Genomic DNA, 129,066 nt, shown 5'->3' with positions numbered 1-129,066 from the left:
TTTCTGCCATCCTCCAGCAGTGGCTGGGGCCAGCCCTGTACTGTACCCTAATACCTCCCTATAGGCTGCCTTTTGATTGGCAATCCAGCACCTTCAGATCCCTGCTGCACCTTGCTGCTTGCTCATGCCAGCCAGTCAGCCCCTGCATAGCCTTTTTGTAGAGGAGCTGCTGGATGATGTGCCCTAAAAGCTGGAATTTCCTCCTCCTCCTCCTCATGTCCCTGCTGCAGCCCTGCCACTGGCTGTGCTCCTGGCCCTGATGTGCTCCAGTGACTGAACTGCAGGCTGCTTTCTGTAACTCCTGGGGTTTTGCTCCTTGGAGCATCCTGCTCTAGTGGAAGGTGCCCCTGCCTGTGGTAGGAGATTGGAACTGGAGGAGCTTTAAGGTTCCTTCCAACCCAAACCAGTCTGGGATGCTATGATTTCACAGGGCCAGCAGCCTCAGGGAGGTCAGGGAGCCCGGTTGTGTGACCAGCCTGTTCTGGGTGCCTGCTCCATGCCAGGGCTGTGCCGGATGCTCCAATGGGTTCTACCTTCCAGCTCGGGAAGGTGCCTCGATTTGCCCCATTGAGTTTTCCACTTGTCCTTTATTCACTGCTGTATGTGTCAAAGCGTCTCCTGGTCACTGCTCTCCTGATGGATTGAGGCTTTGGTGCAGCTCATAGGGATTATTCTTGGGATGGCAGCTTGGGCTGTGTGCCGCTGCAGCACAGCTGCGGCCCGAGAGCCTTTGGATGCCTGCATTCCTCTCCTGAAGCATTACCAGAGGAATTCACTGGCTGCTAATTGCTGCTAATGGATCCTGTGTATGGTTTGCCATGTTTATAAGCAGATGAACTGTAACTTTCTTCCCTTCCTTGTGAACAGTTGAGTTTTGGTGTGGCTTTTATCATCACATTTCAACCCTCCTAAACTATTTAGTTACCCTGTCCCAGAGGGAAATAAGCTAATTGCTCTATGGTTTGTTTCCTATTCCTATGTTACTCCATGTGTTTGTATGTTGTATGGCAAATCAGTTGCAGTTAATGCAGACTGCAGCCATCCCACATAGGCCAGCAGCTACGGACCATTCAGTACTGCTACTTGTATGTCTTTGCCTTGGAGGTGTCTCTGCTCATCCTTGCAGCTGATTCCAAGCAGACTCTTTTCTACTCTCTGAAAAGCTTGGGTAAGACAAAGGTAACCTGGGTTTTGTGCCTGCCTGTGCACATCTGGGCTGTTGCTGGGAATCCGGTGGGTAAAAGCCTCTTCCAGGTCCAGAGCTCCTGAAACAAAGCTGGGTTGGTCCTGTTGTTATGCTGGGCTGCATCAAAGGGAGTGTGACCAGCAGGTCAAGAGAGGGGGATTGGAACTATATGATCTTTAAGGGCCCTTCGAGAACCCATTATATGATTCTATGAAATAGAGGGTATACATGTTATTTTCTTCAGCATTTTATGGCCTCGCTGTCTTCTTGCAAGGAAAAAACCCTTTTAAGAAGTCTTTTAGCCCAACTCTTCTCCTCCAAAAGCTCTGTTCTTCTAAACCAGCCATGGAATAGCAGCACTGGCACTGCAAGTATTATCCCACTTGTTGCTTCTTGATAGTAACACTAGATAAATGGATCTTCCCTTCCCTCCAGGGGTAATGACAGTTTAAAAATGCCCTGTCCTGCCTCCACTTCCTTCATTTGGCAGATTTTGGGTAGTTTATATAATTTGGCAGTGATGCTCTGTCTAAACCATGTCCAATATTTCATGCAATAAACTTAATGGACTTTTCCATCTTTGAACAGCTGAATTCTTTCTGAGCAGCTGCTCTGGGTTATTGATGGCCTCATTGGAACCCTGCCTTGGGCCTGCCATGAGGTTGGAAAGACTTTGCACATATCCCAGTGTGTAACAGAAACAAAGCATGCCCGACTTATCCCGCTTGGAAGAGGGGAGTTGCTATGGTTTGGATTGAAGCAGTGGGGAGGCTGGAGGAGCTTTAAGGTCCTTTCCAACCCAAACCAGTCTGGGATGCTATGATTAACAGGGCAGGATCTGGCTCAGCTAGCATCTACAGTCTTACTCCACGAATGGTTGAGGGTCTTAGCTCATACTCACAAACTATGGCCATTGTCTGCCAGCCTCACCTTGAAGGACCGGGTGAGGGAACAGCCTTTGAGGTGCTCTGCAAGCCATTGCAGGTGCCCTTGCTCTATCACCCTAACCCTAACCACCAGCACCCTTAGTGCTGCGGGTCTGCACCAGGTACCACGCATCCCAGAGAAGGCATGTTTGCTTTGGAGCATTTCTAGGCAGAAATGGTGGCTGATGCTGTGCAATCCAAGCCTGGCAGCAGCAAGCAGCCATCCATCAGCAGCGGGTAATTGATGCTATCTAGGGCCAGTTTATTCCAATCAATACAGCGCTCTGAACATCGGCATTCACCACAGCCCTCTTCTGTTCCAGAGGGTTAGAAAATGTTATTATCCAGACAAACCCCTAATTCCAACAAATTCGATTACCCAGGCAAATGAAAATAACAGAAACAAACTCGTCTGAGAGTCTGAGGCTGAAGTGCTGGTTGGTGGCTTTATTTCTTTATTTCTAACAGGATTTACAGAGCACTCCGTGGGCACATTGGGTTTAAAAGCAATTTGGAAAGAGCAGCCCTCTGGCATCGGCTCACACAAACACAAAGCCACAATTACCTTAAAGACTACATTCCAGACCTGGCCCTTCCAGACTGAGGGAAGCTTTTCCTTTTCCTCTCATCTCTTTCAGCTCTGTCTGCAAAAAGCAGATCTGTTGGGCAAGGTCTAAGTGCTCCAGGCTGGACCAAAAGAACTCTTGCAGTGACCGTGAATGTTAAATACAATCTGTGGAAACCTTTTGATTTGTTCTTATCTCAGTGTGATTGAGGTTGATGCTGCAGAGTCATAGAATCCTAGACTGGTTTGGGTTGGAAGGGACATTAAAGCTCCTCTGGTTCCAACTCTATGCCATAGGCAGGGACACCTTCCACTAGAACAGGTTGCTCCAAGCCCCATTCATTTCTTGTAGCCCCCCCTTTAAATATTAGAAGACTGCTATAATGGTTAAGGCTCTGTAATGATCATTTATGCTCTTGTATATCCCTGTGTGGCAGTAAAAATGCAGCAGCTACATTGAATGTTCCCCACTTCCCCAGGGTTGTTCAGCCCAGGATCAATCTGGATGATGATCCCCCATACTCAAGGGTCTGATTTGTTTGGGCCAGAGCCATTCGACCCCACACGTGCAAGTGATACTGTTCATTTCCATGCTGAATTTCCAGCTGCTGGGAGCATCAGGGCCTGTCTGGTGGCTGTGGCTCCTTGTCCCAGCATCCAGCCATAGGGGTTTCCCCAACACTCACTCCCCATGCTTTGGGTGCACCCTGGCATCCCAGCTGGAGCAAGCAGTGAGGCTCTGTGTGTGTGTGTGTGTGTGTGTGTGTGTGTGTATGAACAAGCTTTAAAGTTGGAAATGTGAGCAGGGCTGTGGGATGTGATTATGTTGTAGTGCTCCAAGAGGCCTAGAATTCATGTTTAAAGACAACCTCTTCTAATTGTATTACCTATTGTAGCTGCATGATCATCTGCGGGATAGACCGGGATTAGCATTGTAGGAACAACCTGCTGCTTAACACCCAGCTACTCAAGCCTCTCTAATGCTTCTGTGAACTAAAGGAGCCCTCCTGCTCAATGCTTTGCTCCTGTCTGAGGAGACAAGAGAGGCAAAGCCATTAGCTCGGAGCAGATTCCTTAATGTGGCATAAGCAGCTAAAGAAGATGTATTTATGCTCCTTCATTTGCAATTGATAATCTCAAGAGTGAGAGGCTGGTAATAAATTTTCTCACTGGGGCTCCTCTCCCTCTGCAGCCCACGCTGCAAAGGGAAGAGGCAGCTCATTTACATGAGATAATGGAACTGCAGCAAGAGAGGGAAACTGTGAAGCGACTTTGTTTTAGTAATGACAGATGCTTCTTAAACACTTTGATTGCGTCTCTCGGAGCAGTTTGAGCTGGGCCACAAAAAGGGAGGGCACGAGTGCTGAAAAGCTGGGAATAAAATGCATTCCCTTTCCACTGCTTGAAGTCACCTCCAAATCAAAGCTTTTCTCCTTTGCTCAGGTGCTTTTCGGAGAGGAGACACAGGTCCTCAGGGCTGATAACCTACCCTGGGATAGTGTAGGCTGCAGATGGTGAGATCCCAGCAGGGGGATGCCTACAAGAGGGACAACAGCCCCATCAGGTCTGCAAGATACAGGGAAGAACTTGTGCCTAAGAGCTCATCTCAATCTCCCCTCTGTTGGGTTAAAGCCATTCCCCTTGTCCTGTCCCTACAGGCCCCCAAATCCGTAGTTAATGATACCCACAGTAACGACAGTGTTAGCAGCAGCCTGAACTTCCCTGAGCAACGTTGACTGTTGAAGTGTAGCAGCCGCTTTGCTCTAAAGCAGCAGTGAATGGTGCATCCCACAAAGCACAGGCAGAAAGATAAGGCCATTAATGGGAAGAAAGCCATAATGTAAGTAAACAGCAGGCATGCAGAAAATGGGAAGAAAATCTGGGCAGCAGGGGAGGATGAAAATAAGGAAACTTGTGTTGAAAAGCCCTAAAAAGAATAGGATGGGAAATCTTTCTGCAGCATACTTTCAGTCTTTTCTGCAATGATTCATCTAACCCTGTACTCTGTTATTTGCCCCCTTTCTTCCTGTAATGATGGCCCTTTCCCTGCTGCTGGAGGTGGTGTTCTGGTTCCACCTGGTTCCCCTTAATGCCCACAAAAAGGAGCTGCTCCAGCCCTGGTCCTGCCTTCAGGCAGCGCTGAGGATCTCAGGGGTTGCATGGTATTAGCTGTATCACAGTCACTTTGCTAATCTACGAAACCCATTTCAAGGCACATTATATACAGAGCCCATATGTCACTTCAGCGCTGCCAAAAGAGTTGTTGTTTACAAGATCATGCTTTCAGCCCGTGTTTCAGAGTGTGCTAAATAGCACCATTGATACTACTTAAAAGAAAAGGTGTCAGCACCCTGTCTGTCCCAGCAAATTGCTCAGCACTTTCAGCTCTGAAAACATCCCTGTGCACTAATACCTCTGCTCAGCTGCAGGGACGGATTCTGCCCTGGTCCTGACCCGTCCTTGGTGCTCTCCTGTGTTGTAAAGACCATCCCTGTGTGTTCCCCATCTCCCTGTGAGCACAACTTCTCAGGCACTGATGTGACCCTCAACCATTTAAATGCCATTTCCAAAAGTCTCCTCGAGCTTCTGAAAGACAACAGCTTTTCCAAGTGGAAAGTTGTTCTCCTGGATGCAGTTACAGCTCCCTGTTTCCATGCTTGCTCTCAGCCTGTCTGTTGCCAATGCATACCCAGCTCCTCTGAGATGGAATGGCCATCTCTCAATCTGATAAACCCACTATGTTAGAGGAGAAGCTGCACCTCCTGATGCCCTCATTCTCTCTGTGCCATCCCCAAATCTCCATGAAGGAAATGAGGTGCGTTTGCTTTAGGTTCAAACTTGCCCAAGTCCTCCCTGAGTGACAAAGCTTTATTTGGTTGGGTTTGGGGGAGCAGGAAAAGCTGTATCTGTAGCTGTCAGGTGCAGAGGAGGAGGTGTGGGGTCTGTATTGGCTGTTCCATCCCTGTGAGCAGCGCAGGGCTGCATCAGAGCTCTGCCATCCAGGGTCAGGAAAACACCCGCGCAAATGTACAATTACTGCTGGAAAATGGGATTTTGCTGGAAGAAAAACAAGGTAAAAATCATTCCCTCTGCTGAGCTGAGAATCTGAAATGTCCAAAGGTGCCTGGGTGGAACAGGGGGGTGGGAGAACGGGTGGGTTGGATATTGCTGCTCTCACCGGTTCCTACTTTTCTCCCTCTTCTGCCCAGCGGGACTCATCGATGCTCAAAGGGAACCGATCTCTGTTGTCTGATTAATAATGCATTTGTGGCTTGATTGGCAGGTTTGGGGTGGGCGGCTCGCACTCGGGGAAGGGTGATCCATTGACTGACAAGGTTAATTGCTGCCTTGTGGTATTGGTGATAAGGATTTATGTTGACAATTCCCCCCACTGCTGCGCAGGGTCAGCCGGTGCTGCCCTGTCCTGCTCCTTGAGGGCAGGAGCAGCCGTTCCCTTGCTGTGCCCCTTGGCACATGGAAAGTGGTTTTGTTCCCAGAAACAGGCCCCATTCTAAACAATGTAGAAGAAGCTTTGCGAAAGCAACACTTGCTTTTACCTTTATTCCCCTTCTTTTTGACATGTTCCCTGCATATTGATCAGCATTTGTAGTATGGAAGTGAGACTAGGCTCTGCTCTCCAAGTCCCTGCTCGGAAGGAGAATCAAAGCTGCTGTTTCCCAAAGGGCCTGAGTGAATAGAGATGAGAAAGATTTAGGAGAGGTGACCCTTACAACGAATTAAAATGGGAAGGAATTGTTTAAGTTCCAGTGGATGGGAAATGGCTTTGGAGCGTGGGGCTGCAGGGTTGTGCCTCTGCTTAAAAGGGTGTTTTATCACCGCCTCGAATGGCCCAGCTCCAACCGCTCTCATCATTCCCATCCCGGAAACCACAGGCATTTTCTGCCTCAATACAATAAAGCAGAGTCATAAAGATTTCAGACTAATAAACATTGGCCTTTAGGGTGCTTTCAGCTTGTATCAGGCTTGATAAGGTTTTTGACTCGCATGGACAGGCAGAGCGGGTAAACAGAGGGTTTATGGACCTTGAAGCCTGCTCGGGTCCTGCAGTCTTGTTGAAGGGTCTGAGGCTCAGGCACCTTTCTGTCATGAGGAGCACACGCAGCCTCCAGGCAAACCATTGTGGAGAGTGATTCTGCAGCCAGCTCCTCATGGGCTGTCTGGGCTTAATGGATTGTCTGATATGAAACTTTCCATAGGGATACGAGCTCAGGGAGGGTTACAGCACCCGAGCCTCCCTCTGACATAGGGCCCTTATGGAAGAGGCGATGAAGATGATCCAGGGGATGGAGCAGCTCTGCTCTGGAGCCAGGCTGAGAGAGCTGGGCTGGGTCAGCCTGGAGAAGAGAAGGCTCCTGAAGGGGAGACCTTAGAGCAGCTCCAGTGCCTAAAGGGGCTGCGGGAAACCTGGAGAGGGGCTTGGGACAAGGGATGTAGGGACAGGACAAGGGGGAATAAGGAGCATGGAGGATGTCAGTGAACAGCTTGGGTTTGGGTGTAGCATTTCAACAGGGAGGGAGGTGTTGAATACAAACAGGCAGAAACTTTGTTGTTTTCTAGAAATAATTTTTTATTTAAAATTTAAAACCATATTACTTCATACAGCAAACTGTGCACTTTGATATCTCACAGTGTCTTAAAAAGGAAAATAATCGCCATTTCTTCTTTTTCTTTTGTTTTGTTTTTTTTTTTGGAAATCTTATTTACATCAGACTCGAATGATCAGCAAGTAACACAGTTACTATGAAACCAAAATTGTTACAAAATGTTTACAAAAAACTATATTCATAGAAATTCTGCATGTCCACAAAGGAAAATCCCCTGAATGTCACGGAGACTTTTTTTCCTTTTTCCGACTCTTTTCTGCCTTTTTTTTTTTCTTTTTCTATTTTTTTTGTCTGTTTTTTCAATGAGAACCATGTCAAAGGAAGGTACAGACAGCAGAGGACTGGTGATACCAGTGCCTAGGAGCAGCCCCAAGCACCACGGGGATGCTGCGGTCCCCGCTCCCCCTGGCTGTGCATGGTCGATGTCCACACGGTGATCCTGCTGGGATCTCCAAGGTCCCTTTGTGCTGACCTTCCAGAGACATGGAAGGTGCCCGGCCGCATCCTGCTCTGCAGAACCACCCGCTGAGGGGGAGCTGTGGTTGCCCAGAGCTGGAGCTGGGTCCCCTTTGCATATTCCTTCTCTTTGTGGATCATCCCGACATCAGACCCGACACGCGCTGTTGCTTAACTCCAAATGGAAAAGCAACCCCAAAGCTACACATTGTGCCCCTGCTCTGTCTCACAGGAGAGCTGGAAGGGAAAAGCAAGTGATAAAGGGACAGTGAACCGAGGTGACAACAGTTTAGATGCAGTTTAATAGCCCAAACCTGGTTTTTCTTTATTTCCTCCTCACTTTTCAGTCCCTCTGCCCTAGTGAAGAAAGGAGCTGATTTAAACGGAGTTGGAAGTCAGATGATTCCTAGGACATGAGTCGCAGATAGTCACAAACAGCTCACAGAACAGCTCACAGGAGGCTTTGAGGCTTTGTCATCAGCTCTGCCCCTTTGGAAGTCTCCCAAGGTGTCACTGCTAAGCGTGAGTCTCATCGCTCCTCCTCTGTGTTTAAGCACCGCATGGCTTTTGGGCTCCCGGGATGAAGGCAAGGAGCAACAGGGAAAATGGGAACAACAGGAGAGACTCCGGCCTATGCTAAGCAGTGCAACAGAAGGTGAATTAACCCAGGATGGGGTGAAGCTGCTCGGGGTCCCAGCAGGAAGGATGAGGTCCGGAACCATCCCTCCTCCCAATAGTTCACAGTGAGCAGGAGCCAGGGGCCCCCTTGGGCTGGGGTCCAGGCAGCCCCCCCAGGTCCAACGCTGCTCCCAGTGGTGCAGAACACTTTCTTGCTGTTAAATATCAAGTGCTTTAATGACATAGATTTAAACATGAACCCATAATGCAGGTGCATGATGTTAGCTGAAATTTCACAGCTGATTCATGGGCAGTGGAGAGAGGGAAGGGAAAAGGTTCATCTGCATGGTTTGGTCTTGCTGGCAGATAGCACCCATGACTCTAGATGCTCACCTCTCACTCTGGGATGTTTGTGAGTCAAATCAAATCAAACTGGTGTCAAAGATGGATAAATGGGGTTTATGGTATCAGTAATACATGTTCATTTTAAAATCATCTCCCAGAAAGCAAAACCAAGGCTGTTTTCTGTGCTACTTTGCTCTCTGGACATTTAAAGCCTATTTCAGGCTTGTTTTTCTCTTTGCCTTAATTGTAAAAATCTCTTCCTAAGAGCTGAGAAATCTGCAAAGAAAACATCAAATCTCCTCCTTTGCCAAGCGTAGGGAGTTGCAGAGAAATACGGAAGCAGTGTCATTAGCCTTGGGAAGCAGACCCAGACTCCCAGTCTGTGCTCTGCCATAGGTATCTGGTCAGCAAGCTATTAAGATGAGGATGCCCATGGAGTTGGCAGCTTTCACCCCTAATTCTTCATGGTTTCCATGAAAAGGTGAGAATTAACATATTTTTTTTGCATATCTTAAGTCAAAATTTGACACATTACCTTTTTTTTTGTTTCGGGTCACTATGCTGCTGCTTTTCATCACAGAAAGAGTGAAATGAGGACAAATGCTGCTCTGCGGTGGGGCGGGGGAGCAGCTATCTCCCCTTGAGCTAACTCTGATCAGCTCCACAGATAATTTTCTAACAGCCTGAAATAGAAAGAGGTGGGGAAAAACCAGCCTGAAATCAGCTATAAACAGGTTTGTTCCTTTGGGCGAGGATGAACTTTCCAGGCGGGCTTTGCAGGTAGGGGAGGGCAAAGTGGGTCACTTCAGCACCTCAGAGCTCCGAGGACAATGGTTTGGGATGCAGAGATCATGCAAGGGATGCTCCATTGCTGCTCTCTCTTCCCTCCAACCCAAGGTTTAGGTGGGGAGGTTGCTGTTTGCTTCACTACCAGTGTTGAAATCAGAGCTTTTAAGCACCTTTATGATACTTTGTGTGATGTTTTGGGTGGCAACAGGCAAAGCCATTGCTGTTCCAATTTGCAAATGCATCTGCAGTGAGTCCCACTGGCTCCCCATGGAGGGATGGAGCCGAGTGAAGCTACTTGAGCATTACTTTAGGTCAGAAGAGGGGTCTTTGGTAGTTGTGGCCAAATTCAGCTGCAGGACCTGGGTCAAGAACACAGTCCCTGGAAGGTTTCTTGAAAGCATTTTAGTGTGCATTTGCTTAAATCACATGGAGATGCTGCCTGTGGGGCTGCTGCTCACTGGGCACAGCGAGAGGGGGTCAGGTTTGGCTCACACAGTGCTGCTTGTCCCAAGCCCTGCAGCCTGAGGCTTGGTCTTTCAGGTGTCTCATACCATGGGGAGCGTTTAGTCCTCAACCAGATGCACAGTCCTCTCCTGGTCCGAGTGTGAAATCGATGCTGTTTGGCTCTGCTCCTGCTGCTGCTGAATCCTGTGGACTCAGCTGCTTCCCATGCTTCTTTGTAGGAAGGAGTGAGCTTTGTGGGAAGAGTGAAGGAGCTGAGGACCTGGCAATCACGGTGCCACGCTGGATGGGGGGTATATGGCTGCTGTCACTTGGAGATGGCAGCAGCTCCCGCGCTGTCCCATCCCTGGCCAGGGGTTCGGCTCCATTCAGGCTTACTCGCCCCTTTGCAGTCAGCTCCCTTGGATCGAGTGATGAACGTGTGCGTTGTCTTCTCCCACCGCATCCCCATGCAGATGGTCAGCCCTGAGGCAAAGGGCCACCACCATGAGCTGCTTCAAGAGAAGATGCCTTGACCATCACGGTGCTTCCCAGACACCTTTCCCTTTCCTGGCCAACAGATCCTAAGTGTGCTGTGTGACAGTGTGGAATAGATGCTCGCACAGACGGCTGCTCACGCTGCACCTATCAGAGTGGTTCTTTTTATTGCCATGCTAAAGAAGCCTTGCTGGGGGCTCCTCCTTACCCACTGAGGGGCAGTTTGGCTCAATTCCGTTTTGCCTCCGTGTGTTTGCAGTATGTAAACATCAGACTCCGGGGTGATGGGTGATGCGTGGTGGCGTGGTCGGGCTCCGCGAGGCCTGGAGGATCTAAGCATGGAAAACAAAAAGAACGAAAAAGAACAAAACCAAACCCAAAAAGCCCCAAGACCCACGTTCCAGTCCGTGCTTCGAAGCTCTTGCTTCTCTCCGGTGACGGATGCAGCTGCGTGGTGAAGACCTTGTTCTTGAAATGAACCAAACCAGGCTTTTTAACTGAATTTTCTGGGTTTTTCTTGTTTTGTTTTTAATCCTTTCTTCCCCACTTAGAGCGCATCCAGCCTTGTCTGCTGCACTGCCTTCCCTCCCACCCCCCCGTTCCCATTCCCTAGGGAAACACGGGTGTCAGTCCAGTGTTGCAGGTCATGTTGTCCTTCCCTGGCAGCCGTCGGTCGTTGAACGTGTGCATGTTGATCACGGCGTCCGTCTTCACCATGACGGGTGCCTGGGGCTTGTGCTTGACCCGCCGCTGGCACGTGAGGGACAGCCGGATCTCATCGGCCACGGCGCTGCAGAAGGAGCGCTGGGGAGAGCGGGGACAAAACCCACCGTTATTCCTGGCACAGCATCCTGCTAATCCCACCGGGAGCGGGAGCATCTGAAACTGGGCTCTGCAGAGGGCAAGCGCGAGGTTTAGGCTGCGTTTAAGGCATCAGCTGTGCTTAGCGGGACTTCAGGGATGTCAATCAGGTTGACCCCTGTCTCCTTTGGTGAGTGCCAAAGCCCTTTAGTGCCTTTGACGCACTAAACCCTGCAGAAAGGCAGAGCTGGAGCACCGGGAGTGCCTGTGATCCCTGCTGGGGGCTTGGGGGATTTATGTGCTGGGATTCAGAGGGCTGTCAGATCCTGCTGGGCTTGCTAGCGGGCAGTTTTCCTTCATCTATCTGGCCCGTCACGTGGGCAGCTTGCTTTGATTTCTGCTCATGCACACAAATGCACTTTTCCACTTACTGTACCATGACAGGCAAGAGGGAAACCCATGAAAGCAGTTCTCCCATTTCAGCAGCACTAATCAGGCACTGTGGGTGGGATGGGCTGGCTGTGTAAGTGTTGTGACAAGTTGATAAGATAGCATAGGGCTTCCTGGTGGACCCTGACCGGTTCCTTGAGGGGGGAGAAGAGATGGAGACTTCCTGCACTGTACGTGTTACACCTGGAATGTGCAATGCAATTGGATTTAACAGCTCAGAAAGGTCCTTCCCGGGGAATTGTCTGTGTTTTCCTGAGTTCTGTGTTGGCTGGCTCAGAATGACCCTACAGATGCTGACTAATGTAGGTACTGCAGCTAACAGGGGTGCAGGGAAAGGGAGGAAACCGGTACCTGCTCTCGCTCCGCCGTTTTGCGCAGCTTGTAGATGAACTCCACCATGGCCACGAAGATGGACAGCACCAGTCCTGCTGCCAGCACGATGAAAATCCCACCGATGTTCTGGATGCCCAGGGCACTGGCCTCCTTGTTCTCATCCTCAGGGCAGCCGTTCCCCCGCCACCACTTCTCCTTCATTACATGGAGCTTGTCCTCCTCCTGGAGCTGGAGGATGGCAATGGTGATCTTGTCCCTGTACGGTGACCCTGGGGAGGGGGAGCACCATTACACACAGAGGGAAAGTAGGACAAAACCACACACAGAGTAGGGAATGTGTCTGGGTTAAGCAGGGCCATTCAGGCCTCTCTTCAGTAGGCAATATAAGCTTTAGTGTTTGGGAATTTGCTGTTGGGAGTGGATTTTTTTAGTCATATCTGTTGTATTCATGGCAATGAGCTCCCCCCCGGGTACCTACAGAACCCCATGGCTGTCACTTACCCATGGGAGTCCCAATGCCGTAGCCTTTGGTGTCGATGAGCCCCCCGATCTGAGTGAGGTTGCAGTTCCTCTGGGTGATGTACTCGATGGTGGTCGACTCCATGAGCAGAGCGTAATCCGCCGTGAGGGTTCGCTGGATCCCTTCCTCGTTGTTTTTGACAAGTGCCGTGGGTTTGCTGCTCATGAAAGCCCACATTTTTTCAAATGTGGAAATTTTGGATTTCTGGAAAAATGACACCCCCCCCATCCCCAAAATAAGAATTAATCTTGTGTTTGCTGAACCCTGGTAGCTCGTCGGGAAGTAATACTAACAAATACCAGTCTGAGAACAGATTGCACTGTGGAACTAGGACCAGTTTGACCTCCTCTTAACTATCTCTCTGCTTTCATGCCCAGCATTATTTGGCTTTGTGTTGCTATAACAGGAGGCAAAGGTTCAGCCCTCTGCCTGTTGTGCACACACTCAACATAAAGCAGCCCTGCTCCTGAGCCCTTATCCTGGAGCTGGAACTGAACTCCTCATTCACTTCAGTGTGGTGTGGGAAACCTTGCCTTGATGCCCTCAGAACTTGCTCGTGTGACAGGCTATCAGCACATCTCTTTAAATGTATTAGCTTCCTAAGCAGGATTTTGTTTATCCTGTTTCTGCACAATGAGAGGAGACAGGGAACATTTCAGAGGGCATGTTTTCCTCTTTCGCACACGCTCTATTGTATTTTTGTCTTTCCTCAAGCATTGCAAGGAAACATGTCTCCTCTGAGATATGTGCAACTGCCAAATGAATTTAACATACCACATAAACAGAGGCGGAGAAGGATTCAAGAAGATTGTCTTACGGCTAAGAATAAACAGGGATATTCTTTCACTATCAGCAGGCATGCTGGTAAAATAGGAGGAAGGTGTTTTCTAGCTTCCTGTTCATGGTAATGTTGTTTTCTTCTTTTACAAAGTATGTTGGGTGAGAAGAAACATGGTTATTCTATGTCTTTCCATGATATTTGACATACATCATTTATCTACAACCAGCTCCTGAGCTGTCCCTGGGTAGGTTGTTACTAAAGGCATGACTGGGTTTAGACTAGAAAGAGTCCCCAGGGAGGCCCAGCAGCTCTCTTGAAGGCTCCCCTTCACTGGTCCCTGTGTTCCCATAGGCTCATCACACCAGCTCCATGCATTCAGCTGAGCTCTGGAAAAGCAGTGGGAGGTTGAGGCTTGTGTTCACGCTGCTGTCTGCCCCTTTATGTGCCGTTCCTTTCTGCCTAACTTCTTGTTTTTCCTACATCTCTTCTTGCCTTCTTATTCTACAGGAGGCAGCTTAGTCAGCCAAAACCTCCTCCTCCTCCCCGGCACTGCTGAGCAAGAGCCTGAAGCTGGCTGATAAGTTGGAGGGGTTGAAAAGTCTTTGTGCTTTGCCTTGACTAAGGGTAACTGCTCACCTGCAGCTGCAGGGGAGTTGCTACAGCAGAAGCTTTATCTCCTTTCAGGTCTCTGTCCTTCCCTAAGAAAGCAGGAGATGGAGCCCCAGCCCATCCCAACTGCTGCTGTCCTGTTTCCCCCTTATTTTTGCAATATCACCCAAAATGTACCAGCAAAACCACTGTGCATAAGGCTAAATTAGCTAAGGAAAACGTCCCTTGTAAAGCTTTCTATTTCAAATGCTTTGCCTGTCCACTTCCTTCTATTCAGCTTCTTCAAGTTAAGCAAAAGCTTCACACCCCCAAAGCTGCTTTGGTAGCACAGTGGCAAAGGCTGTTCCTCTGTGTTTAACCCTGTGGACTCCTGACTGAAATATCCATGGACTCATTTCTTCTCAGTTAAACCTCATGTTATAATCCACTTGATGAATGTGCAGGAGTGGATGTGCTGGAGCAAACTTCATTCAAGAGGCAGGATAATCTCCCTTACTTGAAAAGCTGGACCAGTGCCTGTAAGATAGATTTGTGGCATCTATCAAACCTCAAAGAGCAGCAAGAGATGTAGCCTCCAAAAGGATTATTAAATATCTGTGCATTACAATGGGTAATTGAAATGAATGGCACACTCAGCTTGCTGATAAGACTTGTTTAACATTTATATAGTTCACATCAAAGGCCTCTGGGTTCACTGGCTCTCCCTTTCTCTCCTGCTCTTCCTGCATTTAATGCTCCTTGGGTGTTGACACAGAGCTCTTAAACAACATCAGTGTTCTCCAGTTTAAAGCATAGAGCAAAATAAACTGGCAAAAAATCAATAGGCTGCATTTAGTGAAGCTAATAGGACTTGCATGAGGCATTGTAGCTCTTCGGGCAACTTAAATTACATCAGACAGCGCTCCCTGGAAGAGAAAAACCACTTTTCTCTTCTCTTCTTAAATCACTGCTTTTGACCAGCTGAAAGGACTTAATTGTGTTTTGAAGTTGCAGGAGGAGCCAGGAGGAAGGCCAGGGGATGGGGGCACCCATGGTGGGGCAAGGACCCTCTCTGGCTGGAGCATGCCTGGCCCAGAGCTGCTTGCTCATGCCTGGTGCAGCAGAGAGCTGCCAACACGGGGCTGAGCCCCTCAGCAGCATCCCAGCAGCACAGTGCTGCTGATGGCAGCAGCCTCATCTTCCCAGAGATAAGGTAGGGGTGGCTCCTGCAGGGAGGGCAGGTCAGGCCCCTGGAGCAGCTCAAAGCATGGCTCCAATCAAAGCAATCTCAGGTTGTCCCCGTAGTCTAAAACCTGCCACTTCCTCCCTGGGAATTCATTTCCTATTAGTGCCTTTCCCTTCGCTAACACGAGATAAGAACACTCCTTTTCCAAGTGGAAATGCCCCCGCTGTGACTCTCAGCACAGCACCCGCAGGTTGATAGACTGGGCTATTTGCTCCAGTCCAATCCAGCAGCAACTGTCAGTCACTGCGAGGGCTGTCACCAGTCAAGGACTGCCAAGCGCTGGGTGCTCCTCCTCCAGCCTACCTCAACCACTGTGCATTCCCTATCAGGGGAAACGTTCCTTCCTCCCCTTCCTCCTCCTGGAGCACTTCAGCCACACTGCAGAAGTGGTTGCTTGTTTATGGGAATTCACGTGACATCACCTGAGGACGTGCCATAGGAATACACAAAACCATCTTAGCAGTGATTTAATAATCCATAAAGAATGCACATAAATTGGGTCTGGTTTGCTGGACTCCTTTGAGCATATATTTTGCTGACTTTTGATTTTGCAACTTAAGAAGAAGAAGAACTTCTTAAGATCTCCTCTCAATCTCCCCTCTGGCAGGTTAAAGCCATTCCCCTTGTCCTGTCCCTACAGGTCTTTGTATGGGATGATGGAGATTATTGCTGATAAAGGTGGTAGATCACGGCTCACCCCATGGAGTCTTGCCTCCCATTTACACCTCTCCCACCACTTCATAGGAGCGGAGCCTCTCCTTGTGTTGGTCAGGATAAATAACATCAGAATCTGATCCTCTGTCCTCTGGCTAAACCCCTGCGTTAGTGCTAAATGAGATGCACGTATGAAAAGCTGAGTACCAGCCCCTCCGAATGCAGCAACTGCAATGACACTGAGAGCGTCTCTGAATTCATTCTTTAGAGTCACAGCTCAGAAGCGGCCTTTAATAACCAATGCTTCAAGACCAGTCACCCAAATAAATTAATGGAATAGTTTAGAGGAGCCACTAGAAGGCATCTTGCCAAGACATATACGCTTTTTTATCAGCAAAATTGGCAAGAAAGTAACTTTCAGGCTTAAGATTTTCAATTCCAGCCTGTATGAAAAAATAAATTGATTTTCAGCAACTGAAGATACTTACTGTTGAGGATTTAACATTTCTGTACAAGTGAATATATATGTACACACACACACACACTTCCACACCCGTATTCCACACTGCACATTAAACCCAGCATTTGTTCAGAGAGACAGCACCCACTGCAAGATGGGATGGAGTTCTGGTTGATTTATAATGAACACTTGATGCTCTTCCTAAATTAATTGATCTGGGTTTATTCCTGTACCTCGATCTGCCTTGCCAGGGAATAAATAGAACAAATAGCTTCTTTGAGGCTCTTTTCAGGACGTCAAAATCTCCCACTACTGTTGGTGTACGTTTGGAATCAGCTCAGGGAATGGCGTGCAAGGCATTTGCCTCCTTCCTCCTGTTTCCTACTGCTCCCCAGGATGATTTCTGGGATGGTGCTTTCCCTGTGCAGCCCAAGGTCCTGCTTTGTTAGACCTCCATGTGCTGGGGGGGAGCTACAGACCCAGGTGGGGTCTGGCTGAAGGCAGTGATGTGCAGAGCTGCAGGCACAGATGAAGGGGCCATGACTTGGGGGGAATCTGTTTATGTCGTTTGCAGCCTCTTTAACATGCAGAAGCAGAGGAGTGAATTCTTAATGTGAGGGGGACCACTTTGCAGAACAGCCCCACAAGGAATAAGGCAGCAATCTGGATGAAGTCCTAGTGCGTAGGCCACAAAAGAGGTGAGATCCCAGTTAGGATGCTGCCATCAGCCTCTTGTCCCAGCAGTGAGTCTGTTCACCAAATGGAGGGAGTGCTGGACCTCCAGAGCTCCAGGAGCTGTGGGGCTCTCTCTATGCTGGTAACCCCCTCTTTAGCAGAGCAGAGGGAGGTGATGTGAAGCCTTGTTTGCCATTCCTTTGATCCCACCCATCCAAGGAGATGCGGATCCTCAGCAGACATTGGGATGCTCGTTGCTCTCTCCCCCAGAGCTTTGTGCTGTTCGAGAATGTCCCCATGAAGGTGGCACTGCAGAGCTGCTGTAACGCAGCCCGGCCATTTGGCAAAGACCTTGTTGAGGGGTGGGAGGAATTCAGCCTCCCCTGTATCCCTCTGTGCATGGGGACCAGTGAACATCCTGCATGATGCTCTCACTGCTCCACCAGTCAAAACGCTTCTCAGAAGGGACATCCCTGAGGATTCATCTCCAAACAACACGGATAATAAAAGGAAAAGGCAAACACACTGCATCAGTAAACCCTGCCAGATGCCCATTAGAAGCCTGAGGAATGATTCTGATGGATAATGATATGAAGCAGTAAATATACTATGTCCTTGATGATTTCTAAAAAAGGCTGTTTCCTTTTATTCCCATATAAAACTCTGATTGGAACGAGCAGTTAAAACACATCAGTAAAAGCCTGTCTTTCCTGAGAGCTGTTGTAGGTTTCTATTGCTTTTGGACGGAACACAACGCACCTGACCATGCCAAAGACAAAACCGCATGCACCAGCTCCACTGCAGAAAGCAAAGTGACCTGCAGGAACTTGCTATTCAGAGCCACGTTGTCATTTCCCAGCATGAATCGTGGCTCAAACCAAATCATATCCTCCATGTTTCCTCATCAACCTGCATTGCTGCCTCTCAGAGTGGAGGTTCAGGGAGCACAGTGGCTCCTTAACCAAGAGAAGCTGCAGAAGAACACTGCTGTTCCTGGTTATTAAAATTCAGCACATGGGTTTCCTTTAACGAGTCTTGGCAATTAAACTGCTGACGGCCCCGTCTCGCTGCCTTACACTGGCTCTATTCAAATCACTGCACTATTCCAGGCACAACCTGCTTTTTAAAGCATGAACTCTTTGCCACGCTCTGGCCCATATATTTCCTTCTGCATTAGGATGAGCAGGGGAGGGATCAGCCCTATTCCTACACTACAGGCTCTGCTCTGCCAGTGCTCCTCTTGCCTTGCTGCCACAGCCCCCAGGGAGAGCATTGGCATCCATGGGTGCTACAGCCAGCCCAGCTCTGCCTGTGCTCCCATGGGAGCCCCACTCCAAACCTTGCCTCGGCACACAGCTTTTTGAGTACATCATGCATTTACATTCTCCTCCAAGCCAGCGTGATCATCCCTTAGATTAATCACCCTCATTTCTATTCCTTTATTCTCTCTCTTTTTCCTGAAGTGTTTTTACAGGCCAGCTGTGGTTTTGAAAGTCTTTTCAAGTCTCTGGGTTTCTTTCCATTTTGGAGGCAATAGTGAAATATGAACGTTCTTAGCAGCCTCCTCTGCAGTGTTGGCTGACTCCTGAAATTAATTATGCTTTAAAGAGAAGAAATTAATGTGATTTGGGTCTGATGCATCGGTGGTGTTACCTTGCACTGAGTTTCAGAGGTTCATAAAACTTGACTACGCTAATGTGAGTACCTGAAGGATAAGAAAGGTATTTCAGCTATAAGAAATACTGGTTGGGGAGGGTACACTGCAACATCTGGCCAGCTTTAGGTTTCATTTGCTGTCTCCTCTGTCCCTGGAGGCTGGTTGGGGCAGCCTCAAGGGCTCTGTGGAACCTCTGTGAGCTAAACTGTCAAAGTCCTGCCAAGGATGCGAGGCTGAAGCAACCTCCTCTAAGGAGAAGCAGCGGTGGCTTAGGAGGGTTTTTGTCCTTTGTTCTTTATTCTCACTCCCATTGGTCTGGGAGCGTTGCATCTGCCTGGTCTCACCTTGAAGAAGGTCATGGTAGCTCCATCCTTCACTGCTCCATACTCTATTTTTGTCTGCTTTGCCAAGTCATCTGCCGAGTCAATGGGGGACTCCATCCTCTCCACTGTCAGGAAGGCAGCAAGGTTGGCCGTGTAGGACGAGATGATAATGAGGGTGAAGAACCACCATATGCCACCAATGATCCGTGTAGACAGTGCTTTGGGCATCAGCTCCGAGCCTGGGGTGGGAGGGGGAAAAGGAGAAGGAAGAAAGAGGTAACAGTGAGAGAAAGAACCCATTTTATATATACATATACACATTGCATAAATAGATCTGTGTATAGAAAGGATTAGGTTTCACTGTCAGAACTGTACCAGCTATGCAATTGAAGCCAACTGGTTTTGAGGCAAATGATCCCGACATGTTGCATTCAATGGAATCAGTGGGGTTTGTGTAGAACCCCTTTCCCTTCACTGCTGCCCTCATGCAGTGCCCAATGTACAGGCAATATTCCAAGTGAAGTGATTAACCAGGCTGCTTGGATGAGATTTAAATAGCCAGTGATTTGTGGACTTTGATGAGTGTTTTGTTGTGCCATTTAAAAAGGACTTTGCTTTCCTATGGATTCCTCTTCAAAGCCTCTCTCCAGGGAGTGTGTTCAAATACATAAGGTTTAAAACAAAATCAAACAGGAGGAAGGAACTATCAGGGTCCAGTACTTTGAATGCCAGTTAGAAGTGGGGAAGCAGGAGATGCTATAGCATAAAAGTTGTAACTGGTCTGGAATGACTTTTACTGAGCAGATGTGAAGGACTAAATGGGTTGTGCTATTTTCGTAATTGCCCAAGACACCTTTTAAAGCTAGGAAAGAGCTTTGGGTTTGAAATGGCTGTGTTCAGAGGATACATCCAACCTGGAATCTGCAGCAAAGACTGCACTTTGCAAAGCCATTTTAAGCAGTGAGGCATCAAAGCGTAGCATGGAGTGTGGCTTTTCTCCTCTCTGAGTGCAGCAAGGAGGCACCAGGAAGCAGAGGAGCCTTGGATACCGAGGGCTGCTTCGGTTCTCAAGATCCTGCTTCGGTTCTTCTCAACATCCTGCTTCTTTCCCATTCCATCTCCTGCCCTTTGATGCATCGGGCGGTGCGACATCAGTCCAGCTTTGAAATCTTTTTCTTCTTAGACGCAGAGCAGAGTTAAAAGGAATTCAGCTCCTTTCATTTATCAGCTGCTGATAAGAAGGTGATTCATCCTGCTAAACCATCTTGCTGGGAACTGTCACTGGCCATCAGGGCAGTGAGAGCTGGGAAGAATCTCTATTACCCGCTGCGGCAGCAGGAGGAGCGCGGAGCAGCAGCACTGCACATGCCACCAAGCTAGTGCTGGGGTTCTTTTGCTCTCTGGGAATAACTACTGATACATGGTAAATTAAAGTGTGACAATTGTTTGACATTTTCCACTTATTTCTATTCCTGGATTTTCTACAATTAGATTACAGCTGAATTTCATTCCTTCTTTCAGAGCTGCTCGCAAGTTCCCCCTCTGCTGTCTTCCTAACTGATTTACTCTGTTCATTCCATCTCTATATATTCCATTTGCTCTATTCCACCCACAGATATGAATGTAATCCCATCCATATCCCATTTCTAAGGTCCCTGTCAATGTCGATGGGTGCACCAGTAGAATAGAAAGCATTCTGTCTCGCACGTGGTGGCTGCTGGGCTGAGCTGCCCAGAGGAGCTCCTCGCCATCCTCTCTGCCCTGTGTTGGAGGGGCTTTTAGGCCATTTCACAGTGTGCAGAATGATCAGATGAGGATAAAAATGGAGGCAGACCAGAGGGCAAGATGCCTTCTCTTCTGAAAGAGTTCATTTAAAGCAGAGCAAGCCAGGACAAAGATCCTGACATTAAACAAATTGAATTATCAGGAATAGGGATTTACAGAATCTGTGGGATGCTGCCTAGTTTGGTGAATTAAGCAGCTGAGGGAGATGATGAAGGCAGTGCTCCTCCTCAGGGCATGGTCCATGGATGCTCCTCTGTGCACCCCAGCAGCAGCACACGTGTGAACCCGCCGCTGCTCCATCACGGAGCCTCCAGATGGCACCTGCCAGAGCGTGCACGCTTCATTAACGGTGATGATTGCTGTGTGGTGGCACGGGGGTGCTGGCAGCCACCTGCAGCTCATGGGGCTGGTGATGTGTCTGAGCTGGCAGGATGGGGCTCTGCCCCGCAGGACGTGAAAGTGCAAATAGAGGCAGGTGCCAGAAATAAAGACTAAAGGAAAAGCTTGTTCTGACACAGGAAAATCCAGATGGTTCTCTTGGCGTAAAGCCCCTGGACCATGTCCTGGGGTGCTCCAGACAGGGCTCAGCTTTGGCACGCATCCCCCTCCGTTCCTTCATCCCTGTTGCAGGCAGGGTGCAGAGGTGTCTGCATGGAGGTGAAGTTCAAAGGAAGGGGCTGATAACAAATGCAGCCACCAGGAGCTGCTGAAGCACAGATCACAGCTAATGAGGCAATAACCACAGGAGATATTGTCTCATCAGCCCTTTGCTGGCCCAGGCCCCAGGACCCCTCAGGGAGCAGGTCCCTTTGGTGCTTCGATGCATCAGGGGCAGCAGGCACCCAGTGTGTCCTGCATGGTGGATGCCAGTAGGTGCAGGAGGAAAGATGCCTCCCCTCTCCCACACTTCACCCACTGCCTGTGGGTCTGTGAGCAGACCTTACCCTGCTGCATGAGCGCTCCCATCCCAAACCAGAAGCTGTTCAACAGGGTGAAGTTGTTCTCCACGATGTCCGATCCTGGGTTGCAGGGATGGGCGTCGTACCACTCGTATGGGCTGAACCTATGGCGGCACATGGAAAGCGAGAGCTTGTTAGTTGGGATGCAGCATGACAAGACTCTAACAGAACAGGAACAAAAGAGCCTTAATGCATGTGATGCTGCTGTGGGGGCATGCTGACCCCTGCTTTGTGCACAGCTCTCTTAGCCAGGATGTGCTCAACAGGAGAGACGTTAATGTTTTTAAAGCTGTTTATTTACATTTTCTAAGAGTCCCAAATTTTGCAGAGATTAAATTAAAAACATAATTGGTGTAATTGCTTTAGAACCAGGCATTAATTATCATCTCTGCTTCCTCCTGAAATCCCTGCAGCTTCACAACAGCCCTTGCTCAAAGCCCAGCCCAGTTTCCATTAGATATTTCTCTGTGTGATTCTCTGCCAAATGTGCTGCTGCCCAAGGAGAAGTCTTATGGATCAGTCTCATGGCGCCTTCAGTCAGACAGTTGGCTGGATTTGGAGCTGCCATCCCCATGTACCTGAACCAAGCAGGACAGAGAGCAGCAACATCCCACCATGGGAGATGGATGAGGTCTAACACACAGGACTGCATCCCTGTGAGGGTGCTGAGGCGCTGGCACAGGGTGCCCAGAGAAGCTGTGGCTGCCCCATCCCTGGCAGTGCTCAAGGCCAGGTTGGACACAGGGGCTTGGAGCAAGCTGCTCCAGTGGAAGGGGTCCCTGTCCATGGCAGGGGTTGGAGCTGGATGAGCTTTAAGGTCCCTTCCAACCCAAACCGGCTGGGATGCTATGATTTTATCATGCTATGACTTCTTTTGATTTAAAAAAGCTTATTCTAAGTACTCATGTCCCATTGTTTGCCTCTATTTTGCACAAGATACAGTTTAAGGACCTCTCTTTTCCTCATCTCTTATTGTGCCTTCCTGCAGCAGGGGCCACTGCCTGCTCTGAGCTTCCAGAGTGCAGACCCGAGGCCTTGTTCTGGCTGCACCCCAAAAATCCTCCTTATTCCTTTAACTGCTCCCCTCCCTCTGGTTTTTCAATAAGAGAAAATCAGAAGGGAAAACCAAGAATCAGGCTGAGCTTTACACACTGCCTGCTCCTTGAAACCTGCTCTGAATTTATGCAGGGGGTGGATGAAGGATGGCACCAAAGCCTTTGCTGTTGAATTAAACCAGAGCTTGAGAATCAGATGAAAACTTTCTTGGGCTGCCAATGATGGAATATGAAATGGAGCGGGAATTGCTGAGATCAAATGAGCCTGGCAAGATGACACGGGGAAGAACTTCAAGGTCTCTGAGTGAAAACCTACCGGTGCTGCTCAGATTATAGAGAAAGCCACTAAGCAGTGACAGAGCCTTCAGTGCTTGAAAGTGAGCAGGGCCATTAGTGGAAGCAGAGGGGTAATGAAGGAAAGAGTGAGCGGGGCTCATTGACCCCATACAGCTGGAGCCATAATAAATGGGGGCTGCTCAGGATTCACCTCTTCCCTCAGGTGCGGAACAGGGGCTGAGAAGTATTTCATCAAACCCCAGGATTTTATTCTCGTCTCTTCTTGGCCTTTTGGCAGGGAAATGGGAGCGTTTCAAAGAGGTTTTAAAGACCTGACACAAAAGACTTTGGAGTAAAAATTGCATCTCCAGGGAAATTCCTTATGGATGAATATTCAAGCCCCTGCCCCGTGGGGTGCCCAGGGGTGATCAGCATTGCTTTGGAGGCTGTGTCAGTCTAAGGCTGGTGACAATTCACATCAACCCCTCCACAGTCCACTTGCAACCACTCACCAGACAAATTACCCACACGAAGCCTTATACATTGCAAGCGCTTATGGCTCTTTGGGGACTGGGGGGGCACGAGGAGAGGCTCCATCAATAACTAAGAAAGACTGATTAAAAGGGGAAATGGATCAAATACATCCTTTGCTGGACTCTAAATAGTCCCTAAGTTGTTTTAAGTGGCATTGACCTATGGTTATAGCATCAGCAGAGGGCTCTGGTGCCTAGTTCAGGAGCCTCACATCTCTGAATTAAGGCTTTGCTATTTTGATTGTGGTTTTCTTCTGAGAATTGGATTTTAGAGGCCTTGCCGGGGTCAGAAGCAGATCCTGTTTCCATTACTTCTGAATGCAGTAAGTATTTTCCCCATGAAATCTCTTGCTTTCCATCTCCATGTGTTAAAAGATCATTCTTGCAGAACCTTAATTACACCGAACACTTGGTGTTCTTTGAAAGTAGAGGAAGACAGAGGCAATGTCAGGAGCAAAACGTGACAAAACCCTGTAATTGCAATATCTTGGAGGTTCAATTTCAGCCAAAAAATAGCCTGACAGGGAAAAACCTCTCTTATTACATCATAACTGCTAGGATATAGGGGGATTATGAGGTTTGTTTCAGGTCGTTTCAGCACAAAACAAGAGACTAAACCCACGTTCTTCAGGTTTTTATCTCTCAACATCAGCCACATGAGGCTGGGACCCAGTTGGGTGCTTGAGGGCCCGAGGCTGCTCTCTGAACACAGCATAGAGATATCCCATTATGTACAAGGTGATGTCTAGAAGGTGTTTTCATTTCCTTCAACCTTTCCTCCATATTTACTGCAATGAATTTTATGTGCAGCTACAATTTGCCCATTTAACATGCTTTCAAAATGGGACCATTTGAGCTGGATTTGGCCATCATACGGCTTGGGAAAAATAAGCTCATAAAGGTAAAATTGTATTTGAATTGTCACTCCAAGCCGCACAAGCAGTCTAATACTTTAGGGCATTAAAGCCAAAGGCATTATGGCAGCAGAACCCATCTAGCTGTGTTCTGCATGGCTAACAGAGACAGAAAGTGAAGGAGTTCTATCAGTCATGGCAATATTTTCCCTTTTCGTAATTACCTCGGGTTCATTCTCCCAGATGAGGATCTTTTCCTGCTGAGAGCATCTGGTTCTTTCTATGACACAAAGCAATTGCTGAGCACCTCATCCTGCCCCCCTGCAGGCCCCCAGTGTCTTCCCAGGGCTTCAGATGGGGCAATACAGAGTCACTGTGTCCCAGGCACTACCTGCATCCGGCTGGGGCTGTCTGTGGGGCAGAGCTGGTGGGAAGCTGGAGAGATGTGGTAATGGCAGCATGGCTCTTGTCCTCTTATAAAATCACAGCATCCCAGCCTGGTTTGGGTTGGAAAGGACCATAAAGCTCATCCAGTTCCAACCCCTGCCATGGGCAGGGACACCTTCCACTAGAGCAGGATGCTCCAAGCCCCATCCAACCTGGCCTTTGGTTAGACGGCTTTGCCATCCTGGGTGGTTTGGAGCACTAATGCTTCCTGCTGAGCCGAGTTTACTTTGACAACTGCTGTTATGTGTAATTAGGATATTAACGCAGTGAAATCATCTCTAAATGCTGCTGGGGACCTGAGGGATGCTGAAAATTGCAGATTTGTTTTAACATGAGGGTTAATGGATTCTGGTTGCTGCAGTTTCCATTTAATCTTTTTGAATATGTGATGTCAGTGGATCAGATAGGAGCTGGTTTGGAGGAATGCTCTGAGGAAAGCTCCTCACAGCAGCCCCTTGGGCTCTGCCCATAGTGCCCAGTCCAAGGTGTGGGGTGAACAGGGAGGGCTCTGAAGGCATTGCTGGCATAACTTGAACTGGAAGAAAGGGGAAACCAGTGTCCAAGTGGAGGTTGTCCTTAGGAACTTTCCTTGGGCACAGTATTTAAGCAAGGGCTGTGCATGGCCAGGGAGGTGAGGGCTTTGTTCTGGTTTGAAAAGGTGGAATCAGCTCTTGGGAGCAGCCCTGGTCTGTGCGCCTCATCAAAGGCTCTGTGAAATTAATAACACATGCAAATCTATGCTAATTCTTCTTTTAAATATAGGGGGTTTAAACATGCTAATTAGATGCGTATTAATTTTGTAAACAGACACATTGTCTGATCTGTAGCAACGGGTTCTCCATTCTCTTGATGTAGGGAAGGGTTTGTGGGAGCTTTGCTGGTGGAGGGTTTAGGGGCAGGACCCGGACGTGCTGCAGGACCCAGCGTGGAGGCTGGGTGAGAAGCGACCTGACAGGAGCATGAACGAGAATGATGGAGAAGAGGACAATAACCCTCCATTATGCCAGGGAGGTGCTAATGAAATGGAGAGGCAACAACATTTCTAAACCCATAAAAGAGCGTGCATTTAAAATTCTTTCCTCCTAGAAGTCTGTTAAATGTGTGGAGCTGCCTGCCCTGACACAGCGAGAGCGGCTTATGGTAATAAAGCAAACAAACACAAGCATTTAGTCTGGTAAAGCAGTAAAAGGGATAGAAAGCAGGCTTTTGCTAGCAAAGATGGAAACAAATTTCCCCTGTGGATAGCTCATCTTTGATTGTCACCATGGAGCTTGCACCACCTCTACAACCACCTGAGATGCAGGTTCCAAAGAGCACAGGGTAGGGGAGCCTGGTACTTAGGAGCATCCCTGGCTGAGAGCACAGCCTGCTTTGGGTGATGGACCAAAAGGCATTTCATTAACAAGCCAGGTTTAACACACCAGGCAGCAAAGTGGATCTGAGAATGGGGAGGGCAGCTTGTGGCATGGCAGGAGATGTGGTGTGGTGGCACTTGGGTTTTGGTGCATCCCCTTACCTGGCTATGACGAACAGCACGCAGCTGACCCCCAGGTAGGCGAGGAGGATGTACATCCAGATGTCAGGAGACAGGGGGTTGAGGAAGGAGAACACGCTGGGGTTGGTCCCGTTGGGCTTGCGGTACAAGATGCTGACCCCCAGTGTCATGAAGGGCTTGGAGAAGTCTATGGCCTTCTCCCGAACATGGGTGATGGTGAGAGGAGCAACGGCCAGATCAGCTTTCTGTGTGCAACAAGAGGGAGAGAGGAGGAAGGCATTAGGAACTGTTTGCTCATTCTGCTCCATGACATTCACTGTGTAGGCGTTTGTCTGATGGTAACCAGTGAAATACACCGCAGACAGCAGAGACACATTACAGTCCCCACAGCTTTTGCCCAGATGCAGTGAGCTTATTTTGATGGGCTCTTCTATAACAGTTGGAAGGATTGTGTTTCTCAATGGTATCAGATATCTGTGGTCCTCGCTGTGCTCGTTTCTTGCCACACAACTCCTTACAGCAGGGTTTGCTGTGTGCACATCCCACTGTTCGCAGAGATGATCTGTTTCTGTTGACTTCCCTTTCAACGCTGCTGCAAGAGGAGAGAGGCCCAGGGGGAGGCCACTCCAGAATGCACTTGCAGGGAGTAATACTGCAGCAGCATGGGGTAAAAGCTTCAGTTTCTTTCCTCTCAGTCCACATCATGGTACAACTTGAAAGGAAGCCGTGCTGTAGGGTGGGAAGGAGGAAACTCACACTGTTGGCCTTCCATCTGCCTTCTGTCCCTATGGCTGCAGACCCACCGAGGAGATGCTTTGCTGGTCAGTGATGGACTTCACAGCTTGTCATGCTGGAAGTGTCTGAGATGCATGAGGAGTTTCAGCTGAACACATTCTGCATCCTGACTTCATGTCTGGCTTCTGTTTCTGTCTGTTATTCAATCATTTCTATGCTAAATGCAGTGCTAGGCCATGGCTAACTTTGTTGTACAGAGCTGCGTTCATTCCTCTCACCAGGTCCTTAAAAAACACCTTAACTAAATACAACCAAGGCTACCTCAGTGGCAGCTGCATTGCTTGGGGTTTGCAAACCTTTTTCAGTATCTTCGGCTTCCAGGGAAATGCAGGCACATAAATGATGCTGGAGTTGAGCAGCGCCCATTGCCTGGCATTCCCATACAAGGTCTATTGAACAGCTGGTTCTGAAAATTAGCACTCTCAATTATCCATGTGTGATAACTGCCAAGAGCTACCGTGGATTTGTCATTACCTGCAAACCTTAAGTCAATATTAGCTGTCTTGCTAAAACATGCTTTACTCCAACAGAAACTATGGGTTCACTATAGAAACCAGTGAAGATCCATGGCCTGAGTTATGGAGGATGGCCAGGGAATGGTCTCGTTTAACCCAGCAAATCTGTGATGAAACTTAGTGCAATATTTAGAAATACAGGAATTGGAGCTTTTTTTCTGTAGGAGGAGTTCCTCTATGAGCTTTTATCCCCTACAGATGTGTGTGTGTGCAGGAAAAGGGGTTCCTCTCCAAAGTATGTGGCTTTAAAGGTCCTGAACAAAAGAGTTTCAGGAATTCTGTCACAAGGGTAAAAGTGATGTGTATTTTGTAACATGGTTCCTCGGCTGAGCCCTGGTTGGTTCCCTTCCCTCTCACTTCCCCAATGGAAATACACCTTAAACCAGCTTGGTGCAAAAAGCGTCTGCTTCCATCACTGCTTTTGCCAAAACTTAGGGAAAATGGGAACAGTATTTTCCCAACGAGCCCTTTTGTGCCAGCTATGACTGTGGGGGCACCGATGGACTCTGCAGGATGATGGGTTCTGCAGTGCACAGGCTGGATGGAGGTGGGATGCAGAGCCCATATCCTAGGTACCAGCAGATGCCTCGGCTGCTCTCCCCCCGTTAACGGCACACGTGTGTCACAAGGCAGAAATGGCAAAAGAAAAGGCAGGATTTTAGCTCCTCCATCGCTCCTGTGTGGGTGTCCTGACTCACCAGGGAAAACCGAAGGAGGTAATGAAGGGTTTGGCGATGGATTTTTCTGGAGGAGGACACAAATGAGCAGTGCTGCGGTCAGTGCCGGCGAGCAGCTGCCTGGCTGAGAGCTCCCAAGCCACATTTGTCAGCGATAGAGCAGGCTAACTAACAGCCAGGAGTTGATGCTTTAGCACAGAGAATGAAGAGAGGGGAATCTGCATGGAGGCCCAAGCATCAAAAGTGCTTTTAGTGCAGCAATCAAATTTGACTGCGTCATTTCAGCAGCTCCTCTGATTTGATCACAGCCCCGTGTCCTTGGCAGTAAATGTCACACCCCATCAGAAGGGAGCATGAGTTAGGGAGCCCGGGCTGGAGTGGTCTCCTGAGCTATTACAGGTAATGCAGGGCTGCACTTCGGTACCCTTTTATCAATGCAGATTTCTTCTGAAGGTGGCCTCTAATTAAGGGTTTGCTGACTGAGAGGATCTAAATCAAGCCCCACCAAGGGCGAAGCTTTCATTTGTCGTGCTCTGACATTACAAACTGGGAAGTCAATTACCGGGCCCTGACTGGTTCCTTCACTCAGCCCCAGCTTTTACGCTCTTGCACAGGAATATGGGGTTTAGTTAAAATGAGGAATTATAGCAAGTGCCAGAGGCTTAAAGGCCCTTGTCCAGTAAAACCACTTAAGCACATGCTTCTGTTTTACTGGGCTTGCACACCTTATGTGTGTTCTTAAGTGTTCTGCTGAATTGAGGCCAAAAAGATGAATTTTGCCAAGGCAGACACTTCTCTAACACACCTGGAAGGGTTTGGATCTCCTTATCCACCCTGGGTTACAGCATTTTCACTCGGGTGGAAGTGATGCGAGTTACCGGGCATTCAGTGGATGGGGGATCATATCCTCTGCACAGAGATTTGGTTTTTATCAGGAAGTGCCGAGTCTTATCTTCAGGTTCTCAGTTATCACATGAATGGGTCAGAGCAGCTCCTGCACAGCCACAGTCACTGTGGGAGCCCTGCAGGATCTAGCCTCCACCAGAGGAAAACTGTGTGTGACAGCAGAGCTCCCATAGCATCAGCACCAAGATCAATACTGATTCCAGACAAGAAGCTGCTTCTGCGCTTATTTTGCCAATCTGAGCTAGGTATTTACATAAACTAATTACACGTGTGTTGCCTGAGAGACAGAAATAGTGCATATTTTACTTATTTAATTGTTATTCAGGTATCTGGTTGCAGCATCAACACTGTCATCCCTCACCACTGCCCCACCTCAGGGCCCATCTCTGCCCCTCTTGCTCAGGTGCTGCCTCATGCTCCTGCACCCCCACGGCTCTGCTTCATGCTGGCATCACTCCTGCATCCTTCCGCACCTCTCCTTGCAGTGGAGCCCTCATCCAACCCCCATGGGCACAGATCCTGCAGCACTGGGGGGTGACAGGGGATCAGAGCGCTGTGCTGGGTGCCCTGTGCCCACATCCCTCCCCTCCCGCTGGCCAGGGACAGGAAAACACTCAGTGTGAGAAGTGATGCTCGAGGAGAGCAGGGTTGTGCCCGGCAGCATCCGGGGGTCACTGTTAATGGTCTGACTTCAGCTTTTAATGGCTGCTCCTACAGTTTCATTCCTATTTTAGACATCATTCCTGTCAATGAATTTAGTTAATATCAGTGGTGAATTAAGAACAGATGTCACAGGGACAACCGAGCTGTAAGCTGAAGAGGAGAAATGAGGACCTTGATGACCTCTTGTAATCTTTTCTCTCAAGAAGTTCTTCAGAAGGGGAACTGCCATTAATTGTGCCTAAGGGATGCCAGAGGCTGCAGGATCCCAGGGAGAACAGTCATATCCTTAGAGACAAGCCCTGTCCTATGAATTACTGGTGGGTGAACAAGCCATGGGGAGGGAAAGGCAGGTCCAGAGCCACCTGAAGAGGCAAGCAGAGAACTTGGGGCACCCAATGCTCACTTCCATCACTCACAGGAGTTCCTGCAGTGTCTAAAACAGAAGCGAAGAACGCTTCACCCAGAGAAGTTCTTTTTCCCCTGTTCCAGGCCCAGTGGCTTCCAAATGAATCCCCAGTTCACCTCACTTGAAATAAACCAGTGCAGGAACATTAATGGCAATGTGATGCAATATGTATTTCTGCCAGAATTTACTGTCAATAAATGCCCACTTATTGTGAAGGTGTTAAATCAACTGTCATAAACCCTCCCTAAGGACAGATATTACATCTTCTCTATAGTTACCATTGGCAGGGATTTCCATTAGAAACCCTGTTATTTTTCATCCCTCTTTTATTCCCACATGAGGCTTCAGATTGAATGGGAATTTGATATGCACTGTCTCAGCACAAGACAAGTTTTATTTGTGAACAAGTTTGTGCAGAATGTCCAGAATGGCTCATTCTGCTGCCTTTATGGGATTCTGCCCACAGACAACAGGGGAGATTTGCAGGTGCTATTTTGCCAGACAGCTCGGCTTTATAAATCAGACTGGACGGACTGCTGCTCACAGCCTAGTTCTGCTTGTATCAATGATAATGTCTATGAATAAACATCAATAGCAGCTCACTATGGATGAAAGGAGAGCTGATGGTTGCCAGCTTCCCTGTTTGTTACTGATGTGGGACACAGGAGCATCTCTGTGTCACCTGAATGCCCCAAACCCCCCCACATGCCAGTGCTGTGCGAGTTCAGCTTTTGTGGTTCATCTGCTCGAGGCTTCTCAGTGGGAGTGACCAGGGAGAGTGACAACAAACAAGGAGCTGCTGTGAGGAAGGACTCTGGTTCTCCAGGGAACGAACGGAGCTGCCTCAAGACAGGGATATTCTTGTGATGAAGGCCAGCAGCAGATGAAAGGCAGCAGGATGGGGTTTCTGCATGGGACCACACGAGCCTGCCTGCTCCACCACTGATGCCAGGGACCTGGCAGCTGGGGTCATGCTGTGAGCTGCTCTGACTGCTTTTGCTTTTCCTGTTTATGCTTCAGGTCAGACTAGAAACAAAGCAGTTTTACAAAGGATCCTCGCCTACGGCATTCCTGCCTCTGGCCAAGCATGTCTGGATCAGAGAGGAGAGGGAAAGCAGAGCGATGAGCGACTCCAAAACAAGCCATGAGAGCTCAGAGTAAACAGCTCATCCTCCATCACGTGTGCTGAGCACCTTCACCCAGCTCCTCTTCACTGCATTTCAGCCTTGGCTGGGGCTGTTTGTGGTACACAGCATCTCCCACAGCTCTCAGACCTTCCCCTGATAACAAATCACCATTTCAGCCTCTTATTTCCCCTCAGGAGCAGCCTCTCCTATGCACAGGCCATTGAACCAAGCCTGCCCATCAGCTCTGCCCACCAGAGCTGGTGCATCTCATCAGTCCCGTGGGCTCAGCCTCAGATTTGAGTTCAGTCTTTACCAATGCACAGATTTAGTGCATAGAATTCATTCTGGCCTGGCTGCCTGGAGCTCCCCAAATCCCTCCTGCTTTATGCTCCCACCTGAATGATCCTGATCCTTTCATGAGGAAGAGACACTGAATCTGGAGGCAGGCCAGCCCTGATATCAAACTCACAGTGGGGGCAGCCCTGTTTTCATCACTACAGCGTTGTTTGAATGCCGTCTCCAACACTTTTCCTACTAGGTGTGAATTAAGTTTGAACTTTGCCATTGCAAAGCGCCATCGGTTGTTGCTTTCTCCACACAATCCGAAGATGCTTTGCTGCTGTGAAGGGCCCCATCTGGTTGCAGTTTCACTTTTGAACGCTTTCCATAAACACTGCCATAAAAAGCAATGACATGCAGATAAAGAAAATAATGGCTTTATATGGGGTTTGGGCAGTGGGTGTAAATCACTCCAAGGCATTCACCTGTTAGATAGCAGAGCTCAAACCTACTGCTACAGTAAAGCTTGCAACAGGAGGGGACTTGGTCCTTTGCTGGTGCTGTATGTTACTTTGCTTTTTGAATACTTAGCCAAGAAATACTTCACTGCAGGTTGACCACGAGTTTCATGTTCCTTAGTGAGGTTGTTCCTCACACCTTCTTCTTGGTGGGTCTCTTAGCTGACCACAGCTTTGGGAATGGCTGGAAGCCTTCTGAGAGCCCTATAACATCTCACAGGACATTGGAAGTGACATGGTTCGGACCAAATGATGGCCTGGCTTCTATTCCCTAGATCTTATTTCCTGCTTGGAGCAATTACTTCTTCAGAGCCCTGCTCTGCAGATACTCTGCAGTGAGAGCAACAGACCCTGCACTGGCAGAGGGTGCAGGAGCCGTGTCCTGGAGTACACTGCCCAGGATTGGGTGGCATGGTTTAGTGTGAGGTGTCCCTGCCCATGGCAGAGGGGTTGGAACTGGATGATCTTAAGGTCCTTTCCAACCCAAACTATTCTATCACTCTATTCTATGATTGCATCCTGTGCTCTGCATCTGCTCAGCTCCATGTCACAGCACTTACAATGGCAAAGTACCAATGTCTTCTGCTGGGATGCTGTCACTCACCTAACTTAGCCTGGCTGTTGTGTAAGAGGCTCTAAAGGGTGTGTTTTGTGCTGCATGGAGCTTTCTGGAAGGAGAACCACAAAGGCAGCTTTGCACAGCCTGTGGCGTATTCCCTGCGAGGCGCAGTGTCCTTCTCCCCAAGGGCTGTCCTTGCGTGCCCTCCCTGCTCCTCAGGGGGAGCCAGCCAAGGACGCTGGCTCTCTTCACAAACTGATTGAGCATCGCTGTGTCCCACAAGGGACGTAATCATCATCATCTGCATTTTACAGACGGAGCAAGCATTGCACGGAAGGAACTTGTCCAATGTCATTTAGGGCAGAGGAGCCAAATCTGGAAACACAACCTGGATCCCGGAGCCGCAGCTCCGCAGCCTCGCCACCAGACGCTGCTCTGTTACCTGCTCCCAGCAAAGCTCCTTCACTGCTGGGACGCACCAGCAAGTACATTGTTCCCACATGAACCAGGGGAGCATCACAGCTGCTGCATACGTGGGGTTGGTTTTGTCTCTTTTCTGCCTTAGGAGTGTTTTCAGCATGGAGGCGGGAGCTTGAGCGGAGATCCAAGGGCTGCACCACTTGAGCAGGAGGCCAGGAGAAGAGCACTGTGTTACAGCTCTAGGACTGCTTACGTGGCTGCCTGTGCTGCAGGGATCATCACTTAACTTCGTCCTGATCTTTTCTTCCAGAGACCTTTCCGGGAATCAGAGATTCCTGGAGACACCAGCTTTCCTCACCTCCCTAACGGGGCTTCTGGGATCACGGGGTGTGCTGATGGCAAAGGATGTAATTAGAAAACTGAGCAGCCTCTGGCTGTGAATCGAGCTTTCAGACTAGGTGACTTTTGGGTGTCTGTGAGAGCAAAGCTGCCACAACAGTTTCACCAGTGCTTAATGGGCTTTGAGAAGGGGCTTTAGAATGGGCTTTTCCTTTTAGGAAGAGCACAGCTGCCCTATTGCAGTGGGAGCTCCGTGTCCCAGGAGATTGCAGAAATAAGCTGCCTTTATAGGACAAAATAGATATATGAAACTGTGCCCTGCACACCTGCAGTCTGGATACACCATCCAGATCCATCTGGATACACCATCCACATCCATCTGGATACACCATCCGGATCCATGCCTGGGGTCCCTGAGCCCCCTCGGTGTTGTGCCCTGGCCTGTGCTTATCAGGGCAGAGCAGCAGCATCCTTGTGGGGGTGACTGCAGGTACACCCTGCTCCTGCCCCAGGCAGACACCTCGGGGACACCCCAGGCTCCGCCACCCCCCCTGCCCATGCTGCAGCCAAGCTTCACTCACGTGGTCAATGAGCTCCTTGATCATTCCATTCCACTGCCCCTTCTCATCCTGCGCCCCGTATTTCCCATCCTCCACCAGCCGGATCTCGTAGGTGAAGCCTAGGATGATGGCCAGCTCCTTCAGGAGGTCGATGCAGTAGCCCTCAAAGCGGTCGTTCCCAAACAGAGCCGTGTCGGACTTACGGAACATGACAAAGGGCTCTTCCTGTGCATGGGAAGGCAAAAAGTCCCTGTTAAGGGTGAGCGCTGGTCCCACAAGGGGCAGGCTCCGCAGGCAGGGCTGGCAATGGGACATGTTGGGAATAGACTAACTCGATGTGGTGCTGATTGGCAGCCTTGGTTACCCCACAACATGTGATTTTGTCTCTTTGGAGCAGCCAATCGTTTTCCATTTGGTAGGATTTCGGGGAGAAAAATTGCCATTTCATGCTCTGGAAATGAAGAGTGGTGAGAACCAAGAGAAGGGGACGGACAAACCCAACCCCAAGTTGCACGCAGCAGAAACGCAGCCAATGTGCACTGCAGTGCCCGTTGTTTGCTGAGCTGCAGCAAGCAAGAGGCTGGTGGGTTAAATACAGGGTGAGGGGGCAATGCACAGCTGGTGCCTATCACAAAATATTCCCCAGTTCATCTCATTTTCCTCTTTGCTGATGGGATAGGGGCCCCTATTGCTACCCAGAGAGAGTTTCTGCTCCTCTTAGAGATGCCATGGGGAGGTTTGGGTGTCTTTAATCCCAGCAGTGCCAAGCCACCAGCACAATTGAGAAATACCTATTAAAGTGCTTTCCAGCCAGCTTTGCCCTATGGATCTCTGCCTCTTCAGCAGAGGTGAAGTTAGCAAAGAGCAAACTTTCACAGCCTTTGGTGGAGATCAGGCTTGGGCAGTCACCAAGGACAAGGGATGCTGGGGAGCCTGAGGTAGGAAATGTGTAGAGGACAGATGGAAATGGCAGAAGATGGTAGGAGGCAGGAAAAAGCTGGAGGGCAAGGGGAGGATGAGATACCAACAGCAGCTAGCACATGGCTCCAACTGAAGGTGTTTCAAAGCAGGGCACAGGGAGCTCAATTTGCAGCATTATGGAGCAAACATCCAACCTATAGAGTTCAGGTTGGCACACACAGCTCCTGTGCTTAAATCCTTCTCTCTCTGGCCTCTTCCTCAGCTTTCCTCTCTGGAATTAGTGCTTTGTTTATGAATCAGCTCAATCTATGGATCTTGATATAAACACACCAGCTCCAGAGCTGCCATAAAGCACTATTAATTTGGGGAAGCGCTGTAGGGATTACATACATATTTAACAGCCGAAGCACTGAACATTAGGACGCCATTCGCTTCAGTAATGTATCTCCAGGTCTCCAACATTTCCTAGGGGGTAATTCTGAACTCTATGAACCACTTATTCACGGCCTATTTCACAATTTATTACTGAAAATGGCCAGACATCCAATTCACAAGCTCTCTCAGTTTGCTAATCGATTTCTCAGTGAAGGTGCCCTCAATTTCATAACTTCACAGTTCCCATATTGCTTGGGGAGCGTGGCGCTGGCTGCTGGGGTAATATTTCTCTTCCAACAAGTCACTGCAATATGAGCAAAAGGGGAAAAAATAACCTTTCATGCTTTTCTTTTGAAAGGTTCCTTTTCTGTCTTTTCTATGGCCGTTTACAGCAGTGCAAAGGTACAAAGGGGTGTGGAAATGCAAATAACATTTAGGGGTGTATTTTAGGTTTATTTTAGAAGCCAGTGTATGAAAATGCAGTTATGGCAGGAACTTGGATCTCAGTACATTTCCATTTACAGGAGATACCCCCTGTGGAAGGCCAAGGAGGGGCACAGTCAATAGGAACTGGTACCACCCTTGTACATGATGCAGCTTGTGCATCATCGCAGGGTAGGAGATGAAAATCTGCCTCAAAGAGCCTACTAAAGGCAGACAGTGGACAGGGCTCCTCCTGGCTCCATCGTTTTGCATTAGGCCTTTGAGCTGCAGTGATTATCACACCCCAGGAACTCCAGAGAGATCGGGTATCCCTGAGAGTCGTGGGGAAAGGGATAAAGACAGGCTTGCAGTGTCCTACCAGGACCGTGGTGACGATGAGGGATCTGTTGCTCAGCGAGTCTGTGACATTAGGGCCTCGTCCTTTGGAGATTTCTGTGATGTTCAAACCATCGGAAGGGCTCCACGCTCCAACCTGAAATGAAGCAACAAATGGACCATGAGCACCCAGTGAACACTCCTCAGCATGGATGAGGATGCTGTCAGCATCCTGCTGGCCTGGAAGCGGAGCTTGCTTCTGCCATCTACAGCAGGTGGGAGCAAACCTGAAATGATCATCTTGTTTCGCCCAAACAAGAGATTTGCATTAACCCTTCAGCTGCAGGTTACCCCACTGCACACGGATAATCAACAACCCCTGTGCCACGTTCTGATGTATGAGAGAAGATCATGACTGCCCATGATTCAAGGCCAGGTTGCACAGGGCTTGGAACAAGCTGCTCTAATGGAAGGTGTCCCTGCCTGTGGCAGGGGTTGGAACTGGATGAGCTTTAAGGTCCCTTCCAACCCAAACCAGGCTGGGATTCTCTGGCTGGAATGTAGGGGATGAGTAGTCAATTTGAAAAGGTTTTGTGTAGAACAAACCATCCAACAGTGCTGAGGAGTCAGCTCTGGGCAAGGGTAAAGCAGAACAAAAAGGAAAAACTCAAATCTGAGGCTATTATATTTCTGTTTTGTTTTCACCCAAGTATATTGGTGGGGAGAATTAAAAATGACCTTGACCAACTCTGCAAACCCCACATAGGGACCATTCCTGTCCTCTGTGCTGTGGCAAACTAGATGGATATCTCTAACACATCCCTTTGAGGGACATCCATCACAGTGGGAGGTCTTGGTCCTGGAGGAGGGAATAGCAGCAGACATGCTCGGGCACAGGCACACCGTTCCTCATCAATTTGAGGTGTTCTCTTGTTCTCAAGCTGTCAATTTTAATAAATGGGTGGACTTTGAAGAAGCCTTTTTATCCAGAAAGAGCAAAACATGTTCCTATTTACAAGAAGTCATCTGGGCAGCTCTAAGCCTGTTACCCTGATCCCCACAGGGATATGGAGGCTTTAGAGCAAACTTTGAAGGCAGGACTGGCTAAAGGACTGTGACGGCAAGATAAAGCATCAGGAAAGCTGGAGGATGGAGGATTTGTACCTGGAACCAGACCACGGTGGCTGCATAACCTGGGAAGGAGTGAGAGAAAACAGCCCCTGCATGGAAATGGGAACAGAACGATCCATCTGTAGGGTCAAACTGTGAGGCGGTCTCAGTAGAGAAACCAAAGGCTCAAACCCGCCAGGAAACACTGATGGTTTATTTATTGCTATTTTGAAGATTCTTCAACCCCTTCAGCAGCGTGAGGTTTCCCTGCAGCCCCAAAAAGAGACTTTGTAATGAGCAGCGCTGCCTGGCAAAAAAAAACATCATAAATTCTACAGGAGTTTCCATGAACTTGGTGAAAGGCTTTAAATATTTCAGGTAAAACCTGAGCCATCCCCACATCTCCTTCGATCACACCCCAGCTGCAGTGTCAAAAGATGATTACTGTGCACAGGCAAAGAGAATGGGGTCTGAGAGGCCCCTGTGAGAGCGCTGCAGGCACGGTTCAGCTCACAGCGCTCAGGTTTGTGCAGGAAAATTGAATACGTGGCACTTAAAGCTGAATGAATCAGTTTAAAACAGTCAAAAAGGGAAGAAAAAAGGCCAAATATACATTAAGAGGCCTGTGCTAGTCAGATAGTCCAACTACATGTAATTAGGTTTAGTTAATACTCCTGTAATCCCTGGAACATCCAGGAGGTATAAGGATCAGGAGTTCAATCCTAAAGCTCAACAAACACGAGCTATTCTACATAATGCACAATGCGCGTGGGATTTGTTTGTGGTTTGATGGTTTGTTATTTGGGATTAAGGATTGCCAGCATCCCGCTTCCACCGAGATCTGACACGGATGCTTCCAAAGCCCTCCAGAGCTGACAAGAAGCTTTCAGACAATAATAGTGGGAGCTGTGAAATCTCTGGATTGTTGGAGACAAAAGCTGGGTGGCTGTAGAGAGCGTGCATTGAGGTTTGATGGCTTCCTGTGGGCTTTGTGTGACACCACAGCAGTACAGAGCTGTGTTCTCCAGTGCACCTGAGGAGGATTAGTTGGACAGATATTGTGGTTGTACTTAAGCATTGAGATTGGTACGGTGTCCAATACTTGTGCAGGTTTCTGTTAGGCTACCAGCACAGCCCATCGGAGCTGCTGTGCCCCAAAAAGATGTGGTGGAGTTTGGGGTTTAGACTCTATAGACAAAATAGGATGTTAAAAAAGAGAAGCAGGGATAGAAGGATCATCTCCTGCTCAGTGCTCGTGAGACGGTGGCATCTTCCCCTGCTCCTCTCCTGCCTCCATCTCACTTGATGGCAGCTGAGATTGGAGGTCATCGCATTGGTTTGAAATGTTTGCTTTGTACTGTATTTGACACCAAAATATACCCACCAGGAAAGCGAGTGCTGGGGTGACCTTGAGATTCCTTACAGGATGCAAAGAGCTATCGCTGGGGTGTGAAAGCGTGGCAAGGATTTATTCCAAAGCCAAGGCAAAACAAGCTGTAAAACAGGGGAATGGGGGAGCGAAGCTGTTTGCTCCCAGGGAGCTTCCCTGCATGTCCCCATCAAACTGCTGCCTTCAGCCCTGGGGGCTGCCCACCTGCCCCGAGTCACTATTTCCCTGGAAAAGTTATCTGTGCACACTATGCTTGCTGCATGGGTAATTGACAACTCCCTATCCCTGCTCCCGGCTGGCGCGTCCCCTGTCTCCATGCCAAAGGTGGCATGGAGGGGAGACTGAGCTGAGCTCTTAGGCAGAAGCTCTTCCCTGTGAGGGTGCTGAGGCGCTGGCACAGGGTGCCCAGAGAAGCTGTGACTGCCCCATCCCTGGCAGTGCTCAAGGCCAGGTTGGACACAGGGGCTTGGAGCAAGCTGCTCCAGTGGAAGGGGTCCCTGCCCATGGCAGGGGTTGGAGCTGGAGGAGCTTTAAGGTCCGCTCAACCCAAACCATGCTGTGGTTCTGTGTTTCTATGACTCAGAATGGGTCAAGAGGTCGGAAGGGGTCAGGCTCCAGGAGTCCTTGATGGTCTCATGTGCTGTTATTTGGAGGAGCCTGGTTAGATCCGCTCTGTGCAGGGCTTTCCTCACTGCAAGCCACTCGCTGCTCTCTTTTGCCTTAAACGAGCCCATCTCACCTTGAAGCCTGTGTTCTAAGAGCTCCAGAGCTTTGCACAGTGCCTTTTTTAATGGAATTGAAGGGAAGGAAATGAAACCCCCTTGAACACCTGAGAAGGAGACGTGCACATCAGCGTTGTATCCCTGTGCCCAGAGGAGATCTGTGCTCATGAGAGGGATCAATGGCTGCAGCCTTTGTGCAGTGTCACCTCTGGGTGGCCAGGCCAACGTGGAGACTGAATGAGACCCCTCCAGCCAGGCAGGAAACAACGCACTTTGATGTTTCTCTTATTGTCCCTTAGATAACACAGGGAAGAAATCAACAGAGCCACACAAGCATCTTCCACAAAACCCAGGCTGCAATAAGCTGGGGCCATTTCCAAGCCTCAGGCTATTTTTGTTGTGGGAAATTACACTCAGATGATGCTTTCAAGAGCTGTTGCCTCCCTAGGGAAACATCAACATTTTTAAGCAAGCCCAGCAATGGGAAGGGCTTTGTTCCTGCCCCTTTGGTGTGGGCAGGGACTGGTTAATGGCTGCTCAGGAAGTTTCTTCCACTCCCACTATCCCAGCAAAGTGCCGCAGGGCTCTTGCAGCTCCTCACTGTAATCCCACGCCTGGCTTCGGGGTGGTGAGTCATGGTTGAGGCATGGAAAAGGATCTGAGAAACCCCACAAAGCAAACAGCCTTCTACACACAGCAAACCTGGAAACAAGACAAGCACCAACCCTTTCCTCTGCTGCCTGAATACCAGGCTAAGCCATACGCAGGTAGATCAGACAAACCCTGCCTACCTTTTCAAGGCCGTCTTCTTTGAGGCTGATGATATCCAAGTCAAAATCTGTCCTCAAACCACTCGTTTTATTGAAGACAATTCGTCCCGTTAATCCTTCCCATTGGGCCTGTGGAGGGGTGAGAAAGGAGCAGGGCTGTTACTTGGTATCATAAAGAATCTTTTGCCCTCCATTGGATGTTCTTTTAATTAGTCCTTACCCTGGTTCTTCCTCCCTAAGGAGCATCATTAATAATCACCGCATCGCTGTTCAGCTGCGGACGGAGCTGGAAGTTTTCCTCACTCTCTTGCAGTCCTTGCTAGAGTTTTTGTTTGGACCTTTTGTGCTCCCCAGCTGGTGCAGGACACGATGACTCAGTAGAAACCTGCTTGCATTTATCATGGCATCCTTGTGTGCTGCATTTATCCTTGTAGTACTGATAAATGCCGGGCTGCAGGGAGCCTGGGTCTGGGACAAGTTCATAAATAATCCTTTCTTTGCATGAATCTGCTGATGCTTCCAAGGTGTGTGGAGGCTAAAATGTCCTGAACACTTCCCCGTCTCCTTTCAGGTGGGAAGTGGAGAACGAGAGGCTAAGAGCATGTCAATGGAGGCTCTGATGTTTTGCAACAGGAGTGGGAATCTGGTGGGTGTGTGCAGTGTCTGTACCCCTGGCTCAGGTTTTGGCACTATAAGTACAGGGCAGATGCCTGTTGGGGCTGGGAAGCCCCATTCCTGGGGATACTGGTCTGCCTTGGGAGCCTGTCCTGCTCTGAGCTGGAACTGGGGATAAAGATGTCTACATTGGATTCAACCATGATTATCCTATGATTCTGTTTCTTTTCCACTGTACACTTTGCAGCATCACCAGAACTAATCTCTCTGATTTAGAAGGTGAAAGAGCCCCCAGATAGCAGGCAGCAGCTGTGCAGGCAGAGCTGGTGCTAAGGGACAGTGTGGTATATGATGCCTGCTCTGCCCAGAGACAGTGCTGGGATGTGCTACAGTCATCTGCCCCAAGGAGGATGCTCCCATAGGAGTGCCAGGCTTGGTTTACTGTTTTGCAATCACAGCAGTGGAGAGCTGGGATTTGGGCTCTTTCTCCATAGCAGCTCAGTGCATGCTCCTTGCTGATGAATGTGTTTCCTTTATGGGTGGGGGAGCTTGAAAGATCCCAGTGCGATGAAAGTGGCGTAATGTATTCTCAGGGGGGAATGAGTGGCATATTTCCCAGTAAACACGCTCCTCTGGCTCTTCCTCATTAATTCCTGAGCAGTAATGACAGCCTCCTCCCAGCCTCCTCACCAGTGAGTTTTGGGGAAGGCTGGGCTGTTTTGCTCATTTTGCCATGCAGGTGCTTTGCCTGTGGAGCCTCTTGGGAAGCAGGGAAAGCACGGAGTGTTTAATGTTCCCCACCGGAGCAGCCACAGCCATATGCTGAGCCCTGTGCTGATGGAGTGAGAGCATCCATCGGCTGCATGGCATTGCCATGGCTCTTTGGGGTGGCAGGGCCACTGTCCCAGCCCCTTGGCAAGTGGGAACAAGCAGGGATTCACAGTGGGAGCGAGCAACCTGGACACACTTCTAGTGGAAGGTGTCCCTTGGAACTGGATGAGCTTTAAGGTCCCTTCCAACCCAAACCAGTCTGGGATTCTATGATCCGGTACAGTGGGACCACGACCTATGCATGCACAAAGAGGGATGCTGCTGGGGAGCCCAGGGCTGGGGGCGCAGGTGGCTGCGGCGAGGCATCGCTCTGTGCTGCGCTTTGTCTTTACAGGAGTTTAGAGAGAGCAATTACTGTGTGTTCTGATTACAACAGGGAGGAAGCTTATCCCTGCAACGTGCTGACACGGTGCCAGGGAGGGAAACAACAGGCAGGCACTGGAGTGTGAGGCTCAGGGTAATTTGCAACAGGAGCCAACCAAACAAATTATTTACACTCTCTTTTGGCAGGCAGCTGGAGCGGCTCCGTGCAGCCGGGAACAAAACAGGAGAAAGGAGGCAGAGAGGCAGAGAAGGGAGAGATACCATCTTCAGGGCCTATTAGGAAACAAGTTCATTCTCTGTCTGCAATGGGAAGCATTCATCCTTCCTCCTCCCATATGTCTATGTGCTCCGTGCAGCACACAGGGTGGGCTCTCCCTGCCCCTACGTGCCGGTGTTCAGGAAGCGCTGGGTCTGTGGGTGCTACCACAGCACAAGTCGTGATGAACAACTCTTCTGTTAAAAGAGTGTAGGGGATTTTATATGAGCCTTTTAAATGTGGCCTAATCATGGTCCAACATCTATCCAGCACTGCAGCCTGATTCAGAATTTGTCATGTGTAAAGCCACAGGCACAGAAGTTTTAAAGAGCCTTAGGGTAAATAAGGGTTTCCAATACCCCCCTGCAGCTCTGCCTTTGTTATTCCTTATGTGAGGGCTCCTAAGAAAGCAAAACCAGGGCTACAGATGCAGGGGTGCATCCTCAGGGGTTCTTATGGGGGGGCATTCACCTCTCACTGCAGCCCCCCTGTGCTGCGCTCCCTGGGTGAGCTCACTGCTCCTGGACACCCGTGCTCTGAGTCAGCTTGTGTACTTAAGCCAGACGCAAACAAACAATTACATGGGCTGAACAGAGAGCAATGATAATGACTGAAAACAGAGAGGGAATAAAGCTGCTTCCTTGCTCCCCTGGCTCCCTGCTTGCTGAATCCACCGATCTGCCAAAGCCGTTGATCAGGCAGGGATGCACAGCGCTGCCAGCTTTGCCACTGGGATTGAGCAGCACTGAATACCCTTTGTGGACCCCAAGCAAATGTTCCTGTAAAAGGCAAATGGCTATTGCTCTGCTAAGAAATGGGCTCTGAAAGAGAGTGGTCCAGCTGCTCTTGATGCAGGAAGAGGCCAGGGCAAGTCTTAGCAATGGCATGGGAGATTTCAGCTTGGTTTGGGTGCTTTGGTGTGACTGCACGGATGTTATTTTGAAGGCAAAGACAGGATTTATCCTTCCTGGGTGCACCCTGCAGGCTGGGGTCTGCCTGTGCTTCCACCCACTTGTACCTGCCCAGGCAGGGGAAGGGTGTTTGTAACCTTATAGGTGCCAAGCCTCCCTGTGCTCTGGATGTGCCCAGCATCCGGACCTGCGCACTGAGCATCTGCACTGCTCCTGCCGGGGCTGCTTGGTGTTAGTGGGTAGCAATTAGAGTTGTTAAATCGTGGTTTTACCTCTTTGATGAAATTCATGAAGCGGCCGCCGAACCTCCAGGCCTTGTGCCGGTGGCACTGCAGGGAGTTCACCGTCATCTGCGGCGCGCGCTGGTAGCACACGGAGACCACGTGCACGGCGTCGTACAACAGGGCAGCGTCTGTCTAAAGTGAAGGGGAACAGCATTGGGGTTCCAGAGCCAGGAGGCAGTCGGGCAGCAAAGCAATGGGGGGTCCATGGAGTGTCACAGGAACCCCCTTTGAGTTACCCCCAGCCCAACATTCAGTGGACCCGAGGGTGGGATGCTGAGCATCCCACCTCCTGGTGTCTAATAGCAGGGCTGAGCTCCACTGGGATCTAGATGATCTCTAAGGTCCTTTCCAACCCAACCCATTCTATAGAATCATAGAATAGTTATGGTTGGAAAGGACCTTAAGATCATCAAGTTCCAACCCCCCTGCCATGGGCAGGGACACCTCGCTCTAAACCTATGGTTATGAGATGGCTGTAAATGTGTGTGCTTTAACACAAGACTTGTGGAAACCTCTTAGCTGACATCTCATGCAAAACATGTCCTCAAAACAGGTAGCTCTGCCCAAGGCAAATATGTTTTTCTGTTACGTGGCTCCTCAGACTAAAAGATCATAGTTCTGTCTTAAAATCAGAGGTTGTGAAAATGTCCATGTCTCTGTGTATCTATTCTGGTTATTTCTAGCACATTTGCTGCTGTAGTGTCGAGGAAGGCAGTGATTTCTGAAGGTAGGAGATAGTAACAGGATTTTGTTGTTTAGTCTTTTTTGTCTGAGTGTAAAGAAAGCCTCTGTGAGAACCTATTATCCACACTACTTTAGACATGGGGAAATAGGACACAGAGAAGCTAAATGGCTTGTCTGTGGGCATGGAATTTTCCAAAATGACCCAAACTATCACTGGAATCAGGAGGTTCTGTAACATCACCCTGCACTCCAGTGACTGGAACTAGGGAGAGCTCTCTTTTTCCCTTCCATATAATGTGATGGGTTTAGATTTAATTTGAGATTCGCCATCTCACCTCCAAACACTGATCAAGAGAATTGGATTTATTTCGCACTTCAGTATGCTTAGACCTCCTAGTGAAAATCCATTATTTGCTGGCTTCACAAAGCTACAAACCAGATGCGAGCGTAGCAGTGGCCTAATAAAACATGATCAAACAAAATCATGCTGCAAAGTCTGATGCAAATGTCTAACAGGACATGGCCACAAAGAAAATCCTCCGGTGTTGGCAGCCATCCCCATGACCTTGCCTTCCCTCAGCACCCGAGCATGAAGAGCAGGCACCGATCTGTATCCCATGGGCTTGGATTTATGGCAGCAAGGATGGGGTTTGTAAGTTTGGGGCTGGGGGGAGAGGAGGTGCAAGCTTATGTCCAAGCAATTTCATGGTGAATCACATACTGAGGTGCCCAGCTGAGATCAGGGTCTCACTGGGATTGAACCAAACACAAACGAAAGGCAGGATTCCCTCTGAAGAAGAAAAGGGGGTAAGGGAAGAGGATCCGGCAGTGATGAGGGGAACTCAGCCCTGTTGGAAGCAATAGGATGCTGCAGTTGTGGGCAGCACTGTGGAAAAGAAGGTGGCTAAAGGAGAATGGTGGAGCTCTCCTCTAAGACCAAGAAAGGACAGGAAGGATACGAGGAGCCATTTCAAGGTGAAAGTCTGGGAGGCTTTGCCACTTGTGGGTTGGTGCTGGCAGATCTAAAGGGAGAGGGAAGGAAGGAGCCAGTCAGCAGTTGCAGGGGTCGGAGACAGCCTCGTAGGGAAGACAGATGGGAGAGCAGGTGCTGTACCTGCCAAGCAGTAACTCAGCAGAGCAGAGCTGCCATCAGGCCCTAAAAGGAGTCATCAAAGCTGCTGCAAAGCCCAGCTCTGGGCAGAGCCTTGGCTCGTCCTCCCTGCATCAATCTCAGCGAATTGACTGGTCCAGACTGCTCGTGGGGACCACAGGGAGCGATGATGGAGCCCTGTTAGTCCCCAAGGGACAGGCTCTGGCTACGTGGCTCATCTAACGGGATGGGAGCATTTCTGCTCCTCAGTATTGCTCCTGCTGTCCCTACCCCTCCAGCCTGCTTCCCAGACCTCACCCGTGCTGTGTTTAAACTGCTCATACCATCATCACGCCATCGAGCAGCCCCAGCTCCGCCTTGGGCGCTGACTGCAGCCGCTCCATGGACCACTTCTCGACGATGGAGGACACGTGCGGGTTCTCGACGTTGAGGATCCGGAAGCCGGTCAGGTTCACTCCCGAGTAGCGATATGGTTCTAGGTCTAATGCATAAAGATCCTTAAAAGAGAGAAACCAGTTTAAACATTTTGCTTAGCTTTGTTTGGTTTGTCTTTTCTGCATGGTCCATGTCTGGGGTGGAAGTGCAAAGGCAGAGCCCACAGAAGGCGGGAGGCAGGGCAGTGCCCTCAGGAATGGGGTGGATTATCCTGTCTGTTGCTCTCAGCTTGCAGAGACTTGTAGGTGTTAGTGGAATTTGGGTGTCGTTATGTGCAGGTTCACCCACCCACAGCAGAGGGAAACTCCTGCCAAAGAGCTCATTCTGTGCTTAAAAAAGGCAAGTGAATTGTGGGGAGAAACGCAGCATCACTCTCTGTAACAGTGAAAAAAGCGGCTTGTGATCAAGGATGGGGGGGACCAGGCAGAGTTTTGTATCTGAAGCTCCCTAGGGCTCTTCCATGGAGGATTTGCTGTGAGAGCTGAAGCCCACGGGGTGCTGCAGATGACGGAGGAGCTCTGACTGCAGAATGCCAATTTGCAGACGGCTATCAAAGGGGAACTGAGATGCGTTTCTTGACATTCCGACCAGCCTACACAGTCTGCAAATGAATGAGAGTGCCCTTTATCCGATGCAAACCCCCCAGCCCTGCTGGCAGCCTGCCCACGAGCATCACTTGGCAGGCAGCAGGAGACAGGCCTCTGGGAGTGCGCTTCTTTAATGCATCTCTTGGCTCTGCTGCACGTCTAAATATTAACTTCAGTTCAGCGATTAATATCAATGCCAAGCAACTTGTCTGAGTAGTTTGGGGGTAAAGAGCATGGCAAGGGCATGCTGCAGGTGTAAAAACCCAGGGCAGCCAACCCGAGGGGCATCGTGCCTGGGTGTGGGAGAGAATGGCACTGGGAGGGGGATTCCTTAGTAGGAAGCATTTATTGGATGGGATGTATTTAATCAGAGCTTATCCTGAGTTAATTCTGCAAGTGATCAATGGTAGTAAAAATATGAGGAGAAGGAAAAGAAGCGCCACTGTCCCCTGTGATAGAGGGTAGGGGTGAATATGGGACTGATGCTCGTTGTTCTCACAGGGGGTTATCCAATGTGTTTAAATGGGATTCCGGGGCTGTGGCTGTTGGGTATAAGGTGGCTGTGCTGGTGGGATGCAGCCATGCTGTGTCAGTCAGCAGCAAGCTCTGCTCTACCAATGGGGTAGTGGGGAAAGCACCGATCCTAAACTGCAGTGCCCTCAGCAAAGCATCACCAATGCAGCACTCGGTCACTCTCAATGGGAGAGCAAGGAATTCTTAGAGCTGTTTTGCTTTAATAAGCTTTGGAGTTTGATCTTTTCCTTGAGCCCTGGCCTCTGACTCTGCCCCCTCCAAGCGTGCTGCTGATGGATGCTATGGTTTAATCCGCAGGTGCAGCCAGGGCCCCGGCCATTAATCACACCCCCAGCACAGTTCAGGGGTTTTGCTGTCTGGCTGTGGGCTTTTCCCCCTGCAAAACTGCAAGTACAAACCTCCACACTTCGTTAAAGGGCATGGTGAAACCCAGGCCAGGATGTTGACTTGTAAATGCCGTCCAGCAGCTAAGGGCAAATCCAGTTGTTTAACTCCAGACAGATGCTGGTGTCACCGGATGAGAGGCTGTGCAGTGCTCCCGTGCCTGACCCACTGGAATAGCTTGGTCTTTTCAGGGTTCATGACTTTTGGTGGGACTCCCCACTTTGCCTGTGTGCTGTGGACAATTGGGTGCCCTCCCCATCCTGACCCTTTGTTTCTCCAAGCCCCTATAAAAGCCAGCCTCCCACCAGATCCCTTCTTGGCTCCAGTTTAAATCCCAGCTGCAACCTCATCCTGGAATCAGAGGACAGCTCAGCACACAAGCTGAGTGTCAGAACATGGGGAGGTGGGGGGGGTGTTGCCATAGCTGTTGCTTCTGGGTTTTCTGCTCCCGCATAGCCACAAATTGAAACATCTGGCTCTATTTTCCACCTCATCTATATTCCCTTTCACTCATTATTTTCTGTACTGCACATTAATTCTCCCCTCCATCATATTTCCTTTACCAGTTTTGCTCTTGGTGTTTCTGTGAGGCTCTTCCCCTTTCTTACACACGCTCCTCCCCAGTTTAAATCCCCAGCTCTGGTTCATCAGTCATAGGTGCGGTGCTGAGGTTGGATCCTCACCACATGGACCATCCATGGTGGAAGCTGGAAAAGCAGGGGGCCGGGAAGGGCCTGCTGTGCAAAACAGCTTGTGGATAATGGAATGCCCTTGCTATGGATTACTGAGGATCCCTGTCTGGCCATGGGTTTCCTAAGACTGCTGGTGCTGGGAGGAGCTGAATTGGCTGTGATGGGAGGCACATTGGAATAACACCCTGTGATGTACCCAAGCATGAGTACACTTGTGTTGTGTTGTAAGCCTCAGGTACACTGTGTTTAGCAAGAGCTCTCCTATGGAGATGGGTTGAGAGAGCTGGGCTGGGGCAGCCTGGAGAAGAGAAGGCTCCTGAAGGGGAGACCTCAGAGCAGCTCCAGTGCCTAAAGGGGCTGCAGGAAACCTGGAGAGGGGCTTGGGACAAGGGATGTAGGGACAGGGCAAGGGGAATGGCTTGAACCTGCCCGAGGGGAGACTGAGCTGAGCTCTTAGGCAGAAGCTCTTCCCTGTGAGGGTGCTGAGGCGCTGGCACAGGGTGCCCAGAGAAGCTGTGGCTGCCCCATCCCTGGCAGTGCTCAAGGGCAGGTTGGACACAGGGGCTTGGAGCAAGCTGCTCCAGTGGAAGGGGTCCCTGCCCATGCAGGGGTTGGAGCTGGGTGAGCTTTAAGCTCCCTCCAACACAAACCATCCAGGGATTATCAGCACCAGTGGAAAACTGGTTTGGTTCAGCTCCTGGTCAGGAGAAGCCAGGCTGGGTGTGAAATTGTTGTCTATGTTGACTCAAAGCATGGGAAGCGATTCCTGCTCCTGCCTGTCTGTATCTGGGAGCATCAATGACAGCAGTGCAGAAACTCCTGTGAATGCAAGGATTCCTTTTTACAAGCTGCTGAGAAATTCCTGTAACTGTTGGGTTTTGGGGGGTTCTCACTGCTTGGGACTTCACAGGCTCTAAACCTGTGCTTGCAGGAGGCAAAGGCTCAGACGAGTTCCTCCTCCTCCTCTGGTAGGAAAGGCTGATGGTGCTCTTGATGCTGAAGGCAGTGAACTGTAGTCTTGCTGCCTAGCAAAATGTTGAAGCATTTCATGCCAAGTGTTGATACACCGTACTCAGTATTGACTGGGGACCTTTTAGAAACATTCAGTATAACATAATAGACTAATTCATTAGCACCCCATGGGTCTAGTACTGTAGAAGCTGAAGCACATGCATTGCAAGCTAGGAAAACATTGCCTTAAGGAATGACAGATTAAAATATCTTTCCCATGATATAACTGTTATTTCAGGGAAGTGGCATTAATTGTGATTGCTTATCTATTAATTTATTATAATTCTCCTTTTCCCACCTCCAGGCTGTACCTACACATGAAATGTACTCTAGGCTCAGCTGGGGCTGATTAATAGGAGGTTATCTGGGAAATGCTTAAAGCTGCCTGGAATAGATAATGGCAGAGGGGTAATTAAAATGTCTTTTGCATCTGAGGAATAAATTCTGCAGTTTTTGAGGGTTGGGTTAGTCTGTTCTGTTCCTAAAGGCAAAGAGATAAATTGGATTGCCAAAATCACACAGAATTCTACGCTCTGCTGGACAATGACATCCCGAATGGAAGCACAAAACCCCCAATGCCTCCTGGAGTTGGAGAGGAACTGGCTCATGGTTAAAGAGAGAGGAGTTAATCTCAGGCTGAGTTCTGAGCTATTGGACACAGCAGGGCTGCTCCTGGATCTTAAGCAGACCCAGATGAGCCCATAGAAACATCTACCCAGTTCTTACCAGAACTCAGCCCCATCACAGCCTGTCTGTGGGGCTGCGCCATCAAAATGACTGGGAGGGGAAATAAACCCAGAGCCTGCCTCTGTGCAAAGCTGGAGCAGAATAAGGAGCCTTCCCCTTGCTTTTCCCATCCCACTGCTTTAGTGTCCTGCACCTATGCAGGAGGCCCAGGACAGGACATCCAGCCTGCTCCTGCTGCTCTAACTGCCTCCATCCAGCTCAGCAGCCAGTGTAAAAGGTGTTTGCATGGATTAGGTACTTTACCAGAGTGGTGAAGATGAAGTGGTAGTATTCTGTCATCATTCCCATCGCCATGGCCTTGAGGAGAGTAGGGAAAGGAGGTTAATAAGAGTGGATACAAGAGTACAACAACAATCATGCAACATAAACCTCTACAGAGCTGAGGTGGTCAACGTGGCAGGAGCAGACCCAGAAACACAGTACATGTCTTTAAATGGCTTTTTTATTCCTCACACGTGTATTGCTGGTGCTTCGCATCCCCTCTCCTTCAGTGTCCCTTCATGCAATAGAGCTCCGTGTGTGCATCCCTCCCTCTTGGCCAGCCCAAGCTGTGGATGTGCCAGTCCCAGCATGAAGGATGGCTGCTGCAGATTGCTGGGATGTGCATAGCTGAGCACTGGGGAGGACAGGCTGGTCCATGAGGGTTGTCACAGAACCATCAAGGGCTGCAGGGACCTGGATGGGTGACTTTGACCAAGCCCCACACAACAGGAGGGGAACCTTGAAGTTCACCTTGGAGGCAGTGGCTGGCTACAGGACAGAGATTGCCGTGGTTTGGGCTGTGATGGTGGCTCTCAACATGGTTTCTGGACAAAGCACATGCAAGAGCACTTTAAGGTCTCCTCTATAGGAAAGTGGCTCCGAGCCGCTCCAGGAAACCTTTGATTCCCTGGGATTTTGCTAAAATTACTGGAGCAGAATTTAGCCCCGAGGAGGGAAGTGGCAGTTTGAAAAGAAGTGAGATGTCAAAAAACAAGGGAAAAGGGAAGGGTCTAAGTTATAAGCCTGAATATGGTAACTCCAGAGTGGGATTTAACCCTACATTTCATGCCTGGAAACACCTTTTACAGAGCTATGTCTGCAGCCATCCTGTCCCTATCCGTGCCTGGTGGGGATCTGTGGGGCGATGGTGTGGCCCCCTCCTGACCTGCACACTGGGATGCAGAGAGCTGGGGCAGGGACCAGTACATGCGGCACCAGTTGGATGATGTGAAACCAATGGAGAGGAAATGATGCGATTCCAGTTCAGGCTCTGAATCTCTTCAATGGTAGATGAGGAGTCCAGAGCTGCTGTAAGAAGCAGGCTCTGGCTTCCCAGTACTGACAGCCTGTGCGCAGGATACATGTGGGTTTGTGGGGAAATGAATAAGTGATAAAGCTGGTGGATAAGCTACAGGCAATCTCTGGGATGAGAATGGGAGCTCCATTAAAGTGAAGACGGGCACATCTGTGCACTGCAGAGTGCAGCAACTGTTCGGAGACAGCTGCCAAAGAGAACAGAGAATCCGAGAAACCAAAGAACAGATGTAAAGCATTAACAAGTGACCCAAACTGGGCAAGGCCAGAGAAGCTGGGGTGGGATGGGGAGGTCTCAGAGCAGGCCTGGTGCTGTGATAGGGTTCTACAATGATTTGTTTGTCCAAGAGGGTAGAACACTGAGTGGTTTGATGCCTCAGTCACACCAAGGAGCCCAGACTGCAGCAGTGTGTGGCAATGTCATCTGTACGTCTTTGTGCCAGCTCTTGTGCTGTTATTCATGGATTACTAATTCGTGGGGGTTTTTTACTACTCCAGCTTAAAAATCCTGCCGAGTTACCAGTGACATGCTGGAGGAAGATGTGGTTTAAATCACCTCAAATGACTTGGGAGCAAGATCTGCACTGGCACGATGGTGCGTGCTTAGTCAGAGCTACCCTAGTGAATGCAGGCTGTAGTTGCCCAAGCCATTCTGTTCCCTAAAGCTGTTTCACAAGCGAAGGTGCCACCTCTAGACACTCATTCCTTGATTATGGGTAGAAAAGGTGGGGACAGATGAGGTTTCTGAGCTTCCTGATTCTTCCACACGTGCGAGTGCCAACAGTGGGAGAGACCCAAGGGATGCGGTGGCCCTGCTCAGAGCCACCCAGTTGCCACACACTGGAGTAAGTGTGCAGAGGCCACTCAGGGTATGCGTTGGGCTGGTGCAGCTTCCTGAGCTCTGGGAACGTTTACACTTTCTCCCTTAGTAAAGACACGCTATGTAATATTGCTAAGCTGAAATCCATGGCTTTGGGCCCTACAAAACCCCAGCACACACACAAAATCAGCCAGAAGGACTTCGAAAGGCTCCTTCCCCCTTAGTCCCCCCTCTCCTCCATCTTCCTCAGGCTGCACTCGCAGCGATGAGCAGAGCAGATGGCACAATAAACTATAATAAACTGCATAATAAGTGAACAGCATCAAACACAGGCAGCATGTTAAAATAATAGGCAGGAGACAATGAGTCCCTTATATTGCTTGCTTTAACAATCCCTCCCAGGCTTTCTGATTTCTTTGAGCACTTCCCTTCATTCTGCATCAAGAAGGCTGCAGAAGAAGTCTCTTTCCATGTTCTTGCTTTCTCAGCCCTTCAGGGGATTTAGTTAATCTATGTGGTAGTGTCTTGCTGGGCTGATAGGAGCAACATTTCTTCCAGCGACTGGTTTTTAGCATCCTTTGTGAGAGCGTTTTTCTCTGCCTCAATATTGACCCTGAAACCTAAAGGCACTTGGAAATGAGGAGCTGGGGGGAGCAGCAAAGCGCCTGGCCCATGGAAAATGCCAGTGGAGGAACGTGGGGAGAATGAATGGAAAATCACTGACATCTGGCTTAAAGTCCAAGAACTGCACATGGTGCTCGTGAAGGGACCAAGGATGCTGTTACTGCCTGGCTGGCCCTGTCCTGGCTGCTTGCAGCAAGGCGCAGGACTGGGAAGGAATGATGGAAACCGGATCCATGCCTTGCTCCTCTGCATGAATGCAACCTGGGGCATGAGCAACATGGAAAGGAAAGAGGATCTTTAAAATTGCAAACATGAAAAGCTTGTACAGGGCTAAATGAAGAGTGACAGAAGCAGCCGGTAGCAATCCAATAGCATCCTTGAAGAATGTCCGTGTTGTAACCTTCAGCGTGGCTGAGGACTGCGGGCTGAGGGGAAGCTGCAGGTTTGCACCTCTACCAGTGGGGCTGCCCTGCATTACAGCCACCCTTAGCATGGGCCCCTCAGTGCCACTTCTGCCTCTCCCCCTTCGCCCCCACTCACCTGCTTGAGGATCTGAGCTGCCATCAGGTGGCTGCAGTCGAAGATGATGCGGAATTCCCGGCCCCGCTTCATCTCCTTCAGGAGCGGGCGCGCATCGTCCGTGTCCAGCGGGAGCTGGCGGATCTTGAGGCGGATGTTGTACCTCGATGGGGCCATGATGAGCTCCTGCAGCCGGATAAGGCCTTCGAGCGTTGCACAGAGACAAACCCACAGTGTTACAGGAGAGGCTGCCCGTGCCCTGCAGGCTGGCTATCCTAGCACGTTATTCCTTCCTATAGTATTGTATGGAATGTGATCAAGACTTTCCTCCCTCCCTCAAATGGCCGTTGTAAAAGGTGTATCCAAGACAAATTGTCATGGATTAGTCATTAAACCCCCTGATATTCCCAGAGCAGCTGTTCTAAGGCAGAATGGCTTTCATTGGTGTTTCTCCCTGCATCCAGCTATGGTAGAGCTAAAGACTTTGCACGAAGCAGGAAGAGAACAACAGATTGGTCCTAACCTTTGGCATCTCTGGGTTCATGGCATATTTTCTTAAGCCAGTGTGCCGTTGAGCAAGGACTGAAGATGATAATCAGCTATAAAACAAGTTAAAATCTGCAGTATTTACTGGGCACAAGAGCAAAAGAGGAAAAATAACGTGCTTAGTTTATGAATATCAGAGTTCATAACTTGTAACTTCCTTACTACCATTAGAAATCATTTCTTTCTTATGCAGAGGGTACAAAGTGATGCTGGATGCAGCTGAGCAGGAATTATTGGTATCTAATGTTGCACGAAGAAATTAAGCAGATGCCTATTGTGAGGAGGAAAAGAGAAACATGTCCCTCTGCATAATAGAAGAGATACTTAAGAATATGCCACGAAGGGAACATACTGTGACCCACATTCGCAAAACAGGAATGTCAAACTGTGTTCTCATCAGCCCTCCCCTAAAGAAACCATTTGGTTTAGTGGAATTAGGTTGGACAAGCTATCCAATGTGTCTTTTGTTTGGGTTTTTTTCCTCTGCAGTGCTGTGCAGCCCTTTGCTTTGTTTAACCATCAGCAGCTTGCTTTATGTGCGAAACTTTGTCAGCTCTGCTTTATGGAATTAGCCAGGAAACAAAGCGACTTCCCTGAACTGCTTTTGCTTCTAGGTGGGAAACTGCACCCTCAGTGGGAGCCATAGACCAGGCTCTTTGCTTCTATAGATGGGCACCGTGGTGGCAAACAGAGCCGAGCTGAGCCAGATCACCCAAGAGGACAGTTAATCCTCCCCTTTGTCAGCTGGGGTGTGCTGAGGGTTACCCACATCCTAAGCTCTTTGTGAATGGAATGCTTCAGAAAGGATCCCAGAGCCTTCTGCAACACTCAAGGGAGTGCTTGGGAGCCAGCATGTCCCCATGCACCCCTCGCTGCACGTCATTTTGCTCCTAGAAGGTTTCATTCCAAACGTTCCTAAATGAGACCCACAACAACAAATGCCCTGGATTGCTCCTTCCTTCACCTACCTGTGCTGTCATCATAAACCACAGTGGCTGACCTCCATTTCAAATACTGCACGAGGTCCAGGATGGCATGGCTAAGGGAAGCATAGTCAGGATAAAGGTTGACATAGAAAGTGTCCTTGTTATCCAAAGGGTGATGCTTCCATCGAAGCTGTATGTGGGGGACTTCCAGGGCATTGCAGATAGACTGGACGGCATTGGTACAGGAGCCTTGGGAAGGTCCAAATATTGCTACGACCCCCAGAGCGAGCTGGTCACAGGCTGGAAAAGGAAGGAGAGATGCTGTCAGGAAAGCACAAGGCACCTCTGCAGGAGGGGTGAGCATCAGAGCATCCATGGGGGCACAGAAAGCTTCTCCTGGCCTGGCCCATGGAGCAGTGGGCAGACAAACAAGCTTCTGGGCACTAACAGCAGCAGAGATGTTAGGTACTTGCAGCAGTGACCAGAGGCAGAGAGTGGGAGAGGAGGAATTGAGGCAGTGGGGTCTGGACTAGTGGTTAGAAGCACAGAGGAGGGGATAACAGCTCTGCTGTGTTAGAAATGGCTGAGCCTCCAGAGGGGTCAAAGAAATACCCAGAGATGAGCAGATTCCCTCTAACAAATGCTTTTTCCCATTGATTTTATTTTTTCCTACTAAATAATGTTTTCCATAGACTGAGCTGAGCTCTTAGGCAGAAGCTCTCCCCTGTGAGGGTGCTGAGGCGCTGGCACAGGGTGCCCAGAGAAGCTGTGGCTGCCCCATCCCTGGCAGTGCTCAAGGCCAGGTTGGACACAGGGGCTTGGAGCAAGCTGCTCCAGTGGAAGGGGTCCCTGCTCGTGGAGCTGGAGGAGCTTTAAGGTCCCTTCCAACCCAAACCAGGCTGGGGTTCTATGAATCTTAAACAGGGCCAAGACAGGGTCAGTGAACTCCAACATTCCCTCTCCCCAGTGATGCCCCTCTTGCAGCCAGGAGCTCTGGCAGCAGGTTCTGTTTCTCCCCGTACAGAAGCACACTCAGCCTTCAGGTCATCACCCCGCAGCCTTTGCTGTGTAGTCCCATTTCTTCCCTCCCCTTCAATAATTTAAGTGGGCGGCTCTTACCTGAGCATAAAACATGGCTTTTAGGAAGAGAACAGAATATCTACGCTGTGGATGTTAAAACTGCCAGGGATACAGGAACAAATAAAGGCATCGCCTACAGCCCTTTGCTCAGTATTAGAAGCAAATACTGAATGTGAGGTGTGCAGGGGGAAAAAGAGAGTAGTTGTCCCCCTTATATTAAATTGCCCCTGGAAGGTCAGCTCCTGGAGGACTCCTGATCCAGAGCACTGAGTAGAGCAGGACAAAATGAGCTGCTGGGTCTCAAGTGAAGCTGTGCCTGGTTTTCTGCTCAATTAATGGCCACAAGGCTGCTGAGGAGTGTGCTGTGCTCTTACCTTTCTTGGTTGCTTCAAAGCTGTCGTGGAAGTGTATCCTCTGAATGTCATAGGTCAGTGTTGTGTTAGGCAACAAAGTTCTGTTCCTGTTAATGATATTGGCAGAAAATCGGAAGGCTTGTTCCTCAGCACTCATAACCTGGGTATTGGGGCCATCGGCGTACTCAAAGATTCCTCCTGAAAGACAAGGCAAACCCAACTTTCAGCCACATAAAGTGCAGTTCATAACGTTACATAGCAAGGGCAAGAAAACCCTTAGAGAGAGCTGTGACATCTGCAGGCTGAGCAAGGTTTTGCTCCAGGACATTTCCTGGATTGAAATGAAGACATGCAAACATTTGGGGTTTGTTACACGCTGGTCCATGGATGCGTTCCGAGTGCCAGCTTCGTAGGGCAAGAAGGGACAAATTTAAAGGCTTGGAAAATTCCTATGAGACAGATGGGGGGCTTCCCATTAAACTGTAGGACCAGACCTTGGGAAGTGTGGACAGGCTTCTTGCTCAGCTCCAGGGATGCTCCAGGTTTGTGCTCTATGGAGTTACAGTGGTACAGAGCTGGTGCTGCCCTGCCTTGCCCACGTCCCCATGCAGGAGGCAGGCAGTGCAACATGGCTCCTTGCTATTTTTAGTGCCATTTTTAGTGCCCTTCTCATGTTTTATTGTTCCTCATGTTTAGTTATCCCACTTCTTAATTCAGGCATGCAGAGACTTTGGAATTTGCCTCCCCTAAAGCTTATCTGCTCAATAATGCACAACTTGAACGCATGCTTTCCCGTGTTCAGGAGTTGTTAATGCCATTACACCTCCCCAAGGGCAAGGAGCTCATGTCACAGCATCACTGGGTTTCTTGGCTCTGTGTCTGGGAGTCTTGTCCTCAGCTCCCCACTGAGAACCACTGATTGCAGTGACTCTGTGCAGGCATAAGTTATGCAATTGTCCCCGAGATGCAGGCACCATCCTGTGCCCCTTCCAGAACCACGGAATGACACACAAACCTTGCTCTATCTTATTAAAAAATAAACTAAAATGATTAACGGATGAGCGAGATAAGCAAGTGCAATTGGTAACAGATGGTCTCTGGGTTCATTAGCAGAAGGAAAAGCTTCCTATTCAATTTAAGGTAGTCCTAAGATGTTTTGTTACAGACAGCAGATGTCTGCTTGGTTCTCCCAGCAACTGCATAGATCTTCCTCTAGGAGCCAGAAGGTGTAATCTGTAGTTTTGGTGACACTTTGGTGTTAGCCAGCAGTGCCAATTTGGCAAGAGCCAAGCCATGCTCTGTGCATCCTCCTGGGGACCCAACCGAGCCATGGGCTGAGCAAAGCACATTAGCAATGCCTTGAGGTTTCCCCAGCCAGGCTGCTAAGGAGGCTGCAGAGGCCTCTGACTTCCCTGCGAGTCCCTTCCCTCCTTTTCCTCTGCACACTTTGTGTCTGTGTCCCCATTGTGAATTGATCATGGTGATCAATTTACATTCATAAACACCCAAAACGTTTGAGCTGTTCACTGCATGTCCCTGGTAGGAAAAAATAAGGATCTCAGTTCTAGCTTTGGTAATGGGGAAGAATAAAGACAACGAGGCTGAATGCTCAACCTGAGGACATGTTTCATCCATGTTTCATCCCCATGCAATCCTCAGCAAATCACTTCTGGCCAGGTTTTCAATCTATAATGCCTGGCAGTGCAGGCAGGAGCCAAGCAGAATGGTCCAAGTGCCTCCTTGTCACTGAATTATTCATCCATATCCCAGTTTGCACATACTGGTAGCTCAGTCTAAGTTTCTTAGGGCAGAGAAAGTTCATACACAGTATTATAGCAGAAACAATAAACAGAACTAAAGTGAGCATGAGATTCATCCCCATCTTTCTGGTCAAAGCTTCACCATCCAGAACATTTTAACAAGGGATATTTTGCTCTCTAGTATCATCCTGAAGTGATAACGGAGTTCATAACACATTGATTACCAACTAGCTGACATTAGGCTTTCTCCTAGTCAGAGCTTTCGGGGTTGCTTTGGGGCATGCCTTATTATGATAGAATACAGGACTGGGTATGTGAATTATTGGTTTTTGATCCCAAATAAATTCCCATTCCAGACATCCAACTGGATATAATGGACTTTTGGACAGAAAAGAATTTTCTGTGCAGCCACCCAATACCTTGAATTTAGTGGCAGGCAATGAGAAAGCAGACAGGCAGGAGTAATGTCTTTCTGGTTCTATGGCTGGGTGCTGGATACATGGGGACAGTCCACTGCCGTTGCCAGTGGTGCTGAGGATTGCTCCTGAGGGCAGATCTGCACAGCCCCATCCCGTCAGCAGCAGCTCCCTGCTCCTGGATATCCCACGCTGCCATCCCTCTGGCTTGTGCGCCTCTCCTCCTGAGATGTTCATTCCCATCATTATTTAAAGAGCCTAATAACCAGCTTGGAACAGCTGATTAATGCATAATCTTCATCATGATTACATAGCAGAACTGGCATTAATTTGAAAAGCCACCTAATTATGAAAATAATTGGTGCAGCTTTTCCATTGGAGCAAAATGGAGAACATCAGCTTGTGCCATTGGGAGGCTGAGGGATGTGACATGGGCCGGCTGATGCGTCTCCTGCAACCCTCCACTGCAAAGGTGGAGCGATGCAATGGGACACACAGGGTTGGTTGGCTCTCCCTGTGCTCCTCAGGGGAGTGATTGCCTGTGGGTCCTGTGACAGGAGCCTCACTGTAACTTTATGCTTAGAAAAGCAGAGAAAGCCAATGGGCAATAAAAAGTCAACAACAAAACACTTTCCTCTTTTATATACTACCTATAAACAAGTTTAGTCTGATCTAATAAAACTGAAGGTCCCTTAGTGTTGCTCTGTCTCTGAACCACTTCTGCCTCTACCCTGTTCTTGCAGTTATTTGGGAGCTCTTGGAGATGAACGGCTGCTGCTCACCTGACCTGGTGCTAAGGACCCTTTCCCAGTATTGCCCCATCCGTTCAGGTCCCAGCTTCCCTTCCCTTCTCTCCTTACCTCCCATAGCTTTGCAGATAGGCAGAACACGGCTGTGTGAGCTCTGTCACGCTTTGTAACATCCTCCTGAGGTTCAGGAGAGCATTCACTGCCTGATTTATCCAGGAAAGGACTGAGCTGTTTCCTTGACCAGTTAATACAGCCCACAGACTCCCTGCTGCGACACCACACCTCCACCACACACTGAGGTTTATCAGCTTCAGGTTGAGTTTGTTTGCATGTGTTTTACCCTGAAAACCTTCTCTTTAGGCCAGGTTTGTATGGTTTTAGTGCAGTGTGGTCCAGGTCAGGGAGCCAGCTTGTAGGAGATGCCTCAGCACAAACTGTCAGTATCTTCTCAAGGCAGGATGGACTCAAATGTTATCAGTTGTTATCCCTTATTGTAAGTACCTTTGGTGGAGTTGCCTGTTATTACATCTGACTCCTTGGATTTTAAATACAAATCATCAGTCAGGTTAAATAATGATTCATTTTTCTTCCCCTTTAAAGCAGGCTAATGGCTCTCCAGGGAATACCAGTCAGCCTATGGGAAAACACACTAAGTAGAATCAGCTTCATATCTTCATATTTTATGCTGTTTTATTTGATGACCACTGACGTTACTGCTGAGGTGGGGAGGTTTAAACATTCTGAATGAGACTCCAAAGCAAGCACCTGAAACTCTCTATTATATCTAGACCCAAACTATGATTCTCTGACCATTAGCCTCGCTGTTCAGGGTAGAACCTGGATGCCACAAAACACCCCAAATCCCCCTGATGGCAATCAGAACATGGCCAGGTTTGTCTGCATCAAAGCTGTGCTACGCTCCTCTCATCTTCTGGAGGTAACACTGGAAAACCCTTGGAATGACCCCAGGAGGGAGGCTGGTCAATGGGATGGGAATCCTTTCCCAGTGCTGCGGCTGATCCCGAGCAGCGGCTGCGCAGGATGGAGGCACTCTGAGTTATTTTTAGGGTTGTGAAAAGCTAAGTCAAGAAAGCCCGAGTATTTTAGGTTTTCCCTTTCTCCCCAATTCCTCTTTTTAACAAAACAAACAGCTTCATTCTCAGAAAGAAAACTCCAAGAGCCCTCAGTGCCTGGTGTGATCTCTTATCTTTTACTCCTCCTAAAATCACCGAGTTCCTTAGCTTTGAAGAGCAACCATTTCTGATAACACTTTCCTCTCCCCCGCTGACAGTGTTGTTAACACATTTAGACAGCTTTCTGACAGTCTCTTTCCATGCGACATCCTGGGAGAAATACCTGGTTTGAAATAGCTCTTGCTGAGGATGGAGCAAGCCTGAGCTCCTCCGGGGATGCGAGAGCTCCTGCCTCTGCCTCATGGACCGGTCCTGCCCAGACACTGTGGTTTATGTGCTTCTCACTCTGAGGTTACAACGTGAGACTGCAAAATAATGGATTCCTTCTTGCTGAGCAGCAAGGCTGGCTGGGACATGATGAGTTGTCCTGTTTTGGGGCAGTATTAGCAAGCAGGCCCATCAGGACCAGTACACATGATCTAGTGTCTAGATCCTACAGGATGGCCCTCAGCAGGTCCCGAAGGAGAGCCCTTCCCTATAAGATGTGCTTCCCCAAAGGGAAAGCTTTGAGAACTGATGCTTCTGCTCATCTGAGCAGTCCAGTGGAGAGAATGTCCCTGTCATGGTCCAGGGCCTCCACTTTCATACCAATAAAGAGAAATGGGATAACACTGATGGGATGTTAAAGAAAGTTCCCTGGAATGCAGCTAAAGCCCCTACAGACTGCCCATCAGCGTGGGACTGTTACAGCCTCAGGTGCACTAACACGCATGCAGTGAAAGCAGCAGAACCCAGGAGACAATAAATACCATTTAAAAAGTAAGAGGAGAAGCAATGACAGGTTTGATCACAAGAAACCTCTCTGTGCACTTTCCCCCAAGGAGCTGCTACTATAAACTGCTGCACAAGCGAGTGCAGCTGGAGCCGGAGCTGGAGCTGGAGCCAGTCCCTGGTTCAGCCAGAGCCCCTGTGTCTGATGGGGATGTGGTCGGTGTTCTCCAAGCAGGAACGAAGTCATTTGAGTGGGGAGGCAGTGCCAAGGGATGCTGTGGGATCCCACCCTTCCCTCAAGAGCCCTTTTGACTGCCTGGGGAGCCCCAGGATGCTCTGATCCCATCGTACTGTGTCTGCTCCCTGAGCAGACCATGGTCAGGCTCAGAGCTAAGGCAGCAAACAGGACTTGCATGTTTTCTGAAGCAAACCTTCTGGGAAGGCGGTGGAAACCATCCCCTCGCTCTGTCAATGGGTTTCTGAGTTTGACAGCACAAAGATCTGAGTTCCTGTCCCCTTAAACCACTGCTGATCATGCATCAGCCCTGTCACTTCGCTGTGGCACTGCTTAATGTGATGCAGCACAGCCACAGATCCAAAGCAATTTCAGGCTTCATAAACATGCATCACGCAAGAGAGAGCCTGTGCAGGCTCAGGCCCAGGCTGTCCCCTGCCTGCGGAGGCTGCTCGCTCTGAATGATGATGGCTAAAACCCAGGAACGCAGGAGGAGGATTAACCTCGGAGCCGGTGTGTCTGAGCTGCTTACACTCCCAGGCTGCCTGGATACCTTGCACCTCTCTTTTATAGGAATTAAAAAGGAATGTGGCCCGTCCCCATGCAGACAGATGTTACTCCCGTGGCAGTTTCTCTTTCTCAGGGTATTTCCAGTTGTGTTTTCTGAGGGCCACAGCTTCCCTCTGCCTCCACAGATTTAGGAAGCCCATGATGATGACAAGGGCCTGTAGGGACAGGCCAAGGGGAATGGCTTGAACCTGCCCGAGGGGAGACTGAGCTGAGCTCTTAGGCAGAAGCTCTTCCCTGTGAGGGTGCTGAGGCGCTGGCACAGGGTGCCCAGAGGTGTGGTGTTGGGTGTGGGGTTGGGGGGTTGGGGTGTGTGGGGGGTTGGTGGTGTGTTTGTTTTTGTGTTTTGGTACAACAGCCCCCAGGCACTGGCAGCCTCTGCCAGCACAGCCACAGAGCCAGCACCGGACACTTGAGCATGGGGACAATCCTGCTTCCAGCTGCTCCGGAGACATCCAGGGGACTCCACGGCAGTGGACAGGAGCAGGCAATGGAACAGAATTCCACCACATTTTGCAGCCTAATGAAGGGCCAGGTCCTCGCTGAGTAATGCCAAGAAAATGAATTGAACCAGAAAATCAGATACGCCAAATGTGTGTGTCCCATAAGGAGGGATTTTCCTGCCTGCCAGGACGGAAAGCCCGGCACAGCAGGTTGATCCACTCCCAGGAGACGGCATCTCCCTCTTCCCATTTGGCTACTGAAGAGGCAAAATCCTCTTTCACTTGCACTGTATTAGGTACTTTATGTCACAGGGGGTGACATTCTTCTCTTATGTGTAAGCTGCTTAAGAGATGAGCAGTCAAGTGGCAAAGAAAGACATTATTAATGCTTCTGGTTAAATTAACTGATTAAAAACACTGGAGGTAAAATGTATGTGTCAGCACTTTACTCACACTAAAGGAGAAATTTATAGAGTCATGGAATGGTTTGGAAGAACCTTAAAGCTCATCCAGTTCCAACCCCCTGCCATGGGCAGGTACCCCTTCCACTGGAGCAGCTTGCTCCAAGCCCCATCCAACCTGGCCTTGAGCACTGCCAGGGATGGAGTTAATGGAATATGGCAGCTTGATTTTCAATGCTAAATGGGTAGGGATGGTGTGGAAAGGTGCGTTCCCTTTGATGGAGACCATGGACCCCATGGGGCTGGGGTGATGAGCAGAGCCATTTCCCCCTTGCCTCATGTCGAGGCGCAGGCTGGGCACACGCAGCAGCGGGTGGCAGCTTCTAGAAGCAAACTTCTCCTCCTTTACAAGTCCTTCCCCCTTGGCCTAATTGGCACTGTTTCCTCTGGCATTTCTTTGAACAAGCTGTTCTGCTGTTGCATGTTTTACATCTGAGAAAGAGCATTTACCACAGCAGCATCCCGTAACCCCGACCAAGGGAGCGGATCAAAGCGCTAATCTGAGATCAAAGGCCTTCAGCAGTGCTACAGCAGGAAGAAATTAAGTTAGCAACAGATTCCTTAATGATATTTAAATTTTTCATTTGCATAATACATGATTAAAATGAAATGGGCTTTTTTTTTTAATTATTTTTTTTAAGCAGGCTCAATTAATTAAAAAAGAAAGACAAGCCACATCAGCATCCCCTAGGAACTGATTCCCATCAAGATAAGGGCAATGCAAATGACAAGATACACTTAATTTACCCAATATAAAGCTCACAGTGTAATGCAGTGACCAGTGAGCTGCAGCCCAAGGAGTCCCCCAGGGGCAGAGCTGCCAGAAGGAGCCCAGTGATGCTCTGACTGACCAGATTCCCCCATGGGAAAGGCTCCCGTGGGCTCTACAACTTTGCTTTATGTGGGCTTATTTCTCTGCAGAAGGTTGATCTGGCAAGGATTGGACAGTTGCATTTGAGTCATTGTCACTGGCAGATACCTCACCAGATACTTGGGCTTGCTTTGGTTAATGTACAGGCTGAGAGAGCTGGGTTTGTTCAGCCTGGAGAAGAGAAGGCTCCTTAAGGGGAGACCTTAGAGCAGCTCCAGTGCCTAAAGGGGCTGCAGGAAACCTGGAGAGGGGCTTGGGACAAGGGATGTAGGGACAGGGCAAGGGGAATGGCTTGAACCTGCCAGAGATTGAGATGAGCTTCTTGGGAAGAAGCTCTTCCCTTCCAACCCAAATCAGGCTGGGATCCTATGTTTCTATGGTGCAATTCAGATCTCTTGTTCATGAGTTGCCACAAGTATGGCATAAACCGCAGTGCTGTTTGTGCCTCCGCTTTCCAACACCCTATGGCTGGGGAGGAACTGTGCCCACCAGCACAGGGATGTCCTAGGATGTAGGATGAGATGATCCCTGGGGTTTTACCTGCTCAGAGACAGGAGCTCCCTCCCCAGAACCTGCCTGAGGCTGTGTAAACTCAGTAAATGGGTCCTGGAAACCACCAGTGCCCAAATAAATCAGGCCTGCTCCAATGTCGGTTTTGCGGTCGTGCTTTGGGCTACAAGGATGTTTTAAACTGCAATATATGGGAGAGAAAAACTGCTTGAAAGCTTACAATTATTAAGGGCCCATAACACTGGGTGTAGGCAGCACAGCTGTAAGTCTGTTTTTCTGTCCTGGCTTATTGGTGTGCGGTGCAATGCGGTGTTAGATGCGATGTCCATCTGGCGCACGGCTCGAGCGAAATATGAAGCAGAGAAGCAAGGCCACAACTGAAATAAATCCAGGCTCACGCTTGTGACTGACGGGGCTCATAACAGAACCTGCAGGATGATGAAATACTTTGGGTTTATCTTTATTAAGTGCCTCGGAGCTGGGTGCTGGCATCGTGTCCCCGTGCATACCCTCTCCAGGTTGGAACCCCCCTGCATGGCCAGCAATGGGTGCATGTTAAATGCAATTCAGTTCTTTGTAAGTATTCATTGCTAAGCCCAGCTAATAAATCTAAACATCCACCTGGCATGTAGCATAGAATAATAGAATTAAGAAAGCTAAGTCCTATACTTCATTTATAGTGTAACGGTGTTGATGCTTCCAAAAATCAGGGCTTTTAAGTAAGACGATGCCACTGAATAGCAAGTGCAGTTCTGCAAATATTATGACATATTGTTTGTCATCTGCCCTAAATATTTAGCAGTTTGGTTTTACAGGATTTTTATGCCACACGCTGAGAATTTGCTCCTGATAGAGGCTGAATTTGATTGATGAAATGGATTCCATTCAGGGGCTGACAATCCCAAACCCTCTGCTCTAGCATCTTGGTTTCCACCCTCTTCTTAAAAGCAAGCAGAAAGAGGGGGAAAAAAGCCCCATAGAGTTCTCTGGAAAAACTGATTCTGCTTAAACCGACCCACTCTCACAGAAAAACCTTTATGTAGGCAAAGATCAAAGGTCTGTAATAGATTCCAATAGGTTTCCAAGAGGTATGTGATGCAGAAGGGAGCACAGGGCTCTGCGTGACTGAACTGCCCCATGCTGCTGGTGCTCAGTGGCAGCCAAAGGTGTCACTGGGAGGTTTAGTTGCCTATTTTAGCCTTTTATCTTCCTATTTTAACGTTGTTAAGCAGAGAGCAAAGCCAGGCTTTGCTGGGATGTGGTTGCGATGGGAGCAGGAGGTGGTGGGAGCCATGGGGCTGCTCTGAGACAGGGAGCATGGGATGCTGCTCTGGAAAAATGCCCTTTGGAGCCCATTTTCAGAGAGGTGGGCATTTCCCAGTCTCTTTCTAAGCTATATTCCCAATCTATTGCTCCTTGCTGGCTGGGTGGGGAGGGAGGAATGAGGAGCATTATGGCAGTGAAGTGTCCGGGACCCCCCAGCCCTGGAGCATCCATTGCAGGTACAGAATCCCGTCTTTTGTGAGGACCAAACTTCAGGAGTTTTAAGTATTCCTTCCCAGTCTCCCTGAACTAACACCTTTCATGGTGGGAAAGATCTGCCCAGGGGAAGCATTTTGGAGCCCTGTGATGTTTCAGGGGGTTTTATGAACGGCTATTCCTCCATTTAGGTTTCTTCCCCATTGCCAAGTCTAAATGGCCAGGGTAATTACAGCTGAGATTCCCTGGCTTAAAAGCAGCACTTTCTTCTGGGGAATGAAAGAAAAAAAGGGAATGACAAAAGGATCTGCTCTGAAAAAGTGCTTTCATTATTTTGCTGTCATCTGTACTCTCAGTTTACAAACAGCCACACACAGAGCAGGGGATGCAGAGGGATGCACTGGAACTGCCCGGCAGCACGATAGCAAAGGGGTGTCACGTACTCCTAAGTGATCAAAATCACCTATTACAAACCTTTTCCATCTCCTAAAAGCACATGAAAGAGCAGCTTGTGTGGAGCTGTGATGGGAGCCGCTGGCTGAAGGCACTGCTGGCTTTGGGGATTTCAGAGATGCCACCCCATCACCTGGGCATCCACCCCAGGGATGCTCTTGTATGGCTTACGGTCCCTATACCCAGGGTCAGGGCTTGGCATGTGGTGTGTGCTCACACCATAGCAGGGTCCTGATCCTATTTGTTCTGTGGGTTGTGCTGTGAGAACAAGACACAGGGCATGATGTGAGGCCATTCCTGCCTCCCTTGGGCTCCTGTAGAGGTGACAAACAAGTGCCATTTACACAGAGCTGGGAGCCGCTGCTGTGCGGAGTGATCCAACTGTCACACTGATAGGGCTGAATGCATCTTGGCATGAACTGAACCAAATGTGTGCTAATGAAGCTGAATATTCATTATTATGACTAAACAAACTAAGTGAATCACAAATTAAAGTGGGTAAATTATCAGTTTGATAGCTCTGAGAAGGGGGAATTTGAAGGCCATTCCAGTTATAGAGGGGGTGGAGTAGGAAAACTTTATTAATAGATTCAAATCCAATTACAAAGGCATATTAGTCATTATGTGGTGCTTCACACCTTTGTCCCCAGTGACAGTGGGTGTAACCCTGCTCAGCTGTGACTTGACCATTGAATTGTTCACCCTTAACCCCAAAGCTTTGTTGTTTCATGGTAATTCTAACATTTATCATGGTGATCACTGTTTGTTTAACGCTAAGGAGGCTGTTTCCTCAACTGCAGCATTATGAATTACCAGGGATTCTGTGTTCAGTGGCTCCTATTGATTCCCGCAGGGCTAATTATTGAGATACATCACCCAGTCACTGATAGAAGCAACAGTGAATGCTTCCTTAGCACAAAGTGCTGCTGGAGGATGGAGGGACAGGTCTGCAGAAGGGTTAATGGGGCAGTATCTGCTGCTTGAACTAAAACTCCTTTTATAAGCTCTGAAGTAGTGAGCAGCATCACCTGTGGGCAGGCGGGTCACTGCCTCCCCCTGATTGCCCTGCCCTGGGGTGGGTATTTCTGCCTCCTTGAGGAGCTGAAGCCTCTTTAGAGCTGTGGGAGATGCTGAGGAGTGATGAGAGCATGAAGCAGACCCATAGGCTTAAGGTATGTTTGTTGAGCTTTATTTAGATGAAAACAGGTTCTTTGTTATCTGGGGCTCCTGCTGTGGCATCAGCATCTTCTGGCAGCTCTGGAGCACCACTACAGAGCCCTTCCCAGGCACTGGGGATTGGCCAGAGCCTTGGTCAGGACTGGGAAGGCTGCTGAGGTGCAGGGGCTGCTTGGACCATGGTGTCTGTGCTCTGTGTTGCTGTCTTTGCTCTGGCTCTGTTGGGGTAGCACAGGGTAAGGAGCTGCAGGTGAGGCCATGAGGTTGAACTGATTGCTTCCTATGGGATGCTAAGGAATCTCTTACTTTCTTGCTCTCCCCCCACCTCCTTTTTTCCCCAGCGGGGTTGGTTTCGTTCCCTTGCCATTTCTCTCACTTTAGGCAAGGCGCTATCTGCTGGGTAAGAGTTGTGTGGTGTTAAATAAACCGGGAGCTATAAACTGAGGCTAGCACAAACTCAATGGAAAAACTGATTTGATGCAAGTTAAGGAAGCGGAGGAGGGAGGGACACTTGTGAGTGGGAGATGCAAAAGAGCTTAAAATGCAGCTGAGCTGCGTTTGACTTGTAATTAAAAAACATATTCCAGGGAGAGGGCTCTGACAGGAGTGAAGCTTTTTCCAGCCCTATTTATAAAGCAGTGAACACGAGCTGGCGTCCCTCCTCTCCATGGGGGGGCTACAGGAAGCAGATTGTCAGTGGGAAAACAACATGAAGTTGGGCAAAACAATCCTCCTCCTCTTCCTCCTGCATGCAGGATGAGCAGCCCTATGGTGGTTACTATTGCCCTGCCTGACCCATAGATCTGAATGGGGGGCAGTGTCCCTGATTTCTCCCCTGATTCACAGATCCCCAGTGCAGAACTCAAGTAATCTCTTCAGTTTTAAAGAGTTATGTGAGAAAAACCCCTAGATTAATAAGTAGAGCAGTGCATCTGAAAGCAGATTTGGAGAGGCTGCTGCAGGCGTATACCCAACTGCAGAGCTGAGTGTGTGGTTTATGCATTGCTTTCTTCTTGATGCATGTAATATATTTAAAGGCTGTTTGGAAAGGATGTTTCTAGCATCTCCCAGCCCAGCCATAACTGGGACTGTGCTGGGTAGCAGTAAATGAATCTGATGAATTGAAGTGTGAGGTCAATGCCACGTGCACTGTGTAAATCCTGCGTTAAGCTTAAGTGCATTGGTCCTGGTAACAGCCCAGGGTGGCTGGGGGAGATCCAGCCCTAGAAGTTACATATTGCAAATGTGCCCTCTGCCCTGTACCACTTGGTGCAGTTCTGTGTGTGCAGTGGGCACCAGTGGCACACTGGGAGCAGGGCTGATGCTCAGCAAGGTGGCTGGACAGGGGCAGTGGGGTTTTAGCACTGCACCCATCCTGCTCTGTGATGTGCTCTGTTCAGTCACAACTGACTGTGTGCAAGCCCTGTGCTTCACAGGTTTTCCTTAATTAAAATCAACTAATAACATCCTGGGGCTGTAATAATGGCAACACGTGAGTTGGCATTGGAAATCAATAGAGTTATTCTGGTCATGCTGTGGGCCTTGCTGCTGAAACGCAGACAGAATGCAGGGAAGATCTGAAATTAAAGCATCAAGTGAGAGATAAGGCTCCTTCACACTGGTGTGCTCTTCCCTTCTTTCCTTCATCCCTATGCAAGTGAAGGGCGATGCAGCCCTTGCCCCCCTTGCTGGTGCTCCAGCAGAGCCTTTGTCTTCGGAGCAGGATGTCCCCAGCCACGGAGGTGACCTTGTCTCTCCTGAGCAGTGCAGGTCTCCAGGCTTTGCTCCTGTCCCTCTCGGGCAACTACTTACAAGAAATGCAGTGTGAATCAGTTTACTCCAATACTGGTGATGGGAATTCTTCAAGGCCTGACCTAAGGCACATCTCACCAGACAATGAGCTGCAATAACCCTACTGCTTAGTGCTTCACTCAGCTTTGTACTATAAAGAGAATACTATAGCTTTATAGTGTAAAGAGAAAACCCAGACACACACTGGAAGGCAAGGGGAGAGTAGAGGTGACTTTAAAGCTTGCAAGTGGTGGGATGAAGGCTCAGGGAGATGATGCTTTGCTTTGCGGTGAGTCCTGGGTACCCTACCTGCAGGGTGAATGCTGTCCTCCTGCCTTGCAGCAGGCTTTAGGGATGGATGGAGCATCTGCATGTCCCCTCCTGCCAGACAAGAGCTATTCAATGCCCACAGTGTGGGGTGAGGCACATGCTCTAACAGCAGGGAGCAAACCAGTGAACCTTAACAGCAAGTGGAGCTGCTTTGAGCTTCACCCCAGAGCCCTCCTAGCTCCCCATGAAGGACAGGACCTAGCTCGGCTAGATAAGGACTACATTGAGATGTGATGTGCATCTGTGTTTAGAAGGCATCAGCTCTTATCTGCAGAAGTCCTAGCGGGGAGAGCAGAGGTAGTGAAGATCAGAGGGAATTCTTAGGCTGGACTTCAGCTTTCCTGTTGCGAAGCCAACAGACTGAAGGCACAGCCTCTTAGGATGGAAATCTTCCCAATGTCACAGATAAAGTCCCCCTGTTGTCACCTCACTTCTGCTTTCTGCTGGCCTGAGTCCTTAGGAACGTCCTGCCAGAGACCTTGCAGGAGAAATCAGGCTCTTGGGAACTGCTAGAGGCAGGAAAACCTGCTTCAGCAGAGAGACAGCCCCGGATGGCAGCGGGTGCGCTGCAGTCCTGTGCCACCATCAGGAGCTGAGCTGTCATTTAGACACCGGCTTTGGCAGAGCTGCACAGGGAGGGTGATGAAACCAGGAACCAGCAGGGTAGCAAGGTCCTGCTGCTTCCCTGTGGACCAGGCAGCATCCAGGCTCCTGGAGATACCATTTCAGGTGCACCCAGTGCTGCACAACAGTTAAACCAGTGCTCCCAGTGGCTGGAAAGGGAGCAGGGCTGTTTGGGGAGGGAGGTGCCTATATTAAACCATAACCTGTCACTCCACAGTGAAAGAAACGCTCAGTTTGGCGTTTGAAAGGGAAAGAAACACTGCTGTTAAATGCTTTGCTGGTACATTGTAGAGCAAATGGCAGGAAGTGTCTGGAAGCTGTGCTGTAATGACTTGTGGTGCTTTGCCATCCAGGAAAGCACTTGGAAAATCACTGGGGGGGAAAAAGCTCAGTTTGTTCTGCAGGAACCGTGGGGTTTATGCTGCTTTCCTGTGAGCATGAGGAGCTTCAGGACACTGAAAGCTCCACTCAGCTGAGGAAAGGACAAATGCTCCCAGGGTGGGAATTGGCTCCACTTACTGATATTAGTGGATTTATAGCTCCTTTCCTTGTGTTCCCTGTTTAGCCCTGACTGAAGGTTCAAGGTAGTGTCGTGTCCCTGTCAGCCAGGTCAAGCTCTGCTTGCTGGAAGTGGCTTTTCCAAGAGGGTTTTGCTTTGGTTTGGCTGGAGATGAAGGCTCTGCATTAGGAGGTTGGAGCAGTGCACGGGGATAGAGGCAGTGGGAGCTTTCCCTGATGGGAGGCACAGCGTGGCGATGGGGAGGCTCTCCTGAGCTATAATTGCTGTCCTCAGATAAAACAGGATGGGAACTGGGAATACAATTGGTGCCGTGTTAGCACATTTGCAGCTGGGGGGGATCCCTTTGTGCTCATGCACTGCAGGAGGAGACACAAGAGGCTTTTCCCCTTGGAAGTGTTCAGAGGTGGCGTGTCCCAGGGAGGCTCTGCCACAGCTTTTATTTTTAGACAAGAGTTTTTGCCAGTGGCCTCATGCTCCAAGTGTGTTTCTTACCCTTGAGGGGAAGCTAATGTGGAATAAAAGCTGTGCTTCATATTAAATGGTTCCACTTTATGGGTATTTCCTGAGGAAAAATGACTAAAGGCATTGAGAAAAATGTTACAAGGGGAAACTATTGACCCAAGTAGCAAAATAATGCTCTTGCTCAGTACTGCAGGGCTCATCCTGAGCTGGTTTTTCTCTTCCAAACAAAGCCTTCAGGTAGGGTGCAGTCCTTTCAGATGCATGCTTTATTCTGACAGGTAATGGTAGAGGCTTTGTGTATGGACAGGAGCGGCAGCGTGATGAGCTGGAGGGAGACTGGGTTTGTAACTGAAAGCGTTGGGAAGTGCATCAGAACTTCCAGAACTTGATCCAGACGGAAGTGCTCAGATGTGAAACCTGGGGAAACGCATGGAACAGTTGAAATTGGGATTTCTGGTCCATTCTCTTATGCTGCTGTTTGAGGAGGCAGAAAACCAGAGATGAGGTTTGCGGTCTGATGCTCTGTGTGTGTCCATCTCCACTTGGCCCACGCCAGCCTGAGCTTCATGGGGTGGTTTGAACCCTGTCTGTGCCCACTGTCCTGCAGGGCTGGAGGAGCTGCTGCCCCTGCTCCTCATCCAGGCTTCAGTGCCCCTCTGCAAAACCTGGAGCATATTCCTGCAGGCACTGCCCTCCCTTCAGAGACCAATTGCCATAAGCCTTTTCCATCTTGTAGTGCTGAAGTGCTTGTTCTCCCAATTAATAGCAGTTCATTTCAGTGCATTCAAGCTCTGTGTTCAGAGTGGGGTTTTTTTTTTGGATCTGGGAGGCTCTTCCTGAAGCATTCACTTTGAACTAAAATGTTTTTATTAATGCTTTCAAATGGAGATGAAAATGATGTGTTATCTCAGATGTCAGGTTTGATGAAACCAAAAATCCCACTGGTTCAACCTCTGCTCCCTCTGCTTTGTGTAGCTGAGTCTTAATGCAGTAATGATATTGTAGTACCCTCAGAGATGAATATAGAAACCCAAACTGGATTAACACGCTGAACTGTTTATTCCAGCTGGGCTTTCACTGCTCACATGAGCTTGTCTGAACTTCATTCATTAATGTGCTGCTAAAACAAGTCAATGGGTTTGAAATGTGGGTTTGGTCTTTCTATTTTCCCCCACCTAAGCAAGCGTGCAAGTGTTCATTTCCTCCTGTCGAGTAATCCAAACACAAATCCTGGAGCAGCCAGGTTAATCTCTTTGGCAATTGAAGGTGGTCAATAGAATTCAAGGGAAGGGTGAACATATTGGATTGAGTGACAGAGATAAGCCAGGTCTTATTTTCTTTATCCCTTAATGAAGGGATGGATCAGCAGCACTCTTATTTTGAGGACAGGGCTCTGAGCAAGCTGCTCCAGTGGAAGGTGTCCGTGCCTGTGGCAGGGGATTGGAGCTGGAGGAGCTTTAAGGTCCCTTCCAACCCAAACCATTCTCTCATCACCTCGCTAGTACAGTCAGCCCAGCAGTATGGGGGATGCAGCAGCTCCTGTTCCACATGGCTCAGCTCTGGTGCTGGGGTGGGATTTGGGAGCAGCCGTGCGTGTGCTTGGGTGATGCTTTTCCCTTCCCTGCAGATTTCACTGTTAATAAAGCTATTTTTAGCTTCCCCTTTCAGAACTCATGCAAGCATGGATTTCTGATCCCTCTCAGATGTATCTCGCTAGCAAAGCTGGAACGGGCTCTTACAGGGTGCACTGCATCAATATAAGAAACTTAGTTTTTCCTTAATAGCTCTTCAAATAACCCTTGCTTGCTAAGTGCTGAAACAAAGACATGCAAAGGTCTTTTTCTGCAGGAGGAATGTAAGTTAGAGGTCACAGGCAGAAGATGAGGATTGCCTATGGAGCTAAATGGATGAACATAAATGTCTGTCTGAACTTGTCTCTCCTCTTGATGCTCATGCATCACCAGTGGAAATAATGCAGCCTTTTCTACTAGAAAGGAGTGTGGGGGGGGATGATAAGTCATCTTGGCTGTGCTGAAGAGTTACATGTGCTGAAACTCTTTTCTTTAGAGTAATATTGGATCTAACAGCTAAGCCTTTTCCTGGTTTAATAAGAAGGGATCTTCCTGGTGTCAAAGGCAGCATCAGAAACAGTGGGGCCAGTTCACTTGCAGAGTTTTCCTGTGACCTTTGAAGTCTGCACTGAGACACACTTTGTGTAAATAGGTTAAAATAATACAGCAGGATGAGGGTTGCTTCTTCAGTTTAGAAACAAAAGGGCTTTCCTTAAGCAAACACAGCGAGTGTGTGCAGAAAGGTCAGCACAAAGAGGCTGGCTTTTAACCCCCAACCTGTTCCAAAGCTGAACACTGCTGCAAGGGCTGTGGCTCCTGTGGCAGTGTCCCAGGTGCATCCATGTGGAGTTTGTCCATGTTTCTGTGCCTGCAAAGCACCCAGTTACTGATGGGAAGCCTGCTGGTGGGAGGGACAGCATGGGTTGGAGCCCTTCTTCCCCAGCCACAGAGAAGGGCTGCAAGCACAAGGGGAGTTGAGATCCCCATGAGCCCAGTCGCAGTTACCCCACCAAATGGGAGCCAGCCCTGTCGTGTGTTTTGGCTGCTCCATGGCCAAGGCACAGCATCTCCTGCGCTTTGCCCTCTGCAGAGAAGCTGCCTTAGGCTCTTTTTGCCCCAGCTCTTTCAACCAAGGCAAAGCTCCATTGTGCAGTTCAACTCATGCAAATACTTAGGGTCTCTGTGTACATCTGCTGGGTGGGATTGACCAAGCTGGGACACCCCCCCATATACACACAGCACAGCTTTGTCCCACTTGTCACCACTGCCCTTGTGCTGCCTGCACCGATGGGTGAGGGCAGAGCACTGGGGAGTTGGTTACAAGGGATTTGTGCTTAAATTAACTTTGGCTCTGCTTTCCTCCCATTAAACAAACTCTTAAAGCACCACTTAATAGTGTAGACTTCTAACAGCTTCTCTAGTAAGTGGCTGTGGCTTTAACTGCTGATTTGGAGCCACAAGCTAGATGGAAGGTCACTGTGTTATGTGCTCCATGGGTTATAAAAACGAACACATGCAATGTCCTTTCAGTATTTCTATGCAGGCATTGAGCAGAGGGCCAGGGCATAAACATGGTCGTAAAACCATCATAGCACCACACAGCTCAATGACAACAGATTGCCTAATTATGGAAGGCTCAAAGACATCCTCAAGAAGATGTCAAGTGGAAATGTAGGTCTGTGGATGGATCTGGAATGAATCCTGGGAGAAGTGGGTATTAATGGGTAGTGCAGAGGAAACTCAACTATAAAAAGATGGGGATTGTCTGTATAACCAGGGAAGAGCTCAAACAGAGCAAAAGGGAAACATAAAGTTGGAAATTGGGTAATAAATCTCTGCCCTCATCAAAGAGACAGTTCTATTGGAAAATAAAAATAACATCCTAGTATATAACAAAGTGGAATTTATAGGCCAATTAAACATGCGTGACAACCCCACCTCAGACACATTCCTCCCTACTTTAGGTAGAGTACAGGGAGAGCACAGCATAGCTGGGTGGGAAAGATGACTATGGAAAAGGACAGCTTACACATGCAGTTGATTTAAGGGGTTCTCCGTGCCCCCTGAGCTGCTCTGCAAAGTCACAGGCTGCTCCAGGGCTGCTGCTTCCCCTCGGAACCCTTTGCTCTGCATCACTTGAATGCTGCTCTGCTGCTCCCCTGAGGCAGAGAGACTGGAAAGCAGAGCCCAAGGAAGAGATGGCCTCACCCGTACCATGCCTTTGCTTGGGGATGGCTGCAAATGTGACAGGGCTCTGTGGGAATCCTTAGATGAGATTTAAACCTAACGCATGAGCCATCAGGAGATGCAACTGGGGGCAGAGCTGAGGCTTGTACCAGTTCAGCATCAGCAGAAGAAGCTGTAACAGGACTCAGAGCAGCCCTCTGGCTTTCATCCCCTAGAAGAGATGCTCAGTCATAACATTAACGTGGCTACAGACATAACAAAACAGCCCTCAGCTCAATGACAACAGATTGGCTAATTATAGAGGCTGCAAAGCCATCTTTAAGCACCCTATAAAACAGAAGTGCAGAGCTGGGGATGGGTCTCTCACTCCCAAAAGAGATGGAAAGGGGGGGGATGCTGGTGTGCTGTACACGGAGGGCACTTTCCTCTCTGTTGGTGGTGATGCTGGCACTGGGGAGGAGAAAGAGGACTTTGCAGTGCTTTAGAGGGCAAAGAGAGCATCCATGTGTCTGTGGAGGGAGGGAAGGGGAAAAGCAAACACCGTTACTATCCCAAATGCTCCTGAAAACTCAGGGCAGGCTTTGCATGAGCAGCAGAAGCCACGCTGGCCACACAAACCATCTGGAGCTCCCATGGGGATTCAGGGAGCTTCCTCAGATTGCTTTAGACACTTTCCACTCTCCCCACTCAGTTTATGTGCCGAGTTCAGCTAGGCACTGTCTCCTATTTGAACACCACTTGTCACTTGTATTTGGGTCGGTTTTCTTCTCTCTGCCAATACTTCGCTCTTCTGCCTCTCGTGTCCTTCCCAATACTGGCTATTAGCACACCATGAGGATGCTCTACAGTGACAAGCTGATTGCTGATGCGTTCCTGCACCAGGGATGCGACTCAGCTGCCTGCCCCATTCCTTCCTCTCCATCAGAACTGCTGCCTTTCCGTGTTCTCTTCAGCAGCTCCTGTCCTGCTCCAGCCCTGCTGCAATGGCACAGCGGTGCCAGCAGCACCAGCTGGTGACCACATTCTGTCTGTCTGCTGCTTATCAGGAGTCAGGCCACAGACACTCTCTGCAGCAGTGAATTATGATATAAAAATAAGCCCAGGCCTGATTATTGGCTTTGTCTGCTTGTTGCAAACAGATGCTGCATTGTTTATTGAGCCTGTTCTCAGAATCCACAGACATGGATGTGGCGGTTTTGATGTGCAGGCACTCTTGTACCTTCGTTTTTAAAGTGCACCCTTTAAAATGCCCACCAGATGCATTCTGCATGTCTGTTAGCGTGACCTGCTCCCACAGGGCACTGTGTTTAGCAGCACTCCAAGGCTGGAAGAGCTTTGCTTCCCCACTCCATCAGCAAAGTAGATCCCATCACAACCCTGATCTAAAGAAAGCCTTTCCTCACGGATGCTCAGTGCCTCATCTCAAGGAAGGAGAGACTTTGTCATGTTGGAGCTGATCCCTGGCCCATGCTGATAGTTTTCTTGTAGACAACATGAAACTGCTGAAGTAATGGTCATTAATCACTGACCATTGAACCATAGAAGAGTTATCATGCCATCTCCCCAGGTAGAGAAGGCTGAACCCTGAAGAAGTTACCCAGTGCATGTTCTCTGCTCTTCTGGATGACCAAATGGGTATTTCTGGACCGTATGTGGGCTTAATTAGCTCAAATGCTATGAAATATAGATCTTCTGTGAATACATGAGCTCACATGATAAAACTGGTTCATGTCAGACGTCCTGTCCCTTGTCTTTTTGAAGATCTAGGAAGCAAATTCCTAAAACCCCCAGTTTTATATAGGGAATGGTTTGAAATATATGCCTACAATAGTTGCTAAGCACATGTTGGTAGAGAAGGGCCCCTGCCTGTTGTCCCTGCTGTTTGTGACCTTTCCAAACCGCAGCCTGGTCTTATCTACGTATATTGCAAGAGTGTGTCCTGGATAAAGGGATTTGGAGGAGCTCTGCAATAGTCAGCGATTTCAGCTCCCAGGGGTACGCAGGAGCAGTATTCCTCATTTCCTTGTCATTTCAGGTTTCCTTTCTGGAGAAACTTAATGGAAAACTCAGCCCAAATTACTCTGTATTTGCCTCCCATCAGAGCAAAATTATACGATAGCTTTCACTTGGCTGCTTCCTGAAACCCTGTGTCTTAGTCAAGTGCTCTTTTTGTACCACGAACGTCCTAAGCCCTTGCACCACCAGTGGGGTTTGATGGAGAGACAGCACTGATTGCTGCCTGAGAGCTTGGCTACTGCATAGGGATGACAAATGGCTTTGCTGTGGTGCTCAGTGCCAGCAGATGAGAAGAGTCTGTTTGAATGGGAAGAGCCCACACAAGGAACACTGACCCAGGCTGGAGGCTGTCTGCTGATGATGTTAAATTTGAGTTTGCTCTCCCCCTAAAATAACCATAGCTCGCATTTCCTCCGCGTTTGGGTGACAGACATCTCGTCCCTGACTTCTTCAAAGGGAAAAGCTCCTTTCTTCAGCCCTCACTGAGGTCACTTGGGCTGCGGCACAACAACGCTGCGTGGCTTTCAACAGCGCTTTCAATTAACACCAACATCTAAGGGGAGTACGTAATCACAGGTATTGGGCTGCCACGGGACTCGGAGGAGATGCACGCTTCAAACGCCTTCAGAAACACGGCTAAAATAAGCTTTATGAGCGCGTTAGCCTCATACGTGCTTTCTCACTTGCGCCTTTAGCCAAGGGGATGAAACTTAGGTAATTCTGCCGGATGGATAAAGCACTTTTTGAGCCCAGAAGGACTAAGATTGGTCCCAGTAAGTAACAGGGGAGCGTGGTGAGCAGCAGCAGGCATAGCCCTGCTCTGCCCAGCCCCAAGTGTGATGTGCACTGGAGTAAAGCACCGGCACAGAAGCTGTTGTGCATCGGGAGCCTGGGAAGCAGGCAGCAGGAGAGGACGATGTCCCTGGTTAGCTGAGGCTTTGCTGTTATTATTGATTATTAATACCTTGCTTTGTCCATGCATCACATACAGCCCCAATCCAGGCTTCAATCCACACCCTGTCAATCTTCCTCCTGTCTTTTGTCTTGACATCTCAGCCTGTGTTACTGCCTGGTTTAGGGAGGGAGTTTGGTGACCATAGGGAAGCAGATCACTGACACCTCAGGTCAGCCCAGCCCTTACTTCTCAGCTGGGTTGTGTATACTTGCTGCTCTTTTTTCTGCATTAGTGCATCTTTATGATTGCATTTATATTCATGGGTTTAAAGTGTGCTTCAGACACTCAGCAGGGCACCTTGTTAGACAAGGTCATGCCCTGAAACGCTTTGAATCCATTATGCAAGTAGGATGGAGTGAGCCAGGGGAGGGAAGGGAGGTGAGATGGGTGAGGAACAAAGGCTTGCATAGATAAAACTGAGGTGCTTTGGAAACCTCGCTCATGTCTCCGTGTGCCCCAGGCTTCCTGTACCAGTCAGTGCCATTGGGGACTCTGCAGAGCCCCTTCTGCTGTCTGCTCATCCTTTGTCCTTCGGGAGGTCTGGCAGCAATCATCCCCTTTGTTTCTGCCCTTGGTCTGAAAGAGATTAACTTTTACAAACCGAATTGAAGCACTTTAAATGATGTGCAGACCTGCAGTTACCTCTGAGCACCGTTGATGGGGTCTTAAGTGTCAGAGAACAACTGGCTTGGAGGGGGGGGATCTCTGGCTCCTCCAAATAGCCACAAATCACCTGAGTTTGGAGCCACTTTTGTGGCTCCTGATAACCAGGGAAAAAAGTCAGTGAAAAATTAATAGAGACTAGACTTTGGAAGCCATGAGTTAGATCTGTGCCCTAGACAAGCAAGTAAGGAACCATAGAATCACAGGGTGGTTTGGGTTGGAAGGGACCTTAAAGCTCCTCCAGCTCCAACCCCTGCCACGGGCAGGGGCACCTTCCACTGGAGCAGCTTGCTCCAGGCCCTATCCTATTGATTCATTTGCATTTTGTAGGATTTCACCTCTTCTCCCTCCCCTGCCTAGCCATGGAGATTTTCCCAGGATGCCTTCAGCTTTTCTTATAACTTTTCTACTCAGCATCACTCCTCATTATCCTTATTGGTACCAATTTCACGTTTTTCCTTCCTGCTTTTTTTTGTGTGTGTTTTGTTTCTAGCTTTCAATTTTATTGGCTTCAGCTCAGCACTAACCCGGGATGGGCTCTTAGCCAAAGCCATCATCTCCTCTGATTTGCCAAAGAAAATGCATCTCCGTTTTCTGGTCTGTTCCATGGTCGCAGTGTCCTCTCCTGCTGGTGAGGAGCTGCTGCAGGGTCCCTGGTGCCAGAATCTGTCCAGAACCAGGAAGTTATTGAGATTAAACATCTGATGTTCTGCATCTCAAAGAGCATCATCAGAGCATGAGCTGTGACACAGCTTTGAAATGGACAGAATCTGAGTGCTGCACTGCACTGGAGGGGGTTTTCAGCTCCTTTTGGGCAAGGTCTTTTCCTGCTGTGCTCATCCTTTGCTCCAGAGCCCAAACACAGCTTGGAGGAGTAGGAAGATGCTTCCTCATTGACACAAAGAGGCAGCCGCCACTGTGGCTCTGGAGCACCTTACCCAGTCCCTTCTGGACAGGTTTTCCCTTTGGTCAGATAGGAACGGAGCCAGCCCAGCCTGTGCCCACCCTCACAGTGTCTCACCAGCCTGGCCCCAAGTTCTGCATGGGTCAGGGTGAATCCTTCAGAGCTGTTTGCCCCATCCCTGTGGCTTTGGGCTCTGTGGCTGGGGAGGAGGAGGAGAGGGAATGGCTTAGGGAAGATGGCTGGTGCACAGAGTGGCACCCGCAGCAGATGTGCTCCTGCCAAGCAGCATCAGCAGGGTTTTGCTAATGGGAATTATCAGTGCTTTCATCCGCGCTGCTGCTGGAAGCGCTGCGTGATTCCCAGCGCTCGGCAGCCAGGGAGTGGATGTGCACCCCGTAAGGAGCCACAGCCTGCAGCAAGAGCCATCCCTGGGCTGGTGCCACTGGGGTCCAGCTCCCCAGGTCCTCTCCAGACCCGCTCCTGGGTTAGCGGAGGGCTGCAAAGCATCCACAAAAGCATCTGTTGGGGTCCAGTTTCTGCTCTCTTTAAACTCCTCCAGGACGCCTACAGCATTTCCTGCTGTTCAGTGGGAGCTGCAGAAAGCTTTTCAACAACCACAGTGAATTCCAAGCATTGGGCTTTAAAACCAGCGGTCACAGGGGTTCTGCTGTACCTGGCGATGAGAAGGCTCCATTTTGCCTGCTCTCTGCCAGCTCACTCCAGCAGTGCTATTCTGAACAGCCCAGCAGTTCCTCGAATCTTGGGCACAGGCAGAGATTGCAGTGTTTTTAAGCCATAATGAAAAGGTAATTTCCCCAGCCTCCTGCAATCTTCATCACTGGGGAGGTATTTTGTGCAATTTTCAGTACTAGCCATAATCATGCTCCCAGAGATAAGAGCCTGCTGCTGCGTTGCCAGGGCTGCTTTGAACCCTGAGATGCTTTGGGCCCCCCCGAGTAAAGGGAATAAGAAGTGAGTAGAGCCATAGAGGTGCCATCTCTGTTGGAACTGCTCACGGCTGAAGCTCCACCACTGAGCACAGTGTGTTCCCTAGGTTGGCCTAACACCCAGATTGGAATCTCTGCTCACGAGATGAGGAGCTTAAAAAAGCCCCTCCTAGAGATCAAAGGGGAATGAATCCCTGCAATGTGTTAGCACACAGAACATATGCCCTGCGAAGGGGATGCAACATGTCCCTGGTGACATGCTACAGTCTGTTCGCTCTTCTGCCATGCTGTTGCTTCAGGGGAGGAAGCTGCAGCACTGATATGATGGTGATGGTCAGGATTTTGGCAGGATTAGTCGCAGTGCAATGAAGGGAGCACAAGGTTCACACAGCATTCAGTGCATTAGCCTTTGGAAGCGTGGTGAGGATTGGAAAAGCTGGACTGCTCTTGCTTTGTCTGTGATGGATCTGCTGAAGCCAAGGCTGGAGGGGGGGTAGTGGAACTCTGGAGTTAGAGAAGGGCTGATACACCAAGAGCCTTAGGCTCATGGACAATGATGCTTCAGAGGTGTGGGACAAGAACCAAGACAAGCTATGAGGAGTGTGTTGCTGTGTCTGAGTGTGCAGGCACAGGGGTATTAACATCAGGACAATGCTCCCAACAGCAGCTCTTTGGCAAGAGAACTCCCAGCAGTGAAGCTGGTTGCAGTGAGCTCCATCTACTGACGCAGCATCACTGTCATACAGCCAAGGGCAATGCTCGCTCGAAGGAGGCTGCGTTTCACTCCCCACCTGCTTGTACCACAGCAGTGGGATGCTGAGGAGCAGCACAGTCTGTAATGCACTTGCAGCAGCAGCTGATGGAAGGGAAGCTCAAAGTCGTGTTACTGGGGAGAGCAGAGCAGCGCAGGAGCCTGGGCAGCAGCCTCTGTGGTGCTCCTGGAACAAAACCATGCCTCATGTGCTATGTGCCAGGAGCCATTATCCAGAAAGCAAATCACCCACAGGAAGGACTGTGAGGAGAGCACAGCTCGGAGATGGGGGGGTCTGCAGCAGCTAATCTGCAATCATTCACTTAATCAGGACGTGTCTGTCACAGCCTTGTGTTCTAGCGTTAGTGCTCGTGATACCTGTTTGCAGGCAATCGGACGCAAACAAGCTGTAATGCTCAATCAGATGATGCTGGTGGTTTCAAGGAAAACAGGAGTGGAAATGTCAAACCTGTTCAGCTTTGGAGTGCTTTCACCAGGACGTGGGCAGGAGGGACTCCAGGAGGTGGTTTAAAAATAGGAGCCAGAGGGAAATTGCTCTCCCAGTGGTGACGTTCTGGTGTTGATGCCCCGCTGAAGCGCTGCTCGCTCGGCTTTTTATAGCTCACCAAAGGGGAGGAAAACACAAATCATGCGATGCTTGATGCATGAACCCACTCAAAGAGCAGGGGCTCAAAACTCAGCTCAGTCACCTCGAGTTCAGCCTTGAGAGTGTCTGTGTCGGAGCTCTGAGCGCCTGAACAAAGAGGCAGAAGAGGGTGCGGGAAGCACAGTCTGTTGTCCAAGCCCTGCGGTCTCTTTTAACCCGTGCAAGGGGCAGTGTAGGGCACTTACAACTCACAAAGGGGGTTTCTTACCCCTTTTTCACACCTCTTGAGTTCAGATCTCTACTTCAGTGTGCAGCAGAAGAGGAGGTCAACTGCTTGTGCTGCCTCCATGTGCTGCTCTGCTGTGGCATCTCTGCTGAAGCACAGCACAAGCCCGAAAGAGAGCTGAATGGCCTTAAAGTATGGGGGGAGCAATGATGCTCGGGGTTGTCTCAGGAGCTTTAGCAGTTGTTTTCCCTCTATGAGGGCACTGTGCACTTAAGAGATCAGGAAAGCATTACTGGTGGGGTTTTTAGCTGGCTTGTTGCAGTTAAAAGCCGTTTCTTGCTGTGTGCAACTCAGGCTTTTGCTTGACTAGAACATTTATATTGGATAGTATAAGTCTTTTCTTGTGGTTATTCATATGTGAGGCTTTGGTTTATAGTATGTGGTATAGGAGACAGCATTACTAGTAAGGTAATTGTTATATTGAGCACTGCACAGAGACTGATCTTCCTCCCTCTGGTCCCTCCAGCAGCCCCCAGCCGCTGGCTTTGCACTGGGGCAGGGTGAAGCATCTAGCACACGAGTCCTATCCCTTCTTTCCCCCTGGTCTCTGCACAGGGACATCTTCTTTTGCCACCACAAAGCGATTGCTCCCTTGTGCCAAGGAGGGGTTTGGCAGGGCTGTGGTGACGGCTCTGCCAAGAGCTGTTTGGCAAACACGGTGCTGATAGTCTGGGAGAGCAGATACCAGGTCTGCAATATGGCCCAGCTCAGACGGTGAGCAATCAAACTGTTGAGCCGCCCTGATTCTTGCTCAGCTTGTTGCATCTCCCCTTTGTCCCTGTGCTGGTGCCTGGCAGTTGCCTTGGTGATGTGGGCATCCGTGGTTGCTCCTGCAGTCACCAGCATCCCCATTGCAGCCCCAGCCCTTGAACCCGGCACCTCCACCAAGGTTTGTGTCAGCTCAGGGGAAGCTTCTTCCAAGGCTGCCAGGATTTCCTGGTGGTTACAGCTGCTCTGTTAACATAGCAGTGATCTGTTCTAAGTCTATAGATCAGAGGAACTCAGACTGGTTTGGGTTGAAGGGACATTAAAGCTCCTCCAGCTCCAACCCCTGCCACGGGCAGGGACCCCTTCCACTGGAGCAGCTTGCTCCAAGCCCCTGTGTCCAGCCTGGCCTTGAACACTGCCAGGGATGGGGCAGCCACAGCTCCTCTATATCTCTATATAGATTTATCCATATTTCCTACCATAGGCTGAGGGCTCTCACAGTCACTGCCCTGTTCTCTGTATCCCACCATCCAAGGCTTACAGACCATGCAGGGCAGGGCAGAGGACAAAACCAGTGCCTTCCCAATGCCAGGGTCAGTGAGGAGTGGATCTGCCCGGCTCCCCCTGTGCTGAACTGACAGCTGGAATACAGCACTTTGGGAATTCTGAAGGAAGTTGTCATGTGCCATAGGCTGTCCCTCTGTACCTGCGCTCCAGCCACTCTTTCCTCCATCTGCATCCTGAGGCTCCCACGCTCCTCCTCCTTCCCCATCCTTTATCTTTCTCAGCTATGTACAACATCAGACGCTTTTCTGCCTTTTGCCCTGTGTTTGTAAAGCTCTTCTTGCGATAGGGCCCTTTTGATGCTGGAGCGCAACCACAGCTCTGCCAAAGGTGGTCCTTGATCCTTTATCCTGGCTGCTCTCAAAGCCATCCCTCCCTCTGCTCCATGCTCCCGGTACAGGCAGCAGCGGAAACGAGCTGCACGTGGTGTAATCAAAGCAGCAAACAGACAAGGAGACAGCAGATACACTGAGCAGTGCAAAGGGCAGGAATAAAGACTCTGATCCAGATGTTCAGGTGTGAGATGACTCAAACATAAACAGCTCACTGGTACCTGTGAGTGAATGGCAGCTCAGCAGCCAGGCGAGCAGAGCTGATGGGCAGTGACACCTCTCATCATCTTTTCAACAGTGGACCTCATGGGTGGCAGAGAAATCATTGCCCCTTATAGAAAGTGGCTGATGGAGCAGCAGTCCCTTCTCTTGGAAAAGGTGAGGGATAAAGATCAGTTTAGGAGGGTTCTAATCCTCATTCAATCCCTGCAGCAGTGCTGGTCACTCTCTTGCTGCCTGAGGGATATAGGACTGTGACTGGGTGTTATATCCATGCTGGTCCTTCCCAAACACCTGGAGCCAAGGATTTCCATCCTGCCACTGGGAAAGAGCTTTCCCAGTGGAGCAGACAGAGTTAATATTAATAGAGACACGTGCAAAGGTTGCTTCCCTGCTGCCTGCATGCAGGAAAAGAGCCACAGTGAACAGCCGACTCTGCTACCCAGAGGTAGCGGTGTGCCTTTGAGCCAGATAAAAAGCATCTCCTTTATGCAGAAATCCCAAAGGAGAACAAAGCCTTGGCCCCTCTCTCCATGCAGGAAAATGGAGTTGGATGCAAACCCCTGGAGAGAGGAACAGCAGAGGTGGATTCCAAGGGCTGGCAATAGAGAAGCAGGGAAACAAAAACTTGGGTCACATAAAAAGTCGTAACGTTCACCTTATAAAACACACAAACTCAGTGATTTAAAGGGGGAAAAACTACTATTTGTTTCCAAATTTACAGGCAATAACACTTGATTTAGATCCCTGTCTGCCTCCTGTATAGACTGCAGTATAATTTAAAGGACAATAAAGTCTGGGACCATAATACCATCACCACAATAAATCAGGCTGGCTACCACTACTCCGAACAGAAATTATTAATCTGTGTTCCAAATGATATGCCTGTATATTGCTTATTGGAGCTGTTTATGCAGCGAGCTGAGATAGCACTTTCCCCCATTGTTATTTTTTACTTTTGCAATGAAATATTGTCTCCTTCTACCAAAGGGGCATTTATTACCCATTATATATGGGGGCAGCAGCGTGTGTTGCACAAAGCAGCTAATATGAGAAGCCAACTTTATGGCTTATCACTGCGCTGCTTGTTTCTAGGATGTTCTCAAAGCTGAGGGCACTAACTCATCCTCAGATGGTGGGACCACAGCACTGGTGTGCACTGGCTCCATGGGGTTGCTGCATGATCCAAGGCCAGGTTGGACACAGGGGCTTGGAGCAAGCTGCTCCATTGGAAGGTGTCCCTCCCTGTGGCAGGGGTTGGAGCTGGAGGAGCTTTAAGGTTCCTTCCAACCCCAACCAGTCTGGGATTCTATGGTGAGGAACAAGGAGGTGCCACTCACAGTCTTTCTGCAGCCAGGGATTGGGCAATGCTGTTGCTGCTGCTCTCAGCACCAACTGCTTCCCATGGGAATGCCCTGGACCCGTTCGTCTCTCCCAGCCACAGCACTTCCCAGAGGGACTCAGGGTACATTCACACCTTTGTAATTAGAGACCATTGGTGGTTTGGGCATATTTACAGCACTAAATTTCACTTTAAAAAGGCAAAATTTCACTTGTATAAATTCTGTGTGGTTTTGGTTTTGTTTTAATAACACAAGGGAGGGAGGAAAGTGTTGAATTTTGGAGGGGAAAACCACACATTTACATGGAAAAACTACACTAGAGGCCTGATCAACCTCAGGCTGGTTTTCCAGAGGTGTTTTAGGCTGATGCACTGCTAGAGGAGGAGAGCCTGTAGCAGGTTTCTATCCCACCCCATCCATGCTGCCTGGTGTAACAAAGGGAACCCACATCCCAACAGGAGCGAGAGGTCCTCAGGATTTATCCCAAGCGGGGCTCTGCAGAGCCGCTGCCAGGCACACACTGATCACCTTCTGATTGCCATCTGACAGTTGACAATGTGAGCAAGGGAGTCATTCACCCGGAGCAACAAAAGCAAGAATGAGACTTTTCAATTTGCTTCCCTTGGGATAGAGACTAATTCAGTGCAGTGATTTGTGCTCCTGGCTGGAGGCCTTCAAAGGGTGGCAGGATGAGCATTGCTGCAGACATCTCCTTTTCTTCTGTGTGAAATCCCATTGGTCCCAATCACTGGGAATGTCCTCATTGCTCCAGCCTGAGCTGAGCACAAAAAGCCATCCCAGAGAGCATGCAGGAACCTGGGCTGCCTTTTCAAACCTTTTCCCAGTAACTCTGAAGCAATTCATGATAGTTGCTAAGTTTGGGGACCGTTCTTGCATCCTTACCAAGATCTGACGGTGACTACTAACAACAGTGACTAGAATTGTATTTGCTGTTAAGGAATGAGATTGGCCCTCAAGCACAGAACACCCCACCTGGGGTCCTAATCTGAATGCAGAATCCTGTGAGTTTCATATTGAACATCAGCAGAATTCCCAGCTCCTCTGGAATCCCTGGGATTCCATGAGAGGAGAAGGCACTGCTGTCACAGGCAAACCCACTCACAGCTACACTCAGGATTTTGCCTACATTCCTAAGGGTTTAGCATCATTTTCATTGGCAAGAGTGATCTCTTTTCATCTGGAGTAAAACATTAAGATGTTAACATGAATTTTAATATAGTCCTCTGGACTGCTTTAAAAAAGCTGTGTTTTTAATAAAGCACAATGTATTTGTTAAACAAATAGCATATTTTAAAAGATAGATAACATTGCAGCCTCCCACATTGTCTGCAAACCACATTCTGTCTCCACTAAGGCCTGGAAGTTGCATTTGTACAGAATGAAATATTCAGCACTGAAATTCTCCCCAGGAATGTCCCCATCTGCTGCTCGATTTCTCGTTCATGCTCATTATGAACTATATCTGAGCAGAAATAAATAATAGATTTTCTTTAAGGAAGCAGAAGTAGCATTTAATGAGTGTTTGGTGGCAGGGTGTGTTTTTCCCTTTGAAGCTGCAGTAACCTTGATGCACCCTGAGCCCTGGTCATCATCCTCCTCCTCTCCAGCAGAACCGCAGCATTGGCTGCCCAGCTGGCTCCTTGCATTTAGTTCACAAAGCATCTCCCAACAGGACCCCTTCCACTGGAGCAGCTTGCTCCAAGCCCCTGTGTTCAACCTGGCCTTGAACACTGCCAGGGATGGGGCAGCCACAGCTTCTCTGGGCAACCCCCCTCCATATGGCAAGGGGTTGGAATGAGGTGATCTTTTAGGTCCCTTCCAGCCCAACCCATTCTATGGTCACCTCACCCATTACGGGCCAATTATGGGTGCATTAAACATGCTCCCTTGTTCAACAAGGCTTTTGTTCCTTTTTGCTGTCTCCTAACAACTACAGTAATACAAATAAGAGGGTGCCAGGAGTAACATCTCCTACACCAGGCCTCGCATCCCACCGGTGAATCCATTCCCTGCTTCAGCCCAGGTGTTGCAGTAGAGCTGGACCACGGCACAGTGATCCCATCCCCATGCTCCAGATTGGTGCATTTTCTCTCTTACTGAAAGCAAATCTCTCCCTAATAGTGGCAATTGCTGCAGAAGTGTTAATGAAACATTTTACAACCGCAGAGTAGGAAGAAATCTGTTACTATAAATTGCGTTTCAATTTCCTTATTGCCAATTAGACTGAGTGAGTCAAACAGGTCATATTTGTATTCAGCTCATCAGGAACAAGCTTTTGCAGGGAAAATACCAAGAGCAAGAGCTCTTTAAGTGTTTATTATGCCTTTCTTGAGGGAAAGGGGCAGTGCTCACGAGCAGCAAGTGAGGAAGCTCTGCTCAGGGATGAGATGGCCAGGGTCTCTCTGTATCCACTCTTTGTCAGTGGATTTCTTTGCCCAAAGTCCTGAATATTGCTGTTCTTAAACAAGGAACCTCTTCCAGCAATTAAACAGTCTTGCCTCTAGGAAGATTTTCTTCCTCCATAATTTATATCCCACGTGCTTCCCGTTATAGGGTGGGTTTGAAAATCTCCAGAAAGGCGTCTTGTTGATGGCAAATGTTGAAGTTAACTACAAATCCTGTTTGCACCTCCTTAAGCGATAAGAACTTCCTGAGAAGGAGAAGTGAGAGCCACGGATGTCAGGATTAAAAGATCCCTGTAAATGAGGTTTGATTCATCCTCCCGTCGTTCCTGGAAGAAATGCATTGAGCTCTACTCCAGACTTTGCTGCTTACGAGGTTTTCGGATGAAATCGTGGAACACTTAAAATCTGCAGTTCTGGTACAAACCGTGGGTCAAACGGGTGTGCTGAAAGAAGGGCTTTTTCGTTTGTTACCTAGGTTAAAAGCTCCTTTGATTAAAAAAAAACCCACATATTCCCAATGTGGAGATGAATGGTAACTGTGTGGTACAACAAGTTGGGATGCCTCAGCAGGCAGGGTCTGTGCGAGTGTCTCATCTCCTTCCGTTCGATGGCAGTGGAGATGAAAGCTTTGTCTGTTCATATACTGGGATATTTCATTCCTCCTCACATCTGTTTTCCCCAGTTTATCCCAATTGACAACGGAATTAACAGATACAAGGGCAAGCACAAATCTGTCTTAAAACGCTTTCCAAGCCCGCAGATGCAGCCCTGTCCCTTTCAATCAGCTTTTTGGGTGTCTCAATTGCTTTCTGACAGCCTCTGTGGGATGAGGCAGAAGAAGGACTGAGACAGAAAGCAAAGGGTGTAATGATTCAGGGATGTCATTCATTCCTCAAGTGGCCCAAGTGATGTCTGCTCCTGCCCAAGAACTCAGGAGATGCAAAGAAAACTTGGGAGTAAGCTCAAGACTTGCTGAGATATCCCAGTCTAAGCTGATGTTGTGTCCATTAGCAGGTCTTTGTTCCCTGGGCTCTGACTGAAACAGCACAGGCACACATTGCACTTTGTGTATACTTAAAGGATGCTTCTCTGCATCACCCATCTTCCCCTAAGCCCCAACCCTTTCGGGTGCCATCCACCTTCATGGGATCACAGAATGGGGAGGAAGCTCAGTGAGCAGGAGGGAGCTGGCTTACCTGGGTCACTTCCAGCTGAGCTGCTACAGCTCAGCTCCCTGACTGACTTAGAGGAGGGCTTGGAGTTCCTCATGGGGTCGTTCCTGGTGAAAACACACAGGAGGAAGGATTTAAAATGGAAGTGTCTAGAGAAGAAAGGGATGGAGAGGAGAACTGGAGAGCCTGAAGGGACGGGGAGAGGGACTGCAGGGTGCCAGCTGAGCAGCCAGCTATACCTAGCTCACTGCCATGTACTGGTATGGACCAAAAGGATCCAAAGCCATCATCCAGTAAAGCAAAGGCAGGAGGTGAGCTGGCCAGGCTGGCAAGGGAGGAGGAAGCGTGCAGGGATAGGAGGGAGCCGTGCTGCTGCTCGACACGAGTCTCTGCACGTTTCAGTAGCCAGGTAGGGGCAGACTCCAAACCTCATCTTTTATGGGTCACCTGGTGAAGCCGGTGCAGGGCAGTGCTCCCTCTTAGAGCACAAACTCGTGTGTTATGTCTTTGTTATGCTAATGGCCCAGCCTGCACAATTCAAATAGCACTTCCAGAAAAATTAAGTATGTTCATTGACACAGTGAAATGTTTTCACCCTCCATGTAACCTTCACAGTTTCTGTACAAAATCTATCAGTCAGTAAACTATTCATCTGCGAATGCTTACCAATTATTATGCTAATGTATTACAATACATTACAGTGAATTCTTTTTAAATGCCAGGAAATGCAGCTGTCTGGCAACCTACCTCGCCTGTATTATGGAGCTATCAATAAACAGCAGAGCATTTGCAACTGGATTCTGACTGCTTTGTCAGAACTCTGCGAAAGAATTCTTATCATTTAATATGATGAAGGAATTCAGGAATTAAAGTGGTGTAATGCATTCTCCATGCAGTTGGCCTCGGGAACAGCACAGAAATACAAAGTAGATGGTTGTTGTGTGGCTTTGTGCACGAATGTTAGGGCAGCATGGAGAGCACTGTATGTCCATAGGAACCAGTACATGTGTCCATGCTATGATGTGTAACTGCTCTGGAAGTCACACCTCTTTTGCGGTACTGAGTGATACTAAGACTAGCGTATGTAGACTGCTCATGGAGATACTAGGTTGTATATGGAATATAGCGTATTAATAGTTCACACTGAGCTGATTCCTTCTGCAGATCATAGGAACTGCTCCCAGGTACCAAAAGGAGCTCTTTCTTCTGTTGCCTGACAAAGGAAACATTCAATAGTAATATCAATCTGGTGCTCTAAATCACTGAGGAATGATACGCTAAAGATCCTAATTCATCCAGACGGAATAGCTCTTGTTGAAAGGATGAAGCTGCTCAGTCTGTGTATTTAAACTTCCCTGCATGTGTAACACACTGCCCGTGCTGGGAGGTGTGTGCAGAGCAGCGCCGGAGCCGGAGCTGCTTTCCCTCGCTGGAGAACACGTGCAGGTCCCCACAGCAGCATCTCGCGGCGCTTGGCGGGCACGTAGGCTTGCAGGGATGCACATACTCGGTATTTTTAAACATTTGCAATTGCATAATACTTTAATGAATTCATTTATTCCTTTGTAGCACGACACAGAATGTTGGAGGGAGACTGTGCATACATTAGTGGTGCAGAAAGATGCTCAGCTCCAGGGAGGCCCCTGACGATCAGGCTGACAAGCCTGAACCCTTTGGTGCGTGTCCCTCAAGGACACTGGTTGTCCCATAGGACAGGCCAAGCCTGGCTGCACACAGGGCTCTGTCAGATAAGATAACCCCTTCTTTGGAAGCCATAGAAATCTTCATTTTCTCAAAGGAGGTAGTGCCCAGGGCTACAAGATGCTGCCAGACCTGAGGTCATAGAATCCTAGACTGGTTTGGGTTGGAAGGGACCTTAAAGCTCCTCCAGCTCCAACCCCTGCCACGGGCAGGGACCCCTTCCACTGGAGCAGTTTGCTCCAAGCCCCTGTGTCCAACCTGGCCTTGAGCACTGCCAGGGATGGGGCAGTCACAGCTTCTCTGGCCACCCTGTGCCAGTGCTGCCATGCTGCTGGGGATGCAGCCCAGCCCACGGGGGGGACCCTAGCAAGGGAAGTGTGAGAGCAGAGAACCCATAGAAGCGGAACGCAGCAAGTAATTATTTCATGGTCAACTATGGTTTAAGCAGGACTCACATCATTATGTCAGGTTTAACAGCAATTAAGCCGTATCTGATGGCATAAAGGTATAACCTCTAGTTACCTTAAATGATTATAATACTAATCCCCACACCTCTAGGAGAGGATTTGATCTGTAAATATAGGACCACCTTTGTATAGTGAGCTCAGAAGCTACCTGGCCTTTCGGGTTAAGGTGGGTTGTCTCAGTGTGGCAGATGTTTGGGAATTCTTAATGGAAATGCGAAGAGAAATAACTGCAGCTAGAGGCATCCATCAAACCCTCTGTGCTTCCTGGAGTTGTCTTTTCTCAGAAGCTAATATCCATGAATTTGGTTATTAGAGTCATAATGTTATAATTATTTCATTTAATACTCTAATTATCCCTTGGGATTAATCCTGACCAGAACAGCAACGGCTGTGAGGCTGGAAGGCATGTTCCAAGAGATTTTTGCTTTATGAATGTTAATTTGAGTTAACAAGTGTGATAGCTGGAGGAAAAGAAACCAACGAGCATGAGGACTCCTCGCTCCTGAGCGAGCGTGAGGTCTTTTCCTGCCCTTTTTTCCTAGGAACTGAGCCAGTGAGCCAGACTTTCCACTGGTCTGGATCCTGATCCTTCAGTGTAGCGCTGGAAAACCTGGATCTATGGGTGGAGTTTGTTCAGGATGCACGGTGGGATGGGGGTGAGGTGGGAAGGGCTCTGGACAGAACTGTGCCCGAGTCCTTTGACAAGGGATGCAGGGACAGGCCAAGGGGAATGGCTTTAACCTTCCAGAGGGGAGATTGAGATGAGCTCTTAGGCACCTGTGAGGGTGCTGAGGTGCTGGCACAGGGTGCCCAAAGATGGGGGAAGCAGTAAAATGATACCAGGATGTGAGCAGGTAACTGATCTGCCGCTGGGAGAGTGCTTGTTCAAAGCCATCCTTACCTACCCACTGGCACAGGGAGGAGGGGGTGGCCAGGGTCTGCTTTGGTTATAATGCAAGTTCCTGGTGATAGACAAATTACCCAGATTTACTAAAGAGAATAAACCACCTGCGAACACAAACCCACTTCTCCTTTAAACAAAGGAGCCTCGGCAGTGTCTGACTTGCAGGGGTTTGCAAATGCTGCTCTTGAGATGCTCCTTCAGGTGCTCTCAAACGTAAGTCGGTCTCTCTAGAGCAAGGTACTCAGGTGATGCAGGGATGGAGCTGGCTCTCTAACAGCTGCCTCATTTTAGGTACTGATATGTAAAAGATTGAGCCAAATGTGGCAAAGCCTCCTATACAGCCTGGAGTGAAACAGAGCTCAGGCAGAACCTCCTGAGGGTGTCTCAGGATGGCTGAGGGCAAACAGGGAATTGCCCGGGGCTGTATTATAGGCAGGAAAATTAATGTTACCTGGTTTCTTCCCTACTAGTCCTTAGCCCACATATTTGCTCCCGATTTAGCTCACTTTGTAGTAACTCCACAGCTTCTGGATGTGCTGCCTTTGCCCTGTTATCTGCACTAAACCTGTTTGCTGGCATGCAGCACATGGGAGCACCTCGAGCTACCAGGGCAGAACAGGTAGGCAGTGGGCACACATGCAGCAGCAGCAGGAGGGGATGGAGGAGCCTCAGGAGCACAGCAGTGCCCAGCACCCCAACAGGAGCCACCCCACAGGGTGCTGGTGCACTGATTTAGCGCCTGAGCTCAGTCTCCTCCTCCAGGGTAAGCCCCATTCACAGAGCAGCGAAGGTTGGTAGAGCCAAGTCCCTTTTCCATGTCTCTAGCTGCCAATTCCTCATTTCCAGTGCAACAGCCTGCCCTTAATCCAGCAGTTAGGGGCTTGTTGGAGGAAATAATGCAGCAATGCTCTTAGCGGGAGTCTCAAAGAGACAGGAGGAAATGAATGTGAGAATGGGGTGTGTACAAGCCCCTGTCACTGCCCATCCTTGAAGGGCTGGTATTAACACCTGGTCAAGAGCAAGATCTTTCTCTATAGATAGTTATAAAAAGCATCCAGGATGATATTGAAGAGCATGGAAATAGTGTGATTAATAGGATGTCTCCTTGAAACAGTTCTGAAGCGTGTGAAGTGTTACTTTTACTGCAGTGCACTTTTCCGTCGCAAAGTGAAAATCAAAGTGCAGAACAACACCAAACGCAGAGAGCCTTCCTACACGGAATAATGAGGCCATAAAACCAAACAATAAAGTTAAATAATTTACCATAAATATCTAAAGCTCTGAGATGATTCTCTACATTAACTGCCTATGTTTCAAACGATCTTTGCATTCACCATGTCACAGATGGCAACATCAGACAAGAGAGTCCTTGACAAAATCTCGCTGTAATTATTCTTTCCACAGCTGCAGTTATTTTAATGCCTTTTCAGTTAAGCTGAAAGAGACGCACACATTTTATAAATAAGGGCTTTTAACCAGTCTGACAATGAAGCGTTTGAAACGTAGTGTGTGGAAAAAAATAAAAGCCAACCCCAAAACTTTGCCTGCATCTCGAAACCCGGGAGAGCAGCAGGCTCGGAGCAGGGACACAACTGCTCTTGCCACAGCAATGCTTAGCAATTAAAGCTAAAATGATGCTGATTGGAATGGCCTCAGCTAGCTGCTCCCGGTGACTCCGGGAGCTGCTCAGACTGTCTGACAATCGGTCTTATTTTGGCTTTTGGCTCCCTGCTCGGAAGAGCCCTTTCTCCATTGAGGAATTGCCCCTTGAGGGCAGACGGGAGCTCTGGGACTGGCTGCCAGGAGGAAAATACAGCTTGGATGAGGTCAAGGTTAAACGCTGCTCAAGAGCGAAGTCTTCAGCTGCAGACAAGTTTGGTTGGCTCCTCTTATTTGTTTGGGGCTTCCCCAAAGTGCTTTAGATTGGATGTCCTTCTCCCTAATGAACACCATGGAACATGCCTCTCCTATCCCTAGCTGATCCTGGGGAACTGTGCACTGCGTTTGCAGAGCCTGGGTTGAGGCTGCCCAAGTAGCAAGGATGAAGTGCGCCAGCAGAGGCTGTGTCCCTGGCTGTCCTCAGACCCAGTTGCTCAGCCAGATGGTTCAAGTATCCTGACTGGAGGAGCTTTAAGCTCCCTCCAACACAAACCATCCAGGGATTATCAGCACAGTGGAAAACTGGTTTGGTTTAGCTCCTGGTCAGGAGAAGCCAGGCTGGGTGTGAAATTGTTGTCTATGTTGACTCAAAGCATGGGAAGAGATTCCTGCTCCTGCCTGTCTGTATCTGGGAGCATCAATGACAGCAGTGCAGAAACTCCTGTGAATGCAAGGATTCCTTTTTACAAGATGCTGAGAAATTCCTGTAACTGTTGGGTTTTGGGGGTTCTTGCTGCTTGGCAGGGATTGGAGCTGGATGAGCTTTAAGGTCCCTTCCTACCCAAACCATGCTGTATTCAAACCATTCTATGATTCCACTCAGAGACCCCCCCAAAATATTTAGGCTCCTAAATAAAGGCAGGCTCTTTTCCAAGTGATCCTGGGCCTTGTGACTTTGATCTGCTCAGAGCAGTCAGGGAGTCTGTGATATACCTAAGGACACAGCGAGGCTCTCCTGATGGCAGTGAAAACCTGAGCTGAAGCACCAAAACTGTGGTTCCTGCAGGAGTTGTGCAGTGCATGGCAGGACTGTGTGACCTTCACTCCTGCTTCTAAATCTCTTGCAAGCCCTCAAAACACCTCTCCCCTAAATCTGTGTGCTCTGGACCCTGAATAAGTGGTGGTATTCTTTTAAAGCTCTGAACACTCAAGGGCTCTTGTGAAAAACAAAAGGAGCTGAATCCTCTCTAAGGGAAGTTCTCCCTGCTCCCAGCAAGTTGCAGCTGCTTTTCCTTCCCTCCCTTTAAGCGGGCTCTTAGTTTAAAAGGAACGTGTGGAAACGCAACTCAAACGATGGTGGCTGCACTGGGAGGATATTTCCCCATTTAAACCAGATAAAGAAAAAGGAAAGAATGGGAGATTGGTGGGAGGCCTTTCAAAGCGTGATCCCAGCAAGCTTTGGCGCACAAAGAAGACATCGTGGTCTCCGATGCTTGCAGACTAGGGAAGCCTGATTAATGAAGGTTATTGTCGGGGAGGCCTGGCTTTTATGCTTGACACTGAAAGGCACCAACCCTCAAAGTATTCAGCATTCTACAATAACAGATTGTGTGCAGTTAGCCTCAGAAAACAAATGTGCTCGCTCTTATGTAAGATTATAGAGCATCCATCACCGCCTGGCATTAAGTACCACATCACACCATGTATGTAATTAGCAATACATGAACTCAAAACATCATTTTAAACAAGTTGGGACAACAAAGAAACTATAAAGGGAGGTTTGTGCTTCCCTTTCACTTTGAAGTGTCTTTCCTAACTGAGGTCCCTGGAGAAGAGGCTTCTCCAGCCCCATGGAGCTGTGCTGCCCTTGGTTGAAGCATCACCTCCTGTGTCCACCTACCTGGGATGTGACTGCATCAGTCACTGCTCCCAGTACCAGCACACTTCCCTGCCAAAACCTGTGCTCATTCTCTTACTAGATTCAGACTGCAAATGAAATACAACTGTCGGGCTGAAATGGGGAAAATAGGATTTTTTATGTGGAACAGTGTGCATGGTGTTAATGGGCTGCTCATAAACCATGGCTCGCCTCGAAATCCTCCACAAAATCCACATCACAGATCCCTCTGTACTTTATCTGCCTACAAAAGGAAAGAAGGGCATCAGTTCTCTGTAGGAGAAATGACACCACAGTTATAAATCCATCTGGATTGCTCTGAGCTGCTGCACCAGGTGGCATCGGGGACCTGGGGTACAGAGGGATCCTGGTGCTCCCATTAGAGCTGCTATAGGAACCTGTTTGTGCCCACTGTCTCCTCCCTTACCCCAGGGTAACTCCTCTGTCCCCCAGAGCCAGAGCATGCTTCCCAGGGAATGCAGCACCATTGCTTCTCTCTTGCATCCTGCCCACCATTTACAAAACAGGAACAGTATCATCCTGAAGTATTCTGCCTGAGGCTGCCCTGGGTCTTTGTCAGAGCTGGATCTGACCTGAGGCTCCTGCAATGCCAATCTCTTACCCTGCCTTTTTGCTCGCGCTGTACCCTCGTCACAGCCACGCAATTAAGAGCTATATTTAAGCACTTGAATAAACAAACTGCATCCTCGAAACAGTCAGACCTGCCTCGTGGGGTCCCCGTCCTCCTCAGCTTTGAGTCTCAGGCTGATAATTGAAAACAAAACCCCCACTTACACAAATTAGCATCGCGTCAGGCTGTGGAGCCAGCACAAAGCTATTGTCACTTCCTATTTCAAATAGGCTTGAATTCAAGGGGCTTGGATTATTATTTTTATTTGAAGGGAGGCAGAGAGAAGTCACTTGGCTGGATGGGAAGCAGCTGTCTCCACATGGATGTCCTGAGGGCTCTTCCTAATGCAGCCTGCCCGTGAAAGCCTGGCACAGGACAGGGTAATAATACAGGCATGTCACTGTGTGCCAGCTTTATGATTCCCAACTAGCTGAAGAGGCCAGGGCAGAGCTGTTCAGACACCCGGCAGGGAGGCAGCAACACAGGATTCCCAAGGCTCCCATAAACATCACTCAATACTGGGGCCTTGGTGCACATCCCAGGATTGCTCCTTAGCACCAGGACTCGTGCCCAAAAGAATCCACAGAGCTGGTGGTGTTTCCTGCAGGGGAATGGCCTGCTGCTGTTTCCCATGGTAGTGATGAAGCCAAAGCTGCTGTTAGGGGCCGCTGCCCCTGAGGGGGTATCCCTGTCACTGGAGAGCTCTGGCACCCCAGAGCTCGACCTCTCCTGCCGCATTGAAGCCATACTATGCAGGGACAGAGCTGCTGCCAAGGTGAGCACCCTGATGGGCAGTGTCCCCCCATCCTGCCTCTTCCCAGCCCCAAAGGACAGCCCTGATGAGGAATCGGCCCTGGCGACAGGCGCGTCTGCTCTGGGATGCATTTGGCATCGACTGATGCTCAGAATCCTTGATCGTATGGATCTGGCTGGGGAGCCAAATGATCAGGAGCTTATTATAGCCTCCTTTTAATTAAGTGTCTCAAATAGGGCTTTAATTGGGATGTAATAGCACACACTATTGTACGTTAGTTAAATACCAAGGGATTATTAAGAGTATGTTTTAAAGGCTTTACAGTCCCATATTGAGTAAACAGTTGTTAAATTTCAATAAATAACTTTTTAAATCTACATTAAATAAGCAGTTAAGCATATTTAGGATCCTCTTCTTTCCCCAGAATTACTCCAGTCAGAGTCCCTGGTTGTAATCTCAGTATTTCACTAGTTTAATAGGGTTGTGCCTCCTCGAATCTATTTGCTCTGCCTCAAAGACTCTGCCTCCGTACTGCAATCTCGGCTATTTACATCCAATTGTCACAGCCTTGAAAACCCTCCCCACTGCCACAGCCCAGAGGGGCAGGGAATGCTCCGTAGCCCTATTTTACATGTAGAGAATTAAGGCACACAAGAGCAAAGTGGTTTGTTCAAAGCCACGCAGGGAGCTTGTAACGGATCAGAGCAGGAGCCAAGGAAAGATCAAAACCTGCTTTTCTAAAAATAAGGCTTTGAAAATGTGTGAAGGAAACGCAGCTCTAACAAATCACTGTAGGAGGATCAAAAACGCAATTAGTCATGTGCTGCTTCTGTCCCTGACGTTGGGAATGACCATACAAACGTCCCATGACCCCCAGGATCTAATCTCATGACTGTTTCCATCCATTTGGGAGTAGCAGAGCAGGGTAAAAGGCTCCAGGAGGAACAAGAGCAGACGGATGGAAAGGTTCGATCCCTGGCAGGCAGCTCTCACCTATGTTGCTCCAAGAAGGTCTTCCCAAGATGGTACATCAGGAGCAAGATGTGTAATCACCCTGAGCCCACGGCAGTGAGTAATCAGGACTCACTTAACCTCACAGTGAATGACTGGTGTATCCCGAGGGGTAACTGGGTGAACCGGAGCTGTTCTGCAGCCAGCACCCACAGCCCCACCTGCTCGGGGCTTGCTGGAGACGGGAGAGTCCCTAAAATCTTGCCTCAGTTTCCACCTTCTCATTGGAGCTGCCCAGAGCTCCACACTCCTCCTCCTGTAAAGGAACCTGAATTGGACTGTTCCTTTCTAAAGTCACTTCCACGACTCTGCGCTGCCGAGCAGGTAACACGGATGAAGAAGCCAAGAAACCAGGAATCTTCAACCAGGTGCACTGTACAATTAATGAGAAGCTACACAAGAACATAAATAATCCATGCTCCCCATTAGGGGTAGTTAGCACCATTAAAGCAATGCAGAGAAAAACCTGCCCAGGCACCACCAACCCTTCTCCCTTTGACATCCATCACTACCATGTAGATTTGTCAACAGAAATCAAAGGAGGGTTAACCCTTCAACACCCAGGCTTTTTAGGACCAATTATTGTTACTATAAATCAAAAGCAATGGCTTAACTGGTTACAAAAATGCATATATTAAACCCCAAAATGAAATAGCATGGTCATGAGGGAAAAATCACTGGCTCCCCAATGGGTTCCCAAGTAATTTGCTAGCAATAAAAATGCAAAAACACATTGTGGTGCGTAATGATCATAAATAATCCTTGGACAAGAATTCTTTCCAGGACTCACAAGTCCACTCCCTTAATGGCAAGTTTTATTACCCTGGTTTCTGTGTGTTCTCTTGCAAAATGCTGCTGTCATAACAATTTACGAATTACAGTCCTGTTGGCATGAACTTCCATAATTCATATGGAAATAGGTTTCCTACACACACGCTCGCAAAGAGGCGTGTAACCACATAGAATGACCTTAATAATGCAGTCAGAAAGCACAGCCCAGCCACCTGGACCAGCGCTAAGTGGTGACCAGGTTGGGGGAGAAGCCCCTACACAAACTCATCTGAGCAGGGTCAGGTTGTTTGGCGCAGTCACTGCCATGTGCTCGGTGCTGTCACCTCCCAGGATCTTTAGGAAACAAGGAACATCTTGAACATTTTGTTTCCAAGCACTGGCAAGAAGTGAAAATCCCAACCAGCTGCTGAGGGAGCCTGCGAATGCAGCTCTTCCTTAAAATAGGAGCGAGTACAGCTTGTTCAGGATTGAAGGAGTATTCATTCCTCCCCTCCTTTTTGAGGCCAGAGGATGAAGAGCAGAGCTCAGCATCCGAAATGAAGGTAGAAGGGAGGGAGCTGCAATGCAGGAGGGCTGAGGGTGTTATTTAGGCAAGACTAAGTGGCAGGTCACATCCGTCGAGTTAAATCCTGCACAAGGGGTTCTCCTGTGGTTGAGTCGTTGCTTCACTGCAAGTGTATGGGGGGGGATTCTGGGGTCAGAGAGGGATGCAGAAAGCGAGTGAAAGTTAATTAGGACAGAACTGCCTCCAAACCCCCTACAACTAAATGTGGATTTGTCATGTAAAGATGAGGATATGCAAATCAGGCCGGGTTCACAGATTAGCATGCTGTTGTTTCCCCTCTAATTGAAGAAAATGGATCCAGCAGCTGAAATTGCCACACTTAGCATCTAAAGTTCCCTGGCAGACAAGAAAACACTTCGTGTTTGTCCTCAAATAACTAACACCGGATTCATGTGTAAGCAAATTAAGTAAATATGGCTAGAACTCTCTCTTTTCTGATCAGTTTATGAATAGCAAACACATGTACAAAGTCTTGTCTATTGAAACACACCTCGCATTGAAGTTGGCTACTAGGAACAGAGGACTGCTTAAATTTGACACTTACTTAGAGCTTTAAACTTAAATGAGGTTGATAATCTGGGCAGAGACAAACTCTACATGGTAAATAGTGCTCCTGGCTTCATCTAAGATCTTGCAGCACACTCTTTGGATAACCCTTTCCCTGTAGTGTAGGGGAATAGGAAGAGAAACTAAAGAGCCTATTTCCATTCAGGTGTTATGAGCCAAGCCCGGGCATCATCCTGAAGCTAAACGTCCAAGGGCTCATTCTGAATTTCTTCTAAGTAAAGACGACAAAACCTGATTTTGGAGAAATAAAAATTGGTAGGTATAAAAGTGCATAAAATGAGGAAGAAAATGGTTTTCTTTCCCTATAAAGGAAGAACAGATCTTTAAGATTTTATAGACCAGAAACTTAAACCAAGATCTTCCTTTTTACAGGTCCCTGCTTCAGTTTTAAAGGGTAATAGCGTTACTGCAAAAGGAGGTGCAGCACTGCAGTGAGCTCCAGGGAGGATACTGATGCTCAGAATAGGTGTCCAGAAGAGAGGGACAAGGGTCTGGAGGATTTTCTTGTGCTTTTTCTTCTCCCATCCTCTCATCCCAGCACTGTTCTGCCAAAAAGGTTTTAAACCTGTGTGTTTAAAGGCTTTAAAAGCTGCCATTCCTGCTGATGGGACACAAGGATGGAACATCAGCCTGCTTCCATGCCTTGGGAACTCCACTGGGCTCTGCTGTGTCTCCAGATCTTCACCTCCAGTTACCTTCTGATGAGCTGGTTCAGACCAGCAAGATCCTGTCTCTGTGGCAGACAGTTAAAACTGAAAGGGATTAAAGGGAAACCTTTCCCTGCATCAGAACGTCCTGACCGTGTGGAGACAGCACAACAATCAATCCTTCACCACCCTCACAATTCTCTCACAAACCAGATTGGATTTGGCATGAAGCACAGGGAAACAGTGACCTCTGTATGAAACTCATCTTGACCTCAGGAAGAGGTCTCCAGTTTGTCCATTTTGTCTCCAGTTTTTCCATTTTGTCTCCAGTTCTGCTGCTACTTAACAAATCCTGAATTCTGCATATTCAATCTGAGCAGATTCATTGCTTGATTTAGGAAACAACAGCAGCAAGATGCTGGGAAGTTTTTCTCTTCATATGGACACTGTTTGTTTTCCCAGACCTGTTCTTGAGGCAGTTTTCTGCCCAGCTCAAACTGAGCCCACTCAGGAGACAAACAGCCAAACCCTGGGGAGACTGAAGCCAGGCTTTTCTTCCTCACCTCTATCTATACAGATCATCTCTCTGTCTTCTTCATCTATCTATAAGCTTCGATTCCTCTTACTTCCTCCCATGGTTAATTTTCTAGATCAACTCTTTCCTAACTCACAGAGGACAACCAAGTCTCAATGCCCAAGTCATAATATCCAAGACTGGTTTGGGTTGGAAGGGACCTTAAAGCTCATCCAGTTCCAACCCCCTGCCACAGGCAGGGACACCTTCCATTAGACTAGGTTGCTTCAAGCCCTGTCCAGCCTGGCCTTGGGCACTTCCATCATCCCTCTCCAGGGATGAAGCCACCTCCGCTGAGGACGAGCAGTGCACCAGGGCACAGATCCCAGGTTAAGATTAACAACAGTTTAAGCAGCCCATAACACAAAGCAGAGCCAGAGACCAGGACAAAAGTGTCCCGAGGCATGATTTGCAGCGCCTGTCTTCTTCCTCTCGTAAATAGGAGACACTGTGGGATGATTATCCACCCAGATTTATCTCTGCAGCTCTGTGTGTATCCTTCTGTGCTTAGAAATGTCTCGCTGCCCTTTGCATTATTGCATTGCCCTTTACATTCATACCACATAAACCTCTCAAGTACCGTAAAACTTACAAGGTGTAATATAATGTCGGGGGTTTCTTTTACACACCATAAACAAAAGTCACTGAAAAAGGAGCACAGAAAGGGAGACGTTATTTGGCCTGTCAACAACACAGGAGGAAAACCAAATATACAAGTACCCATACGTACACTCTTAGACACCTAAAATCCCAAACTGGATTGATTATCTGGCATTGATAGATTGCTTTAACGTATTACATAGATAAGGAAATTGATTATTCAATAAATCACTGTCTGCACTAAGAATCCAGTGTTTAAAAAGAAAGAGAAAATATTATCCATCTATCTCATACAGGCAAAGAAAAAGCTTCTACCTTTAAGGTTAATCACGATGCACCTTTCGCATCACATCCAATGAAAGAACGAGCTCTCGGAGTTCTGCAGTGCTAAATGGATGGTTTTCCTTCCCAAAGCTCGCTAGGAATGACCCTTGCTTGTGAGGCTGCTCCGGGTGTTCCTGTGGAGGTGACTGGAGCACCCGGAGCTGCCACCCAGGAATCCCCAACTGATAACCAGAGGGGATGGAACACCCCAGTGGTGACCCACCACAGCAGGGGGGAGCTGCAGGGGAGAGGGGTGCCAGCATAGAGGATGCAGTGTGACTGCAGCCTGCCCTGTACAGGGCTTGGGACCGGGGAGCATCACTGTCAGCTTACAGAGGGGAGAAGCCCTGCACTGAGAGCAGAGGGAACATCACAAGAATAGGAGTAAAAAAGGAGAACAAAGGGAAATCCAAATGAAAAATGGAGTGTCTGGGATTTGGAGAAAACATCCACCTCTGTGCCCCCCTGGGGATGTGGCCAGCAGGTTTGCTGGTTTGTCTCATGGTTCTTTCTCAGTAGTGACTTTACTTCTGCTTCCTAAAGGAAGGCACAGGAGCTGGGTAAGTCAGAGGCTTTTAAAAAACTCAGGCAAAGCATGTCATTGAAATGCCTTATAGCAGTATTAATAAGAACAGCAGAAGCTAAGCTAACAGACATGCCTTAGCAAGAAAATACCTAATGCATGGATGCTTCCTCTAGGGAAAAGCGTTTGAAATTGCCTGTGATAAACTTCCTGTAACAGGAGTCTGCAGGAAAGAATACAAGTATTCCTGCAAGTTATGACAATGATCCTGCCAGGCTGGGTCTGTTCTACAAGTCGCCAGGTCACATTCTGGTGCCATAATGTTCCCATTGTGAGTCTCGATGCAGAAAACAGAACAACTGCTCCAAGTCATGTGTTGGCAGTGATTGAAAACTGCTGCAAGATGTTTGCATCCTACAGGTGTGACACTGCCCCAGAGAGCCAATACAGGAATTCTCTGGACATTCCCATATTTTGGGAAAAGCCCAAGAGGTACAAGGCAAGGATGGCAATGAGGGAGTAGGTGATACTATGCTCTTTAAGGATGGTTTGTCTTTCCTTCTCCAGCACAGTGGACCCAGACCCAAACAGCAGCAGCCCTGTGATGCTGTCAGAACTCTTTGCATGTATATAAAAATGCAAATCGTTATAGAAACCCTTAGGAGATGGTCTTGATCTGCTCTAATTTTTGCTAGGAAATATATACCGGCCACCTTTTTGCAGAATATGAGAGATTAATAATTCATCTTCAGTGAGGCGTGAATCAGAGATGCAGACTGAGCAGCACCTGTTTGCTTTAAATAAAACCTGTATTTATATTATGTGGCAGTGAAAACAGGCATCTTTCCTTTCAAACTCCATAGCAATAGACACACACATCATTCTTCACCCACAACTTCAAGTCCAGCTTCCCAGCAGAGCGAGTCCCTTTTGGCAGCCCCGTTTTAGCAGCATCCTATCCAGAGCTGCCAGGGCAGTGCAGTGCGTGCAGCTCCGCTGGGTCTGTCCATATGGGAAAACCCCTTCTCTTGCTATAGCCACTTGCTCCATTCAGGACAAACCCCTCCCTGTTTCTAACATACAACCTCTGCTGCAGGCAGGGAAGGATTCCCGCTGCCCAAGTGCCCAGGCAGGCGCTGTGTCTCACAGGGGGTGGGATTTCAAGCTCCTGCTGTGGCTTCCTTCTGAGTGCTTTGATTTCCCTGCAGAAGTAACCAACAAGTCTAACACTTCGGTCCCAATAGGCAGCCGCAACTCAGCTAAATTTGTAGGTGACACCAGATTTTATTTACTGTTTCATCCCGGGAGATAAGGAAGAGATGACAGCCATCTATTCATTAAAGTAGAGGAAAGCCGCCCACCGCTCACACTGGTTCTCACCATAGACTTCCACAGCTTTAATCAGATTTGGATTGTGCAGACCCAGCTCTGTTATTTTAAGAACGGCTTCTGTTCCTATTCACCTGGGTACTGGGGAGTTCAAAGAGCTGCCCTGCTCACCTCTAAGCCCCTAATCGGAACAAAGGACATGTTGTAGCAATCAAATGTCATTACTGCCTAATGAGTATCCAGTGGCCTATGTAAGAGCAGTCGATGGATTCTTCCCATTCCTTACTGGCTATAGGAACCACTGCTATAAGCTAAGCTGCTGCAGTGGCACTAATGAACACACCTGAAGCCCCTGTTTGCAGATGTCAAGTATGGAAAGCTAATTAAAATCAATCAGGCTCAAAAGCCTTTGTAATGGGCTTAGTGCCGGTACGTGGGTATCCAGATGCCCCTCAGTGGGGATCCCTAAGGGATGGACAACCTGCGAGGCCCAAATTCAAGAGTTCTTCAGAACAGTTCTGTGGTTGTGTTTTATTCCTTTGATACTGGATGGTTTATTTGTCTGCTTAAAACCTCTCCTGACCAAGGATGTGTTTCTGACTCAGACTAATCCAAGGGGCAAATACTCTTTAGCTTGGTTTACTCTTTAGGCTTAGTGTGACTTGAGCAAAAGGCCAGGCTGTACTTCAAAGAAGAAAATGCAGCCTGGAGGCTTTCTCTGCAAGGGAGGGAATTTTTGGGGTGTCAGTTCCCAGCAGGGCTGAGCCAATGCAAGCTGAAGGAGCCCCTTCCCACTGCCTGCACTGTGGGATTGCCTGGGCAGGATGGCTCCATTGCTTCCTGCTGTGTGATACCCAAGTGAACCATCTCACACCAAGGAGCTGCTAAAATGTATTGTGGCATCTTTGAGCTGCCTGGGAGAGCCTTTGCCTGCAAATCCAAAGCCACAGACAAGAGTAAATGGGAGTGAAAACCAGAGCCCCTTTCCCAAATTCTCCTATGCCCAGATCTTTAGTTTATGACTGTTGTGCAGCACCCTGTGCTTCACTAGAGTGACTGCTCAAGGGAGCAGCTCCTGTGCAGTCTCTGTTCCTGATGCCAGACCGTGCAGTTTCCCCCTTTAGGGGACCTTAATCAAGAAGCCAGACATCTTGTATTTCCCTTTTCCTCCTCTCTTCCTTTTGCTCTATTAGCATCATGGCAGATTTATTCCACTACTCCCACAGCATCCTCTTCATCTCTGTATTTTAAACTCTGTGATCACCAAGGGAACCCTCTTTCCCAGTGCTGGTGCTTCATACCTGAGGCTACACAGCACATTCCTCTTCCCTGCTCCTCTTGTCCAGCTTTCCCACACCTCTCTGCCTTCCTCCTTTCCTGCATCCCCAGCGAGACGGGTTTGTGTTGTTGGAGTATTTGCCAGCAGTGCACAGTGACAGAAAACAGCCTCGTATAGTGAAATAATTGGTGGGGTTTCTACATGAGACACGGTGGAGAAAAACTCTCCTGGGTGATTTAAAGTGCAAGGCCTGGTGCTGCTGAGCACACCGGTAACACTCAGCGTGGTGAGGGTCTCATAGGGCAAACTGGGACATGAAGCAATAATGTCAGAGGAAGGTGTGGGGTGGCAGGAGGTGAGAGCACAAGGGGTTAACAGTGACAAAGAGAAGGCAGTGAACTGAGCCTTCCACCTGCTTGAAGAGCTCTTGCTTTTGGTAAGGACCTGAATCTATTTTAGGCTTTATTATTTGTGATAAATACCAGCACATTATGCCTGGGTTTAACTGGCCATGAGCAGCAGTAATGCACGAAGCCCCATCACATCTGCATCCCATCAGCCCAAAGTGAGACAATCACTGCCTGACAGAACTAGTTGTGTCTCTGAGGGACACAGCACTCCTCATTTCACATCATGCCCTTTGGCAGCATTGCCACAGCACAGTTTTTATCCTCAAGTTCAGCCCTCAGCTCCTTTCCAATATTTGCCTCCTCTCACCCATTGAGTTCTGATGCTTTCAACTCATTATCTGCCTTACCCAGAGACTTCGCCAGCCTCTCTTCTAAGTATGCAAAGGGAAAAGAAGAAGTCTAGACAGCACCACATCAAAACTCTAGCCAAAATGTGGGAAGGGAGATTGCACAGCGTAACCGGTGGAGAAACACAGTACATTGGATTATGAGGCTTAATGCTTGCTACAAACACACTGTGCAGTGTCGGGTTTGATTTGATATTGTGCCTCAATGAGAGGCTCCAGCATCGTAGCTGTTCTGGCAGCTCGGATGCTTAGAAATTAGGGATGATTGCTAATAGGAAAAAGCAGCGTTCAGGGCTGGAGGGAGGAAGGTGGCGGGGAAGAGCCGGGCATGGCGAGGCGCAGTGCCCTCTGCTGATGCTCTACAGCTGCGGGCATCACACCGGCAGCAGGCGAGAGGGAGGAAACCTGCGTTTCGTGTAGGATTGCTAAGTTAGTGATGCTGCTGACCTGTACAAAAGGAGCATTTCGTTTACCAGGACAGGAGACACTCGGCTTTGCTGGAGGTTGAATCACTTTTAGCGTTGTTCTGTGCCTGACAGAGGCATGAAGGCTTTAAAGAAACCTGCTCATGATATCAACCTCTGTTCAATTCCATCAATAAAACCATCCAGAGATGGAGGAATTAAGTTTCAGGTGGGGGCAGTGCTGATTTGCAGCTGCTGGTGATGGAGCCAGGAGCAGAATTGCAGCACAAGCAGTGCCCAGTGCAGGGCAGGGTGACTACATCCACACAGAGGCTACACCGGCTCCTTTCCCACTCAAATTCAGCATCCATCTACCACATCCCAGCCCTGTCCCTGTGCTGGTGCAGCCCAGCACTAAGCAGGTCTGTTTATTTTGGCTGGACTCCTGCCCTATGATGAATGAGAGTCTATTTTTCTTCTCTAGTTTGTGGTTTGATCTGAATTTCCTGTATGGAGTTCCCAAGAGGATGCCAAGATCAAATAATTAGACTATTCTGTGATAAAGAGTTAACATTGTTATTCAAATGTATTCAGAATGAATTTGCCACCAAACAATTTACACTGCCGCCCTTCTATCCCACTGAAATTACTGGAATACGTTATCTGGCACACAGAGCATCTCATGACCTGAAATAACTTTATCAGCCATTAAATGCTGGAGCAACGGGTGCATGGAATGCACACAGAAATGCAGGAGAAGCCACAAAGGCAATAGAGTGATTTAAAAGCAGGAGAAACCAAACCAAATGAAAAAACAGGGTTTTGCTTGTAGCAGTGAATGTGCAGAAACCAGAATCCTGAAGCTACCCATCAGTGGACTTGACCCCAGGAGATCTGGGGACTGGATCCATATTCAGACACCCATGGGAGATGCTGGTGGGTTCACACCCTCAGCACACAGGCTCCATCTGAGCCTGCTCCTGATGCTCAGCAGGGTGCCCAAGGAAACCCAGTTCTGCTTTCTGTGTGCTTACACCCAAACCGGGAGCACACAGCCAGCAGTTGGGATTCCCTCAGGGAATATTCCTGGAGCCTGCGGGCTCTTCTCAGGGGCCGTCAGGCTGCTCCTCTGCAGTGGTTTGCTTCTGGGATGGGAAATGTCTCAATCTCACTTCAGTTTCTGCCTGCTCCTACCCCTTTAGGTTCCATTGCCTGTCGGCCACAAGGAAGAATTCCTCAGTGCTTTGCCCTGGGTGACAGCCAGGCCTTGGGCTCTGCCACTGCACCCACACACCTATCAATGCCCTTGTGGTCCAGCACATTACCATGAGGAAACAGGGTAAAAAGGTGAATCTTGGCCAGTTTTCTGGGTGAGAAAAGCAGCTCTGTCCCCCTCAGACTCCATCCAACGATGGACCCTGGCTGCAGAGCCAGGCCTGGCCATCCGGCCACCCCTTCCCAACGAACACCGGCCAAACGGAGCATTGAGCATCAGCCACTGGAGCTGCCTCCCGGAGGCTCTGTTTCCTGCAGCCATGCACCCGGAGCCCTGCAGCTCCCAGCCCTGTGGGCACTGCTGCCTTGTTCAGCCTCGGCAAACCTGCTTTTCCCTTTGTATTGTTACAAAGAAAACTTCATTTGCAAAGTGGGGGAAGGTGGTTTCAAACTCCAGGTCCAAACAGACACAGCAAGAGCCAGAAAAGCCAATCACAGAGGAAGAGAATTATTAGAATTTGTTTTCTATATATTTATATACAATAATCAATGCCATTTTCCCCTACACAGGCTCCAGTTTGTCTGTTCTGTGTTACTTGCAAATCACACAATCGATGCCCTAACCCCTCCTCTACACAAACACAGCTTAGAAAGAGACTACAAGCAATAAAACCCCATAAATTCCTCCACGGAGGACTGTTTGTTTAAAAGCTTAACTGGAGCCTCATCCTGCTTCCAGTGACTTCAGTGACGGGAGAATGGGACCTTCAACGTGCTCGAGGTGTAATTATTGCCACAAACCTCAGTGGGAATGTAACCCTAGTTGAAAGAAGGCAGAACAAAAGCAAAGGACCCAGAGGTGGAGGTGAGTCCTTTGAAAATGCAGACAGCAGAATGCAACCCCTCCCGTGCTCAGCACGCTCCTCCTGCAGGGGAAGGACAGGGTTTGGGGGTGACCCAAGTGCTGGGGACCCTGCCTGTCAGCAGAGGGGTGGCAGAGGCAATGGCAGGCACTTGCTGCTCCCCTCACTGAGTGGCCATGGGGAGCATCATCAGTGGGGCTGTGAGGTTTTGGTGTCACCTCCTGAGCAGCACTACAAACCCACCGCTAATCACCAAATGCAAGTGCTGCAGTCGGATTGACGGCTCCCACGGGCTGGGCTGGGCTTTACAATTACTTATTAATCTCAAAGTGTTGGCATCAGTCTGAGCTGCACAGGCTAACGCATCATCCATCAAAATAATCACTCTGAGGAGTCTTGGGTGATGCTCCAGCAGAGCCCGGTGCTTGGAACTGGGCTGCCCTGGAATGCCGGTCCTGCTGGCTCCACTGGTTCCAGTCATCCAGCAATGCTTTGGTAGGGCTGGTGCCATCAGGCTTGACAAAATGGCATCAAGCTCTCGTCTGTCACTTTGAAGGGGTGCTACTACTGCTTTTTAACCTAAGAGCAAGGTTAGAGGAATAGGCTTGGTAGCTTGATCACCTGCACTCACTGCTCTTACTATATGAGGGGTATGATATTGCTGCTCGGTGCAGCACTTAATAACAGGTACAATGTCACTGATCTCCCCTGCAGTGAGGGCTGGCAGGCTCACAACCTGCCTCCCTCACAGCGGTGTAAGCATGGAGCAGCTCTACTCACACTGCTCCAGCGGTCTGTGTGCCTACCAGGGTACCTCGGAGCTGAACTGAGCATTGGGGTGTGCTGCAGATCAGAACCGTGTTTTCTGGTACAGCTATTGAAGAGATTCCATAAGAACTGGCCATAGAATAAGCTTCAGATACAAACTCCTGCTTCCTAAAAAATCCATCAATGAGGCACAGATTTTCCTTGTAGGTTTATATGTATAGACTGTGTTTAGATGCGTGGATTAACTATTTATATTTTACTGGGAGAGAAAGAGTGCTTTGAGCTTTTCCTTCCCTTTCTCAGGTACTTCTCCCTGTATTTATTTTAACACAGGAAAACGAGAGAGCTTTGCTAAGTCCACCTGTTTTCTCTCTGGTTTGATTTTCAGTCCTAAACCAACACTTACTCAAGTGTTCTCTACTTCTTGGCATAACCTAATGTTAAAAGAATGACTTGAAAGCCAGGGCAGCTTTGCACAAATTAAAGCAGAGGGGAAAAGCTGCAATTTTCCGGTGGGCTGAAAAAGAGGTCAGAATTATGCCAGTTTTAAGGGAGAGCGAAGGTAAACACGGATCTCCCTGCAGCCCCTTCAAAGCCTTTCGCTCATCTTTAGGTTTCTTATTTTACTGGTGAAGAAAAAGGCTAAAAGCGGTGCTGAACGGGGGGCAATTCCAGGGCTTTCAATAGCACGGAGCCGAAGCCGCTCCTGCATTCATTCCGGCGGCGCTGGTAGAGGCGGTGCAGAGCGGAGCTCCCGCGGCGGCATCGCTGCCTCTGCCCCTGCCTCTGCCTGCGTGCACCAGCCCCTGCCCTGCTCCTGCCGTGGCTCTGAGCTGAGCCGGGGAGCGCTGGGTGAAGGGAGCAGAGCTGCAGCAAAGCCAAGGGGCTCGGTGGGGATGGCGGCGGTGCCCGCACTGAAAGCTGCTCTCTTTGTGCAATTGCTTTAAGCCATGCCTAGAAAATCCATTTTCTGGACAACTGAGGCACCTGGGCTTGAGACTAACCACCTCCATAGAGCCACGGGGGTACTCCTGGGCCTCAGCATCCCCCGTGGCCACACTGGTACCCACCGGGATCTCAGCACCCACCCGCACTAGCGGCTTCAGCCCGTACCCCTGCCAGCATCAGCTTGTGCAGCAGCAGCCCCTCGCACGCCTCCTCCAGAGCATCAGCCTGGCAGCACACCGGCTCCAGCCACCAGAACCAGGCCTGCTGCTGCCAAGCTGAAAGCAGTACAAGCTGCAAGCCCAGCGCCCAAGCTGTGACCGAGCACCCTGGTCTCAACGGGGATCGGTGCCCTGGGACCCACTGGGAAGAGAAACGCTGTGGGGGTCTCTGTGGTGATGATAGACTGGGGGGCTCTGCCGCGGCACAATTGGATGCCTCCTCCCTGCTCTTGTGCTGGCACTGGTGTGCCAGCAATGGGAGCTTTCCTGGGAGTGGGTTTCTGTCACACGAACCATTTCCAGCTGGTCCAGGCTGCGGCTGAGCTGACCAAGCAGCCTATCTCTCATAAAAGTTGAGCAGCCCCAGGCCCCAGGCCCCAGAGGCAGGTCCATCAACCGTTTCCACCAGCAGTCCTGGCACTGCGACACGCACAGGACCTGCCTGGAGCACCTCTTTCACACCAGTCCAGGTGCTCACCCCGCAGGAATCAAGCCCTTGTCCATGAGACTTTCTGGGCCATGCAGTCACTCAAAACCATTCTGGAGGTGACAGTGTTTCACTTCAGAAAGCGGCTGTCCCCCAGGACTTAGCATTTGGCTGTTACTGGTTTTCACATTGCTGCTGTGCAGTTGCACTGGGATAAATAAGACCCATTTTTTCCACTTTAAAATATTCACCAGTCTATTCAGTTTGCACTAGTTTCTCTGGGTTAGAATTTGGTCCCTAAAAGGACAGCTAACCCTGTCCTTGTCATTTTCCCTGGGCAGACAGCAAATCCCTTGCAATGTGTGCCGATGGCAAAGGACATGGGATGTAACAGAAAATCAGTGCCGTTCCTTACATGACATGCTGAAAACAAGAATCTCGTTTAATTAGGAAAAAGGCTGATCGAGGGCTCCTTCCCGAGCTGTTCTCTGTGCAATTACTTTATGTAACATTATTAAAGATTAATTTTCCCCAGAACCTCAGCAGTTTAACAAAACACGCCTGGCCCTCAGCAGCCGCTGCGGCACAGGCAGCCCGCCTCCATCCTCCAGGCCCCCCAAGCTATCAGCTCCCTGTGCTGGGCACATCTGGCCCTGGGTCAGAACACCTCTGCACTGCATTCCTATTGCAGTAAGCACAACACCTCTCCTTGCAGTGGCACAGCACCCCTCCTTGTGCTGGCATAGCACCTCTCCTTGCATAGGGCACCGCAGCCTTCCTCCTCGGGCTCAACATTCCCCCACTCTGGGGCTCAGCATCCCCCTGCACCAGGGACTCAGTATCCCCTTTCTTCGGGGCTCAGCATCTCCCTTCTCCAGGGCTAAGCATTCCCCCACTCCAGGGGCTCAGCATCCCCCTTCTCCAGGGGCTCAGCATCCTCCTCCTCCAGGGACTAAGAATCTCCCCGCTCTGGGGGCTCAGCATCACCCATTTCCAGGGGCTCAGCACACACCCTCTCCGGAGGAGAGCATCCCCCTTCTCCAGGCGCACAGCATCCCCCCTCTCCGGGTTCATCGTCCCCTCCCTGTTCGCGCGGTGCCCAGCACCCCGGTCACTCCGTGCGATCATCCACCCTGGGCTCCTGCATCCCCGTGCCCGGGACGCGGCCCCTCGCCTCTCCGCGCCCGCGGGCAGCGCATCCCCCGCCCCGTCCCTGAGCCCTGAACTTCGCCCCGACGCGGGGAGAGGCGGCCTTACCTATCCGGATGACATGCGGCATCCCGTGCGAGCCCTGGCCACAGAGGCCGCCGACCAGGAGCGCTGCCCAGTATTCCCAGAGCACGCCGCGGAGAACCGGCCAGAGATGGGGCATCGTTGGGGAGGGCGCGGGCCGGCGCGGCCCTACGGCCCCAGGGGCAGCGGGGGAGCGGGCGGCTGCTGCCCGGGGCTCAGGCGGAGCGACCGATCGGCGCCGAGCCCGGACCGCTCATGGCACATCTTAGTGCGGCCGCGACGGCCCGTCCCGCGGCAGCCGCTCCGAGCCTTGCCTCTCCGTGCCGTTCCGTGCCGTTCCGTTCCCTTCCACTCCGAGCCGAGCCGAGCCGTGCCGGTACCGGTGCCGGTCGGGCGGCACCTGCGGAGCCGGGGCTGCCGGTGCGCCCGAGGAGCGGCTCTGTCCCCTCCTACCACTGATGCGCGCGGCTCTCGCAAAGCCCCGGAGTGGAGCGTGCACACACACACCCTGACACACACTGACACACACTGACACACACCCTGACACACACCCTGACACACACTGACACACACTGACACGCACACTGACACACACCCTGACACACACTGAGACACACACTGACACACACTGACACGCACTGACACACACTGACACGCACCCTGACACACGCACACTGACACACACCCTGACACACACTGACACACACTGACACGCACTGACACACACACACCGACACGCACCCCGGCACCGATGTACCGGTGCCCGCCCGCTCCCCCGGGGAGAGGGCAGGAGGCTGCCGGGGCCCGCGGGCTGGGGGGACACCGGGGGAGCGGCAGCTCCGGGGTCCCTCTGTGCCGCGGATCCCTGGGTGTCCGGGGTCCCCTATGGCCCCCGTGGTTGGCGTCGGGCGAGGCGGGGCAGCATCGCTCGGGCCGGGCCCGGCTATTCCGGGTAGCGAGGAGCAGTGAGCGGGCGGCCAGGCTGGGGTCGGCAGCCGGGAGTTTAATGACCTCGGTGACAGAGACAAAGGGCTGCGCAAGCGGCAGATAAGTTGGCTGCTTTGTCAGCCCGCTGGGCTAGGCTGGGGAGAATTTATTTTTCCTCATTTAAATAATTTGACCTATTTCATCATTTCCAGTCTCCCCCTTTGCTAGCTGTCTGCTGAGCGCATCGCCTGCAACCTCTGAGGAGCACACCTCTCATTTTCTTACAAACATTCTATTACTCCGTATCTGTTCATCTTTCCAGTTCTCCCTGTCCATTGCTTTCCCAGCAGTGAGGGGCAATGTGGGCAGCTCTGGGCTGTGACAGAAGCCAGTGGCCTCCTGTGTGACCCATCCCAGCCCCATCAGCCTGAGCGTATGAACAGGAGGAGGGGATGTGCAAACCATTCTCCATCTAAAACTCAAACAAGGAGGCAGACTGAGCTGAGCTCTTAGGCAGAAGCTCTTCCCTGTGAGGGTGCTGAGGCACTGGCACAGGGTGCCCAGAGAAGCTGTGGCTGCCCCATCCCTGGCAGTGCTCAAGGCCAGGTTGGACACAGGGGCTTGGAGCAAGCTGCTCCAGTGGAAGAGGTCCCTGCTGTGGCAGGGGTTGGAGCTGGAGGAGCTTTAAGGTCCCTTCAACCCAAACCAGGCTGGGATTCTATGATTCTATAAAAAGTCCCTGGGTGCTTCATTTGGGGTAATGGGGAGGTGCCCCTGAGCATGACCTGGGCTCCCAGCGTTGTGTCATGGCAGAGGAACGTTTTCTTCCTCCTAAGAGTCAAGACAAAGAGGCAAAAGCATTGCCCAGCATCTTCAAAGTCTGGTCTCTGAGATCTTTGTTCCTGCTTATTGTGGACAGGCTGAGGCTCCAGCAGCAAATCTTACCAGTGTCAGAGGCAGTTACAGAAACAGGTGTCTCATCTTAAGGGGTGTTTTCATCCCTCCTGGTGTCAAAAAGCTCAAGATTTTGCAAAAGACCATAGAAGAAATGTTCATTCTAACTGCTTATATGAAGGCCAGCTGGTTCTGTGAACTTCTCATAGCATTAAATGTCCCAACCTGATGAATCTTTGCACCTGACAATAAAAAAAGGAAGGCTCAACAAAGCTCATGGGTGGTGGGGAGAGAGATATTCTGTTTGTGACTGTTCTTTACTCCTTACAGACTTGAACATATAAAGAAGATGCTTCATTTTCAGTTACTGGGGACAAGAGGTTCAGATTTGTGGGCTGTTTAAATTAAGATGTAGCTAGGGTGATATATTCTGTTGGTTCATTAGTGTCAAGATGCTGCCTCTTGACTTTCTGCTGGCACCAGGCACTAATAAGGCTCTAACCTTGGCTTCAGCCTCTGGATCCCACTGCAGTACCAGCACATGTAGTTTATTTCTTATTTGATTAGTGTCTGATGGGTGCATGGAGGTCAGGAATGGGCCCTGTTGTGTATACAGGTCAGAGGAGGCAGCCTGTGCAGTTCAGAAAGGCAGCAAAGGAGTAATCCGTTATCAGCAGTGAGGCAGCAGAGTGGGCAGCAAACACCGGGACCCCAGACATCTCCTTGTTCAGGCTCTGCATGGCTTTTCCTTCCCAAAGGAACCAGAGCACCTGAAGCCCATCAGATCTTCCTCAAGCTCCTGAGTTCCTATGCTGTCCCCCAGCCCCATCCCTCCCACGTGGCTCAGGGATGCTCCTCTCTCCTGCAGCATCCTTCTACTGTCTAAGGGGATCCTGTTCCTTAAAAAAGAGGTTCCTTTTTTCTCAAGCTACTCTTAGGTGTTGCCCTGTGGTTACCTTAGGTTATTTTCCCCCTCCCCCGCCCCCCCCAGGGCAATGACCTTTACCCATTAGGACAAGCTCTGCATCAGCTGTGGCCCATCAGGGTTGTTAGCACATCATTATAGCAAGGACAAAATGTGCCGGGGAAACAACCAGGGCGCAGTTGCAGGGTTAGCAGAGCACCAGGCAGAGCCAGAGCTCCAACTCCGTTCTTCCCCATGGGTAAGTGCTCTGAGTGGGGTGTTGTGCTGGAATCTCTTTGGGAGGGGTGAGTTTGTACTGGAGTAAGTTAGGATTATGCTAAAGAATCCGTGTTTGTTGCTTTGCTGAAGGACAACTGCAGGTAGCAGAAAGGTTTTGGTGTTCTAAGCTCGGTACAGCGATGCTGAAGATACAAGAGGGTTGCCCAGTTCACAACTGCTATGAAATAGCTTTAATGTGGTAATTCATCACTTCATAGGGTATCAATGAGTGTGGATGCTCTGCTGTGTTTGGAGCTTGTGAAGGTGGTGTGCCATCCAGGAGAAGTCATTTGGCTGCTCCTGGTTTGTTGTGAGGATATTTGGATGTGTTGGATTTTCAGGCTGTGTATTTTTCCAGTGGCTACGTGTGGTATTCAGAGCTCTGTTTATTAGGCAGGGCTCTGATAATTGTGTACATTTTATAGGGTTTTATATGCATAAAAATGTCTATTCTATTGCCTGCTAATAAAGCTGTAGATTTATGGGTGCTCTAAAGGCTATAGATGTTAGACTTTTCTTCTTGAGTATGTAAGGGAAATGCTTGCAGAAGTGGGAAAAAAGGTTGAAGTTATTAATATCTGGGGAAAAACCGCTGAATGATGAAGGACGGTGTCAAGTGAGATTCATGCTTCAGAGCAGCAGCGGAAGTACGAACCTTGCAGAAAGAGGCACGAGTGTTTCTGTAGCAATGGCATTTTTCCATCCTAATGAAGAAAAAGAGGCTTCTCTTTATTTTTTTTAATGGTGTCTAAACCGGTTCTTTGGAATTAGCTACATCCACACGCGGTTTGTTTAGATTTATACGCATCAGGTGTAATATAACTACAATCGAGGTGAGTTATGAGGCCCAGTGCTCACATTACCGGGATTCATGTGCTGGAGTTGTCTCCTAAAATACCAGAGAGTAAATATACGGGGCTGGCAAATGCAGATTTCTGGGCCTTGAGTGCCCTCTACTGAAACAGGCCCAGCTAGCCCTTCGCTTTGACACCCAGATTGATGGCTTGCTAAATACAGCTGAGCCTCTGCTTCACACCTGCAGCGTTCACAAGGATCCCTCCTTTCTTTCCACCCCTGTCTCACCCTGCGCTTATTTCCTCTCTCCTTGCTCGTCTTTGAACACTCTGGTTTGAATTCTGACTCCTGCTGCAGCTCTGCATATGTCGCAGTAGATTTTCCTTGGTGTAAATGGCAAATACAGTCAGGATTCCTTCTGAAATGATCATACAGGAGCACTGGGGGTGGTGTTAGGATGGGTTGGGAGAAGCTGGCTTCATTCTGAAGAGTTTGGGTCTGTTATAGGGCTGGTATTAACTCCATGCAAGCAGCCAGGGTTGCTGATGTGATGGTGGTACCTATAGTATATGTTATACCTATGCTACCTATATGCTATACCTATGCCTATAACCAGGGATGTGATGGTGCTACCTATGCTCTAGGAGCTCTTTCAAAAGCAAACAGCCAGAAACCACATTTCCTCCCATGGACTTATTGCAATTTCATGTTACATTTTGCTTGTTATGAGGGGGGAAGAAGGCAAAACTTGCACTTCCTACTCAGTGTTTCCTCTGTAATGGGAAAAGTGTTGTGTTTCCCCATGCTTCACTTACAGCCAGAGCAGGGGCTTCTTTCGCCATGGTGATGCTCAGCCCTTGGAGGTGATGGAAGCCTCCCTGCCACATGGTTGTACCTGTTTCTGGATACAGGATTTGAATGTCTGGAGAGTTCCCATTTGTTAATTTTTCAGCAGTTTCCTTCTCTCTGAAGGGTTTTATGCAAGGCAGTGTGTGTTGTGGTGCGGGCTGCTCCGAAAGCTCACGTAGCATCGGGGCTCAGGGGGAACGTGTTTGTTCTGCAATCTGTGTTACAGAGGAGCACTCCTAGAAGAATTGTTGCTGCACTACACTGCATATATTTGTGTTGGAGCATACTGTGGTGTAATAGCTGGTTTGAAATGCATCCAGTTCTCCTGAATATGTTATTGTGAAAGTCAAGCAAATGCACTGGGGGAACGCGAGCTCCTGTCAAACCCGAGTGCAGAAACGCTCTGCAGAAGCTGTGAAAGCGAGAAGGGAGCTGGTACCAACTGCTGCACCCATGTTCTTGTACAGGGACGTTCGCAGGCAGCCAGCACCATGGGAAAGCTCTCATCAGAGCCCAGTGCATGGCCCATGTGTCTGAACTGGTCAAAAATCTGCTTCATTCCCCTGTACAACCCCCTCCTTGCAGTGAGAGGCTGGGACCTGGCAGGTCTCTGCTGGCAAAGCTGGCCATGGTGGGCAGGTTTGTCCCAAGGCTGGCATGAGATGGGAACCGGCTCTTCCTTTCCCTAGGTGGTACTTCCATCCCTGGTTTCCTCCACCGTCCCCTTTCCAGACCCTGGGGGACAAGACAAGGGCTGTGCTAGTGCTGGGAGAGGGAGAGCAGTGATGATTAGAGAAGTTTCCAAGACCTTCCTGCCTGAAGCTGGTTTAACTAAGGCTGATGGAGACTTTGAATGAGAAAAGAACAAGATTTCCCCCTTTGTGCTGTAACTGATTAAAACTAATCACAGTTTGCCTTGTCTGGGGGTCCCTCCCTGCTCACAGCAGGCTCAGCAGGAATCCAGCAGCAGCACCCAACCACTGTCATACGGGATACCTGTCCCTTGGGGGCCTGGTTGCTTTCACCCATGGGGGAACAGTCCTGTGTGGTACCCTCAGGTGGTGGGAGGTGGCTCAGCCACCCTGCCTGTAGCACTTGATGCTGGGGTGGCCGCATCTGCGCCAGCTCTTGCATCAAACCCTGCACAGCAGGACCCTTGCTGAGCATCTCTCTGGCAGGGACTCCTTTGATCAGCCACTTCTTTTGAAGTGATCTTGGTTTTGAACCTGGATGGGCTGGTACTTACCAGGCTGTGCACTTCCCAGCATCCACAGAAGCAGACTCACCCAAGGCAGCAGGAATGTGGGAGAACGTGAGGAGCTGCCCATCCGTTTTGGGTGGGATGCGGTGGTGTTGAGCAGGGTTGGAGCTGACTCAGTGCCCAGAGGTTGAAGCATCCCTTTGGGCGTGCAGAACAGAGCCACACATGCCTGGCTGCTTACAGCTTACACAGCACTGGGTGAATTGGTACAGCTGTAGTGTGTCATACAGGCTGAAAAGGGCAACAGGGAACAAATGACCAAGTAAGACCAGTTAAAATTATTATCTTTATCCCACCACATGTTCATGCCCTGGCAGGAGAAGCTGTTTTGGCCAGTCAGCCCCATCAAGCACTCCTTTTGCTGTGCTGCAATTCAGTCTTTTGAACTAGGCCGAGTGGAAACACAGATTTGTGTCAGACAGCCCTTGCGTGTAGTTTTCATCCTCTTTCTGCAGAGGTAGGAAATAGAGGTGCTTTTTTTACATTGAAAAAAACCCCAGTATTATCTTTAGGATTGGTGGGAGAAACCATTTGCAACTGATGGGTGTAAATTATGCCTGCTTAGTCAGACAAGAAAATTAAAGCCTGCAGAATTAGGCTCTGCTTGCAATTATCGTTAACAAGGAACCAGTTTATGGCAAAACTTGGTACCCTCCTTGGCTTTCAGATACGTTCTCATGGGACCCGTTTCCAACCTGTCAGCTTCAGAGTGCGGCCCATTGTATGAAACCCTTTGGAAGGGTCTCTGTGTTTGCCTCCTATCCAAGCACCAACTGGTTGAGCAGAAGGTTGGTCACCCGCCAGCTCATGAGTGCACGGGGCACTTTACTACCCACATGTCTAATTACCCATGCAACGATTTGGCCCGAGTTGTTAATACCTTTTCTCTTTTTCCTCTCTGCACGCAAAGGGCAAGGAAAGAGCACGTTCTTTCAAGCGCTGTTAAAATCGGACTTCAGTGGAATTATGCTGGGAATTAATTTAGGCAGCTGCAGCCGGTTCTCTTCCCAGTCCCCGGTGAACTCGACCTGTTTCCAATTCACTGCGAGTATCTCGGTTGTTCCAGCACGTTCAGGGAAGGTTTTAATGTGGGGTGAATGGGAAAACTGAGGCTGGATCTGCTCAGAATAAAGCAAGGCACAATCGGGCATTGCTTGCCAGGGGAAGACCTGATGTACCCGGGATAAGGAGGCTCCTTGGGAAGCAAACGGCTTTCCCATAGCAGCAGGCACCGACCATGCTGAGGTGTGTTATGTGGAGGCAAAAAATACATGCCTGTGGGGGGGAAATGTCCTGGTCTGGAGCTGCTGTGTGATCTTGGTTTGGGGAAGGGGTGCATGAGAGCAGAGGGGTGGGAGAAGGAAGGAGGAGATGCCACCTCCTCCTCCAAGGAGACTTGGGGGTCTGGGACCTGGTACCTGCATGTCTGAACTGTGCATTGTTACTGGGGCCCCCCCACCATTTCCATACAGTTTCAGCTTAAACCCTGGTTTTGCAGTGTTTGCAGAACACACTTTCCCCACTGTCTGCATGGATAATGAATTAGGAATTCATGAGAGCAGAGAGGGAAAACCTCTCCATCAGCTGCTGCCACCAGCACTTGCCTCCTGCCTTGGACCATGAGCTGTGGGGTGAACCTCAGTGTGCCCAGCTCTGCAGCATGGATTTCCACTGTGCCTGTTCTAAGCTGATGTGAGGCTCCTTTTCAAGCCAGTGCTAACCCAGGCTGTTACACCAGTCAAATACTTGTTATTCATGGCTGTTGGTGCCTGGACACAGGGTTAATTTTGGCACTTTTCAGCTTAGCAAGCAATGAATGGCTTCATGTTTTATCCTGCTGGAAGGGGGTTGTGCAGCATGCTGTATTTGTGGCTTGAAAGGGGAGTGTGGGAGGCTTCCCTATTCACAGGAAGAGGGAAATGCTGGTTTTCATTATCTTTTTCTAAAATCTGACGTTTATTTGGTGTTTTAAAGGTGTTAGGAAAACAGAGAGAACGAGTTTCGAAAGGCAGAAAACAAAATAGGTTTTGAAATAAGACTTTGTAAGCTGCTCTCTGCTGTTCTCAGTACTTCCATGTCCCTCACTGGTGATGGATGTGATACTGGGGTGGCTCTGCTGGTGTCTGGCTGGCAGGAGGCACCACCTTTCCCTCCAGCAGTGGCTGCCATAGAGGAGATGTGGAAGCTGATGTGCCTTAGGCTGTGCTCAGTGTGTTTCTTTGGAAGCCATTGTCAGAGGTTTTCTTTGGCTACTCAGCAGATGCAGGGCTCAAAGCTCACCCAGGGGTTCCAGGTGCGCATTCAAACCTGGGCTTCTATTATTGAGTCTATAGAATGCATCTCCTCTATTCACTGATAACTGTTGGGTGCATCCTGCTTGGCACAGCACAGAGGGACTCGCCTGCAGCATCTTGTGGGGACCACTTGCTGCTTTGGGTCTTACCCCCAGTTCATCAAACAGGGCTCCAAATGCAGATGGGGAAGAAGGAAGCCACAATCCCATTGTGAATTTTTGGTTATCTTCATGCTGGGGATGCCTGGTCCTTTGCTCTGAGCCCAGCACAGCCGAGGAGCTGCCTTGTACAGCACTTACTTCGTTCTCATAGCTCTAAATTCGAACCTGAAACATGCTGGTTAAGTATCTTCACTGCTATTTGTGTGCATCATTTCTGCTTGCTGATGAGATGGAAGGATAATGTTTTTAAGCAGGTCTTAGTACAAGTAAAACAGAGCTGATGGCAGCTTTATTTTAAACAGCACATGCAAAATCTTCACGCGATTGTATCTGTGCTCTCTGTGGCCTTCCACTTTGCGGTGGGAACATGACTTGCATGTTGAAACCCGGTGGCAAAAATCCCTGGGAAAAATAAGGATCTTTTCTCTATAGTTTGTTTCCACAATTTCCTTTGCTTTTTTCCAATGTGAAGGAAAACCCAGAGCCGTGTTCAGTCAACATTTAATGTTTGAAGTGCCTTGCTATAGAGCATATAGGACTCTCCCCGCTGTAGTGATGCCCTTGTCCCAAGATGTGGGACCCGACTGTATGCTGAACCCTGTGAGTTTTGATAAAAAAGGCCAAAAATCACATTAAATCAGTCTGACATACCTAAGGTACCAGGGAAGTCAGGTCCTTTGATTGGAATTGAATATATATCTCTCTGAGAAAGCAATCACAAAATCTCCTATAATAATTCCATACGTTCAGTAAGATACAGCCTGAAAGTGGGCGAGAGTGAAACATTCCAGCTCTGCCCTCCCGGTGCCCGCTGGGCTCAGATGCTCGCTGCAGGAGGATGCGGCCCGGAGAGATGCAATTAATACCCTCATGTTAACAGTTTAAAGATCAAGTGAGGAGCAGTTTGATGAGAGATTAAATCTGAAGATACCCATTTATGAATTATATTATAAAAAACGAGTAAAAACTCTCTAAGTAGATTAAAGTCTCGCAGAGCTGACTAATAAATGGACTGCTGGCGGAGCGTGGCAGCCCTGCCTGCCACTCTGAAGTGGCTAAGGACAAGTTTAATAATGCTTTGCAATTCAGAGGCTAAATGACGAGTGAGCAAAGAGAGAGCAGCACAACTGCTAACTGTGAAGGGGATGAAAAGGGACTTGGGAATGAGCATGAACCTTGGTTGGGGTGGAAGAGGTGCTCTTGGTCCTTCCAGCCAGGAGCAGGGCAGTGAGGGGAGGCCCCCATCAAGTAGGTACCAAACTGAAGCTGACACCTCCTGGGTGAAAGAGGGAAATGCTGTAGGCATTTGGGGGTGAAGAGGAAAACTTGCATTACACTGCTTGGAAAGTGGGCCTTGGAGACCCAGGTGCAGCTCTAGATAAGAGATGTCACTCACTTCGGCAGTAACCTATTGCTCTGATTGCGTGTAGGCTTTTAACAGCTGAGTTTTAGGGGTGGGGAGACACTGGGCTTAATTGCTGGCTTGGGGAGTAAACAGCTCTAGGTGCAGTCAAGGGTGATCAGCCTCAGCTAGACAGCCATTTCCCAGGAGATGCTGTATGCCAACAGTACCTCTTGCTATAAATTGCTCTGGATGTTTGAATATAGACCTTTTATGAACTCAAACACTGCACACTTGGGTCCTTGCACTGTCATCATGCCCTCCATCACTGTGAATTGTTCAAGGTCATCAGAAGAGCCTGTAGTGATCCGGAATTAAATCCAGTTTGACTGCTGTAACTTCGTCCTGTCTTTGCACCCAGTGTTTCCAGCTTTAAGAATGCTCTTTCTGTTCTGTCCTGCGGGCTGCTCCCAGGTCTGACACAGCACTGAGGCATCAAAAGCATCCTGAGCAATATGCAGATGCAAATGGGTTATTTTTGCAGCGTGCTCTTGGAACCTGCTAAAAGACAGAGCGTGGTGCTGAGAGCCCGCTGGCAAGCACTGCGCTCAGGCCCCTATTAAAACCAGCAGCACACGTTTAATCTCTGGATGGCAGGGAAGTTTGCATTGTCAGCATTGTTTGATCCAGTTTTAAAGGCAAAATTGAAATCATTCTTCACCAGGCTCAACACATTGATCCCTAGGAAAGAGCACTTGTAAATAACCTCCTGGAGAATGTGTCACCCTCTTTTTCCTCCAAACCAGCCTCTGTGAGAAGGGCAATCCCCAAGGATGCTCCAAAAGCACAAAGGAGACAAAGGAAAAATGGCTTCAGGGAGTTTCTCTCTCTCATTCCTCCTTCTCCAGCCCACCATCGAGTGCACACATCACATGGTCTAGATCACAAGCCCTTAATAAGGAAAAAAAGCCCTGATGCTCTCACTTCACCTTTCCCAAAAGGTTAACTTGCTTTCCTAAAGATGAGGAGGTGCAGGGCAGGTCGCAGACCAGCATGATGGACAGACAGGCTGCTCCTGTATGAGGTTGGCTCCCCACCAAAGAGCAGAGGGCTAGTTGGATTCAGGGTCCATCTCTTGGCTGCTGGCAAGAAGCCTTGTAATGCAGCATCCCTGTTCTCCCTCCCTTCAATCCTGATTTTCTGTGTCCTGCTGCAGTGGGGGATCTTTTGTGTTTCCTGTAACTTGAAGTAATCTCATAGAATCCTAGACTGGTTTGGGTTGGAAGGGACCTTAAAGCTCATCTAGTTCCAGCCTCGTGTGTGGCACATCGTCAGGAATAGAAGGGAACCATCACCCTGGCTCTTGGTACTATGGGGATGGGCACAGTGCTAAGGTACTGGGATCTGGGTGTGAATTTCCCTTCCACACATGCTGCCCAAATGCCATATGCCCTCCATTAACATCAGCAAGGTCGCTTTGGGGGGAGAATGAATGATCCTCTTGGGATCAATAGGACATCTTTATGAATAACTTCAGCTGAAAGGAAAAGCAGCTGATGTTAGACTGGCCCCAAGCATAAGGTTTCCCTGGCAGGGTTAGATATATTTAGAGCATCTGACTGCCAGGGAATTAAAAAGTGATTTTTCATCACTAAATGATCACTTTCAGTATTTGTAAGTTGCACTGAAAATGGTGAAGTTTGTAATTTGGAGACTTAATTTTCCTGTTTTAATTAGCCCAGGGTGAGTTTTGAGCCTGTTGGTTGTAGTGACTGGGAGGGGGGAATGTCCCCTCTGCTTGTGTGATTTCCATCAGCATCTGTCGGAGCTGCTGTGACCAATGTGACCCCTTGTGGGGTTTGATCTTGCGAGATGCTGAGCACTTCAGATTTGATCTTCAAGTATCTTTTGACTTCAATAAGTTGATTCATTAGCTGCAAGTTAAGAACATGCTTAAATGCTTTGCAGACTTGAACCCAGCCAATGTGATTTTCAAATTAGATATATTTCCACTTTTTTTCTTTCCTGAGGTTTATTGCATGTTAAATGGGTTTGAAGAGATACTGTGGCAGTTGCTATGACCTCCTTCAGAGCACAGACTGGCTGGGTCTCTCCAGTGGCTCTGCTGATTAAGAGTGCCTTTATGAATATGTATACTTCCACTTGAATGTAATTTTCCTGTAAGGGGGGGTGGGAATAAAACCAGTGTTGTGTAACTGGGGCAAGTTGACAGGAGAAGCATCTTTACCAGTGACAGGCACCTAATTCATGCTCTCTGAATGAGGAGGGGGTTTCTCTCTCTCCCTCTTCATCTGATGCAGCCAAACCTGTCTGACCAGGGACAGAACCAGTACTGCACTCACTGAGGGTTTTTCAGTGGTGATGTGTTAAGTGGTGTTCCCAATCTAGTCTATTTTAGCTTTCCTGTTGTCTGAGGTGGATGGGGGCAGTGGAGGATGTTGGCATTGAGGAGCCATATCTGTGTTTGAAAGTAAAAAGTCCCTTGATAGAAAGCATGGAGTGGCCTCTGCTGCCATTGGGCTGGCTACAGAGTCCCCCAGTGCCACCCTGCTGGTGAGACAACCCCTAATTCCCAGTGTTGAGGGCAGTTTGGATGCATGGCCTGGGGGCCACCAAGACATGGCCCAAAGGATAACTTGCGGACACCTGGGGCAACCAAAGCTCCTTCAGCTTTGGAAGCCTGACAGAGCTGAGAAGTTGCCTGTGTTTGTGGAGCTGTGGAGCCCAGCATCTAAAGATGGGAGCGAATAGATCCAGGAACCCACGAGCAGGAGATGAAAGATGCGTGATTTGGAAATAGAGCGAAGCCCTCTTTAATGAAAAAGCTTCAAAAATAGCTTTGTCACAAAGGAAGTTATTGTAGTGAAATTACATTATCATCTCGTGCTGGTTTTAAAACCACGCCGGCCTCCTGGGGCCGAGTGACTGCAAAGAGCTCTTTGTTTTTTCCCTTGAAAAGACAATGCGGGAGGATGTGTGTTTTCAGTCAATGGGGGCTCATAACTAATGGATCAGAAAAGTTTAGAAGCCACCAGCAAACTGAAGGCATTAATAACTGTTGCTTTCAAGTCAATGGGATTGATTAGCAAATCCCATTTCTTTCTCAATGATCATTGTGGAAAAGTGGAAAGCAAACCAATATTTAAAGATGTACCTGCAAGCAATAACACATGATTGCAGGCGCTGGTGAGCTGGGCAGCAGCAGCAAAAGGGCTGGATGACATAATGGATCAGTCATAATCGTCAACCAAATTGCATGGCTGGTATTGAGCTTTAAAAAATGAACCATAAGAAGCATTTCTTATTGATTTTTGTTTCGTTAGAAACAATATAAGCTGCCTTAAAGAACTGCGAATGGGCTGGGATTGATTTTCTTTCCTTTTCAGCAGATTTGAGTGGAATTTGATATTTGATTTTAATTTGGGATTTATTAATGTTGGTTTTGTCCCTTCCCGCTTCTTTGTTATGATAGGAGAGGTTGGGAGGCATGGGAACTGAGCTAAAACTTGGGGGAATTTTATGCCAAATGGCACAAGCTCCATTAAAATTGGGTATTTCACAGATTCTGAACTAAATCCAGAGTCTAATATGGATCCTATAGGGCAGAGATGACTGATTTTTGGCAGGTATGCAGATAGCACTACTACCAGCTTCCCAATTCATTTTGGCTCCTCTGCCAAGCATTTGGATTATCAACAGCTCCTCCTCACTGTCCTTCCTCTGCAGTGAAGATCCCATCATTAAACCTTTCAGTTGTGAAATATTAGGCCTGTATTTGCAAACAGAGTGCTCCCTAGCTCAGATGTATTGTTCCTAAAGGATACTTTTAGAGGAAAACAGCCTTATTTCAAGCAGAACCATGTTTCTGTAGGTGTTGGCTTCAAGGGGGTTTGTTAGTCATCATCAGCTGGCAATCCAGGACACCTTCCCTGCAGTGTGCAGTTCTGGACCAGTGCCTCTGCGCTGCTCTCTGCATTGCGAGAGATGAGTCATAGAATCGCATCCTGGTTCGGTTGAAGGGACCTGGGCCACTTGAGCACTGTCTTGACATGCAGATGTGGTGGGCTTCACATGACATCTGACCCTCTGTGTGTGGGGCATGGGGGGGTTTCTCCATGAAGACTTGTGCAGGAGAAGTTTTTTTGCTGGGGGCTTCCATGTGCACTGGGCTTTCCCCTCCCTGGTACCAAGCAGCCACGTTGCTGCTTCCACTTGTGGGATTAATTTCCCATGTTTTCTTCCCAACAGATCTACTTGCTTTTTCCATTCTTCAATTGCTAGATAAAAAACACATAATCCCTCATCCATAAAGGTTACACATCTATTCTTCCTCCTCAAGCCCACAAGTGAAGCCTGCCAGACCTAGTGTTACTTAAGGTCCTTCTTATGTGAAAGAGATGTAATCACCCTTCACAGGTGAGAGACTCCAGGGGGATTCATTTCACATTATTCTACATTAAACTGGTTCACTGTGAATTTTTAGTGCCTGCTCTTAGGAGAAGGCAGGTGGGACAAGCAAGGCTCTGCCTTGGGGATGCTCTGGGTACCTGAAGATGTGCTTGTTACCAGGGCACCGAGTCCCTGACCATGGAAGCAATTCCTCACTTTGATCTCTACTGAAATTACTTCTTTGAACAAATGGAACTCTACAAAATGCATAGTAATTTTCCTGAATTGATGGAACCAGATGCTTGCACAGTCTCTTGGGAAATGGCTCCAGCAGGGCTTAGCAAGGGAGAGTGGAGATGGGGGGTGATTTGCAAAGACCTTGCAAAGCCTTCTCCAGTTAATGGGGAGACTGCTGCTTTGGTGAAACATTCTTGCAGCACTATAGCTTTAATACACTTCACGGGGAGCTGGTTTATATGTCAGTAAAAAGGAAAGCAAAGCAGTGCTGGTGTTATGGGAGGCTGTAAGTGTGATGTGGCAGCGGCTGCTGGAGGCTTTGGTACAGCAAGTTGGCTCACTGAAGAACAGCCAAGTCCCTTGGCTGCATGGGGCTGGTTCCCTTTCACATGCTCTTCTGTAGACCTGTTGTGAAGAAAAGAATGATCTCTAGGTTTTCCAAACGCTTTAGTGATGTTCTTGGCTCTGGGAAGAACATATTGGATGGAAGGACTCATACCTGCAGCTTGAGCCCCATCACAGCACCACTTGCTGTGGTAGGGGCTTGTATCTGTTCTGTTGCTCCTGTGGTTATCACAGCCCTGGCATCTAAACAGATCCAGAGATACACATGCAGCATTAGCACAGAAATCTATTAGCATAAATTACTGATGAATTCACCTAAAAAGCCAAGCCCCAGCTCCATGATTAAAAATAGTGACAGAACTTCAAAGGGGCAAGAGGCATGATTTATTTTTAAGATAATGTGGATAATTTCAAGTACCAAAGGATCTTGCTTATGCTGCTTTCCTTGGTACTCTGCATAATCTGCTGTGTCCAGCTAAGATTAGATAAAAGCAAAAGCAGGATCATTTTTCCTTCCCAGCATTAACCATTTTGCTTCTCCTTACGCAGAGATGATGCTGCAGAGCTCTGTGTGGAAAGCTCCTCCTGGCTCCAAGCTTCACTTTGACTTTTGGAGTGTCTTTAGCCTCTGTTGTGCTGCTCATGGTTGGATCTGTGTGGATGCGGTGGGCTTGACCTCTTGCTGTGGTCCATGGGTGCAGATGCCTCAGCAGAGCCATGTATGTGGCGAACAGTGCATGCAGTTGTCCTGCTGCCTATTCTGCAGCATTCCCAAGCTGGGGAGCAGAGCTGCAGTCCAGCTTCATGGTTCTTGCTTGTTCTTTACCTGAAACTTTCTATTTATTCATGCTTAATGCGAATTGACTTCCACACAGACATTACCAAAGCTTAACTGCAGCTTTCCAACACTTAAAGGGACTGACAAGAAACCTGGAGAGGGGCTTTGGACAAGGCCCTGTAGGGACAGGACAAAGGGAATGGCTTGAACCTGCCAGAGGGGGGATTGAGATGAGCTCTTAGGCAGAAGCTCTTCCCTGGGAGGGCAATGAACCTTCACAGTTCAAAGCTAAGCAAAACCAGCTTTCAGGGGTGATCACACCCCAGCTAAGAGCATCCTCTTGTCCCCTTGCCCATGCACAGCCTCTCCCAGAGCAACCCACTGCAGCCTCATCCTCTCTGTTCATCCTCCTTTCTGTTGGTACTGGTAGTGGAGGGAGGATCGATGCTTTCGGTGTCCCAGCAAGACACTGTCTGCGTATTATTGAAATGCTATTGACAGCTCGACTGCTCTTCTTGTATTGTTTATACTTCATTTGTGCAAAGTACTGTAATTGGCCCCTAGCAGTCATTTCGGGAATGGAGCACAACTTGAAAAGGAATCAAAATGAGTACACCTGATTGCAAAGAGAATGCTTTAAATATTGAACTGTTCTTCTAAAGGTCTATGTTTTCTATTCTCCTCAGCATTTAGCATTTGTGCAGCCATTTCATAGGAGTTTAACAATGGGCTTTTTAAATTGAGGGCATTTATAGGAATAAAAATGCAGAAGGGTTCACGCCCCGCACCTTTTCTTGTTCTGTATCTCTCCTTCCATGTGCTCCCAAGCAATTAACAAACCCTTAAATCTGTCTATTCCCCCCCAATCCATGCAGACTTTCCCAACCTAATTGTCAGTCTGTCTTTCATTAAGCCAACTGCAGGCTGTTGATCTACTTGTTTGGAAGAGCTTTTGTGTTCAGCATGAGAACGAACTAGTCCCCTGTTTACAGGAATTTACATCAAAATAAGGTTTCTGGGAAAGAAAAATGCAGCTTAGCAAAATAAAAAATAGTGCAAAGCCCCCAGAGGATGAATTCATATGCATTTCAGCAAGAATAATGATGATAAAGAGCAGGAGACAGGCTTGGCAATGCAGAGATGCAGCAAGAACAGGGTGTCCCCATCTCTTGGGTGCCTGTTTGCTGATGCTGGAAACCAGCTGCAGGATCAGAGCCCTGCGCTTCTGGGCATCGTTCTCAGGGTTAACGTGGGATGAAATCTTGTGGAGAATTTACCACCCTGAAACCAGCTCCTTGGGCTTTGTATTCAAATGATTCCATCGGGCTTCCTGCTCTGAACAGAGAGCAGGGCAGAGCACGAAACAGCTGAAGGAGCATCCATGGGCAGGGGATTCCCATCAGGGTTGTGTGGGGAACACAAGACCCAAGGGATGGTTTCACCTCTGGGGTGAGGCAATGCTGCCTGTTTTCCCCCACTGCCTTTTTGTGTTATCCAAACCCCCCCTGTAACTTAAAGCAAAGTCAATTCAGGAGCTGACAAGAGCTGAACAAACTGCAGCACTTAATTAATAGCCTTGTGTCCTGTGCACTTGGCTCCAAGAGCCGGCTCCAGTAGCAGAGCTAATTGGGAAGCCAGTCCAGATTGTATCCTACAGAAGAAGCTCATGTTAATAAGTGGTTTCTGTATTCAAGGGTAGTTTTTATTCAATTTCTAGTACTCTGTTTTGACTAGGGAGTCAAATATTCTTCAAGTATCAAAACAATCTTTGTAGCTGTGTAACAGGAGCGTGAGGATGTCATTAAAAACGAACCCAGCTTGATGTGAATGCTGGCAAAACAGCTTCAAAAGTATCCCACTTATTCCAGGGGGAAGGAGCTGTGTTCTCTTGGGATTAACAGATCCCTCTGAGAGCAGTTTAAAGGCAGGGCTGGGGCAATGCTATTCTAGCACAGAGTTTGGATGTGGTGGTTCTCCCACAGAGGCATCCTTTGGCATTACTGGGTATCTGGTGCAGAAAGAAGGGAAATACTGGTTTTCAGAGTATGGAGACCTTTGCTGGTGGATGCTGTAGAGCTGGGGGTGTAAATGGGTGGGAAAGGAGGTGAAACAAGTGGGGAATAGGTTTGCGGGTGGTGGTGGACACTGACAGCCCAGCCACAGGGAGCTCCTGCATCTCTGCCAAAGCTGGAAGGGTGGAGAGCAGGGAATGCTGCTCTGTATGGGACACTTATTGCACTCTCTCTGCACATCCACTTCAGCTGCCGTTGCAAAAGGGAGCACTGGGACTCTGCTTCAGCTCTGTTTTAGCTTACCTTTTTAACATGAGGTCGTGCAAGCAACCCTGGTGATTAGAGATGGAAATCCTGAGCTCCCTATGGAGGGCCTGTGTCACATCATTCAAAGCCATGTCTCTCTGGGTTTGAAAAAGCAGTGAATAAGTAGAACAGAAATACTAACTTTTGAATT

General features: G+C 49.1%; 1 protein-coding gene across 1 annotated transcript; it reads right to left on the bottom strand.

The window, feature by feature from the left end:
• Positions 1-10,139: 10,139 nt before the first annotated feature.
• GRIK3 (glutamate ionotropic receptor kainate type subunit 3) lies at positions 10,140-111,645 on the bottom strand. The gene is made up of 16 exons (XM_061360769.1): positions 111,146-111,645; positions 55,744-55,920; positions 54,332-54,589; positions 52,839-53,020; positions 49,802-49,855; positions 45,492-45,665; positions 43,362-43,505; positions 40,174-40,281; positions 36,204-36,317; positions 34,127-34,330; positions 26,363-26,586; positions 21,667-21,785; positions 18,959-19,176; positions 12,535-12,757; positions 12,052-12,302; positions 10,140-11,253 (listed from the first exon to the last, which is right to left on the bottom strand). Exons 1-16 carry the CDS (start codon positions 111,258-111,260, stop codon positions 11,059-11,061), a joined length of 2,760 nt encoding a protein of 919 aa, XP_061216753.1. The 5' UTR covers positions 111,261-111,645; the 3' UTR covers positions 10,140-11,058.
• Between the last annotated feature and the right edge of the window lie 17,421 nt (positions 111,646-129,066).

The sequence above is a fragment of the Neopsephotus bourkii genome, unplaced genomic scaffold (genome assembly GCF_033783945.1).
Source record: "Neopsephotus bourkii isolate Nb327-2 ecotype Australia unplaced genomic scaffold, CSIRO-AGI_Nbou_v1 NB_1036, whole genome shotgun sequence".
In the NCBI taxonomy this organism is placed as follows: Eukaryota; Metazoa; Chordata; class Aves; order Psittaciformes; family Psittacidae; genus Neopsephotus; species Neopsephotus bourkii.
The sequence above is the reverse complement of the archived record's forward strand: the minus strand, read 5'-3'. Positions and strand labels throughout refer to the sequence as shown.

What these genes read in the sequence shown, in the direction of transcription:
- GRIK3 (XM_061360769.1), bottom strand. Translation starts at nt 111,260, where the DNA reads ATGCCCCATCTCTGGCCGGTTCTCCGCGGCGTGCTCTGGGAATACTGG. An exon ending in ACTTCATCTTCACCACTCTG is followed by an intron (nt 45,666 to 49,801) that starts GTAAAGTACCTA and finishes CTCTCTTTTAAG; the next exon opens with GATCTTTATGCATTAGACCT. An exon ending in GGGAGCGCTCATGCAGCAGG is followed by an intron (nt 19,177 to 21,666) that starts GTAAGGTCTGCT and finishes CTCCCACCCCAG; the next exon opens with GCTCGGAGCTGATGCCCAAA.